The following is a 144,179-nucleotide window of genomic DNA, read 5'->3' on the forward strand; positions in this document are numbered from 1 at the left end:
CTCCGGGGGGCGCAGTTGGCGGCTGTAGAAGGCAAGTGGCTGCCACGCGCCATTGACCCACTGCTCGAACACGGCCCCGACCGCGTGGTCGGAGGCGTCGGTGGTGAGCGCGACCCGGGCATCGGCCCTCGGGTGCGCGAGCAGAGTAGCGTCGGCGAGCGCGTTTTTGGTGGCGTCGAAGGCGGCTGCCGTGTCAGTGGTCCAGGCTACGTCCATCTTGCCGGATTTTCCTCGGAGGGAGTCGTATAGGGGCTTCATGAGGGCCGCGGCTCTGGGGATGAACCTGTTGTAGAAGTTCACCATCCCGAGGAACTCCTGGAGGCCCTTGATGGTTGTGGGGCGTGGGAATTGCTGGACGGCCTGCACCTTGTTGGGCAGGGGGACGGCCCCAGCAGGGGTGATGTGGTGACCGAGAAAATCGATCTCGGTTAGGCCGAATTGGCACTTCGCCGGGCTGAGGATGAGCCCGTGTTGGGCTAGGCGCCCGAACAGGATGCGAAGGTGTTCGAGGTGTTCCTGTTTGGAGGAGCTGGCCACGAGAATGTCGTCTAGATAGACGAATAGGAAGTTCAGGTCCCGGAGGACTGAGTCCATAAGGCGCTGGAAAGCCTGTGCTGCATTCTTGAGGCCGAAGGGCATCCTCAGGAACTCGAACAGGCCGAATGGGGTGATGACGGCCGTTTTGGGGATGTCCGCGGGGTGTACAGGGACTTGGTGGTAACCGCGCACCAGGTCGACTTTGGAAAAGACGGTTCGTCCGGCCAGTCGGGCCGAGAAGTCCTGGATGTGTGGCACCGGGTATCGATTGGGGGTGGTGGCGTCGTTGAGGCGGCGGTAGTCCCCGCAAGGGCACCAGCCTCCGCCGGGCTTGGGGGCGATGTGGAGGGGCGAGGCCCAAGGGCTGCTGGAGCGGCGGATGATGCCGAGTTGTTCCATGTTGGTGAACTCGGCCCGCGCGATTTCCAGCTTGGCCGGGTTGAGTCTGCGGGCGTGGGCAGAAACTGGGGGGCCGGTGGTGGGGATATAGTGTTCCACACCGTGCTTGGCGGCTTTGGCCAAAAAGGTCGGTTTAGTGAGGGCGGGAAACTCAGCTAGGAGTGCTGAGTAGTCGTCCGTGGCTCTGGCGAGGCATTAGGTCGTCAGGCCGGCCGAACGGGCCGGGGTAAAGGCACCGGGGATGGGGGCCATAGTGTTGATGTCGACGAGGCGGTGCCTCGGAATGTCGACAAGGAGGCCGTGGGCGCGTAGGAAGTCGGCGCCGATGAGTGGGCAGAGGACCTTGGCTGTGAGGAACTCCCAGCGGTAGCGGCGGCCCGCGAGGTCGAGCGTGACCATGCGGGTGCCATATGTGCGGATTTCAGAGCCGTTGGCTGCAGCCAGTGTGATACCCCGTGTGCCGCGTTGGATCTCGAGGGCGGAGGCGGGGGTGATGCTGTGCTGGGCCCCTGTGTCGCACAGAAATCGGCGGTTGGTTCTGTCGTCAGTGACGTACAGTTGGAGCTCCGTCTGCCCCGCGACCATCGCGGGGGCCGGTGCGGGGGGGGTTTTGAAGGAACATGGTGGCGTGCAGCGTTGAGCCCTAGCGCCAAAACGGGTGTGGTAGTAGCAGTGACCCGGAGTGGTAGGGCGGTCGGGACTAGCGGCCCGGGAAGACCGCGTGGTCGTTGCCGTGAGGTCGGGCGCGACGTCGCGAGCGGCCTGTGCAGAGAGCAGCCGGTCGGCCTTTTCGGCTATATCATTCAGGTCTGTGGAGTCAGACTCCACAATGAGCTGCCGAATGAAAAGCGTGCGAAAAAGGGCGCCGGGATTTTTGTCGTCTGAGAGGGACAGCATGTGGGAAAGCAGGTCTGATGGTGAAGCGTCACCAAGGCCGGGGAGGTCCAGGAGTTGGCAGTGGCGCTGGTAAGAGGACGTTTGAAAATTTTTAAGTAGCGCAGCCTTCAGATGTTCGTACTTGCCCTCCGTTGGTGGATTCTGCAGCGCTGCCCAAACCTTGGGGACTGTAGCGTAGGTGAGCGAGGCGACGAGGTAGTCGCACTTCGTGGCGTCGACTGTAATGCCTTTCAGCCGGAATCTGGACTCAGCTTGAACGAACCAGGCTTCGGCGAGGTTCTCCCAAAAGTCTGGTAATTTAACCGTGACTGCGTTTGTATCCGCCATGCTAGCTTAGGATTCGTCCTGAGCGTCGGGGTCACCAGTGTTGAGATACCACGGCAAACGTGGGAGTCGAGACCAGAGCTATTGAAAACTCAACTGCTTTATTCCATCCACATGTCAAACAGGAACTAGAAAAGCCCGCGCATCCACTTAAATGCTTCCCAGACAGGAAGTGCTCCCGGCAGCCTGTCCCTGCGGGAAACAAGTTGCTGGAGGAAAGGGCCCCCGGCTGGGGGCTTCTGCTTAGACTGTCTGTGCCGCCGTGAGCGGATTATGTCCAGTGGTGGCGTGTCGCCACACCCTACCCTTTCCCTGGTTATCCTCTTGCCCTTAATATACTTATAAAACATCTTAGGATTTTCCTTTATTTTGCTCGCCAGTGTTATTTCATGGCCCCTCCTTGCCCTCCTAATTTCTTTTTTAAGTATGCCCCTGCACTTTTTATACTCCTCTAGGGCTTCTTCCGTCTTTAGTCTTTTGTAACTGCCAAAAGCCCCCCTTTTTTTCCTAATGCATTTTTGTATATCCCTTGTCATCCAAGGTTCCCTTTGCTTGTTGGTCCCACCCTTGACCTTTACAGGAACATGTTGGCGTTGTACTCTCTCTATCTCCCTTCTGAAAGTCTCCCACTGCTTTGATGTGGATTTTCCTATAAGTAGCTGCTCCCAGTCCACTTTGGCCAGATCCTGCCTTATCATATTAAAATCGGCCTTCCCCCAATTTAGAACCCTTATTTCCGGGCCGTCTTTGTCTTTTTCCATGACCACCTTAAATCTCACCGAATTATGGTCACTGTCGCCAAAATGCTCTCCTACTGACACTTCCACCACTTGCCCAGCTACATTCCCTAGAATTAGTTCCAGTACCGCCCCCTCTCTTGTAGGACTTTCTACATGTTGGCTCAAAAATCACTCCTGGATGCACTTTAAGAATTCTGCACCCTCTAAGCCTTTCACACTTTGACTATCCCAATTAATATTGGGGAAGTTGAAATCCCCCACTATTATTACCCTATTATTTTCGTACTTCTCTGAGATTTGCCTACATATCTGTTCCTCTATCTCCCCCTGACTGTTTGGGGGCCTATAGTACACTCCCAGCAAAGTGCTTGCCCCCTTTTTGTTTTTAAGTTCTACCCATATGGCCTCATTAGAGGAACCCGCTAATATATCATCCCTCCTTACAGCAGTAATTGATTCCTTAATTAATATTGCAACACCTCCTCCCCTTTTAAACCCCCCTCTGTCTCGCCTGAAGATTCTATACCCCGGAATATTGAGCTGCCAGTCCTGACCCTCCCTCAACCATGTCTCCGTGATAGCAACAATATCGTACTCCCATGTGTTCAACAACAACTTCAGTTCATCCACCTTATTTGCAAGACTCCCTGCATTAAAATAAATGCCTTCCAGCCTTGCCATATTCCCTTTTGCCTTCACATATTTGCTCTGCCATCCCAGCTGACTTGTTTTTTCCTCCGTATTTGGCTGTAAATCACCCCCTACTATAGTTCCACTCTGTATTCCATCCCCCTGCTAAGTTAGTTTAAACCCCCCCCAGCAGTGCTAGCAAACCTTCCGGCAAGGATATTGGTCCCCCTCTGGTTCAGGTGTAAACCGTCCGACTTGTACAAGTCCCACCTTTCCCAGAAGCAGACCCAGTGATCCAGGAAACTAAAGCCCTCCCTCCTGCACCATCCCTTTAGCCACGCATTCATCTGTTCTATCTTCCTATTCCTATACTCACTAGCACGTGGCACCGGGAGTAATCCAGAGATTACAACCTTTGAGGTCCTGCTCTTTAATCTTCCACCTTGCTCCCTATGTAGTCAGTTGGTCAGTTTCTGTGTGCTCGGTCAGTATGTGGTCATTTGGTCAGGTTCTGTGTGCTCGGTCAGGGTGTGGTCAGTTCTTCAGGTTCTCTCTGCTCGGTCAGTGTGTGGTCAGTTGGTCAGATTCTGTATGCTCATTCAGGATGTGTTCAGTTGATCTGGTTCTCTGTGATCGGCCAGGGTGTGGTCAGTTGGTCAGGTTCTGTTTGCTCGTCAGTGTGTGGTCAGTTGGTCAGTTTCTGTGCGCTCGGTCTTCTTGTGATCAGTTGGTCAGTTGCTGTGTGCTTGGTCAGTGTGTGGTCAGTTGGTCAGTTTCTATGTGCTCGGCCAGAATGTGGTCAGTTGGTCTGGTTCTGTGTGCTCGGTCAGGGTGTGGTCAGTTGGTCAGGTTCTCTGTGCTCTGTCAGTATGTGGTCAGTTGGTGAGGTTCTGTGTGCTCCGTCAGTATGTCGTCAGTTGGGCATCTTCTGTGTGCTCGATCAGTGTGTGGTCAGTTGGTCAGTTTCTGTGTGCTCAGTCAGGTTGTGGTCAGTTGGTCTGGTTCTGTGTGCTCGGTCAGTATGTGGTCAGTTGGTCAGTTTACGTGTGCTCGGTCAATATGTAGCCAATAGGTTGGTTTCTGTGTGCTCGGTCAGGTTGTGGTCAGTTGGTCATGTCCTGTGTGCTCGGTCAGTGTGTGGTCAGTTGGTCAGGTTCTGTGTGCTCGGTCAGGGTGTGGTCAGTTGGTCAGTTTCTGTGTGCTCTGTCAGTATGTGGTCAGTTGGTGAGGTTCTGTGTGCTCCGTCAGTATGTCGTCAGTTGGGCATCTTCTGTGTGCTCGATCAGTATGTCGTCAGTTGGTCAGTTTCTGTGTGCTTTGTCAATATGTCGTCAGTTGGTCAGTTTCTGTGTGCTCGGTCAGTATGTCGTCAGTTGGTCAGTTTCTGTGTGCTTTGTCAATATGTCGTCAGTTGGTCAGTTTCTGTGTGCTCGGTCAGTATGTGGTCATTTGGTCAGGTTCTGTGTGATCGGTCAGTCTGTGGTCAGTTGATCAGGTTCTGTGTGCTCGGTCAGGGTGTGTTCAGTTGGTCAGGTTCTCTGTGCTCGGCCAGGGTGTGGTCAGTTGGTCAGGTTCTGTTTGCTCGGTCAGGGTGTGGTCAGTTGGTCAGGTTCTGTGTGCTCGATCAGGGTGTGGTCATTTGGTCAATTTCTGTGTGCTCGGTCAAGGTGTGGTCAGTTGGTCAGTTTCTGTGTGCTCGGTCATGGTGTGGTCAGTTGGTCAGTTTCTGTGTGCTCGGTCCGGGTGTGGTCAGTTGGTCAGTTTCTGTGTGCTCGGTCATTATGTGGTCAGTTGATTAGGTTCTGTGTGCTCAGTCTGTGTGTGGTTAGTTGGTCAGGTTCTGTGTGCTCGGTCAGGGTGTGGTCAGTTGGTCAGTTTCTGTGTGCTCAGTCAGTAGGTGGTCAGTTGGTCAGGTTCTGTGTGCTCAGTCAGGGTCTGATCAGTTGGTCAGATTCGGTGTGCTCAGTCAGTATGTGGTCAGTTGGTCATGTTCTGTGTGCTCGGTCAGGGTGTGGTCAGCTGGTCAGTTCCTGTGCGCTCGGTCTAGTTGTGATCAGTTGGTCAGTTGCTGTGTGCTCGGTCAGGGTGTTGTCATCTGGTGAGTTTCTGTGTGCTCGGTCTGTATATAGTCAGTTGGTCAGATTCTGTGTGCTCGGTCAGTATGCTGTCAGTTGATCAGTTTCTGTGTGCTCGGCCAGGATGTGGTCAGTTGGTCTGGTTCTGTGTGCTCCGTCAGGGTGTGGTCGGTTGGTCAGGTTCTGTATGCTCGGTCAGGGTGTGGTCAGTTGGTCAGGTACTGTGTGCTCGGTCAGTGTGTGGGCAGTTGGTCAGTTTCTGTGTGCTCAGTCAGGTTGTGGTCAGTTTGTCTGGTTATGTGTGATCGGTCATTGTGTGGTCAGCTGGTCAGGTTCTTTCTGCTCGGTCAGTGTGTGGTTAGTTGGTCAGGTTCTGTGTGCTCGATCAGGGTGTGGTCATTTGGTCAATTTCTGTGTGCTCGATCAAGGTGTGGTCAGTAGGTCAGTTTCTGTGTGCTCGGTCCGGGTGTGGTCAATTGGTCAGTTTCTGTGTGCTCGGTCAGTATGTGGTCAGTTGGTGAGGTTCTGTGTGCTCGGTCTTTATGTCTTCAGTTGGGCATGTTCTGTGTGCTTGGTCCGGGTGTGGTCAGTTGGTCAGTTTCTGTGTGCTCGGTCATTATGTCGTCAGTTGGTCAGGTTCTGCCTGCTCAGTCACTGTGTGGTCAATTGGTCAGTTTCTGTGTGCTCGGTCAGGTGTGGTCTGTTGGTCAGTCTCTGTGTGCTCAGTCATGGTCTGATCAGTTGGTCATATTCTGTTTGCTCAGTCTGTGTGTGGTTAGTTTGTCAGGTTCTGTGTGCTCGGTCAGGGTGTGGTCAGTTGGTCAGTTTCTGTGTGCTCAGTCAGTATGTGGTCAGTTGGTCATGTTCTGTGTGCTCAGTCAGGGTGTGGTCGGTAGGTCAGTTTCTGCGCGCTCGGTCTAGTTGTGATCAGTTGGTCAGTTGCTGTGTGCTCGGTCAGGGTGTGGTCAGTTGGTCAGGTTCCGTGTGCTCAGTCAGGGTCTGATCAGTTGGTCAGATTCTGTGTGCTCAGTCAGTATGTGGTCAGTTGGTCATGTTCTGTGTGCTCGGTCTAGTTGTGATCAGTTGGTCAGTTGCTGTGTGCTCGGTCAGGATGTTGTCATTTGGTCAGTTTCTGTGTGCTCGGTCTGTATATAGTCAGTTGGTCAGGTTCTGTGTGCTCGGTCAGTATGTTGTCAGTTGGTCAGGTTCTGTGTGATTGGTCAGTGTCTGGTCATTCGGTCAGTTTCTGTGTGCTTGGTCAATGTGTTTAGTTGGTCAGGTTCTGTGTGCTCGGTCAGGGTGTGGTCATTTGGTCAGTTTCTGTGTGCTCGGTCAGAGCGTGGTCAGTTGGTCAGGTTCTGTGTGCTCGGTCAGAGTGTGGTCAGTTGGTCAGTTAATGTGTGCTCGGTCAGAGTGTGGTCAGTAGGTAAGATTCTCTGTGCTCGGTCAGGGTGTAGTCAGATGGGCACTTTCTGTGTGCTCAGTCAGTGTGTGGTCAGTTGGTTAGTTTCTTTGTGCTTGGTCAGGGTGTGGTCAGTTTTTCAGTTTCTGTGTGCTCGGTCAGTGTGTGTTCAGTTGGTCACTTTCTGTATGTTCGCTCAGGTTGTGGTCAGTTGGTCAGTTTCTGTGTGCTCGAACAGGGTGTGGTCAGTTGGTCAGATTCTGTTGGCTCAGTCAGAGTGTGGTCAGTTGGTCAGGTTCTGTTTGCTCGGTCAGGGTATGGTCAGTTGTCATGTTCTGTGTGCTCATTCAGTATGTGGTCAGTTGGTCAGGTCCTTTGTACTCCGTCAGTGTCTGGTCAGTTGGTCAGTTTCTGTGCGCTCGGTCTTGTTGTGATCAGTTGGACAGTTGCTGTGTGCTCGGTCAGGGTGTGGTCAGTTGGTCAGGTTCTGTGTGCTCAGTCAGGGTGTGGTCAGTTAGTCAGCTTCTGTGTGCTCGGTCAGGGTGTTGTCATTTGGTCAGGTTCTGTGTGCTCTGTCAATATGTTGTCAGTTGGTCAGGTTCTGTCTGCTTGGTCAGGGTCTGGTCACTTGGTCAGTTTCTGTGTGCTCGGTCAATGTGTTTAGTTGGTCAGGTTCTGTGTGCTCGGTCAGGGTGTGGTCATTTGGTCAATACCTGTGTGCTCGGTCAGAGTGTGGTCAGTTGGTCAAGTTCTGTGTGCTCAGTCAGAGTGTGGTCAGTTGGTCAGATAATGTGTGCTCGGTCAGAGTGTGGTCAGTAGGTCAGGTTCTGTGTGCTCGGTCAGGGTGTGGTCATTTGGTCAATACCTGTGTGCTCGGTCAGAGTGTGGTCAGTTGGTCAAGTTCTGTGTGCTCAGTCAGAGTGTGGTCAGTTGGTCAGTTTCTGTGTGCTCGGTCAGTGTGTGGTCAGTTGGTCAGTTTCTGTGTGTTTGCTCAGGTTGTGGTCAGTTGGTCAGTTTCTGTGTGCTCGGTCAGTGTGTGGTCAGTTGGTCAGTTTCTGTGTGTTTGCTCAGGTTGTGGTCAGTTGGTCAGGTTCTGTGTGCTCGGTCAGGGTGTGGTCAGTTCTTCAGCTTTTGTCTGCTCGGTCAGTGTGTAAGAATTCGCAATAATTTACAGTTCTGAAGATTCATTTTTTTGATTAAAGGATCCCTGAGCGATGTGCTTTTAAATTTCCAGGGGTAAAAATGGCAGTCGCACCACATGGCCGAGACAAAAGAGGCTTGGAATGCAGCTTTCTGTGTCTGGAAGTAAGGTTCAATGAAGACAAAGGACAATGCTTTGTTTACAAAGCAACTGAATGCTATTAGCATTTGTTTGTATATCGAGTGGATACACCTAAACTGCAGAAGAGACTTTTGCACCTTGAATGGGAAACGTTAAGATTTGAATGGATTTTAAATTACCCAGCGCTGGACAATAGAGCAGTTGTACCTCCCTTTTGTTTCAGCCCAGGAAGCTCCAGAAGACACATTAATCCAGTCCAACCACTCTGAGGTGGCCAATCACAGCTTTCTCTTGTGTATTGGACCCTTTTGGGTGGGGAATTTGCACACAGCCCTTGCAAGGCAGAACGGCAGGGGGGCTCACCAGGTATAAAGATAGATGCTGAAGCTATTTCGCTCTCTTACTTCGCTGGACCACAGGTGAGCCGAGTGTTCTGACTCCTCAGCATAGCAACCTAGTTAAGGAGTTTGGGGGATAGTGATTTAAGGGAATTGCTAAGATTGTTTAAATAACATTGTAGCCATTGTATCCCTCGTTTTCGCCGTCTGCAACCCCTGTTTTATAGTTTTACTGTAATTACTGTGTTCGTGTGGGATAGTTTGATATTTTGATTATAGTTTCTTTTAGTTAATAAAACTTGATTTTTTTCTCTCATCCAAACTACGTGTCTGTTTTAATATCAATAATTATAAGCCCTGCAGTCAGAACTGGAAGGTGGGATAGCGATTCGAAACCGCTGTTTTATAATTGGTTTTATTTTAAATTGGTCTGAGTGCAGGCAAAGGCTGCAAGACCAGGAAAATTACTTTAAACCAGTTTAAAGAAGCCCCAAATCCTTACAAGTGTGTGGTCAGTTGGTCAGATTCTGTGTGATCATTCAGGGTGTGTTCAGTTGGTCAGGTTCTGTGTGCTCGGTCAGGGTGTGGTCAGTTCGTCAGGTTCTGTCTGCTCGGTCAGTAAGAGGTCAGTTGGTCAGTTTCTGTGTGCTTTGTCGATATGTAGTCAGTTGGTCAGTTTCTGTGTGCTCGGTCAGTATGTGGTCATTTGGTCAGGTTCTGTGTGCTCGGTCAGGGTGTGGTCAGTTCTTCAGGTTCTGTCTGCTCAGTCAGTGTGTGGTCAGTTGGTCAGATTCTGTGTGCTCATTCAGGATGTGTTCAGTTGATCAGGTTCTCTGTGCTCGGCCAGGGTGTGGTCAGTTGGTCAGGTTCTGTTTGCTCGTCAGTGTGTGGTCAGTTGGTCAGTTTCTGTGCGCTCGGTCTTCTTGCGATCAGTTGGTCAGTTGCTGTGTGCTTGGTCAGTGTGGGGTCAGTTGGTCAGTTTCTATGTGCTCGGCCAGAATGTGGTCAGTTGGTCTGGTTCTGTGTGCTCGGTCAGGGTGTGGTCAGTTGGTCAGGTTCTGTATGCTCGGTCAGGTTGTGGTCAGTTGGTCATGTTTTGTGTGCTCAGTCAGTGTGTGGTCAGTTGGTCAGGTTCTGTGTGCTCGGTCAGTGTGTTGTCAGTTGGTCAGGTTCTGTGTGATTGGTCAGTGTCTGGTCATTTGGTCAGTTTCTGTGTGCTCGGTCAGAGCGTGGTCAGTTGGTCAGGTTCTGTGTGCTCGGTCAGAGTGTGGTCAGTTGGTCAGTTAATGTGTGCTCGGTCAGAGTGTAGTCAGTAGGTAAGATTCTCTGTGCTCGGTCAGGGTGTGGTCAGATGGGCACTTTCTGTGTGCTCAGTCAGTGTGTGGTCAGTTGGTCAGTTTCTTTGTGCTTGGTCAGGGTGTGGTCAGTTTTTCAGTTTCTGTGTGCTCGGTCAGTGTGTGTTCAGTTGGTCAGTTTCTGTATGTTCGCTCAGGTTGTGGTCAGTTGGTCAGTTTCTGTGTGCTCGAACAGGGTGTGGTCAGTTGGTCAGATTCTTTTGGCTCAGTCAGGGTGTGGTCGGTTGGTCAGGTTCTGTTTGCTCGTTCAGGGCGTGGTCAGTTGTCATGTTCTGTGTGCTCATTCACTTTATGGTCAGTTGGTCAGGTTCTGTATGCTCAGTCAGGGTCTGATCTGTTGGGCAGATTCTGTTTGCTCGGTCTGTGTATGGTCAGTTGGTCAGGTTCTGTGTGTTTGCTCAGGTTGTGGTCAGTTGGTCAGGTTCTGTGTGCTCGGTCAGAGTGTGGTCAGTTCTTCAGCTTTTGTCTGCTCGGTCAGGAGCAGGAGACCCCTGTGACCATTCCCCTCTCAAACAAGTATACCGCTTTGGATACTGTTGAGGGGGATGACTCACCAGGGGAAGGCAGCAGCAGCCAACTTCCTGGCACTGGGGGTGCTCCTGCTGCCCAGGAAGGGGGGAAAAAGAGTGGGAGAGCAATAGTGGTAGGGGATTCTATAGTAAGGGGAACAGATAGGCGTTTCTGTGGCCGTAGACGAGAATCCAGGATGGTGTGTTGCCTCCCTGGTGCCAGGGTCAAGGATGTCACTGAGCGGCTGCAGGGCATTCTGGAGGGGGAGGGTGAACAGCCAGTGGTCGTGGTCCACATTGGTACCAACGACATAGGTAAAAAGAGGGATGAGGTCCTGCAGCAAGAATTTAGGGAGCTAGGTGAAGGATTAAAGAGCAGGACCTCAAAGGTTGTAATCTCTGGATTACTCCCGGTGCCACATGCTAGTAAGTATAGGAATAGGAAGATAGAACAGATGAATGCGTGGCTAAAGGGATGGTGCAGGGGGGAGGGCTTTAGTTTCCTGGATCACTGGGTCTGCTTCTGGGAAAGGTGGGACTTGTACAAGTCGGACGGTTTACACCTGAACCAGAGGGGCACCAATATCCTTGCGGGGAGGTTTGCTAGCACTGCTGGGGAGGGTTTAAACTAACTTGGCAGGGGGTTGGGGTACAGAGTGGAGCTATAGGAGGGGGTGATTTACAGCCAAATACAGAGGGAAAAACAAGTCAGCTGGGAAGGCAGAGCAAATATGTGAAGGCAAAAGAGAATATGGCAGGGCTGGAAGGCATTTATTTTAATGCAAGGAGTCTTGCAAATAAGGTGGATGAACTGAAGTTGTTGTTGAACACATGGGAGTACGATATTGTTGCTATCACGGAGACATGGTTGAGGGAGGGTCAGGACTGGCAGCTCAATATTCCGGGGTATAGAATCTTCAGGCGAGACAGAGGGGGGTGTAAAAGGGGAGGGGGTGTTGCAATATTAATTAAGGAGTCAAATACTGCTGTAAGGGTGGAAGATATATTAGCGGGTTCCTCTAATGAGGCCATATGGGTAGAACTTAAAAACAAAAAGGGGCAAGCACTTTGCTGGGAGTGTACTATAGGCCCCCAAACAGTCAGGGGGAGATAGAGGAACAGATATGTAGGCAAATCTCAGAAAACTGCGAAAATAATAGAGTAATAATAGTGGGGGATTTCAACTTCCCCAATATAAATTGGGACAGTCAGAGTGTGAAAGGCTTAGAGGGTGCAGAATTCTTAAAGTGCATCCAGGAGAGCTTTTTGAGCCAACATGTAGAAAGTCCTACAAGAGAGGGGGCGGTACTGGACCTAATTCTGGGGAATGTAGCCGGGCAAGTGGTGGAAGTGTCAGTAGGAGAGCATTTTGGTGACAGTGACCATAATTCGGTGAGATTTAAGGTGGTCATGGAAAAAGACAAAGACGGCCCGGAAATAAGGGTTCTAAATTGGGGGAAGGCCGGTTTTAATATGATAAGGCAGGATCTGGCCAAAGTGGACTGGGAGCAGCTGCTTATAGGAAAATCCACATCAAAACAGTGGGAGACTTTCCGAAGGGAAATAGAGAGAGTACAACGCCAACATGTTCCTGTAAAGGTCAAGGGTGGGACCAACAAGCAAAGGGAACCTTGGATGACAAGGGATATACAAAAATGCATTAGAAATAAAAGGGGGGCTTTTGGCAGTTACAAAAGACTAAAGACAGAAGAAGCCCTAGAGGAGTATAAAAAGTGCAGGGGCATACTTAAAAAAGAAATTAGGAGGGCGAGGAGGGGCCATGAAATAACACTGGCGAGCAAAATAAAGGAAAATCCTAAGATGTTTTATAAGTATATTAAGGGCAAGAGGATAACCAGGGAAAGGGTAGGGCCCATTAGGGACCAAAGTGGCAATCTGTGTGTAGAGCCAGAGGATGTAGGCGGGGTTTTAAATGAATTTTTTGCATCTGTGTTCACTATGGAGAAAGACGATGCAGACATAGAAATCGGGCAAGGGGACTGTGACATACTTGAACATATTAGCATCGAGAGGGAGGAGGTGCTAGCGGTTTTAGCAGGCCAAAAAGTGGATAAATCCCCAGGCCCGGACGAGATGTATCCCAGGCTGCTGTGGGAGGCAAAGGAGGAGATTGCAGGGGCTCTGACACAAATTTTCAGAACCTCTCTGGCCACAGGGGATGTACCAGAGGACTGGAGAACAGCTAATGTAGTACCATTATTCAAGAAGGGTAGCAGGGACAAACCAGGGAATTACAGGCCAGTGAGTCTAACATCTGTGGTGGGGAAATTATTGGAAAAAATTCTGAGGGACAAAATTAACCTCCACTTGGAGAGGCAAGGATTAATCGGGGATAGTCAGCATGGCTTTGTCAAGGGTAAATCATGTCTGACAAATCTGATTGAATTTTTCGAGGGGGTGACTACGGGGGTGGATGAGGGAAATGCTGTGGATGTGGTTTACATGGACTTCAGTAAAGCTTTTGACAAAGTCCCGCATAGGAGACTGGTCAAGAAGGTAAGAGCCCATGGGATCCAGGGTGCCTTGGCGCGTTGGATCCTAAACTGGCTGAGTGGCAGGAGGCAGAGGGTGATGGTCGAAGGTTGCTTTTGTGACTGGAAGCCTGTGTCCAGTGGGGTACCTCAGGGATCGGTGCTGGGTCCCTTGTTGTTTGTGATCTACATAAATGATTTGGATGAGAATGTAAAAGGTATGATCAGTAAGTTCGCAGATGACACGAAAATTGGTGGGGTGGTAAATTGCGAGGAGGAAAGCCTCAGGCTACAGGACGATATAAACGGGTTGGTCAGATGGGCGGAAAAGTGGCAAATGGAATTTAACCCTGAAAACTGCGAGGTGATGCATTTTGGACGGACAAATAAGGCAAGGGAATACACAATGAGTGGTAGGACCCTAGGAAGTACAGAGGGTCAGAGGGACCTCGGTGTACATGTACATAGATCTCTGAAGGCAGCGGAACAAGTAGATAAGGTGGTTAAAAAGGCATATGGGATACTTATATTCTATGCCTCGGCTAATGAAGGCAAGAGCAGGGAGGTTATGATGGAGCTGTACAAAACGCTGGTGAGGCCACAGCTGGAGTACTGTGTGCAGTTCTGGTCGCCTCACTATAGGAAGGATGTGATTGCTTTGGAGAGGGTGCAGAGAAGATTCACCAGGATGTTACCTGGGATGGAGTGCCTCAGCTATGAAGAGAGGCTGGACAGGCTGGGGTTGTTTTCCTTGGAGCAGAGAAGGCTGAGGGGGTACCTGGTTGAGGTGTACAAAATGATGAGGGGCATAGATAGGGTAGATAAAGAGGAACTTTTCCCCTTAGTGGGGGGGTCAATAACAAGGGGGCATAGATTCAGGGTAAGGGGCAGGAGATTTAGAGGGAATTTGAGGAGGAACTTCTTCACCCAGAGGGTGGTTGGAATGTGGAATTCAATGCCTGAAAGGGTGGTAGAGGCAGGAACCCTCACAACATTCAAGAAGCATTTGGATGAGCACTTGAAATGCCATTGCATACAAGGCTATGGACCAAATGCTGGAAAATGGGATTAGACTGGACAGGGATGGATGGGCGGCACAGACACGATGGGCCGAAGGGCCTCTTTCTGTGCTGTAAAACTCTATGGCCTAGAAATTCAGTAGGCTTAGCGCCCCATTTGGGGCGCTGGAGGGCCTAGCGCTGGAGTTATGGCCAGTTGGCAAATTCAGTGGGGCCCTTCCGTCGGCGTTACACCGGTTGCGCTGCGCCAGCACCGATGACATCATTGGTGTGCGCAGCGTCCCGGTTGCCGTGGTGACGGGCCCCAGCGCCGAAATTGAGTTGCAGCCGCCTCGCCCGTGGCAGCCGCAACTAAGACTTTGGCAACCGAGTCTTGCAGGAGTTAGCACCGGCGCATTAAGGTCGCGCGGCGGCCGGCTGCTTTCGCGCCGGCCGCCTGCCCGCGCCTCCCTCCCTGGACTCCTCCACCCCGCCCCCGCGGAACAGATGCGTCTGGCCTGCAAGCCCGGCACTTGTCCGAGGTGCCGGGCTCATTTTTCTGAACATTTGAACGGCCAGCGGGCGGGTGCAGGCAGCTCCTCCTTAACTGAAGGAGGAGGCCTGCACTTCCCCAGCCTGCCGCACCGCATCGGGTGCCGCAGCGCCGGAATTGCGCCGCAATGCGGCACTCAGCGCCCATTTCGAGGCGCTGACACCCTCTAGTAGCGCCGGCAGCCTTTTGGGCGCGGCGCTACTGAATTTTTGGCGCGCACAGGGGGACTTAGCGCCGGCGCTAAATTTCCGGCGCTAAAGCCCTGGCGAACCCACAACCGAATTTCTAGGCCTATGACTCTATGACTCTATGACTCAGTGTGTGGTCAGTTGGTCAGATTCTGTGTGCTCATTCAGGGTGTGTTCAGTTGGTCAGGTTCTCTGTGTGCGGCCAGGGTGTGGTCAGTTGGTCAGGTTCTGTGTGCTCGGTCAGTATGTGGTCAGTTGGTCAGTTTCTGTGCGCTTTGTCGATATGTAATCAGTTGGTCAGTTTCTGTGTGACCGGTCAGTATGTGGTTATTTGGTCAGGTTCTGTGTGCTCGGTCAGGGTGTGGTCAGTTCTCCAGGTTCTGTCTGCTCGGTCAGTATGTGGTCAGTTGGTCAGTTTCTGTGTGCTTTGTCGATATCACAGAATCACAGAATCACAGAATCCCCACAGTGCAGATAGAGGCCATTTCAGCCCATCGAGCCTACACCGACACATATCCCACCCTATCCCCGTAACCCCACGTATTTAATCCCCTAACACTAAGGGTCAATTTATCATAGCCAAATCAACCTAACCCGCACATCTTTGGACTGTGGGAGGAAACCGGAGCACCCGGAGGAAGCCCACGCCGACACAGGGAGAATGTGCAAACTCCACACAGACAGTCGCCCGAGGCCGGATTTGAACCCGGGTCCCTGTATGTAGTCAGTTGGTCAGTTTCTTTGTGCTCGGTCAGTATGTGGTCATTTGGTCAGGTTCTGTGTGCTCGGTCAGGGTGTGGTCAGTTCTTCAGGTTCTGTCTGCTCGGTCAGTGTGTGGTCAGTTGGTCAGATTCTGCGTGCTCATTCAGGATGTGTTCAGTTGATCAGGTTCTCTGTGCTCGGCCAGTGTGTGGTCAGTTGGTCAGGTTCTGTATGCTCGGTCAGGTTGCGGTCAGTTGGTCAGGTTCTGTGTCCTCAGTCAGTGTGTGGGCAGTTGGTCAGTTTCTGTGTGCTCAGTCAGGTTGTGGTCAGTTGGTCTGGTTCTGTGTGCTCGGTCAGTATGTGGTCAGTTGGTCAGTTTACGTGTGCTCGGTCAATATGTAGTCAATAGGTCGGTTTCTGTGTGCTCGGTCAGGTTGTGGTCAGTTGGTCAGTTTCTGTGTGCTCGGTCAGTATGTGGTTAGTTGGTGAGGTGCTGTGTGCTCCGTCGATATGTCGTCAGTCGGGCATCTTCTGTGTGCTCGATCAGTATGTGGTCAGTTGGTCAGGTTCTGTGTGCTCGGTCAGTATGTGGTCAGTTGGTCAGTTTCTGTGTGCTTTGTCAATATGTAGTCAGTTGGTCAGTTTCTGTGTGCTTGGTCAGTATGTGGTCATTTGGTCAGGTTCTGTGTGCTCGGTCAGTGTGTGGTCAGTTGGTCAGGTTCTGTGTGATCGGTCAGGGTGTGTTCAGTTGATCAGGTTCTCTGTGCTCGGCCAGGGTGTGGTCAGTTGGTCAGGTTCTGTTTGCTCGGTCAGGGTGTGGTCAGTTGGTCAGGTTCTGTGTGCTCGATCAGGGTGTGGTCATTTGGTCAATTTCTGTGTGCTCGATCAGGGTGTGGTCATTTGGTCAATTTCTGTGTGCTCGGTCACGGTGTGGTCAGTTGGTCAGTTTCTGTGTGCTCGGTCAGTATGTGGTCAGTTGGTGAGGTTCTGTGTGCTCGGTCATTATGTCGTCAGTTTGGTGTGTGCTCGGTCAGGGTGTGTTCAGTTGGTCATATTCGGTGTGCTCAGTCAGGGTGTGGTCAGCTGGTCAGTTCCTGTGCGCTCAGTCTAGTTGTGATCAGTTGGTCAGTTGCCGTGTGCTCGGTCAGGGTGTTGTCATTTGGTCAGTTTCTGTGTGCTTGGTCAGTATGTTGTCAGTTGATCAGGTTCTGTGTGCTTGGTCAGGGTCTGGTCATTTGCTCAGTATCTGTGTGCTCGCTCAATGTGTTCAGTTGGTCAGGTTCTGTGCGCTCGGTCAGGGTCATAGAGTCATATAGTCATAGAGTTATACAGCACAGAAAGAGGCCCTTCAGCCCATCGTGTCTGCGCCGTCCATCAAGCCCTGTCCAATCTAATCCCATTTTCCAGCATTTGGTCCATAGCCTTGTATGCAATGGCATTTCAAGTGCTCATCCAAATACTTCTTGAATGTTGTGAGGGTTCCTGCATCTACCGTCTTTTCAGGCAGTGAGTTCCAGACTCCAACCACCCTCTGGGTGAAAAATTTCCTCCTCAAATCCCCTCTAAACCTCCTGCCCCTTACCTTGAATCTATGCCCCCTTGTTATTGACCCCCCTACTAAGGGGAAAAGTTCCTCTTTATCTACCATATCTATGCCCCTCATCATTTTGTACACCTCAATCAGGTCCCCCCTCAGCCTTCTTTGCTCCAAGGTAAACAACCCCAGCCTGTTTAGTCTTTCTTCATAGCTGAGGTGCTCCATCCCAGGTAACATCCTGGAGAATCTTCTCTGCACCCTCTCCAAAGCAATCACATCCTTCCTATAGTGAGGCGACCAGAACTGCACACAGTACTCCAGCTGTGGCCTTACCAGCATTTTGTACAGCTCCATCATAACCTCCCTGCTCTTATATTCTATGCCTCGGCTAATGAAGGCAAGTATCCCATATGCCTTTTTAACCACCTTATCTACCTGTTCCGCTGCCTTCAGGGATCTATGTACATGTACACCAAGGTCCCTCTGACCCTCTGTACTTCCTAGGGTCCTACCACTCATTGTGTATTCCCTTGCCTTATTTGTCCGTCCAAAATGCATCACCTCGCACTTTTCAGGGTTAAATTCCATTTGCCACTTTTCCGCCCATCTGGCCAACCTGTTTATAGCGTCCTGTAGCCTGAGGCTTTCCTCCTCGCAATTTGCCACCCCACCAATTTTCGTGTCATCTGCGAACTTACTGATAATACCTTTTACATTCTCATCCAAATCATTTATGTAGATCACAAACAGCAAGGGACCCAGCACCGATCCCTGAGGTACCCCACTATACACAGGCTTCCAGTCACAAAAGCAACCTTCGACCGTCACCCTCTGCCTCCTGCCACTCAGCCAGTTTAGGATCCAACATGACAAGGCACCCTGGATCCCATGGGCTCTTACCTTCTTGACCAGTCTCCTATGCGGGACTTGGTCAAAAGCTTTACTGAAGTCCATGTATACCACATCCACAGCATTTCCCTCATCCACACACCTAGTCACGCCCTCGAAAAATTCAATCAGATTGGTCAGACATGATTTACCCTTGACAAAGCCATGCTGACTATCCCCGATTAATCCTTGCCTCTCCAAGTGGAGACTAATTTTGTCCCTCAGAATTTTTTCCAATAATTTCCCTGCCACAGATGTTAGGCTCACTGGCCTGCAATTCCCTGGTTTATCCCTGCTACCCTTCTTGAATAATAGTACTATAATACTTAGCTGTTCTTCAGTCCTCTGGTACATCCCCTGTGGCCAGAGAGGTTCTGAAAATTTGTGTCAGAGCCCCTGCAATCTCCTCCTTTGCCTCACTCAGCAGCCTGGGATACATCTCGTCCGGGCCTGGGGATTTATCCACTTTTTGGCCTGCTAAAACCGCTAGTACCTCCTCCCTCTCGATGCTAATATGTTCAAGTATGTCACAGTCCCCTTGCCCGATTTCTATGTCTACATCGTCTTTCTCCATAGTGAACACAGATGCAAAAAATTCATTTAAAACCCCGCCTACATCATCTGGCTCTACACACAGATTGCCACTTTGGTCCCTAATGGGCCCTACCCTTTCCCTGGTTATCCTCTTGCCCTTAATATACTTATAAAACATCTTAGGATTTTCCTTTATTTTGCTCGCCAGTGTTATTTCATGGCCCCTCCTCGCTCTCCTAATTTCTTTTTTAAGTATGCCCCTGCACTTTTTATACTCCTCTGGGGCTTCCTCCGTCTTTAGTCTTTTGTAACTGCCAAAAGCCCCCCTTTTTTTCCTAATGCATTTTTGTATATCCCTTGTCATCCAAGGTTCCCTTTGCTTGTTGGTCCCACCCTTGACCTTTACAGGAACATGTTGGCGATGTACTCTCTCTATTTCCCTTCTGAAAGTCTCCCACTGCTTTGATGTGGATTTTCCTTTTAGTAGCTGCTCCCAGTCCATTTTGGCCAGATCCTGCCTTATCATATTAAAATCGGCCTTCCCCCAAGGGAAGTTGGTCAGGTTCTGTCTGCTCGGTCAAGGTGTGGTCAGCTGGTCAGCTTCTGTGTGCCCGGTCACGGTGTGATCAGTTGGTCAGTTTCTGTGTGCTCAGTCCAGGTATGCTCAGTTGGTCAGTTTCTGTGTGTTCGGTCAGTATGTGGTCCGTTGGTGAGGTTCTGTGTGCTCGGTCAGTGTGTGGTCAGTTGGTCAGTTTCTGTGTGCTCAGTCAGGGTCTGATCAGTTGGTCAGATTCTGTTTGCTCAGTCTGTGTGTGGTTAGTTGGTCAGGTTCTGTGTGCTCGGTCAGTGTGTGGTCAGTTGGTCAGTTTCTGTGTGTTCAGTCTGTGTTTGGTCAGTTGGTCAGTTTCTGTGTGTTCGGTCAGTTTGTGGTCAGCAGGTGAGGTTGTGTGTGCTCGGTTAGTATGACGTCAGATTGTCATGTTCTTTGTGCTCAGTCAGTATGTGGTGAGTTGGTCAGGTTCTGTGTGCTCGGTCAGTGTGTGGTCAGTTGGTCAGATTCTGTTTGCTCGGTCTGTGTGTGGTCAGTTGATCAGGTACTGTGTGCTCGGTCAGGGTGTGTTCAGTTGGTCAGTTTCTGTGTGCTTGGTCAGTATGTGGTCAGTTGGTCTGTTTCTCTGCGCTCGGTCTTGTTGTGATCAGTTGGGCAGTTGCTGTGTGCTTGGTCAGTGTGTGGTCAGTTGATCAGTTTCTGGGTGCTCGGCCAGGATGTGGTCAGTTGGTATAGAGCTGTGTGCTCGGTCAGCGTGTGGTCATTTGTTAAGGTTCTGTGTGCGCGATCAGGGTGTGGTCATTTGGTCAGGTTCTGTGTGCTCAGTCAGTGTGTGGGCAGTTGATCAGTTTCTGTGTGCTAGGTCAAGTTGTGGTCAGTTGGTCTGGTACTGCGTGCTCGGTCAGTATATGGTCAGTTGGTCAATTTATGTGTGCTCAGTCAATATGTAGTCAATAGGTTGGTTTCTGTGTGCTCGGTCAGGTTCTGGTCATTTGGTCAGTTTCTGTGTGCTCGGTCAGGATGTGTTCATTTGGTCAGTTTCTGTGTGCTCGGTCAGGGTGTGGTCAGTGTGTCAGGGTCTGTATGCTCGGTCAGTGTGTGGTCAGTTGGTCAGTATCTATTTGCTCAATAAATATGTAGTCAGTTGGTCAGTTTCTGTGTGCTCAGTCGGTAAGTGGTCATTTGGTCAGTTTCTGTGTGCTCCGTCAATATGTAGTCAGTTGGTCAGTTTCTGTGTGCTTGGTTAATATGTAGTCAGTTGGTCAGTTTCAGTGTGCTCGTTCAGTATTTGGTCATTTGGTCCGGTTCTATGTGCTCGGTCACAGTGTGGTCAGTTGGTCAGGTTCTGTGTCCTCGGTCAGGTTTTGGTCTGTTGGTCAGTATCTGTGTGCTCAGTCAGGATGTGGTCAGATGGTCAGATTCTGTGTGCTCAGTCAGGGTGCGGTCTGTTGTTCAGGTTTTGTGTGCTCGGTCAGTGTATGGGCAGTTGGTCAGTTTCTGTGTGCTCAGTCAGGTTGTGGTCAGTTGGTCTGGCACTGTGTGCTCGGTCATTATGTGGTCAGTTGGTCAGTTTATCTGTGCTCGGTGAATATGTAGTCAATAGGTCGGTTTCTGTGTGCTCGGTCAGGTTGTGGTCAGTAGGTCAGTTTCTCTGTGCTCGGTCAATATGTAGTCAGTTGGTCAGTTTCGGTGTGCTCGGTCATTATGTGGTCATTTTGTTAGGTTCTGTGTGATCGGTCACAGTGTGGTCAGTCGGTCAGATTCTGTGTCCTCGGCCAGGGTTTGGTCAGTTGGTCAGTTTCAGTGGGCTCGGTGAGCATGTGGTCAGTTGGTCAGTTTCGGTGTGCTCGGTCAAGATGTGGTCAGTTGGTCAGATTCTGTGTGCTCAATCAGGGTGTGGTCAGTTGGTCAGGTTCTGTCTGCTCGGTCAGGGTGTGGTCAGCTGGTCAGCTTCTGTGTGCCCGGTCACGGTGTGATCAGTTGGTCAGTTTCTGTATGCTCGGTCCGGGTGTGGTTAGTTGGTCAGTTTCTGTGTGCTCGGTCAGTATTTGGTCCATTGGTGACGTTCTGTGTGCTCGGTCCGGGTGTGGTCAGTTGGTCAGTTTCTGTGTGCTCGGTCAGTATGTGGTCCATTGGTGAGGTTCTGTGTGCTTGGTCAGTGTGTGGTCAGTTGGTCAGTTTCTGTGTGCTCGGTCAGGGTGTGGTCAGTTGGTCAGCTTCTGGGTGCTCAGTCAGTATGTGGTCATTTGGTCATTTTCCCTGTGCTCAGTCAGGGTGTGGTCAGTAGGTCAGTTTCTGTGCGCTCGGTCAATATGTAGACAGTTGTTCAGTTTCTGTGTGCTTGGTCAGTATGTCGTCATTTGGTCAGTTTCTGTGTGCTCGGTCAGTGTGTGTTCATTTGGTCAAGTTCTGTGTGCTCGGTCAGGGTATGCTCAGTTGGTCAGCTTCTGTGTGCTGCGTCAGTGTGTGGTCATCTGATCAGTTTCTGTGGGCTCGGTCAGTTTGTGGTCATTTGGTCAGCTTCTGAGTGCTCGGTAAGGGTGTGGTCATTTGGTCAGTTTCTGTGTGCTCGGACAGTATGTGGTCATTTGGTGAGGATCTGTGTGCTCAGTCAAAGTGTGGTCAGCTGGTCAGTTTTTGTGTGCTCGGTCTGTATGTGGTCAATTCGTCAGTTTCTATGTGCTCAGACAGGGAGTGACCAGTGGGTCAGTTTCTGTGTGCTCAGTCAGCATTTGGTCATTTTTTCAGGCTTTGTGTGCTCGATCAGGGTGTGGTCATTTGGTCAGGTTCTGTGCGCTCGGTCAGAGTGTGTTCAGCTTGTCAGCTTCTGTGTGCTCGGTCAGGGTGTGGCCAGTTGGTCATGTTCTGTGTGCTCGGTCAGTATGTGGTCAGTTGGTCAGGTTATGTCTGCTCGGTCAGTGTGTGGTCAGTTGGTCAGTCTCTGTGTGCTCAGTCCGGTTTTGGTCATTTGGTCAGTTTCTGTGTGTTTGGTCAGTATATGTTCAGCAGGTGAGGTTCTGTGTGCTCAGTTGGTATATCGTCAGTTGGTCATGTTCTTTGTGCTCAGTCAGCATGTGGTCAGTTGGTCAGGTTCTGTCTGCTTGGTCAGTGTGTGGTCAGTTGGTCAGTTTCTCTGTGCTCAGTCAGGGTCTTAAAAGTTGGTCAGTGTCTGTGTGCTCGGTTACTTTGTGGTCAGATGGTCAGTGTCTGTGTGCTCGGTCAGGGTGTGTTCAGTTGGTCAGTGTCTGTGTGCTCTGTCAGTATGTGGTCAGTTGGTCAGTTTCTGTGTGCTCGGTCAGTGTGTGGTTAGTTGGTCAGTTTCTGTGTGCTCGGTCAGGTTGTTGTCAGTTGGTCAGGGTCTGTGTGCTCGGTTGGTATATCGTCAGTTGGTCATGTTCTTTGTGCTCAGTCATTATGTGGTCAGTTGGTCAGTTTCTGTGTGCTCGGTCAGTGTGTGGTCAGTTGTTCAGGTTCTGTGTGCTTCGTCAGGGAGTGGTCAGTTGATCAGTGTCTGGGTGCTCGGCCAGGATGTGGTCAGTTGGTCTGGTTCTGTGCTCGGTCAGTGTATGGTCAGTTGGTCAGTTTCTGTATGCTCGGTCAGGGTGTGGTCAGTTGGTCAGTTTCTGTGTGCTCGGTCAGTATGTGGTCATTTGGTCAGTTTCTGTGTGCTCGGTCAGTGTGTGGTCATCTGGTCAGTTTCTGTGTGCTCAGTCAGCGTGTGGTCATTTGTTCAGATTTTGTGTGCTCGATCAGGGTGTGGTCATTTGGTTAGGTTCTGTGTGCTCTGTCAGTGTGTGTTCAGCTGGTCAGCTTCTGTGTGCTCGGTCAGGGTGTGGCCAGTTCATCAGTTTCTCTGTGCTCGGCTTGGGTGTGGTCAGTTGGTCAGTGTCTGTGCGCTCCCTCAGTATGTGGTCTGTTGGTGAGGTTCTGTGTGCTCGGCCAGTATGTCGTCAGTTGGTCATGTTCTGTGTGCTCGGTCAGTATGTGGTCAGTTGGTCAGTTTCTGTAAGCTCGGCCAGGATGTGGTCAGTTGCTCTGGTTCTGTGTGCTCGGTCAGTGTGTGGTCAGTTGGTCAGTCTCTGTACGCTCGGTCAGGGTGCGGTCAGTTGGTCAGGTTCTGCGCGCTCAGTATGTGGTCAGTTGATCAGTTTCTCTGCGCTCGGTCTTGTTGTGATCAGTTGGTCAGTTGCTGTGTACTTGGTCAGGGTGTGGTCAGTTGATCAGTTTCTGTATGCTCGGCCAGGATGTGGTCAGTTGGTCTGGTTCTGTGTGCTCGGTCAGTGTGTGGTCAGTTGGTCAGTTTCTGTACGCTCGGTCAGGTTGCGGTCATTTGGTCAGGGTCTGTGTGCTCAGTAAGTGTGTGGTCAGATGATCAGGTTCTGTGTGCTCATTCAGTATGTGGTCAGTTGGTCAGTTTCTGTGTGCTCGGTCAGTATGTGGTCAGTTGGTCAGTTTCTGTGTGCTTGGTCTTGTTGTGATCAGTTGGTCAGTTGCTGTGTGCTTGGTCAGTGTGTGGTCAGTTGATCAGTTTCTGGGTGCTCGATCAGGGTGCGGTCAGTTGGTCAGGTTTTGTGTCCTCGGTCAGTGTGTGGGCAGTTGCTCAGTTTCTGTGTGTTCGGTCAGGGTGTGTTCAGTTGCTCAGTTTCTGTGTGCTCGGTCAGGGTGTGGTCAGTTGTTTAGTTTCTGTGTGCTCAGTCAGCGTGTGGTCATTTGTTCAGATTTTGTGTGCTCGATCAGGGTGTGGTCATTTGGTTAGGTTCTGTGTGCTCTGTCAGTGTGTGTTCAGCTGGTCAGCTTGTGTGTGCTCGGTCAGGGTGTGGCCAGTTCATCAGTTTCTCTGTGCTCGGCTTGGGTGTGGTCAGTTGGTCAGTGTCTGTGCGCTCCCTCAGTATGTGGTCTGTTGGTGAGGTTCTGTGTGCTCGGCCAGTATGTCGTCAGTTGGTCATGTTCTGTGTGCTCGGTCAGTATGTGGTCAGTTTCTGTATGCTCGGCCAGGATGTGGTCAGTTGCTCTGGTTCTGTGTGCTCGGTCAGTGTGTGGTCAGTTGGTCAGTCTCTGTACGCTCGGTCAGGGTGCGGTCAGTTGGTCAGGTTCTGTGCGCTCAGTATGTGGTCAGTTGATCAGTTTCTCTGCGCTCGGTCTTGTTGTGATCAGTTGGTCAGTTGCTGTGTACTTGGTCAGGGTGTGGTCAGTTGATCAGTTTCTGTATGCTCGGCCAGGATGGGGTCAGTTGGTCTGGTTCTGTGTGCTCGGTCAGTGTGTGGTCAGATGGTCAGTTTCTGTACGCTCGGTCAGGTTGCGGTCATTTGGTCAGGGTCTGTGTGCTCAGTAAGTGTGTGGTCAGATGATCAGGTTCTGTGTGCTCATTCAGTACGTGGTCAGTTGGTCAGTTTCTGTGTGCTCGGTCAGTATGTGGTCAGTTGGTCAGTTTCTGTGTGCTCGGTCTTGTTGTGATCAGTTGGTCAGTTGCTGTGTGCTTGGTCAGTGTGTGGTCAGTTGATCAGTTTCTGGGTGCTCGATCAGGGTGCGGTCAGTTGGTCAGGTTTTGTGTCCTCGGTCAGTGTGTGGGCAGTTGCTCAGTTTCTGTGTGTTTGGTCAGGGTGTGGTCAGTTGGTTAGTTTCTGTGTGCTCGGTCAGGGTGTGTTCAGTTGCTCAGTTTCTGTGTGCTCGGTCAGGGTGTGGTCAGTTGGTTAGTTTCTGTGTGCTCGGTCAGCGTGTTGTAAGATTCGCAAAATTGAACATTGTCCTATAACGGTTTATTGGCAGAAGAGGCCTTAATTTTAAAAACTGTTTTAAAAGGAGCCCAGATAAAGGGACATACAAAATGGCCACCAGACCCCGTGACCAATTTTTTGGGACACTTTAAAATGGTTCCTGCAGTCCCCAGACAGCCTTTGTGGATTCAGCCCACAGTAAATTCTGGAAGCCCATTTCAGAGAAAACGAAACCAGACAGAACCACATACATATGGATTGGATGCAGATCCAGTCAGATCGGCCGGCAGATAAAGGCCATCTAAATTTTTACCCAGACAAAGGAAAACAGTTTCAAATTCATAGGGGGGAACATCAAGAACCGTTAAAGACATCCAGAGGACATTAAAGACAATACAGTGTCATTCCAGACCAGAGATGGCCGTTACCGGCCATCCCAAAGTAGTTTAAAACATAATAACTACCCCGCTGTGCTACAAGCCCGCCAAAAGTTAAACAAAAGACTAACCTTGATCTGGCGGGAGATAAGGGCCTCTTTGAGAAGTATATCTGGGGACCTGGAACAGCCATCGGTACGCCAGCTATCGGTACGCCAGCCTGGACAGCCCTTTTCGGTAACCATTGAGGAGCATCAGATTCATCGGTGCAGAGTTCGAGTGGAGACGACGGAGGATCGAGGTTCGAGAAGGGAGATCAAGTCAGTATCTAGCGCCGTGGTAACTGTCGGGAGATCATCAACCAACCCCGGGACGCTGATGAGACAGGGAGAAACTCATATGAAAACGGTAAACCAGCTGGGCTGTGCGACGAAACCCATACGAAAATGGTAAAACAGTTGGTCTCTCCCAGCACCGACGTCCAGGCCTGCTGACATCCAGCATGTCCGTGATCTTCACCTCGAGGGAGAAGAGAGAGTGTCGCGGCCCGGTGTGTTCCGCTGACCACGTGGAGACAGGACGCCTGAGAGGATCAAAAAGCAGACCTTTTTCAAAACTCTATACTTTCCAACTGGATTGGTGAGCATGTTTCTGGCCCCTCATAATCTGATCTAGATAGGTTTAGGGGGTGGGTGTTTCAGGGGTAATTAATAATGAGTTGTTGTCCCTCGATGTTCCGTGTGTTTCCCCATTTCGTGATGACTTTTGTAAAGTATAATATGCCTGTATATATCTTAGCTAGTACTGTATTATGATTTGTTTTTCCCCCCCATGTACCTTATTGGCTTATATTTAATTTTTCCTTTATGCAATAAAATTTCATTTCGTTTTTCATTAAACCTGGTCTATAGAGTATTCTCTGCATTGCAGTTCCTGCCTCAGAACCAGTGTATAGAATCTAAGGGGTGAGTGGGTCGAACCACTCGAAAGTTTACTGTGCAAGAGAGAGAGAGGCCTCTGGAGAGAGAGAGAGACCTCTGGAGAGAGAGAGAGATCTGCGATCTAAGAACCCCTTACAGTGTGGTCATTTGGTCAGGTTCTGTGTACTCGGTCAGTATGTGGTCATTTGGTCAGGATCTGTGTGCTCGGTCAGTGTTTGGTCAGTTGGTCAGTTTCTGTGTGCTCAATCTGTATGTGGTCAGTTGGTCAGTTTCTGTGTGCTCGGAAAGGGTGTCATCAGTTGGTCAGTTTCTGTGTGCTCAGTCAGCGTGTGGTCATTTGTTTAGGTTCTGTGTGCTTGATCACGGTCTGGTCATTTGGTCAGATTCAGTGTGCTCGGTCAGGGTGTGGGCAGCTGGTCAGCTTCTGTGTGCTTGGTCAGGGTGTGGTCAGTTGGTCAGTTTCTGTGAGGTCGGTCAGTATGTGGTAAGTTGGTCATGTTCTGTGTGCTCGGTCAGTATGTGGTCAGTTGGTCAGGTTCTGTGTGCTTGGTCAGTGTGTGGTCAGTTGGTCAGTTTCTGTGTGCTCAGTCAGGTTGTTGTCAGTTGTTCAGGATCTGTGTGCTTGGTCAGTGTGTGGTCAGTTGGTCAGGTTCTGTTGGCTCGATCAGGGTGCAGTCAGGTGGTCAGGTTCTGTGCGCTCAATCAGGGTGTAGTCATTTGGACAGTTTGGTGTGGTCAGTTGGTCAGTTTCTGTTTGCTCGGTCAGTATGTGGTCAGTTGGTCAGGTTCTGTGTACTCCGTCAGTATGTGGTCAGTTGGTCAGTTTCTGTGTGCTCGGTCAACATGTGGTCAGTTGGTCAGTTTCGGTGTGCTCAGTCAGTATGTGGTCAGTTGCTCAGGTTCTGTGTGATCGGTCAGTGTGTGGTCAGTTGGTCAGATTCTGTGTGCTCAGTCAGGGTGTGTTCAGTTGGTCCGGTTCCCTGTGCTTGGCCAGGGTTTTGTCAGTTGGTCAGGTCCTGTGTGCTTGGTCAGTGTGTGGGCAGTTGGTCAGTTTCTGTGTGCTCGGTCAGGTTGTGGTCAGTTGGTCAGGTCCTGTGTGCTTGGTCAGTGTGTGGGCAGTTGGTCAATTTCTGTGTGCTCAGTCAGTATGTGTTCATTTGGTTAGGTTCTGTGTGCTCGGTCAGTTTGTGGTCAGCTGGTCAGTTTCTGTGAGCTCAGTCAATATTTGGTCAGTTGGTCATTTTCTGTCTGCTTGGTCAGTGTGTGGTCAGTTGGTCAGTTTCTGACTGCTTGGTCAGTGTGTGGTCAGTTGGTCAGTTTCTGTGTGCTCAATCAAGGTCTGATAAGTTGGTCAGATTCTGTTTCCTCGGTCTGTATGTGGTCAGTTGGCCAGGTACTGTGTGCTCGGTCAGGGTGTGTTCAGTTGGTCAGTTTCTGTGTGCTCAGTCAGTATGTGGCCAGTTGGTCAGGTTCTGTGTGCTCGGTGAGCTTGTGGTCAGTGTGTCAGGGTCTGCATGCTCGGTCAGTGTGTGGTCAGGTGGTCAGTATCTGTGTGCTCGGTCAATATGTAGTCAGTTGGTCAGTTTCTGTATGCTCGGTCAGTATTTGGTTATTTGTTCAGTGTCTGTGTGCTCGGTCAGTGCGTGTTCATTTGGTCAGGTTCTGCGTGCTCATTCAGGGTGTGGTCATTCAGTCAGGTACTGCGTGCTCGGTCAGGGTATGGTCAGTTGTTCAGTTTCTGTGTGCTGAGTCAGTGTGTGGTCAGCAGGTCACTTTGTGTGTGCTCGGTCTGTGTGTGGTCAGTTGGTCAGTTTCTGTGTGCTCATTCAGGGTGTGGTCAGTTGGTCTGTTTCTGTGTGCGCGGTCAGCGTGTGGTCATTTGGTCAGGTTCTGTGTGCTCGGTCAGGGTGTGGTCATTTGGTCAGGTTCTGTGTGCTCCGTCAGAGTGTGGTCAGTTGGTCAGGTTCTGTGTGCTCGGTCAGGTTATGGTCAGTTGGTCAGTTTCTGTGTGCTGAGTCAGTGTGTGGTCAGCAGGTCAGTTTCTGTGTGCTCAGTCTGTATGTGGTCATTTGGTCAGTTTCTGTGTGCTCGGTCAGTGTGTGTTCATTTGGTCAGGTTCTGTGTGCTCGGTCAGGGTGTGGTCAATTGGTCAGATTCTGTGTACTCGGTCAGGTTGTGGTCATTGGTCAGGATCTGTGTACTCGGTTAGGTTGTGGTCATTGGTCAGGATCTGTGTGCTCGGTCAGTGTGTGGTCAGCTGGTCAGTTTCTGTCTGCTCAGTCTGTATGTGGTCAGTTCGTCAGTTTCTGTGTGCTCGGACAGGGTGTCATCAGTTGGTCAGTTTCTGTGAGCTCAGTCAGTATTTGGTCAGTTGGTCATGTTCTGTCTGCTTGGTCAGTGTGTGGTCAGTTGGTCAGTTTCTGTCTGCTTGGTTAGTGTGTGGTCAGTTTGTAAGTTTCTGTGTGCTCAATCAAGGTCTGATAAGTTGGTCAGATTCTGTTTCCTCGGTCTGTATGTGGTCAGTTGGCCAGGTACTGTGTGCTCGGTCAGGGTGTGTTCAGATGGTCAGTTTCTGTGTGCTCAGTCAGTATGTGGCCAGTTGGTCAGGTTCTGTGTGCTCGGTCAGCTCGTGGTCAGTGGGTCAGTTTCTGTGTGCTCGGTCAGTATGTGGTCAGTTGATCAGGTACTGTGTGCTTGGTCAGTGTGAGGTTTGCAGACTCCAGGATGGTGTGTTGCCTCCCTGGTGCAAGTGTCAAGGATGTCTTCGAGCGATTCCAGAACATCTTGGAAGGGGAGGGTGAACAGCCAGTTGTCGTGGTGCATATAGGCACCAACGATATAGGTAAAAAGCGGGATGAGGTCCTAAAAGCGGAGTATAGGGAGTTAGGAGATAAATTAAAAAACAGGACCTCAAAGGTAGTAATCTCAGGATTGCTACCAGTGCCACGTGCTAGTCAGAGTAGAAATAGAAGGATACTTCAGATGAATACGTGGCTAGAGGAATGGTTTCCAGGGGGAGGGATTCAAGTTCCTGGGACATTGGAACCGGCTCTGGGGGAGGTGGGACCAGTTCAAACCGGACGGTTTGCACCTGGGCAGGGCTGGAACCAATGTCCTAGGGGGAGTGTTTGCTAGTGCTGTGGGGGAGGGTTTAAACTAAAATGGCAGGGGGTTGGGAACCTGAGCAGGGAGACAGAGGAAAGGGAAACAAGGATAAAAGCAAAAGATAGGGAGGAGAAAAACAAAAGTGGCAGTCAGAGAAATCAACGGTTTAAATCAAACATGGCCACAGTAAATACTAATTCTAATAGGTCTAAGAGCGTTAAAAAACAAGCCTGAAGGCTTTGTGTCTTAATGCGAGGAGCATTTGTAATAAGGTGGATGAATTGGCTGCGCAAATAGAAGTAAACAAATACGATTTGGTTAGGATTACGGAAACGTGGCTCAAGGAAGGCCAGGACTGGGAACTCAACATCCAGGGGTATTCGATATTCAGGAAAGAAAGGCAAAAAGGAAAGGGAGGTGGGGTAGCATTACTGGTTATAGAAGGGATTAACACAATTGTAATGAAGGATATTAGCTCTGATGAGGTGGAATCTGTATGGGTAGAATTGAGAAATACTAAGGGGAGAAAAACGTTAGTGGGAGTGGTTTATAGACCTCCAAACAGTCAGGCGGAGGTTGGGGATGGCATTAAAAGAGAAATTAAAGAAGCGTGCAATAAGGGCACAGCAGTCATCATGGGTGATTTTAATCTATATATGAGTAACAATACTGTGGAGGAGGAATTCCTGGAGTGTTTACGGGATGGTTTCCTGGACCAATATGTCGAGGAACCAACCAGAGATCAGGCCATCTTAGACTGGGTATTATGTAACGAGAAAGGATTAATTAGCAATCTTGTTGTAAGAGGCCCCTTGGGTCGGAGCAATCATAATATGATCGAGTTCTTCATTAAGATGGAGAATGAAGTATTTGACTCAGAGACTAGGGCCCTGAATTTAAATAAAGGAAACTATGATGGTCTGAGGAGCGAGTTGGGTAGGATTGATTGGGAAATGGCACTCAAAGGGTTGACGGTGGATAGGCAATGGTAAACATTCAAAGACCGAATGGATGAACTACAGAATTTGTTCATCCCAGTTTGGCATAAAAATAAAACAAAAAAGGTGACCCAACCGTGGCTAACAAGGGAAATTAGGGATAGCATAAGGTCCAAGGAGAGGCCATATAAATTGCCCACAAAAAGCAATAATCCTGAGGATTGGGAGCAGTTTAGGATTCAACAAAGGAGGACAAAGGGATTAATTAAGAAAGGGAAAATAGAATATGAGAGTAAGCTTACAGGGAACATAAAAACTGACTGTTAAAGCTTTTATAGATATGTGAAGAGAAAAAGATTGGTGAAGTCAAGCGTAGGTCCCTTGCAGTCAGAATCGGGGGAATTTATAATGGGGAACAAAGAAATGGAAGACCAATTAAATACATATTTTGGTTCTGTCTTCACAAAGGAGGACACAAATAACCTCCCAGAGATGCCGGGGAACATAGGGTCTGATGAAAGGGTGGAACTGAAAGAAATCAGTATTTGTAGGGAAATGGTGTTAGGAAAATTGATGGGACTGAAGGCCGATAAATCCCCAGGGCCTGATAATCTACATCCCAGGGTACTTAAGGAAGTGGCCCTAGAAATAGTAGATGCATTGCTGGTCATCTTCCAGAACTCGATAGACTCTGGAACGGTACCCATGGATTGGCGGGTAGCTAATGTTACCCCACTATTCAAAAAAGGTGGTAGAGAAAAGGCGGGGAATTATAGACCGGTAAGCTTGACATCGGTAGTGGGGAAAATGCTAGAGTCCATTATAAAAGATGTAATAGCAGAGCACTTGGAAAGCAATGACTGGATCGGACAAAGTCAACATGGATTTACAAAAGGTAAATCATGCTTGACTAATCTACTGGAATTTTTTGAGGATGTAACTGGTAAAATAGATAAGGGAGAACCAGTGGATGTGGTGTATTTGGACTTTCAGAAGTCTTTCGATAAGGTCGCGCATAAGAGATTAGTGTGCAAAATTAAGGCACATGGGATTGGGGGCAAGGTATTGACTTGGATAGAGAACTGGTTGACGGACAGAAAGCAAAGAGTTGGAATAAATGGGTCGTTTTCCGAGTGGCAGGCAGAGACTAGTGGGGTACCGCAAGGATCGGTCCTAGGACCCCAGCTGTTCACAATATATATTAATGATCTGGACGAGGGAATTGGATGTAATATCTCCAAATTTGCAGACGACACAAAGCTGGGTGGGAGGGTATGCTGTGAGGAGGATGTCGTGAAACTCCAGCACGATTTGGACAGGTTGGGTGATTGGGCAGAAACATGGCAAATGCACTATAATGTGGATAAATGTGAGGTTATCCACTTTGGTGGCAAAAACAGGAAGGCAGATTATTATTTGAATGGTAATAGATTGGGAGAAGGGGAAGTGCAAAGAGACCTGGGTGTTCTTGTGCACCAGTCGCTGAAGTTAAGCATGCAGGTGCAGCAGGTGGTTAAGAAGGCAAATGGTATGTTGGCCTTCGTAGCAAGAGGGTTCGAGTACAAGAACAAGGATGTCTTGCTGCAGTTGTACAGGGCCTTGGTGAGACCGCACCTTGAGTATTGTGTGTAGTTTTGGTCGCCTTATCTGAGGAAGGACGTTTTTGCCATGGAAGGAGTGCAGCGAAGATTCACCAGGCTGATACCTGGGATGGCAGGAATGACGTACGAGGAGAGATTGTGTCGATTGGGCTTATACTCACTGGAGTTTAGAAGATTGAGAGGGGATCTCATCGAAACCTATAAAATTCTGTCAGGCCTGGACAGACTAGATGCAGGAAGGATGTTTCTGATGGCCGGGCAGTCCAGATCCAGGGGTCATAGTCTAAGGATAAGGGGTAAGCCATTTAGGACTGAAATGAGGAGGAATTTCTTCACCCAGAGAGTGTTGAACCTGTGGAATTCTCTGCCACAGAGGGCGGTGGAGGCCAGTTCATTAAGTATATTCAAGAAAGAGTTGGATATATTTCTTAAGGCTAAAGGGATCAAGGGATATGGGGAGAAGGCAGGGACCGGGTACTGAATTTGGATGATCAGCCATGATCTCATTGAATGGCGGAGCAGGCTCGAAGGTCCGAATGGCCTACTCCTGCTCCTATCTTCTATGTTTCTATGTTTCTATGTTTATGGTCAGTTGGTCAGTTTCTGTGTGCTCAGTCAGGTTGTTTTCAGTTGTTCAGGATCTGTGTGCTTGGTCAGTGTGTGGTCAGTTGGTCAAGTTCTGTTGGCTTGGTCAGGGTGCAGTCAGTTGGTCAGGTTCTGTGTGCTCGGTCAGGTTGTGGTCAGTTGGTCAGTTTCTGTGTGCTCGGTAAATTTGTAGTCAGTTGGTCAGATTCTGTGTCCTCGGTCAGTGTTTGGTCAGTTGGTCAGTTTCTGTTTGCTCGGTCAGGATGTGGTCAGTTGGTCAGTTTCTGTGTGCTCGGTCAGGGTGTGGTCAGTGTTTCAGGGTCTGTATGCTCGGTCAGTGTGTGGTCAGTTGGTCAGTATCTGTGTGCATGGTCAATATGTAGTCAGTTGGTCAGTTTCTGTGTGCTCGGTCAGTAAGTAGTCATTTGGTCAGTTTCTGTGTGCTCGGTCAGTATGTGGTCATTTGGTCAGTTTCTGTGTGCTCGGTCAGTAAGTAGTCATTTGGTCAGTTTCTGTGTGCTCGGTCAGTATGTGGTCATTTGGTCAGTTTCTGTGTGCTCGGTCAGGGTGTGTTCATTTGGTCAGGTTCTGTGTGCTCGGTCAGGGTGTGGTCAGTTGGTCAGGTTCTGTCTGCTCGGTAAGGTTGTAGTCAGTTGGTCAGTTTCTGTGTGCTCGGTCAATATGTCATCAGTTGGTCAGTTTCTGTATGCTCGATCAGTATTTGGTCATTTGATCAGGTTCTGTGTGTTCGGTCAGTTTGTGGTCAGTTGGTCAGGTTCTGTGTGCTGGGTCAGTGTGGTCAGCTAGTCAGTTTCTGTGTGCTCGGTCTGTATGTGGTCAGTTGGTCAGTTTCTGTGTGCTCGGTCAGCGTGTTGTAAGATTCGCAAAATTGAACATTGTCCTATAAGGGTCTATTGGCAAAAGAGGCCTTAATTTTAAAAACTGTTTTAAAAGCCCAGAAAAAGGGGCATACAAAATGTCCGCCAGAACCCGTGACCAGCTTTTTGGGACACTTTAAAATGGTTCCTGCAGTCCCCAGACAGCCTTTGTGGATTCAGCCCACAGTAAGTTCTGGAAGGCCATTTCAGAGAAAACAAAACCAGACAGAACCACATACATGTGGATTGGATGCAGATCCAGTCAGATCAGCATGTAGATAAAGGCCATCTAAATGTTTACCCAGACAAAGGAAAACCGTTTCAAATTCATAGGGGGAACATCAAGAACCGTTAAAGACATCCAGAGGACATTAAAGACAATACAGGGTCATTCCAGACCAGAGATGGCCGTTACCGGCCATCCCAAAGTAGTTTAAAACATAAAAACTACCCCGCTGTGCTACAAGCCCGCCAAAAGTTAAACAAAAGACTAACCTTGATCTGGCGGGAGATAAGGGCCTCTTTGAGAAGTATATCTGGGGACCTGGAACAGCCATCGGTACGCCAGCTATCGGTACGCCAGCCTGGACAGCCCTTTTCGGTAACCATTGAGGAGCATCAGATTCATCGGTGCAGAGTTCGAGTGGAGACGACGGAGAATCGAGGTTGGAGAAGGGTGATCAAGTCAGCATCTAGCCCCGGGGTAACTGTCGGGAGATCATCGACCAACCCCGGGACGCTGACGAGACAGGGGGAAACCCATATGAAAACGGTAAACCAGCTGGGCTGTGCGACGAAACCCATACGAAAATGGTAAAACAGTTGGTCTCTCCCAGCACCGACGTCCAGGCCTGCTGACATCCAGTCTGTCCGTGATCATCACCTCGAGGGAGAAGAGAGAGTGTCGCAGCCCGCTGCGTTCCGCTAACCACGTGGAGACAGGACGCCTGAGAGGATCAAAACGCAGACCTTTATCAAAACTCTATACTTTCCAACTGGATTGGTGAGCATGTTTCTGGCCCCTCATAATCTGATCTAGATAGGTTTAGGGGGTGGGTGTTTCAGGGGTAATTAATAATGAGTTGTTGTCCCTCGATGTTCCGTGTGTTTCCCCATTTCGTGATGACTTTTGTAAAGTATAATATGCCTGTATATATCTTAGCTAGTACTGCATTATGATTTGTTTTTCCCTCCCATGTACCTTATTGGCTTATATTTAATTTTTCCTTTATGCAATAAAATTTCATTTTGTTTTTCATTAAACCTGGTCTATAGAGTATTCTCTGCATTGCAGTTCCTGCCTCAGAACCAGTGTATAGAATCTAAGGGGTGAGTGGGTCGAACCACTCGAAAGTTTACTGTGCAAGAGACAGAGGCCTCTGGAGAGAGAGAGAGACCTCTGCGATCTAAGAACCCCTTACAGTGGGGTCATTTGGTCAGTTTCTGTGTGCTCGGTCAGTATGTGGTCATTTGGTCAGGATCAGTGTGCTCGGTCAGTGTGTTGTCAGCTGGTCAGTTTCTGTGTGCTCAGTCAGCGTGTTGTCATTTGTTCAGGTTCTGTGTGCTCGATCAGGGTCTGGTCATTTGGTCAGATTCTGTGTGCTCGGTCAGGGAGGGGTCAGCTTCTGTGTGCTTGGTCAGGGTGTGGTCAGTTGGTCAGTTTCTGTGTGCTCGGTCAGTATGTGGTCAGTTGGTCATGTTCTGTGTGCTCGGTCAGTGTGTGGTCAGTTGGTCAGTTTCTGTGTGCTCAGTCAGGGTCTGATAAGTTGGTCAGATTCTGTTTCCTCGGTCAGTGTGTGGTCAGTTGGTCAGGTTCTGTGTGCTCGGTAGGTATGTGGTCAGTTGGTCAGTTTATGTGTGATCAGTCAATATGTAGTCACTTGGTCAGTTTCGGTGTGCTCGGTCAGTATGTGATCATGTGGTCAGGTTCTGTGTGATCAGTCAGGTTTTGGTCAATTGGTCAGGTTCTGTGTGCTCTGTCAATACATAGACAGTAGGTCAGTTTCTGTGTGCTCGGTCAGTATGTGGTCAGTGTGTGGTCTGTTGGTCAGGTTCTGTGTGCTCGGTCAGGGTGTGCTCATTTGGTCAGCTCCTGTGTCCTCGGTCAGTGTGTGGTCAGTTGGTCAGGTTCTGTCTGCTCGGTCAGGGTGCGGTCAGATGGTCAGATTCTGAGTGTTCGGTCAGTGTGTGGGCAGTTGGTCAGTTTCTGTGTGCTTGGTCAGGTTGTGGTCAGTTGGTCAGTTTCTGTGTGCTCGGTCAGTATTTGGTCAGTTGGTCAGTTACTTTGTGCTCGGTCAATATGTAGTCAGTTGGTCAGTTTCGGAGTGATCGGTCAGTATGTGGTCATTTGGATAGGTACTGTGTGATTGGTCACAGTGTGGTCAGTAGGTCAGTTTCAGTGTGCTTGATCAGTATGTGGTCATTTGGTCAGTTTCTGTGAGCTCGGTCAGTGTGTGTTCATTTGGTCAGGTTCTGTGTGCTCGGTCAGGGTGTGGTCAGTTGGTCATGTTCTGTGTGTTCGGTCAGGTATGGTCAGTTGGTCAGTTTCTGTGTGCTCTGTCAGGGTATGTTCAGTTGGTCAGGTTCTGTGTACTCGGTCAGGTTGTGGTGAGTTGGTCAGGTTCTGTGTGCTCGGTCAATTTGTAGCCAGTTGGTCAGTTTCGGTGTGCTCGGTCAGTATGTGGTCATTTGGTTAGGTTCTGTGCGATCGGTCACAGTGTGGTCAGTTGGTCAGGTTTTGTGTCCTCGGTCAGGTTTCGGTCAGTTGGTCTGTTTCTGTGTGCTCGGTCAGTGTGTGGTCATTTGGTCAGTTTCTGTGTGCTCGATCAGTGTGTGTTCGTTTGGTCAGGTTCTGTGTGCTCGGTCAGGGTGTGGTCAGTTGGTCAGGATCTGTGTGCTCGGTCAGGGTATGGTCAGTTGGTCAGTTTCTGTGTGCTCGGTCAGTATGTGGTCATTTGGTCAGTTTCTGTGTGCGCGGTCAGTGTGTGTTCATTTGGTCAGGTTTTGTGTGCTCGGTCAGGGGGTGGTCAGTTGGTCAGGATCTCTGTGCTCGGTCAGGGTATGGTCAGTTGGTAAGTTTCTGTGTGCCGGGTCAGTGTGTGGTCAGCTGGTCAGTTTCTGTGTGCTCGGTCTGTATGTGGTCAGTTGGTCAGTTTCTGTGTGCTCGTTCAGGGTGTGGTCAGTTGGTCAGTTTCTGTGCGCTCGGTCAGCGTGTGATCATTTGGTCAGGTTCTGTGTGGTCGGTCAGTATGTGGTCATTTGGTCAGGATCTGTGTGCTCGGTCAGTGTGTGGTCAGTTGCTCAGTTTATGTGTGCTCAGTGAATATGTAGTCAATAGGTCGGTTTCTGTGTGCTCGGTCAGGTTGTGGTCAGTTGGTCAGGTTCTGTGTGCTCAGTTAGTATGTCGTCAGTTGGTCATGTTCTGTGTGTTCGGTCAGTATGTCGTCAGTTGGTCAGGTTCTGTCTGCTTGGTCAGTACGTGGTCTGTTGATCAGTTTCTGTGTGCTCGGTCAGGGTGTGGTCAGCTGGTCAGTTTCTGTGTGCTCGGTCAGTATGTGGTCAGTTGGTCAGGTTCTGTCTGCTTGGTCAGTATGTGGTCTGTTGATCAGTTTCTGTGTGCTCGGTCAGGGTGTCGTCAGTTGGTCAATTTCTGTGTGCTGGGTCAGGTTGTTGTCAGTTGGTCAGCTCCTCTGTGCTCGGTACGTGTGTGGTCAGTTGATCAGGTTCTGTGTGATCGGTCAGTATGTGGTCAGTTGGTCAGGTTCTGTGTGCTTGGTCAGTATGTGGTCAGTTGGTCTGGTTCTGTGTGCTCGGTCAATATGTAGTCATTTGGTCGGTTTCTGTGTCCTCGGTTCTGGTTTTGGTCAGTTGGTCAGTTTCTGTGTGATCGGTCAGGTTTTGGTCAGTTGGTCAGGTTCTGTGTGCTCAGTCAGGGTGTGGTCAGTTGGTTCGGTTCTGTCTGCTCGGTCAGGGTGTGTTCAGTTGGTCAGGTTCTCTGTGCTCGGCCAGGGTTTTGTCAATTGGTCATGTTCTGTTTGCTCAGTCAGGGTATGGTCAATTGCTCATGTTCTGTGTGCTCAGTCAGTGTGTGGTCAGTTGGTCAGTTTCTCTGCGCTCGGTCTTGTTGTGATCAGTTGGTCAGTTGCTGTGTGCTTGGTCAGTGTGTGGTCAGTTGATCAGTGTCTGGGTGCTCGGCCAGGATGTGGACAGTTGGTCTGGTTCTGTGTGCTCGGCCAGGGTGTGGTTTGTTGGTCAGATACTGTGTGCTCGTTCAGTGTGTGGGCAGTTAGGCAGTTTCTGTGTGCTCGGTCAGGTTGTGGTCAGTTGGTCTGGTACTGTGTGCTCGGTCAGTATGTGGTCTGTTGGTCAGTTTATGTGTGCTCGGTCAATATGTAGTCAATAGGTCGGTTTCTGTGTGCTCGGTTAGGTTGTGGTCAGTTGGTCAGTTTCTGTGTGCTCAGTCAGGGTGTGTTCAGTGTGTCATGGTCTGTGTGCTCGGTAAATATGTAGTCAGTTGGTCAGTTTCTGTGTGCTCGGTCAGTTTGTGGTCAGTTGGTCAGTTTATGTGTGCTCAGTCAATATGTAGTCAATAGGTCGGTTTCTGTGTGCTCGGTCAGGTTGTGGTCCGTTGGACAGATTCTGTGTGCTCGGTTAATACGTAGTCAGTTGGTCAGTTTCGGTGTGCTCGTTCAGTATGTGGTCATTTGGTCAGGTTCTGTGCTAGTAGGTGAGCACTTTGGTGACAGTGACCATAATATGGTGAGATTTAAGGTGGTCATGGAAAAGGACAGGGATGGGCCGGAAATAAAGGTTCTAAATTGGGGGAAGGCCGATTTTAATAGGATAAGGCAGGATCTGGCCAAAATGGACTGGGATCAGCTACTTGTAGGAAAATCCGCATCGGAGCAATGGGAGGCTTTCAGAAGGGAGATTGAGATCATACAATGGCAACATGTTCCCGTAAAGGTCAAGGGTGGTTCCAAAAACCACAGGGAACCTTGGATGTCAGGGGATATACGAGAATGGATTAGGAAAAAAAGGAGGGCTTTTGGCAGATACAAAAGGCTAAAGACGGAGGAAGCCCTAGAGGAGTACAAAAAGTGCAGGGGGATACTTAAAAAAGAAATTAGGAGATCAAGGAGGGGCCATGAAATAACACTGGCGAGCAAAATAAAGGAAAATCCTAAGATGTTTTATAAGTATATTAAGGGTAAGAGGATAACTAGGGAAAAAATAGGGCCCATTAGGGACAAAAGTGGCAATCTGTGTGTGGAGCCGGAAGATGTAGGAGGGGTTCTAAATGAATTTTTTGCATCTGTTTTCACTATGGAGGAGGACGATGTAGACATAGAAATAGGGCGGGGGGACTGTGATATGCTCGAACATATTAACATCGAGAGGGAGGAGGTATTGGCGGTTTTATCTGGCCTAAAAATGGATAAATCCCCAGGCCCGGATGAAATGTATCCCAGGCTGCTGTGTGAGGCAAAGGAAGAGATTGCGGGGGCTCTAACACATATATTCAGGACCTCTCTGGCCACAGGGGATGTGCCAGAGGACTGGAGAACCGCTAATGTAGTACCATTATTCAAGAAGGGAAGTAGGGAAAAACCGGGGAACTACAGGCCAGTGAGCCTAACATCAGTGGTAGGAAAATTATTGGAAAAAATTCTGAGGGACAAAATTTGTCTCCACTTGGAGAGGCAAGGATTAATCAGGGATAGTCAACATGGCTTTGTCAAGGGAAGATCATGTCTGACTAATTTGATTGATTTTTTTGAGGGGGTGACTAGGTGTGTGGATGAGGGTAACGCAGTGGATGTGGTATACATGGATTTCAGTAAGGCCTTCGATAAAGTCCCGCACAGGAGACTGGTCAAGAAGGTAAGAGCCCATGGAATCCAGGGTGCCTTGGCACATTGGATACAAAACTGGCTTAGTGGCAGAAGGCAGAGGGTGATGGTCGAAGGTTGTTTTTGTGACTGGAAGCCTGTGGCCAGTGGGGTACCACAGGGATCGGTGCTGGGTCCCTTGCTGTTTGTGGTCTACATTAATGACTTGGATATGAATGTAAAAGGTATGATCAGTAAGTTCGCGGATGATAAAAAAATTGGTAGGGTGGTAAATAGCGAGGAGGGTAGCCTCAGTCTGCAGGACGATATAGATGGGTTGGTCAGATGGGCGGAACAGTGGCAAATGGAATTTAACCCGGAAAAGTGCGAGGTGATGCACTTTGGGGGGACTAACAAGGCAAGGGAATACACAATGAATGGTAAGACCCTAGGCAAGACGGAGGGTCAGAGGGATCTGGGTGTGCAAGTACACAGATCCCTGAAGGCAGCGGAACAGGTGGATAAGGTGGTAAAAAAGGCATATGGGATACTTGCCTTCATTAGCCGAGGCATTGAATATGAGAGCAAGGAGGTTATAATGGAGCTGTATAAAACTCTGGTTAGGCCACAGCTGAAATACTGTGTGCAGTTCTGGTCGCCACACTACAGGAAGGATGTGATCGCGTTGGAGAGGGTGCAGAGGAGGTTCACCAGGATGTTACCGGGGCTGGAGCGCTTCAGCTATGAAGAGAGACTGGGCAGATTGGGTTTGTTTTCCTTGGAGCAGAGGAGGCTGAGTGGGGACATGATTGAGGTGTACAAAATTATGAGGGGCATAGATAGGATGGATGCTGAGGAGCTTTTTCCCTTAGTAGAAGGGTCAATAACTAGGGGGCATAGATTCAAGGTAAAGGGCGGGAGGTTTAGAGGGGATTTGAGAAAGAACTTTTTCACTCAGAGGGTGGTTGGAGTCTGGAACTCACTGTCTGAAAGGGTTGTGGAGGCAGGAACCCTCACAACATTTAAGAAGCATTTGGATGAGCACTTGAAATGCCATAGCATACAAGGCTACGGACCAAATGCTGGAATATGGGATGAGATTAGACAGGGCTTGATGGCCGGCGCGGACACGATGGGCCGAAGGGCCTCTATCCGTGCTGTATAACTCTATGACTCTATGACTCTATGTGTGATCGGTCAGGTTTTGGCCAGTTGGTCAGGTTCTGTGTGCTCAGTCATAGTGTGGTCAGTTGCTCAGGTTCCGTGTCCTCGGTCAGAGTTTGGTCAGTTGGTCAGGTTCTATGTGATCGGTCAGTGTGTGGTCAGTTGGTCAGGTTCTGTGTGCTTGGTCAGGGTGTGGTCAGTTGGTTAGGTTCTGTCTGCTCGGTCAGTGTGTGGTCAGTTGGTCAGTTTCTGTGTGCTCGGTCTGGGTGTGGTCAGTTGTTCAGTTTCTGTGTGTTCGGTCAGTATGTGGTCCGTTCGTGAGGTTCTGTGTGCTCGGTCAGTATGTCGTCAGTTGTGCATGTTCAGTGTGCTCGGTAAGTATGTGGTCAGTTGGTCAGGTTCTGTCTGCTCAGTGAGTGTGTGGTCAGTTGGTCAGGTTCTGTTTGCTCAGTCAGGGTGTGTTCAGTTGGTCAGGTTCTCTGTGCTCGGCCAGGGTTTTGTCAGTTGGTCAGGTTCTGTTTGCTCGGTCAGGGAGAGGTCAATTGCTCATGTTCTGTGTGCTCAGTCAGTGTGTGGTCAGTTGGTCAGTTTCTCTGTGCTTGGTCTTGTTGTGAGCAGTTGGTCAGTTGCTGTGTGCTTGGTCAGTGTGTGGTCAGTTGATCAGTGTCTGGGTGCTCGGCCAGGATGTGGACAGTTGGTCAGTTTCTGTGTGCTCGGTCAGTATGTAGTCAGTTGGTCAGTTTCGGTGTGCTCGGTCAGTATGTGGTCATTTGATTAGGTTCTGTGTGCTCAGTCAGGGTGTGGTCAGTTGGTCAGGATCTGTGTGCTCGGTCAGTATGTGGTCATTTGGTCAGTTTCTGTGTGCTCTGTCAGTGTGTGTTCATTTCGTCAGGTTCTGTGTGCTCGGTCAGGGGGTGGTCAGTTGGTCAGGATCTCTGTGCTCGGTCAGGGTATGGTCAGTTGGTCAGTTTCTGTGTGCTGGGTCAGTGTGTGGTCAGCTGGTCAGTTTCTGTGTGCTCGGTCTGTATGTGGTCAGTTGGTCAGTTTCTGTGTGCTCGTTCAGGGTGTGATCATTTGGTCAGGTTCTGTGTGGTCGGTCAGTATGTGGTCATTTGGTCAGGATCTGTGTGCTCGGTCAGTATGTGGTCAGTTGGTCAGTTTCTGTGTGCTCGGTCAGCGTGTGATCATTTGGTCAGGTTCTGTGTGGTCGGTCAGTATGTGGTCATTTGGTCAGGATCTGTGTGCTCGGTCAGTATGTGGTCAGTTGGTCAGGTTCTGTGTGCTCGGTCAGGGTGTCGTCAGTTGGTCAGTTTCTGTGTGCTGGGTCAGGTTGTTGTCAGTTGGTCAGCTCCTGTGTGCTCGGTAAGTGTGTGGTCAGTTGGTCAGGTTCTGTGTGCTCGGTCAGTATGTGGTCAGTTGGTCAGTTTCTGTGTGCTCGGTCAGTGTGTGGTCAGTTGGTCTGGTTCTCTGTGCTCGGTCTGTATGTGGTCAGTTGGTCAGTTTATGTGAGCTCGGTCAATATGTAGTCATTTGGTCGGTTTCTGTGTCCTCGGTTTTGGTTGTGGTCAGTTGCTCAATTTCTGTGTGATCGGTCAGGTTTTGGTCAGTTGGTCAGGTTCTGTGTGCTCAGTCATAGTGTTGTAAGTTGTTGAGGTTCTGTGTGATAGACCCCATAATATCTGAAAAAGAGCTAATTGAAAAACTCAAGGACCTGCGACCAGGAAAAGCTTGCGGTGCAGACGGCATCCTAAGCGAGATGATTAAACACACGGACGATAAAATGAAATTGGCTATACTGAAACTCTTCAACTTGGTTCTGAGTGTCGGTTACTTCCCTGATATCTGGAACAAAGGACTCATAACGCCCATATACAAAAGTGGGGATAAAGTTGACCCAAATAACTATCGAGGCATCTGTGTAAACAGTAACCTGGGGAAGGTTTTCTGTAGTATCATAAACAAAAGACTTATAAACTTCCTTGAGGAGCACAATGTCTTGAGTAAAAGCCAAATTGGATTCCTGCCAAACTATAGAACATCAGGTCATATCTTCACCCTACAGACCCTAATTGACAAACACGTTCATCAAAACAAAAGCAAAATCTACGCATGCTTTATAGATTTCCAGAAGGCTTTTGATTCCATCTGGCACGACGGTCTATTCCTGAAACTTATTGAAAGCGGGGTAGGGGGAAAAACATATGATGTAATTAAATCAATGTATACAAACAACAAATGTGCAGTTAAAATTGGAGACAAACAAAATACTTCCCACAGGGGCGGGGGGTGACGCAGGGCTCGCCAATCTCACCGACACTCTTTAATATTTACATAAATGAACTGGCAAAACTACTTGAACAATCTACAGCACCCGGCCTCACCCTATATGAATCCAAGGTTAAATTCCTCCTCTATGCAGATGACCTGGTTCTGCTGTCACCAACTAAGGAGGGTCTACAGCAGAACCTGGATCTGCTGGAGTCGCTCTGTCAGACCTGGGCCCTGACAATAAACCCCCAAAAAACCAAAGTCCTTGTGTTCCAGCAAAGATCCAGACATCAGGGACCCAAAATAAATCTCACACTAGGAACAACTAAAATCGAACAAACCACTAACTACACATACTTGGGCATAAAAATCAGCTCTACGGGAAATTTCAAACTGGTTGTGAATGAACTGAAAGAGAAAGCTAGAAGGGCTTTCTATGCCATTAAAAGATCAACCCAAATAGAAATCCCAATTAGCATTTGGCTCAAAATTTTCAAATCAGTAATTGAACCAATTGCACTCTATGGCAGTGAGGTGTGGGGACCGCTAACACAACAAGAATTTGCAAAATGGGACAAACACCCAATTGAGATCCTACATGCAGAATTCTGTAAAAGTATCCTCCGGACTCAAAGGAAAACCGTAAACAATGCATGCAGGGCAGAACTAGGCCAATATCCACTAATATTTACTATCCAAGAAAGAGCCACCAAATTTTGGAAACACCTAAAAATGAGCAACCCCCACTGCTATCATTACGAGGCCTTGAAATGCCAAGAGAGGACCATAAAGAAGAACACCCTCAGTCAACTAGTCCTGGGACTCAGTGAAGCAACCACTAACACTACTAACAAGAACCAGCCCCAGGACAGTGACATCGTAGCACAGAGAATTCGACCCAACACAATTGTCACTAAGCAAAAGGAAAAATACCTGTCATATTGGGCAGAAACAACAAAAACACAAAGCAAACTCAATTGCTACTTGGCCCTAAACAGACAATACAACATGGCTGATTACCTGACCATGGTAAAGGATAGCAAACTGAGAAAAACCTTGACAAGGTACAGACTTAGCGAACATAGCCTGGCGATCGAAAAAGGCAGACACAGGCAGACCAGGCTGCCAAGAGAGGACAGGATATGCTCTCACTGCAATCAGGGAGTGGTGGAGACAGAGATGCACTTCCTCACAGCTTGTGGAAAATATCAGGTCATCAGGGAGAATTTCTACCGAAAATTCTCACAAATATGCCCTGAATTCAGAAATTTGAATGACGACCAAAAACTCCCATACCTACTAGGGGAAGAGAGAAACTGTGTAACACTAGCGGCACACTATGTTACAGCTTGCCATAAACAGAGGGACAACCAGTAAACCTAAGAAAAGAGTATATACAAATTATACGAATGTATATTTATACACTCAGGGATATATCTGTTTATACACTGTACGAATAGATCTGCGTTTATGTGTTCAACCATAAATGTATTTCGATGCTTTGGCAACATAAGATGTACCTTATCATGCCAATAAAGCGATTTGAATTGAATTGAATTGTGTGGTCAGTTGGTCAGATTCTGTGCGCTCAGTCAGGGTGTGTTTAGTTGGGCAGGTTCTCTGTGCTCGGCCAGGGTTTTGTCAATTGGTCATGTTCTGTTTGCTAGGTCAGGGTATGGTCAATTGCTCATGTTCTGTGTGCTCAGTCAGTGTGTGGTCAGTTGGTCAGTTTCTCTGCACTCGGTCTTGTTGTGATCAGTTGGTCAGTTGCTGTGTGCTTGGTCAGTGTGTGGTCAGTTGATCAGTGTCTGGGTGCTCGGCCAGGATGTGGTCAGTTGGTCTGGTGCTGTGTGCTCGGTCAGTATGTGGTCAGTTTATGTGTGCTCAGTCAATATGTAGTCAATAGGTCGGTTTCTGTGTGCTCGGTCAGTATGTGGTCAGTTGGTCAGTTTATGTGTGCTCGGTCAACATGTAGTCAATAGGTCGGTTTCTGTGTGCTCGGTCAGTTTGTGGTCAGTTGGTCAGTTTATGTGTGCTCAGTCAATATGTAGTCAATAGGTCGGTTTCTGTGTGCTAGGTCAGGTTGTGGTCAGTTGATCAGTGTCTGGGTGCTCGGCCAGGATGTGGACAGTTGGTCTGGTTCTGTGTGCTCGGTCAGGGTGTGGTCAGCTGTTCAGGATCTGTACGCTCGGTCAGGTTGCGGTCAGTTGGTCAGGTTCTGTGTGCTCGGTCAGTGTGTGGGCAGTTGGTCAGTTTCTGTGTGCTCGGTCAGTTTGTGGTCAGTTGGTCTGGTACTGTGTGCTCGGTCAGGTTGTGGTCAGTTGGTCAGTTTCTGCGTGCTCGGTCAGTATGTGGTCTATTATGTCCATGTATAATTGAGACACGGACTGCAGGAGTTGATTATAACAAGTCTTTACTGAATGGAGACAAGCTGGAAACTGAAACTACAGAAGCCTGCTAGGGCCTTTTATACAGGGGTGGTCACTGCCGGGACTGCAGTCTGAGACCAGTTATTCCCTTAAAGTTACATACACAACAATTCTGCCCCTTTTAGATAAACAGTACGTAACATTCATTTAACAACTAAATAATAACTAATTACAATTACAATTACGGTTGCTAGGTGCATTGGTTGAAGTTAAGCAATTATAAGTTCAGTCTTTGAGGAGGCTTCCTGATTCTGTCTGGATAACACCTCTTTGGGATATCAGGTTCTTCTGGCAAGGTTGAGTCGGGATCAATGTTGTTGTTTGGTTCGTCTGCTTCCAATATCACCGATTCTGCGGTAGATGCAATTGGTACTTCGGTTTCATCGCCAGGTGTATCAGATCGTGGTGTGGAGTTGACGTTTTCCAGTGACTCTAGAATCTGGTCAGCATGGCATCTTACAATGCTCTCTCCAATGTCCACGGTATACATTAGAGGTCCTTGCCGTGTACAGATCGTTCCTGGCTGCCATTTCTCTGTGCGGTAGTCCCGGGCCAAAACTGGTTAACCTATCTTAAAACTCCTGGTCGGCCTTTCATTCATATTCTGAAACTGCCTGTTCTCCACATCTCTTCTGACGTTTGGCTTAACCAAATCCAAGTGGCATCATAGTCTTCGATTGAAGAACATCATGGCTGGAGTTTGGTTGGTAACCGCATGTGTCGCATTCCGGTAGGCAAACAAGAAGTTATCCAACTTGTGTTGTAGGGGTATATCTTCATTACACATTGCCTTGATAGCCGCCTTGAATGTTTGAACAAACCTCTCGGCCAATCCATTAGTGGCTGGATGATATGGGGCGGATGTGTCATGCTTAACACCATTGTTCTTTAAGAATCTCCGGAACTCTTCAGACCCAAACTGTGGTCCATTGTCAGAGCAAATCTGTTCAGGCAGCCCATTCCTGGCGAATATGGTTCGTAAGACTGTGATAGTTTTTTCTGTGGTGGTTGAGGACATTTTTATTACCGCTGGCCACTTTGAATGTGCATCCACCGCAATTAAAAACATCGAGTCCATAAAGGGACCAGCAAAATCAATGTGCACCCTTTGCCATGGAGATGAGGGCCACTCCCATGGATGTAGAGGGGCTTGTGGTGGGGCGTTTTGGACCTTCTGGCATCCTGTACAGCTCTTGGTCATCTCTTCGATTTCTCTATCGATTCCCGGCCACCACACAAACGCTCTGGCTAAGTTCTTCATTTTTACCCCTCCCAGATGACCCTCATGAAGCTCATTGAGCACTCTATCCTTCAATTTGGGTGGAATTACTACTCTGGATCCACATATCAAGGTTCCTCTGCACGCTGACAGCTGTTCTCTTCTCGGCGAGAATCCTGGCAGCAGTGGTTCGCCATGGGCTGGCCATCCTTTCACCGTTAAATCATAGACCCAGGAGAGTGTCGGGTCATTTCGTGTTTCCTTTTCTATGTTTGCATTCATCACAGGGAGACATTCGACTATAGTCGAGTGGAATAACTCCACTGGATCCACTGCCATTTCTTCTTCCACCGTCGGCAACGGTAGGCGCGACAATCCATCAGCATTCCCATGCTGTTTAGTTCCTTTGTACTCAATGTCATATTGGTTTGCCCCTGGGAAAAGGGACCACCTCTGTAGCCGTTGTGCCGTCATTATCGATACGCCCTTCTGAGGGTTGAAAATGGAGACGAGAGGTTGATGATCAGTTAGTAGAGTAAATTTCTGACCGTGCAGGTAGTGACTGAACTTCTTCGCCTCCCACACCAGGCTGAGGGCCTCTCTGTCAATCTGGGCGTAATTATGCTCGGCTGAAGTTAACAAGCGTGATGCAAAAGCTTTCGGCCTCTCTGAACCATCAAGGAATTTATGTGACAGTACCGCCCCAATGCCGTAGGGAGACGCATCACACGCCAGTCTTATCGGTAGTGATGGGTTGTAGTGAGCCAATACTTCTCTTGAAGTGATTAGGCCCTTACTCTTCTGAAAGGCCCGCTTACATTCATCGCTCCATTTCCATGCTACTCCCGTTCATAGTAGGGTGTTCAGTGGATGCAGAATTGTGGACAAATTCGGCAAAAACTTATGGTAGTAATTCACCAATCCGAGGAATGACCTCAGTTGCGACATATTTTCAGGTGCTGGAGCCTTAACTACCGCTTCAATTTTGTCAGGGGACTTATGCAACCCCTCTTCATCAATCATGTGGCCACAATACGATATCTGTTTCTTAAAAAACTCACACTTGGAGCGATTGGCTCGTAGCCCATGTTCACGTAGTCTAGTGAGCACCTGCTCTAGGTTGGCAAGGTGTTCACTGTCATCTTCACCTGTCACTAGGATGTCGTCCAAGTAACACTGAGTCCCCGGAATCCCTTGCAGGACTTGTTCCATCGCTCTTTGCCATATCGCCGGAGCTGATGCTACTCCGAATACCAGTCGATTATACTGGTAAAGACCTTTGTGAGTGTTTATCGTGAGATACTTCCTAGAGGATTCTTCAACCTCCATCTGCAAATATGCTTGTGCTAGGTCAATTTTTGTAAAACGCTTCCCTCCAGATAGTGAGGCGAAGATATCTTCTATCCTTGGAAGAGGATATTGAACTGTGTGAAGGACTGGGTTCACCATCACCTTGAAGTCCCCACAGATGCGAACCTTCCTTGGCTCCTCAGACTTATTCTTTAACGTTTTCTTCATGACAGGAACGATGGGTGTCGCCCACTCGCTCCAGTCTACCTTAGATAACACGCCTGCATTCTCCAGATTCTCGAGCTCTGCCTCGACGGCTGGGCGAATTGCATATGGTACCGGTCTTGCTTTGAAGAACTTGGGAATTGCATTCTCCTCTATTTTTATCGAGGCGGTTACGCCTTTAAGAGTGCCCAGTTCTTGTTGAAATATCTCTTTGGCATCAGCTAAGATTGTTGACAATCGTCCAGGAGTGACGTCGTCATCCTTTTTACTAGCCACCATCAGTGCCCGAATGGAGTGCCAGTCTTAACTTATCTTTCTGATCCATTCACGTCCCAATAACGGTGGTCCACCATCTTGCAGAATGTAGAGATACAACTTCCGTATTTTCTTGCCGTTGTATTCGACAGGCACCCTTATTTTTCCTCTGGGGTATACTTTTTGCCCTGTATACATCCTCAAGACAATGGATGTCTCTCTCAAGGTTATGTGAGAATATAGCCGCTCGTAGTCTCGTCGATTCATGACGGTTAGAGCTGATCCTGTATCCAATTCCATTTTGACTTGGGACCCTGCTATCGTGAGGGTGACCCAAATGGTTCGGTGATCCTCTTTTGCGATTACGTTGTGAAGTTTGAGACAGCTTAGTCTCTTGTTCCCGGATTCACTATCGCTCATCTGGTCTTCGGAACTACTGTCCGTCATCTTTTGTACTTTCCTGTACGGTTCCTTAGTAGCCTTTTTGCTGTCATTGGTCGTCTTCCCAGACCTGCAAACTCGTGCAATGTGTCCCATCTTTCCGCATTGCCTGCATATTTTGTCCTTGGACCAGCAGTCCTTCTGGTCATGGTTTGTTCTTCCACAGCGATAACATTTTGCAAATCCCCGTGTCATTTCGTGGGTGCCGTATTCCTGTGGCTTTTGTTGTATTTCCACAGCTCCCCTTGCTGCTGCTTCGTACGATACTGCCACGCTGAAATCCTTATCTAGCGTCAGCTCTTTCTCTGAGAGTAACCTCTTCTGGGTTCCTTCACTCAGCAGTCCACAGACAAATTTGTCCCCTAAGGTATCTGCCAGTCCTGCTCCGAACTGGCAGTGCTTTGATAGCTTGCGTAGTTCCGTAAGGTAATCAGCATTGCTCTCATTTTTATGCTGATTTCTCCTGTGGAATTTAAATCTTTCTGCTATCAGCAGCGGTGTAGGATTTAGGTGTTCCTGTAGGATAGCAACAATTTCGTTAAAACTCTTCGCCTTTGGTTTGGCTGGAGTAATCAGGTCCTGCAATAGGCCGTACGTTCTTGCGCCCATTAAATTTAGCAATACCGATGTCTTTTTCTCATCGGCTATTTCGTTTGCCTCGCAATATACCTCGACTCTTTCCACATACGTGGTCCAGTCTTCTATTGCATTATCGAAGGCAGTGATATCGCCAGCCGTTGGAATCTTGAAAATCTAAGATGGCGCCTCCCGCGCTTTGCCTTCGTCCCCAACGGATTAAAATGGTGCCTCCCGCGCTTTTCCTTCTTCCCCGCCGAGTTAAGATGGCGCCTCCCGCGCTTTCCCGCCGCTGCCAACGTTGTTGCTGGCAATTATATTTATTTTACTATCCTGTAATGGTGACGCCCTATGGTCTTCGCGCCTCCCCGATCGCTGCTGCCAACGCCGCTCTCCGCGGTATTTTTATTTTTCTATCGCGCTTCAATATTTGCTCCGTTAATTGAAGAACCGTTCCCGTCGTGGAGCGGACCCTCTGGGACACTTCCCTCCCTCTTCTTAGGTCCGAACGCTGCCCGGCTTGGAAGCACCCTGTGTGCTCCACCCTCTCTCTCTCTCTTTGCTTCCCGACTCGCTGCCCGGCCCCATTGCAGAGCCACCCGATCGAGCTCTAGCCCGCCGCAGCCCAGGAAGGATCAGTGCACTACCTGCCACCAGCCCGATTAGCTGGGAAACCACAGACTGGAGAACCAAGCCTGGCTCTCGACAGTCTCTCCTGCACTTTTCAATTCGATGATTTGGAGGGCGGTTGCCCACGGTCGACGCCCGTTTCTCGAGTTTCTTTGGATTATTTTTTTTTTTCTTTTTTCTGGCTTCGACCTTCAATAACGTCATCTGAGGTGCTGCCGAGTTGCAGGTAAGTTCGTTTCTTACTCGTCGCCAGTATTATGTCCGTGTATAATTGCGACACGGACTGCAGGAGTTGATTATAACAAGTCTTTACTGAATGGAGACAACCTGGAAACTGAAACTACAGAAGCCTGCTAAGGCCTTTTATACAGGGGTGTTCACTGCCGGTACTGCAGTCTGAGACCAGTTATTCCCTTAAAGGTACATACACAACAGTGAGGGACTCTCGATGGTCAGTGAGAGATATCATGGGGTATCTCAGTCCCCAGGTGAACACAGAGTGCAGATGGTGAGCGACACTCGATGGTCAGTGAGATATATCACAGGGTATCTCAGTCCCCAGGTGAACACTGAGTACAGATGGTGAGAGAATCTCGATGGTCAGTGAGAAATATCATGGGGGTATCTCAGGCCTCAGGTGAACACTGATTGCAGATGGTGAGAGAATCTCGATGGTCAGTGAGAGATATCATGGGGTTATCTCAGGCCTCAGGTGAACACTGAGTACAGATGGTGAGGGACACTCGATGGTCAGTGAGAGATATCATGGGGTATCTCAGTCCCCAGGTGAACACTGAGTGCAGATGGTGAGAGAATCTCGATGGTCAGTGAGAAATATCATGGGGGTATCTCAGGCCTCAGGTGAACACTGAGTGCAGATGACGAGGTACACTCGATCAACAGTGGGAGATATCATGCGGTATCTCATGCCCCAGGTCAATACTGAGTGCAGTTGGTGAGGGACACTCAATGGTCAGAGAAAGATATCATGGTGTATCTCATTCCCCAGGTAATCACTGAGTGCAGATGGTGAGGGACAGTCGATGGTCAGTGAGATATATTATGGGGTATCTCAGTCCTGGTGTGAAATTAGATTAAAAATAACTTGCTATTATTGGTTCTTCATTGATAAACCTATAAAATGATATATATATATATATATATATATATATATATATGAATATTGAATATATTAATACTGAATATGTAATAAATTGGAAGCTGAATATCAAAGATATTTTCATAATAAATTATACAAATCGTTTGAAATATATTCTAATGAAATACTGAGTATTTGAATATCATAGCATCATGGAATAGTACAGCACTGAAGGAGGCCATTCAGCCAATCGAGTCTGCTCTGGTTCTTTCGAAGATAAATCCAGTTAGTCCCACTCCCCCTCTGTTTCCAGATAACCCAGAAATACTTCTACTTCGATTATTTATACAATTCCCTTTTGAAGGCTACTACTGTATCTGTTTCCTCCACCCTATCAGGCAAGTGCATTCCAAATCCTAACCACTCGTTGTGTAAAAAAGCTTCATCTCGTGTTGCCTCTGAATATTTTCCCAATCATCTTAAATCTGTGCCCTCCTGTTATCGACCCATCGGCCAGTGGAAACAGTTGCTCTTCATTCTCTCTATCTAAAACCTTCATGATATTGAACACCTCTATCAAATCTCCTCTTAGCCTTCTCTGCTCTCAGGAGAACAACCCCAGCTTTTGCAGTCTATTTTAAAATAGTCAACATTAAAGACATTTAGTGAAATGATCTGACATAACAAAAAGGTAATCATCTCTCCTGGGCCATGGTAACCATCTGGGCTTTGTTGTTGTAACATAACTTGTCGTCAGCTGCTCAGCATGAATGGCTGAAGGGAGATTGTAACTGGGGAGGGTCTGACCATGTTATGGTCAGTATTGGGGAATGGTCTGTGTATATTTTGAACTTTAATGGGCATAAGGACATAAGAAAAAAGAGCAGGAGTAGGCCATTCACCCCCCCCACACCCCGACCCTGCTCTGCAATAAGATCATGGCTGATCTTCTACCTCAATGCCACCTTCCCGCACTAACCCACTCGGAGCAGGGAGCAGCGAGGAGGAGCCCGGCATAAAAACCGGCGGCAGCAACGAGGCCCGACCACTCGGAGCAGGGAGCAGCGAGGAGGAGCCCGGCATAAAGACCGGCAGCAGCAACGAGGCCCGACCACTCGAAGCAGGGAGCAGCGAGGAGGAGCCCGGCATAAAAACCGGCGGCAGCAACGAGGCCCGACCACTCGGAGCAGGGAGCAGCGAGGAGGAGCCCGGCATAAAAACCGGCGGCAGCAACGAGGCCCGACCACTCGGAGCAGGGAGCAGCGAGGAGGAGCCCGGCATAAAAACCGGCGGCAGCAACGAGGCCCGACCACTCGGAGCAGGGAGCAGCGAGGAGGAGCCCGGCATAAAAACCGGCGGCAGCAACGAGGCCCGACCACTCGGAGCAGGGAGCAGCGAGGAGGAGCCCGGCATAAAAACCGGCGGCAGCAACGAGGCCCGACCAACTCAGCAGCGGGGAGAGAGGTAAAAAGTAATCAGAGTGTGACGTCACCAGGGAGCAGGTAAGTGATTGGTTGGTGAGTATTTCTCTTCTTTAAACTTTAACTCTGTAGTTTATAGTTACTAGGGTCTTTTCTGGTATAGCAGGGACTGTTGGTAGACTATACAAGCGCCTTAGAGATATCTTTAATTGGTGATAGTAAATTAATTTAAATTAATTAAAGGGAAGGTCATGCCAGGAGAGCCCAGACCCGTGTTATGCTCCTCTTGCTCTATGTGGGAATTCAGGGACACTGCCGGTGCCCCTGATGACCGCTTGTGCCGGAAATGCATCCAGCTGCAGCTACTAGCAGACAGCATTGAGGCGCTGGAGCTGCGGGTGGATGGGTTGTTGGGCATTCACGATGCTGAGAGGGTCGTGGATAACACGTTTAGTGAGTTGGTCACACCGCAGGTAAGGGCTGCACAGGAAGATAGGAAATGGGTGACCACCAGGCGGAGCAATAGAAGCAGGCAGGAAGTGCAGGAGACCCCTGTGACCATTCCCCTCTCAAACAGATTTTCCGTTTTGGATACTTTTGAGAGGGATGACTCACCAGGGGAAGGCAGCAGCAGCCAACTTCCTGGCACTGGGGGTGCTCCTGCTGCCCAGGAAGGGGGGAAAGAGAGTGGGAGAGCAATAGTGGTGGGGGATTCTATAGTAAGGGGAACAGATAGGCGTTTCTGTGGCCGTAGACGTGAATCCAGGATGGTTTGTTGCTACCCTGGTGCCAGGGTCAAGGATGTCACTGAGCGGCTGCAGGGCATTCTGGAGGGGGAGGGTGAACAGCCAGAGGTCGTGGTCCACATTGGTACCAACGACATAGGTAAAAAGAGGGATGAGGTCCTGCAGCAAGAATTTAGGGAGCTAGGTAGAAGATTAAAGAGCAGGACCTCAAAGGTTGTAATCTCTGGATTACTCCCGGTGCCACGTGCTAGTGAGTATAGGAATAGAAAGATAGAACAGATGAATGCGTGGCTAAAGGGATGGTGCAGGAGGGAGGGCTTTAGTTTCCTGGATCACTGGGTCTGCTTCTGGGAAAGGTGGGATTTGTACAAGTCGGATGGTTTACACCTGAACCAGAGGGGGACCAATATCCTTGCGGGGAGGTTTGCTAGCACTGCTGGGGGGGGTTTAAACTAACTTGGCAGGGGGATGGGATACAGAGTGGAACTATAGTAGGGGTTGATTTACAGCCAAATACGGAGGAAAAAACAAGTCAGCTGGGAAGGCAGAGCAAATATGTGAAGGCAAAAGGGAATATGGCAAGGCTGGAAGGCATTTATTTTAATGCAAGGAGTCTTGCAAATAAGGTGGATGAACTGAAGTTGTTGTTGAACACATGGGAGTACGATATTGTTGCTATCACGGAGACATGGTTGAGGGAGGGTCAGGACTGGCAGCTCAATATTCCGGGGTATAGAATCTTCAGGCGAGACAGAGGGGGGTGTAAAAGGGGAGGGGGTGTTGCAATATTAATTAAGGAATCAATTACTGCTGTAAGGAGGGATGATATATTAGCGGGTTCCTCTAATGAGGCCATATGGGTAGAACTTAAAAACAAAAAGGGGGCAAGCACTTTGCTGGGAGTGTACTATAGGCCCCCAAACAGTCAGGGGGAGATAGAGGAACAGATATGTAGGCAAATCTCAGAGAAGTGCGAAAATAATAGGGGAATAATAGTGGGGGATTTCAACTTCCCCAATATTAATTGGGATAGTCAGAGTGTGAAAGGCTTAGAGGGTGCAGAATTCTTAAAGTTCATCCAGGAGAGCTTTTTGAGAAAACATGTAGAAAGTCCTACAAGAGAGGGGGCGGTACTGGACCTAATTCTAGGGAATGTAGCCGGGCAAGTGGTGGAAGTGTCAGTAGGAGAGCATTTTGGCGACAGTGACCATAAATCGGTGAGATTTAAGGTGGTCATGGAAAAAGACAAAGACGGCCCGGAAATAAGGGTTCTAAATTGGGGAAAGGCCGATTTTAATATGATAAGGCAGGATCTGGCCAAAGTGGACTGGGAGCAGCTACTTGTAGGAAAATCCACATCAAAGCAGTGGGAGACTTTCAGAAGGGAAATAGAGAGAGTACAACGCCAACATGTTCCTGTAAAGGTCAAGGGTGGGACCAACAAGCAAAGGGAACCTTGGATGACAAGGGATATACAAAAATGCATTAGAAAAAAAAGGGGGGCTTTTGGCAGTTACAAAAGACTAAAGATGGAGGAAGCCCTAGAGGAGTATAAAAGTGCAGGGGCATACTTAAAAAGAAATTAGGAGGGCAAGGAGGGGCCATGAAATAACACTGGCGAGCAAAATAAAGGAAAATCCTAAGATGTTTTATAAGTATATTAAGGGCAAGAGGATAACCAGGGAAAGGGTAGGGCCCATTAGGGACCAAAGTGGCAATCTGTGTGTAGAGCCAGATGATGTAGGCGGGGTTTTAAATGAATTTTTTGCATCTGTGTTCACTATGGAGAAAGACGATGTAGACATAGAAATCGGGCAAGGGGACTGTGACATACTTCAACATATTAGCATCGAGAGGGAGGAGGTACTAGCGGTTTTGGCAGGCCATAAAGTGGATAAATCCCCAGGCCCGGACGAGATGTATCCCAGGCTGTTGTGTGAGGCAAAGGAGGAGATTGCAGGGGCTCTGACACAAATTTTCAGAACCTCTCTGGCCACAGGGGATGTACCAGGGGACTGGAGAACAGCTAACGTAGTACCATTATTCAAGAAGGGTAGCAGGGATAAACCAGGGAATTACAGGCCAGTGAGCCTAACATCTGTGGTAGGGAAAGTATTGGAAAAAATTCTGAGGGACAAAATTAGTCTCCACTTGGAGAGGCAAGGATGAATCGGGGATAGTCAGCATGGCTTTGTCAGGGGTAAATCATGTCTGACCAATCTGATTGAATTTTTCGAGGGGGTGACTAGGTGTGTGGATGAGGGAAATGCTGTGGATGTGGTTTACATGGATTTCAGTAAAGCTTTTGACAAAGTCCCGCATAGGAGACTGGTCAAGAAGGTAAGAGCCCATGGGATCCACGGTGCCTTGGCGTGTTGGATCCTAAACTGGCTGAGTGGCAGGAGGCAGAGGGTGATGGTCGAAGGTTGCTTTTGTGACTGGAAGCCTGTGTCCAGTGGGGTACATCGGGGATCGGTGCTGGGACCCTTGCTGTTTGTGATCTACATAAATGATTTGGATGAGAATGTAAAAGGTATGATCAGTAAGTTTGCAGATGACACGAAAATTGGTGGGGTGGTAAATTGCGAGGAGGAAAGCCTCAGGCTACAGGACGATATAAACGGGTTGGTCAGATGGGCGGAAAAGTGGCAAATGGAATTTAACCCTGAAAAGTGCGAGGTGATGCATTTAGGACGGACAAATAAGGCAAGGGAATACACAATGAGTGATAGGACCCTAGGAAGTACAGAGGGTCAGAGGGACCTTGGTGTACATGTACATAGATCCCTGAAGGCAGCGGAACAGGTAGATAAGGTGGTTAAAAAGGCATATGGGATACTTGCCTTCATTAGCCGAGGCATAGAATATAAGAGCAGGGAGGTTATGATGGAGCTGTACAAAACGCTGGTAAGGCCACAGCTGGAGTACTGTGTGCAGTTCTGGTCGCCTCACTATAGGAAGGATGTGATTGCTTTGGAGAGGGTGCAGAGAAGATTCACCAGGATGTTACCTGGGAAGGAGCGCCTCAGCTATGAAGAAAGACTAAACAGGCTGGGGTTGTTTTCCTTGGAGCAAAGAAGGCTGAGGGGGGACCTGATTGAGGTGTACAAAATGATGAGGGGCATAGATAGGATAGATAAAGAGGAACTTTTCCCCTTAGTAGGGGGGTCAATAACAAGGGGGCATAGATTCAAGGTAAGGGGCAGGAGGTTTAGAGGGGATTTGAGGAGGAACTTTTTCACCCAGAGGGTGGTTGGAATCTGGAACTCACTGCCTGAAAGGGTGGCAGAGGCAGGAACCCTCACAACATTCAAGAAGTATTTGGATGAGCACTTGAAATGCCATTGCATACAAGGCTATGGACCAAATGCTGGAAAATGGGATTAGACTGGACAGGGATTGATGGTCGGCGCAGACACGATGGGCCGAAGGGCCTCTTTCTGTGCTGTATAACTCTATGGCCTAGAAATTGAGTTGGCGCCGCGCCAGGGCTTTAGCGCCGGAAATTTAGCGCCGGCGCTAAGTCCCCCTGCGCGCGCCAAAAATTCAGTAGCGCCGCGCCCAGACGGCTGCCGGCGCTACTGGAGGGTGTCAGCGCCTCGCAATGGGCGCTGACTGCCGCATTGCGGCGCTAATCCGCCGCTGCGGCACCCGATGCGGTGCGGCAGGCTGGGGAAGTGCAGGCCTCCTCCTTCCGTTAAGGAGGAGCTGCCTGCACCCGGCCGCTGGCCGTTGATCTGTGGAGAAAAATGAGCCCGGCACCTCGGAGAAGTGCCGGGCTCGCGGCCCACATGCATCTGTGCCGCGGGGGGGTGTTGGAGGAGTCCGGGGAGGGAGGTGCGGGCAGGCGGCCGCCGGGAAAGCGGCCGGCCGCCGCGCGACCTTAATGCGCCGGCGCTAAGACCCGTAGCGAACTTTTGAAAAATCGTTGGTTGCGGCTGCCACGGGCGAGGTGGCCGCAACTCAATTTCGGCGTTCGGGCGCGTTGCCACGGCAACCGGGATGCTGCGCACACCGATGACGTCATCGGTGCCGGCGCAGCGCAACCGGCTAACGCCAATGGCAGCGCCCAAGTGAATTTCTCAATCGGCTGTACTTGCGGCGCTAGGCCCTCTAGCGCCTCAAAATGGGCGCTAACCCCACTCAATTTCTAGGCCTATGACTATATATACCTTGGTTCCATTAGTGCCCAGATATCTATCCATCTCAGTCTTGAAAATACTCATCGACTGATGATCCACAGCCCTCTGGTGTAGAGAATTCCAAAGATTCACTAACCTCTGAGTGAAGGCATTTCTCCTCATCACAGACCTAATTGGCTGGTCCCTGATCCTGAGACAATGACCCCAATTCTAGACTCTCCAGCCAGCGATAAACAGCCTCTCAGCATCTACCCTTTCAAGTCTGTTAAGAATTTCACACATTTCAATGAGATCCCCTCTCATTCTTCTAATCTTCAGAGCATATGGGCCCATTCGACTTAATATCTCCTCATAGGACAGCACCATCTTCACCGGAATCAATCTGGAGAACATTCGTTGCACCCACTCTAGGGCAAGTATATCCTTCCTTAGTGATGAACACCAAAACCGTGCAGAGTATAGGTATGGTCTCACCAAATACCTATTTCATTGCTGCAAGACTTCCTTACTCTTATACACCATTCCACTTGCAATAAAGAATAACATACCATTTCCCCTCCTAATTGTTGCTGTACGTGCAAGTTATCTTTCTGCGATTCATGTACACGGACCCCCAAATCCCTCTGAATAACAACATTTATTAATCTCTCACCTTTATAAAATGTGCTATTTTTCCATTCTTCCAATCAAAGTGGATAATTTCACATTTCCGCACATTATTCTCCACCTGCCAATTACTTGCTCAATCACGAAACCTGTCTATAACACTTTGCAGTCTCCTTGCGTCCTCCTCACAGATTATAGTAAGTTGAGAGGGTATGTGAAGATGAAAATACGTTTGGCAAATGGATTATGACAGTAGAATGGCAGTTAACATAAAAGGGAACAGAAATATCTTCTACCCGCTAGCTGCTTACGTGCAGGTACTAAGAGTTGGGGTGGGTCCTATTAGGGTCAAAGAAGGTGATATATGCATAGAGGTGCAGGGCAATACGAGAATACTCAATGAGTAATTTGAATCGGTGTTTACTAAGGAGCTGAATGCTGACAAAATGTCGGTAGAAGTTGAAACGGTCGAAGCAATGGAAAGGTGAAAATTGATAGACAGGATATACTAGAAAGGCTGGGTATGTTTCGAGTGGAGAAGTCGCCTGGTCCAGATGGCTTACATCCGAGGTTGCTAAAGGAATTGGGGGCGGAGATAGCAGAAGGGCTTGCCATCATTTTCCAATTTCCAAGATGCGGGGGAGATGCCCGAGGATTGGAATGTGGCAAAAGTGACCCCATTGTTCAAGAAAGGGTGTAAGGACAATCCTAGTAACTACCGGCCGGGCAGTTTAACATCAGTGGTGGGTAAAGTTTTAGAAACAATAAAAAAGGAAAAATTTAAAGGGCACTTGGAGAGGTTCAAGCTAATTTACGAAAGCCAACACTGATTTTTAAAAGGCAGATCCTCTTTGGCTAAACTAATTGAATGTTTTGATGATTAACAGAGAGGGCTGATGAAGGATACGCAATCGATGTTTTCTACATGGCTTTTCGGAAGGCGTTTGACAAAGTATCACATAGAAGCCTGGTTAACAAAATTGAGGCTCATGGAGTAGGTGGGTCAGTGGCAGCTTGGATAAGGAATTGGCTTAAGGACAGAAAACAGCGTGTTGTGGTAAATAGCTGTTTTTCAGACAGGAGGATGGTAGACAGCGGTGCTCCCCAAGGGTCACTGCATTTTTTGATATATATTAGTGACCTGGATATTGGAATACAGAGTAGAATTTCCAAATTTGCCAATGGCACTAAACGAGGAGGTGTGGCAAACAGTGACGGTGATACCAATCGACTCCAACAGGACATGGGCAGATGTGTGGCAGATGGAATTTAATAAAATAATTGTGAGGTAAAGCATTTTGGCAGAAGGAACAGGGAGAGGCAATATACATATAATGGCACAATTTTAAAGAGTGTGCAGGGATAGAGGGATCTGGGAGTTAATATGCATAGGTCCCTGAAGGTGGCAGGACATATTGAGAGAGTGGTTTTTTTTTATTCATTGATGGGATGTGGGCGTCGCTGGCTAGGCCTGCATTTAGTGCCCATCCCTAATTGCCCTTGAGAAGATGGTGGTGAGCCGCCTTCTTGAACCGCTGCAGTCCATATGGTGTAGGTACACCCACATTGCTGTTAGGGAGTTCCAGGATTTTGGCCCAGCGACAGTGAAGGAACGGCGATACAGGTCCAAGTCAGGATGGTGTGTGGCTGGGAGGGGAACTTGTAGGTGGTGATGTTCCCATGCGTCTGCTGCCCTTGTCCTTCTAGTGGTAGAGGTCGCGGGTTTGGAAGGTGCTGTTGAAGGAGCTTTGGCGAGTTGCTGCAGTGCATCTTGTAGATGGTACACACTGCAGCCACAGTGCGCCGGTGGTGGAGGGAGTGAATGTTGAAGGTGGTGGATGGAGTGCCAATCAAGCGGGTTGCTTTATCCTGAATGGTGTCGAGCTTCTTGAGTGTTGTTGGAGCTGCACTCATCCAGGCAAGTGGAGAGTATTCCATCACACTCCTGACTTGTGCTTTGTAGATGGTGGCAAGGCTTTGGGGAGTCAGGAGGTGAGACACTCGCCGCAGAATTCCCAGCCTCTGGCCTGCTCTTGTAGCCACAGTATTTATATAGCTGGTCCAGTTCAGTTTCTGATCAATGGTAACCCCCAGGATGTTGATAGTGGGGGATTCAGCGATGTTAATGCCATTGAATGTCTCGCTTGTTGGAGATGGTCATTGCCTGGCACTTGTGTGGTGCGAATGTTACTTGCCACTTGTCAGCCCAAGTCTGAATGTTGTCCAGGTCTTGCTGCATATGGACACGGACTGCGTCAGTATCTGACGAGTCTCGAATGGTGCTGAACAGTGTGCAATCATCAGCGAACATCCCCACTTCTGACCTTATGATGGAGGGAAGGTCATTGATGAAACAGCTGAAGATGGTTGGGCCTAGGACACTGCCCTGAGGAACTCCTGCAGTGATGTCATGTGATTGAGATGAATGACCTCCAACAACCACAGCCAACTTCCTTTGTGCTAGGTATGATTCCAACCAATGGAGAGTTTACCCCTTGATTCCCATTGACTTCAGTTTTGCTAGGGCTCCTTGATGCCACACTCGATCAAATGCTGCCTTGATGTCAAGGGCAGTCACTCTCACCTCGCCTCTTGAGTTCAGCTCTTTTGTCCATGTTTGGACCAAGGCTGTAATGAGGTCAGGAGCTGAGTGGGCGTCAGTTAGCAGGTTATTGCTGAGTAAGTGCCGCTTGATAGCACTGTCGACGACACCTTCCATCACTTTGCTGATGATTGAGAGTAGACTGATGGGACGGTAATTGGCCAGGTCGGATTTGTCCTGCTTGGGATTGGTTAACAAAGCATATGTGAGTTTGGGCTTCATAAATAGAGGTATTGATTACAAAAGCAGAGATGATATGCTGAACCTTTATAAAGCACTGCTTAGGCCGCAACTGGAGTAATGTGTCCAGGTCTGGTCACCACACATTAGGAAGGATGTGAATGCCCTTGAGAGGGTGCAAAGGAGATTTACCAGAATGATTCCGGGGATGGGCCATCTTAGCTACAAGGACAGGTTGGAGGAGCTGCCTTTGTTTTCATTAGAGCAAAGGAGGTTGAGGGGTGATTTGATAGAATTGTACAAGATTATGACGGGTTTGTATAGGCTAGATGGAGAAATTTGTTCCCACCAATTTATGGTACAAGAACTAGGAGATACAGATTTAAGGTTTTGGGCAAGAGATACAGGGGTATGTGAGGGAAAAATTTATTTACGCAGCTAGTGGTGAGGACTTGGAATTCACTGCTGATGGAAGTGGTGGAAGCGGAGACAGTCAATGTTTTCAAGAGCTGACTTGATAGGCACTTGAGGGACATAAACTTGCAGGGCTACGGGGATAGAGTGGGGGAATGGGACTGACTGGAGAGCCGGCACGGACTCGATGGGCCGAATGGCCTCCTTCTGTGCCGTTGTGACTCTATGACTTATTTTGCCACCTTTGTATCATCAGCAAACGTGGTTACATTACACTCAGCTCTCACATCTAAGTGATTGATATAGATTGTAAATAGCTGAGGCCCAAGCACTGATCCTTGCGACACTACACTAGTTACAGCCAGCCATCCCGAAATTGTCCCGTTTATCCCTACTTCACCAGATATATTCCTGGGATGATAGGGGTGTCCTATGAGGAGATATTAAGTCGAATGATCCTATATTCTCTGGAGTTGAGAAGAATGAGAGGTGATCTCATTGAAGGTTATAAAATGATAAAATCAAAATACACTTCAGCCACTGGTTTCCCCCTTATCTAACTTGCTAGTTATACCCTGAAAAACTTTAATATATTTGTCAAACTGTGCTGCCTCTACCTAATCTTATTGTGAGTTTCCAAGTGTCCTATTAACATTTCCTTAGTCATATATTCAAGCAATTCCACTCCTACTGATAGCAGACCAAGTGGACACTGAGTGTTAGAGAGAGAATATTCACTGCCAAAATCCCTCCCATATCAGTAACGTGGCCGTAATGAGCAATGGTCTGTGAGTAACACACTCCAATGTACAGCTTACACTAATCCTTCGAGATACACACTCTTGGTGATACTTGCCATTTAATTCAAATACAGAGACCATCGCAGTCCCTTTACTGTCTCAGTGTTAGTGGGTGAGCAGCAGTCAGGGTCTGAGACATTGATATCTGGTCAGGGGCCTCACAGTACCACGTGTCCTGGTTACACAAACACTCTCCCAGCTCGCTCTCTCTCCTCACTCTAGTTTGCATTTGTTGCTAAATGTACTCCTGTGCTCTTTGAATTATCTTTTCCATGTTTCTGATGCGAACAAACTATTTTTCTCAGTCTGTCAGCATCATTTGACAAACATTACATCATAGAATCATGAAATGATACAGCACAGGAGGCCATTCAACCCATCGTGTCTGTGCCATCTCTTTGAAAGTGCTGTCCAATTAATCCCACTCCCCTGCTCTTTCCCCATAGATCTGTAATTCGTATCCCTTTAAATATTCGCTTTTGCAAGTTAGTATTAAATCTCCTTCCACCGCTCTTTCAGGCAGCACATTGCAGATCACAACAACTTGCTGTGTAAGAAAATGTTTGCTCATGTCGCCTCTGGTTCTTTTTCCAGTCACCTTAAATCGGTGTGCTCTGATTACCGACCCTTCAGCCACTGGAAACAATTTCTCCTTATTCACTCTGTTAAAACCAGTCATGATTTTGATCACCTCAATCAAATCTCCCGTAATCCTCTCTGCTCTAAGCAGGCAAATCCCAGCTTCTGCATTCTCTCCACATAACTGAAGTCCAACATTAATGGCGGTACTGGACCTAATTCTGGGGAATGTAGCCGGGCAAGTGGTGGAAGTGTCAGTAGGAGAGCATTTTGGCGACAGTGACCATAATTCGGTGAGATTTAAGGTGGTCATGGAAAAAGACAAAGACGGCCCGGAAATAAGGGTTCTAAATTGGGGGAAGGCCGATTTTAATATGATAAGGCAGGATCTGGCCAAAGTGGACTGGGAGCAGCTGCTTATAGGAAAATCCACATCAAAACAGTGGGAGACTTTCAGAAGGGAAATAGAGAGAGTACAACGCCAACATGTTCCTGTAAAGGTCAAGGGTGGGACCAACAAGCAAAGGGAACCTTGGATGACAAGGGATATACAAAAATGCATTAGAAATAAGAGGGGGGCTTTTGGCAGTTACAAAAGACTAAAGACAGAAGAAGCCCTAGAGGAGTATAAAAAGGGCAGGGGCATACTTAAAAAAGAAATTAGGAGGGCGAGGAGGGGCCATGAAATAACACTGGCGAGCAAAATAAAGGAAAATCCTAAGATGTTTTATAAGTATATTAAGGGCAAGAGGATAACCAGGGAAAGGGTAGGGCCCATTAGGGACCAAAGTGGCAATCTGTGTGTAAAGCCAGAGGATGTAGGCGGGGTTTTAAATGAATTTTTTGCATCTGTGTTCACTATGGAGAAAGACGATGCAGACATAGAAATCGGGCAAGGGGACTGTGACATACTTGAACATATTAGCATCGAGAGGGAGGACGTGCTAGCGGTTTTAGCGGGCCAAAAAGTGGATAAATCCCCAGGCCCGGACGAGATGTATCCCAGGCTGCTGTGGGAGGCAAGGGAGGAGATTGCAGGGGCTCTGACACTAATTTTCAGAACCTCTCTGGCCACAGGGGATGTACCAGAGGACTGGAGAACAGCTAACGTAGTACCATTATTCAAGAAGGGTAGCAGGGATAAACCAGGGAATTACAGGCCAGTGAGTCTAACATCTGTGGTGGGAAAATTATTGGAAAAAATTCTGAGGGACAAAATTAATCTCCACTTGGAGAGGCAAGGATTAATCGGGGATAGTCAGCATGGCTTTGTCAAGGGTAAATCATGTCTAACAAATCTGATCGAATTTTTCGAGGGGGTGACTAGTGGGGTGGATGAGGGAAATGCTGTGGATGTGGTGTACATGGACTTCAGTAAAGCTTTTGACAAAGTCCCGCATAGGAGACTGGTCAAGAAGGTAAGAGCCCATGGGATCCAGGGTGCCTTGGCTGAGTGGCAGGAGGCAGAGGGTGATGGTCGAAGGTTGCTTTTGTGACTGGAAGCCTGTGTCCAGTGGGGTACCTCAGGGATCGGTGCTGGGTCCCTTATTGTTTGTGATCTACATAAATGATTTGGATGAAAATGTAAAAGGTATGATCAGTAAGTTCGCAGATGACACGAAAATTGGTGGGGTGGTAAATTGCGAGGAGGAAAGCCTCTGGCTACAGGACGATATAAACGGGTTGGTCAGATGGGCGGAAAAGTGGCAAATGGAATTTAACCCTGAAAAGTGCGAGGTGATGCATTTTGGACGGACAAATAAGGCAAGGGAATACACAATGAGTGATAGGACCCTAGGAAGTACAGAGGGTCAGAGGGACCTTGGTGTACATGTACATAGATCCCTGAAGGCAGCGGAGCAGGTAGATAAGGTGGTTAAAAAGGCATATGGGATACTTGCCTTCATTAGCCGAGGCATAGAATATAAGAGCAGGGAGGTTATGATGGAGCTGTACAAAACGCTGGTGAGGCCACAGCTGGAGTACTGTGTGCAGTTCTGGTCGCCTCACTATAGGAAGGATGTGATTGCTTTGGAGAGGGTGCAGAGAAGATTCACCAGGATGTTACCTGGGATGGAGCGCCTCAGCTATGAAGAGAGGCTGGACAGGCTGGAGTTGTTTTCCTTGGAGCAGAGAAGGCTGAGGGGGGACCTGATTGAGGTGTACAAAATAATGAGGGGCATAGATAGGGTAGATAAAGAGGAACTTTTCCCCTTAGTGGGGGGGTCAATAACAAGGGGGCATAGATTCAGGGTAAGGGGCAGGAGATTTAGAGGGGATTTGAGGAGGAACTTTTTCACCCAGAGGGTGGTTGGAATGTGGAACTCAATGCCTGAAAGGGTGGTGGAGGCAGGAACCCTCACAACATTCAAGAAGCATTTGGATGAGCACTTGAAATGCCATTGCATACAAGGCTATGGACCAAATGCTGGAAAATGGGATTAGACTGGACAGGGATGGATGGGCGGCGCAGACACGATGGGCCGAAGGGCCTCTTTCTGTGCTGTAAAACTCTATGACTCTATTCTGCTTCTGCCCGATTCCTTTACCTAAAAATGCCCTCTAAGCATCACCTCAATATTGACATGTTACTGACACGGGAGGGATTCAACGTGTAAATATTCTCTCGCGTACAATCAGTCCCCATTAATGTTCCAGCCTTGGTGACTCTTGACATTTCATTTAAATACATACCATCGCAGTCCATTTACTGTCCCAGTGTTAGTGTGAAACCAGAAGTCAGGGTCTGGGATATTGATATCTGGTCAGGGACCTCACTGTGTCCCATGTCCTGGTTAGACAAGCACTCTCCCAGTTAGACCCCATCTGGAGTAGTGCGTTCAGGCCTGAGCATCGCCCCTCAGGAATGGTATATTGGCCATCACTCCACCAAGGCCAACACCCCCTCAGTTCCTGACCTTCCCCAAACCAATCCCTGACCTTTGCCCACCCCGAGTCCTTGAACTTTGCCCCCCCCCCGAGTTCCTGAACTTTGCCACACCGAGTTTCTGATCTTTGCCCCCGAGTTCTTGACCTTTGCCCCCCGTGTTCCTGTCCTTCGCATCCCCGAGTTCCTGACCTTGGCTCCCGAGTTCCTGAACTTTGCCCCCCCCTCCCCCCGTTCCTGATCGTTCCCCCACCGAGTTTCTGACCTTTGACCTACCGAATTCGTGACCTTTGCCCCCCGTGTTCCTGACCTTCGCCTTCCCGAGTTCCTGACTTTGACCCCCTCTGATGTCCCTGTGCAATAAGCCATGTTACACCAGTGTGTCGGCTTCAACTCATAAACCAAGTCACTGGTGCAGTTTGTGATCTTTATCTCCCGGGTCCAGCGGCAGGGATCGGCATCCCAGTGAAAACAAACTGTCCCCGTCACTGCTCCCTGACCCCCGGAGGGATGAGTACCTGAAACCAGGTGTGTAAATATTGAAGAAAGTAACCGAGGTGAAGAGTGCTGGACAGTGAATGTAAATCTGAGATTATAAAGTCTGAAATTACCCTTTAACCAGCCTGGGGCGCTGGTGGAGCAGCGAGAGAATGGAATCTCAGTCTCAGGAATCCTCCATCCACCAGAACTGGAACAACAATCACAGAGTCAGCCCCTGAACTGAGGCTCTTATTAACTGACTGAGAGACTGGGAATTGAGTGGTTGGTAAAGGTCACACCGTGTTTCTGCTCTTCAAGTTAGGGGCTGGGGTGTAATAGCTGCTTAGTGTTAAAGCAGGAGCTTGGAGATTAGTTACTGTTAATACTGAATTACATTAGTAACCGTTAATACTACATTACATTAGTAACTGTAAATACTACGTTAAATTAGTAACTGTTAATAATCTAGTAAATTGGTAAGTAATAATAACATTATATTAATAACTTCAATTAGGTACCCCTGTAGAGTTTGTAAAGTTAGTTAATATTCAAATAAATAGAGGCATGGCAGGGCAGCTCAGTCCCACGGAACTTTAATCCTGTCCCATGTGGGAAATCCAGGATGCTTCCCGTGTCCTGGACAACCATATGTGCAGGCGGTGTCGTCAGCTGGAGGAGCTCGCGCTCTGTGTTTCAGAGCTTGAGCAACTGCTGGCGTCACTGCGGTGCATCGGCGAGGCTGAGAGCTACGTGGATAACACGTTTCAGGAGATGGGAACCCCGTAGCTAATGAGTGCAAAGACTGCGAGACAGAAGAGGAGGAACAGACAGGTGGTGCAGGAGTCCCCTGAGTGCATCTCGCTCTCAAACCAGTATTCTCTTCTGAGTAATAGTAAGGGCGATGATGCCTCTGGGGAGTACAACCATGTCCAAGTCCAAGGCATCACTGGTGTCTCATCTCAGGTGGGTGGAGGAAGATAGGGAAAGCAATTGTGGTAGGGGATTCGGGTTAGGGGAGCAGACAAACGTATCTGCGGTCGCAGATGTGACTCCAGGATGGTATGTTGTCTACCTTTTGCCAGGGTTATGGATGTCACCGAGCGGCTGCATAACATTCTGAGGGGCGAGGGTGAACAGCCAGAGGTCGCTGTCTTATCAGTATCAACGTCATAGTTAGAAAGAGGGATGGGGTCCTTCAGGCAGATTTTAGGGAACTAGGAAAGAAATTAAAAAGCAGGACCTCAAAGGTAGTAATCTCTGGATTACTCCAGGCCCCATGCACAAGTGAGTATAGAAATAGGAGGATAAAGCAGATGATTGCGTGGCTGGAGAGATGGTGCAGGAGGGAGGGCTTCAGGTTCCTGTAGTATTGGGGACTTTTCTTGGGCAGGCAGGACCTGTATGTGCCAGACAGATTGCACCTCATCACAGCCATTACAAATATCCTGGCGGGAAGATTTGCTCGTGCTTTGGGGGGAGGATTTAAACTAAGTTGGCAGGAGGATGTGCACCAGGATGCAGCATTAGAAAGGAGAAACAAAGGGCACAAAGAATTGTGAGAGATGGATAGCAATAAAGTAAGAAACAGTAATGTATTCTGTGGGGTTAGAGCAAGAGCAAACACAGGATGGTCTAAGATAGGTTTACAGTGTAGGTATGTGAATGCACGAAGCATAGTAAACAAGGTTCTTGAGCTGCAGGCGCAAATAGCCACATGGGAATATGCTGTTTTAGCAATAACGGAGGTCTGTCTCAAAAAGGGGGAGGATTGAGTGTTATATATTCCTAGAACTAAGGTGTTCAGGTAAGATAGGGAAGGAAAAAAGGAGGTGGTGTGGCAGTACTGGTTAAGGAGAATGTTACAGTGCTTTAGAGAGATGGTGTCCTAAACGGGTCAAGGACAGAATCTATATGGCTCAAGTTAAGAAAAATAGATGTGCCATTACACTACTGTGTTTATTCTATAGACCACCTAATAGTGGGAAAAATATTGAGGAGCAAATTTGCAGAGAAATTACAGAGAGATGCAAGAACTATAAAGTAGTGCTAATGGGGGACTTCAACTATCCTAATACAGATTGGGATAGTAATAGTGTAAAGGGCAGTGAGGGCGAAGAATGAATCTTTCTTGATCAGTATGCTCCCAGCCCAACAAGGAAGGAGGCATTGCTGGATATGTTCCTGGGGAATGAGGTACGTCAAGTGAAGAAAGTGTCAGTACGTGAATATTTAGGGAACAGTGATCATAATATCACAAGGTTTAGATTAGCTATGGAAATGGACAGGGAACAATCTAGAGTAAAGTATTTATTTGGAGGAGGCCAACTTCTGTGGGGTGAGAGTGGATCTGGCCGGGTAAATTGGACAAAAAGTTTGGCAGGCAAAACTGTAATGTAACAATGGACTGCCTTTAAAGAGGAAATATTTCAAGTTACATTCACACTCGGGGGAATGGTAGGGTAACTAATGTCAGAACTCCCTGGATGATGAAAGAGATAGAGAGTGAGATGAAGCAGAAAAACAGCAGGTATGACAGATGTCAGATCGAGAATACATCTGAGAATCAGGCTGTATATAGAGAGTTCAGAGGAGAAGTGAAAAAGAAATTAAGAGTGGCAAAGAGAGGGTATGAGAATAGAATGGCAGCTAAAATAAAAGGTAATCCAAATGTATTCTATTGACATGTAAATAGTAAGCACGTAGTAAGTGGAGGGCTGGGGCCGATTAGGGACCAAAAAGGAGACCTACGCATAGAGGCAGAGGTTGTGGCTGAGGTGCTAAATGAGTACATTGCAACTGTCTTCACCAAGGAAGAGGATGTTGCCATAGACGTAGTGAAGGAGGCGGTAGAGGAGATACTGAAGGGGATAAGATTTGATAAAGAGGGGGTACTAGAAAGGCTGGCTGTACTTAAAGTAGATAAGTTACCAGGACCAGATGGGATGCATCCTCGGACACTGAGAGAAGTGAAGGAAGAAATTGCGGAGGTACTGGCCATAATTTTCCAATCCAACTTAGAAATGAGTGTGGTGCCAGGGAACTGGAGAATTGCAGATGTTACAACAGCAGCGGAGGCGGCAGCAGTGCGGACCTGCGAGGGACGAGGCAACTGAGGCGGGATTAAGCGCCAGAGTTCAGGTGAGGTGTACCAGTCTCCAGTCTCCGAGCTCAGAGGGAGGGAGAGAAGTAAAAAGTAATTGAAGTGTGACGTCACCAGAAAGCAGGTAGGCGATTGGTTGGTGAGTATTTCTCTCTTTTTAAACATTAACTCTGTAGTTTATAGTTACTAAGGTCTCTCTGGTGTAACGGGGACTGTTGGTAAACCATTTAACTGTAGTGTAATTGGTGGGATTGATTGCTTTAATTTAATTTCAATTAATTAAAGGGTAATTCATGGCAGGACAGCCCAGCCACGTAGCATGCTCCTCCTACGCTATGCGGGAACTCAGGGACACTTCCTGTGTCCCTGACAACTACGTGTGCAGGAAGTGTATCCAGCTGCACCTACTGACAGACCGCATTGCGGCACTGGAGCTGCGATTGGATGCATACTGGAGCATTCACGATGCTGAGGACGTCGTGAATAGCACGTTTAGCAAGTTGGGCACACCGCAGATAGAGGTTGGACAGGCAGGAAGGGAACAGGTGACCAACAGGCAGAGTGCTAGGCTCAGGCAGGTAGTGCAGGGGTCCCCTGTGGACATCCCCCTCTCAAACAGATACACCACTTTGAGTACTGTTGGGGGGGATGGCTTATCAGAGGAAGGCAGCAGCAGCCAAATTCCTGGCACCAGGGGTGGCTCTGCTGCACAGGACGGGAGGAAAAAGAGGGGTAGAGCTATACTAATAGGGGATTCTATTGTAAGGGGAATAGATAGGCATTTCTGCGGCCGCAAACGAGACTCCAGGATGGTGTGTTGCCTCCCTGGTTCAAGGGTCATGGATGTCTCAGAGCGGCTGCAGAACATTTTGGAAGGGGAGGGTGAACAGCCAGTTATCGTGGTGCATATAGGCACCAACGATATAGGTTAAAAACGGGATGAGGTTCTAAAAGCTGAATATAGGGAATTAGGAGATAAATTAAAAAACAGGACCTCAAAGGTAGTAATCCCAGGATTGCAACCAGTGCCACGTGCTAGTTAGAGTAGAAATAGAATGATATTTCTGATGAATACGTGGCTAGAGGAATGGTGCAAGGGGGAGGGATTCAAGTTCCTGGGACATTGGAACCGGTTCTGGGGGAGGCGGGACCAGTTCAAACCGGACGGTTTGCACCTGGGCAGGGCTGGAACCGATGTCCTAGGGGGTGTGTTTGCTAGTGCTCTGGGGGAGGGTTTAAACTAAGATGGCAGGGGGTTGGGAACCTGAGCAGGGGGACAGAGGAAAGGGAAACAAGGATAAAAGCAAAAGAAGGGAAGGAGAAAAACAAAAGTGGCAGTCAGAGAAATCAACGGTTTAAATCAAATATGGCCACAGTAAATAATAATTCTAATAGGTCTAAGAGCGTTAAAAAAATAAGCCTGAAGGCTTTGTGTCTTAATGCGAGGAGCATTCGTAATAAGGTGGATGAATTGGCTGCGCAAATAGAGGTAAACGAATATGATTTGGTTGGGATTATGGAAACGTGGCTCAAGGATGGTCAAGGCTGGGAACTCAACATCCAGGGGCATTCGATATTCAGGAAAGATAGGCAAAAAGGAAAGGGAGGTGGGGTAGCATTACTGGTTAAAGAAGGGATTAACACAATTGTAAGGAAGGATATTAGCTCTGATGATGTGGAATTTGTATGGGTAGAATTGAGAAATACCAAGGGGCAGAGAACGTTAGTGGGAGTGGTATATAGACCTCCAAACAGTAAGGTGGAGGTTGGGGATGGCATTACAAGGGAAATTAAAGAAGTGTGCAATAAGGGCACAGCAGTCATCATGGGTGACTTTAATCTACATATAGATTGGGCTATCCAAATTAGTAACAATACTGTGGAGGAGGAATTCCTGGAGTGTTTACGGGATGGTTTCCTGGACCAATATGTCGAGGAACCAACCAGAGATCAGGTCATCTTAGACTGGGTATTATGTAATGAGAAAGGATTACTGTAATTAGCAATCTTGTTGTACGAGGCCCCTTGGGTCGGAGCGATCATAATATGATCGAATTCTTCATTAAGATGGAGAATGAAGTAGTCGACTCAGAGGCTAGTTTCCTAAATTTAAATAAAGGAAACTACGATGGTCTGAGGCACGGGTTGGGTAGGATTGATTGGGGAATGTCACTCAAAGGGTTGACGGTGGATAGGCAATGGCAAAGATTCAAAGACTGCATTGAATGAACCACAGAAAATGTTCATCCCAGTTTGGCACAAAAATAAAACAAAAAAGGTGACTGAACCGTGGCTAACAAGGGAAATTAGGGATAGCATAAGGTCCAAGGAGAGGACATATAAAATGGCCAGAGAAAGCAATAATCCTGAGGATTGGGAGCAATTTAGGTTTCAACAAAGGAGGACAAAGGGATTAATTAAGAAGGGGAAAATAGAATATGAGAATAAGCTTGCATGCAACATAAAAACTGACTGTTAAAGCTTTTATAGATATGTGAAGAGAAAAAGATTGGTGAAGTCAAGCGTAGGTCCCTTGCAGTCAGAATCGGGGGAATTTATAATGGGGAACAAAGAAATGGCAGACCAACTAAATAAATATTTTGGTTCTGTCTTCAAAGGAGGACACAAATAACCTCCCAGAGATGCCGGGGAACATAGGGTCTGATGAAAGGGATGAACTGAAAGAAATCAGTATTTGTAGGGAAATGGTGTTAGGGAAATTGATGTAGATTGAAGGCCGATAAATCCCCAGGGCCTGATAATCTACATCCTAGGGTACTTAAGGAAGTGGCCCTAGAAATAGTAGATGCATTGCTGATCATCTTCCAACATTCGATGGAATCTGGAACAGTACCCATGGATTGGAGGGTAATGTTACCCCACTATTCAAAAGAGGTGGTAGAGAGAAAACGGGGAATTACAGACCGGTAAGCCTGACATCGGTCGTGGGGAAAATGCTAGAGTCAATTATAAAAGATGTAATAGCAGAGCACTTGGAAAACAGTGACAGGATCGGACAAAGGCAACATGCATTTACAAAAGGTAAATCGTGCTTGACTAATCTACTGGAATTTTTTGAGGATGTAACTGGTGAAATAGATAAGGGAGAACCAGTGGATGTGGTGTATCTGGACTTTCAGAAGTCCTTCGATAAGGTCCCGCATAAGAGATTAGCTTGTAAAGTTAAGGCACATGGGATTGGGGGCAAAGGTATTGACTTGGATAGAGAACTGGTTGGCAGACAGAAAGCAAAGAGTTGGAATAAACGGGTCCTTTTCCGAGTGGCAGGCAGTGCCTATGGGGTACCGCAGGGATCGGTCCTTGGACCCCAGCTATTCACAATATATATTAATGATCTAGACAAGGGAACTAGATGTAATATCTCCAAATTTGCAGACGACACAAAGCTGGGTGGGCGTGTGTGCTGTAAGGAGGTAGTCGAGAAACTCCAGGATGATTTGGACATGTTGGGTGATTGGGCAGAAACATTGCAGATGCAATATAACGTGGATAAATGTGAGGTTGTCCACTTTGGTGGCAAAAACGGGAAGGCAGATTATTATCTAAATGGCAATAGATTGGGAGAAGGGGAAGTGCAATGAGACCTGGGTGTCCTTGTGCACCAGTCGCTGAAGGTAAGCATGCAGGTGCAGCAGGCGGTTAAGAAGGCAAATGGTGTGTTGGCCTTCATAGTGAGAGGGTTTGAGTACAGGAACAAGGATGTCTTGCTGCAGTTGTACAGGGCCTTGGTGAGAGCACATCTTGAGTATTGTGTGCAGTTTTGGTCGCCTTATCTGAGGAAGGATGTTCTTGCCATGGAAGGAGTTCAGCGAAGATTCACCAGGCTGATACCTTGGATGGCAGGAATGACGTATGAGGAGAGATTGGGTCGATTGGGCTTGTACTCGCTGGAGTTTAGAAGAATGAGAGGTGATCTCATTGAAACTTATAAAATTCTGACAGGACTGGACAGACTAGATGCAGGAAGGATGTTCCCGATGGTCAGGGAGTCCAGAACCAGGGGACACAGTCTAAGGATAAAGGGTAGGCCATTTAGGACAGAAATGAGGAGGAATTTCTTCACCCAGAGAGTGTTGAACCTGTGGGACTCTCTACCACAGAAGGTGGTGGAGGCCAGTTCATTAAATATATTCAAGAAGGAGTTGGATATATTTCTTAAGGGTAAAGGGATCAAGGGGTATGGGGAGAAAGCAGGGACTGGGTACTGAATTTGGATGATCAGCCATGATCGCATTGAATGGCGGAGCAGGCTCGAGGGGCCGAATGGCCTACTCCTGCTCCTATCTTCTATGTTTCTGTGTTTCTATGTTTCTACTCACGTTTTCAAAAAAGGGTGTAAAGATAAAATCAGCAACGACAGGCCAGTCAGTTTAACATCGGTAGTGGGTAAGCTTTTAGAAACAATAATCCGGGACAAAATTAACAGTCACTTGGACAAGTATGGATTAATTAAGGAAAGCCAACAAAACCTCATCAGCTTTACTGTTGAGGTAACAGAGAGGGTAGATGAGAGCAATGCAGTTGACGTGGTGTACATGGATTTCCAAAAGGTATTCGATAAAGTGCCACATAATAGGTTTGCCAGCAAAGTTAAAGCCCATGGAATAAAATGGACAGTGGCAGCATGGATACGAAACTGGCAACGTGACAGGAAACAGAAAGTCATGGTGAACGGTTGTTTTTCGGACTGGAGAAAGGTACACAGTGGTGTTCCGCAGGGGTCGCTCTAAGCACCACTGCTTCTCTTGATAGATATTAATGACTTGGACTTGCATGCACACGGCACACTTTCAAAATTTGCAGATGACACAAACTTGGAATTGTAGTGAAAAGTGAGGAGGATAGTGACAGAATTCAAGAGGATACAGGGCAGATGAAATTTAATGGAGAAAAGTGCGAAGTGATACATTCTGGAAGAAAGAATGCGGTAGGAAATATAAACTAAAGGGTACAATCCTTAAGTTGGTGCACGAACAGAGAGATCTAGGGGTATATGTGCACAAATCAGTGAAATTTGCAGGACAGCTTGAAAAAGCTTATCGGATCCTGAGTTCCATGAATAGAGGTATAGAGTAGAACAGCGTGGATATTATGATGAACCGGTCTACAAAACTGCTTCGGCCTCAACTGGAGTATTGTGTCCAATTCTGGGCACCGCACATTAGAAAGAATATGAACGCCTTAGAGAGGGTGCAGAAAAGATTTACAAGAAGGATTCTAGGGATAAGGGACTTTAATTACGTGGATAGACTGGAGAAGCTGAGTTTGTTCTCCTTGGAGAAGAAAAGACTGAGAGGAGTTTTGAGAGAGTTGTTCAAAATCATGAGGAGTCTGGACAGAGTAGATAGAGAGAAACTGTTCCCTTTGGCAGCAGCATCGAGAACCAGAGGACACAGATTTCAGGTGATTGGCAGAAGAACCCAAGTTAACATAGGATAAACATTTTTGCTCAGCGAGTAGTTAAGATCTGGAATGCACTTCCTGAAAGGATGGTGGAGGCAGACTCAATCACGGCTTTCAGAAGGGAGTAGGATAAGTACCCGAAAGAAAAATATTTGCAAGAGTATGGGGAAAGGGCAGGGAAGTGGGACTAGCTGAGGTACGCTTGATGAGAGCGGCACGGGCTCGGTTGGGCGAATCGCCTTCTTCCGTGCTGTAACCATTCTATGATTCTATGAAAGACTGGGACCCACAGAGAGTACCAGAAAATAGGGCCCATCCTTTACTCTCTGTCCCCATTCTATAATCTGCTCTATCCCGGCTATACCGCATTACTCTCTGTCCCCGTTCTATAATCTGCTCTATCCCGGCTATACCGCATTACTCTCTGTTCCCGATCTATATTCCCCTCTATCCCGGGTATCTCCCTTTACTCTCTGTCCCCGTTCTATATTCCCCTCTATCCCGGGTATCTCCCTTTACTCTCGGTCCCTGTTTTATATTCCCCTCTATCCCGGGTTTCTCCCTTTACTCTCTTTCCCATTCTATATTCCCCTCTATCCCGGGTATATCCCTTTACTCCTTGTTCCTGTTCTATATCCCCCTCTATCCCGGGTATCTTCCTTTACTCCCTGTCCCCGTTCTATATTCCCCTCTATCCCGGGTATCTCCCTTTACTCTCTTTTCCCATTCTATATTCCCCTCTATCCCGGGTATCTCCCTTTACTCCGTGTTCCTGTTCTATATCCCCCTCTATCCCGGGTATCTCTCTTTACTCTCTGTAACCGTTCTATATTCCCCTCTATCCCGGGTATCTCCCTTTACTCTCTTTTCCCATTCTATATTCCCCTCTATCCCAGGAATATCCCTTTAATCTCTGTCCCCGTTCTATATTCCCGTCTATCGCGGGCATCTCCCTTTATTCTGATAGCAAAATACTGCGGATGCTGGAAATCCGAAATAACAACAGAAAATGCTGCAAAGACTCAGCAGGCCAGGCAACATCCGTGGAGAGAAATTAGAGTCAACGTTTCGAGTCAATCTCTTTGTCAAGGCCAAAGGTTTTGACAAAGAGATTGACTGGAAACGTTGACTCTATTTTCTCTCCACGGATGTTGCCTCTCCCTTTATTCTTCCTGTTACTCTGTGCAGAGTCCAGTTGTTCCATTTCCCCTGTATCTACTGCTGACCCAGTTGCTCTGACTGATGATCCCGGTCTCTCTGCAGTTCCCATTCCTACTCTCACACTTTGATTTGTTTTGTACATTTACTCCTCGCTTATTGACTAGTTTATCTGTAATTTTCCCCTCACGTTACCTTTTAAACCTGTACCATCCTTGAACAAGTTACTTATCACACTTCCAGTTCCACCCAGCAATGCACTGAGTCTCAATGCAATCCGTGCTCCTCCAGGTGTCCTCCAGGATTGTGTGATGTTCACACGGGTCAGTGAGTGCGGAGTCTGCGACTGAGTGACAGAAAGATGTTTCATGTTAATATTAAGTACAGTTAATGTTACACAATGGCTTGTACCCCTGAAGCACCAACAACTGCAGTCTGACTCTTCACCCTGGTAGAAAATCCCACAAATGAAAGCTGGAAACTTGCCTCCTTCTCTAAACCAGGTTTCCATCTTTCTCCCAGCTCATCCTCCCCTCTAACTCACTGCTCACAAACAGTCCACTCTATTCCAGATTAACCCTTATCTCTCAGTTAACAGAAAGCAGCAATAACCCCAGCTTCACTTCGTCCAATAGAAAAGCTGTAAATTTAAAGCTGGAATTTAGCGATTCTGTAAACCAGTCTTCATTCTATGTCCCTAAATGTTGGGCTTCGTTTTACTTCTATTAACACAGAGACTTGGGATGTCCGGCTCGCTCTTATCCTCTCCCTCCCTCCACACAGACTGATCTCTCTGTTCTACATTAACTGTTATGTTCCAGCTACAGAATGCCATGTGCCCGGGAAAGTTTCAGGCTGCAGTTCCCGTGGGAATCTCCACCATTTGGGACACTCCTCCTGCACCTGCAGACTGAGCTGGTGAACAGAGTGCAGATGGTGAGGGACACTCGATGGTCAGTGAGAGATATCATGGGGGTATCTCAGGCCCCAGGTGAACACTGAGTGCAGATGATGAGGGAAACTCGATGGTCTGTGAGAGATGTCATGGGGTATCTCAGTCCCCAGGTGAACACTGAGTGCAGATGGTGAGCGACACTCGATGGTCTGTGAGAGATGTCATGGGGTATCTCAGTCCCCAGGTGAACAGAGTGCAGATGGTGAGGGAAACACGATGGTCAGTAAGCGATATCATGGGGTATCTCAGTCCTGGGGTGAAATTAGATTCAAAATAACTTTCTGTTGTTGGATTTTGAGTGATAAAATTATAAACTTATATATATATCTTCTATCTATATATATAAACTGGTATGTCTCTCTGTCTGTCTCTCTGTCTGTCTGTCTCTCTGTCTCTCTGTCTGGCTATACAATCAAAAGTAATAGAGCGTACCTACACGTATGTTATATCGAAGGAAACCTTATCGTTAGGGGACTCTCATAGGCATATTTACTTTTTCGTCGGACGAAAATTGTTTGGACAGTATACAAAAAACGTTCAAAAATCCTCAAAAATCCACTCAATAGCGGGTGACCAATCCTACCTCTCATTAGCGTTGAGTGACGTGCTGCTTGACCAATCCAACAGGTCACTTACCTGATGGTTGACCAATCGGGGCGTCACGGGCGGGTCCTAATCCTCCAGTCTCCCTAAACTTCGCCGCCATTTTTTCCATCCCCACAGGGACAGCAGCAGCAAAAGAAACCCCCACATTGCTGCTCCCGATCCCGCTCCCGCCCCGCCGGAGCGGCAGGTAAGTTGGGTTCACTCAGGCCGTGCCTCGCAACCGCTCGGCCCGACACACACAGCGGTCGGGGGGAGCAGCAGCAGCTGGCCGTCAGCCACGCGCTCCACGGGGGAGTGCAGCTCGGGTCCGTCTTGGCCCTGAAGCGCTGGGCCCCGCACGGCCGGTATCACAACGGCACCGGGCCTCAGGCGCTAGGCAGGGAGAGGGGAGGGAGGGGGAGGGAGAGGACAGCACAGGGAGAGGGGGAGAGGGAGAGAGAGGGGGGACAGACAGGGGCAGGGAGACCGCGCGGCCCAAAATTGCCCTGGCAAAGCCAGGCTCCCCCCAGCTAGTAATGAATATATTAATACTGAAAATATAATTAAATTCCAAGCTGAATATCAAAGGTATTTTAATAATATGCTATCCAAATTGTATTATCAATATACTGATAGAAATACTGAGCATATGAATATCATAGAATCATAGAATAGAACAGAACTGAAGGAGGCCATTTGGCCCATCGAGTCATCGCCGGCTCTTTCGAAGGTCAATCCAGTTCGTCCCACTCCCCTGCTTTTTCCCCATAAACCTGCATTTTTTCTCCTTCAATTATTTTTCCCTTTTGAAGGCTACTACTGAACCTGTTTTCACCACCCTATTAGGCAGTGCATTCCAAATCCCAACCACTCGTTGCATATAAAAGCTTTATCTCGTGTCGCATTTGGTTGTTTTAGCCATCACCGTAAATCTGTGCCCTCTTGATCTCGACCCTTCAGCCAGTGGCGCAGTTTATTTTCTTTATTTAAATCCTTCAGGGTTTTCAACACCTCTACCAAATCTCCTCTTAGCCTTCTCTGCTCTAATGATAACATCCCCAGCTTCTCCAGTCTATCCACTTAACTGTCATCCCTCATCCCTGGAACCATTCTAGTCAATCTCTTCTGTACCCTCTCCACAGCATTCAGGTCTTTCCTAAAATGTGCTGCCCAGAATTGGACACAATTCTCCAACTGGGACCGAACTCGTGAATATGAAATATAAATTTTAAGATAAATATTAAAGATCTATTACAGATCCATAATAAATAATATCAATCAATAATGCAAATTTTGAAGATCTATAACAAATCCTGAATAAATAAAGCAATCAATAATGCAAATATTAAAGATCTGTTAGTAAGTCTTAATACATAACTTCGATAAAAAATGCTAATATTATAGATCTATTACAAATCCTTAATAAATAACATTAATCAATAATGTTAATATTAAAGATCTATTACAAATGCGTAATAAATAATAGCGACCAAAAATGCAAAAATTAAAGAACTATTACAAATCTATATATATAAACGGATCATTCTGTCTGTCTGTCTGTCTATCTGTCTGTCTGTCCTCACGTGTGCGTCTGTCCGGCTATGCGCGCGAAAGTTATAGGGCGTACCTACGCGTGCGTTACGTCGAAAGAAAGCTTACCGTTCCGAAACGGTCGTAAGCGTATTTACGTTTCGGCCGGATGTAAATCGCGCCCGCGGTATCCGAAAAACGTTCAAAATTCCGCTCATTAGCATCTCATTATCCGCTCATTAGCGATCGAGTGACCTCGAGGTCGACCAGTCGTATGCCGAGTTCCTGGCGCGTGCGGCCGGGCCCTCCTACAGTCGAGTGACGGGACGATTGACCAATCCTATGCTTCGGTGACCTGACGGTCGACCAATCGGTGCGTGTGTGGGCGGGCCTTATCGTTCTGAACCGAGGTGAGTTGCCGCCATCTTGATTCCAAACTTTTCCATTCTTTTTCCCGCTTTCTGCGTCTTTAAATAAAAAGTTGCTTTTAAAAAACATATTCTTTTTTTAAAAAGTTAATTACTTTCTAAATCTTTTATCTAATCTCATAAATTTTCCTACCTTTCCCCGTTTTTCCAGGTAGGCCTCGAAGTCTCGGCCTCTCCTCCGCACCTCCAGGCCCCTGTCAACAAGCGGCCCCCGATCGCCGCCAGCTTTGTGAAGGCTGGAGGGGCGGGCCTCAGCCAAGCGCCGCTACCGCCGCCATCGTAGTAAAGGCTGGTGCGGCGGTGGCGTCATGGAGCTCCGCGCAGCAGGTGCGCGGCAGCATCTAACTCTCCCCCCCCCCCAGTCTGTCTCTCTCTCTCTCTTCCCCGCACCTCCTGAATGCCCGGGGGAAGAGGCCCGGGGCACCGTGGCCGCTTTCGGAGACATCAACTCCGTGACAGGTGAGGAGGGTCTTTGTTCACGCAATCGGCCGCTCAGGCCCAGGCCCGGAGATCGGGAGGCGGAGAGGGGAGGAGGGTTACCAAGGCAACCGGGGCTCGGGTGGGGGGCGGGGTCTCTCTGCACTTGAAGCCGGCTCGTGCGGGGGGCGGGGCTCCAGAGATCGGGCCTCCGGAGATGGGGTGGGGTCGAGCCTCGGGAGATCGGGGGGGGCGAGCCTCGGGAGATCGGGGGTGGGGGCGAGCCTCGGGAGATGGGGGGGGCGAGCCTCGGGAGATCGGGGGGGGTTGGGGGCGAGCCTCGGGGGGGGGCGAGCCTCGGGAGGTCGGGGCTCGGGAGATCGGGGGGCGGGGCGCAATAGATCGGGGGGGCAGGGCTCGGGGGGGCGGGGCTTGGGAGATGGGGGGGCGGGGCTCGGGAGATCGGGGCGGGGGAGCCTCGGGAGATCGGGGGGGAGCCTCGGGGGGACGGGGCTCGGGGACTCCCCCATTCCTCCCCCTCCCCTTCCCTCCCCTCCCCTTCCCCCTCCCCTCCCCCCCCGCTCCCTCTCCCCTCCCCCCGCTCCCTCTCCCCTCTCCTCCCCGCCGCCTCCTCTCCCCTCCCCCTCCCCCTTCCCCTCCCCCCTCCTCCCCTTCCCCTCCCTCCCCTTCCCCCATCCCCTCCCCCCCTTCCCCCTCTTCTTCCACCCCTCTTCCCCCCAGTCGCTCTCTCTCTTCCCCCCAGTCGCTCTCTCTCTTCCCCCCAGTCGCTCTCTCTCTTCCCCCCAGTCGCTCTCTCTCTTCCCCCAGTCGCTCTCTCTTCCCCCCCCAGTCGCTTTCTCTCTTCCCCCCAGTCGCTCTCTCTCTTCCCTCCAGTCGCTCTGTCTCTTTTCCCCCCCAGTCGCTCTCTCTCTTCCCCCCAGTCGCTCTCTCTCTTCCCCCCCCCAGTCGCTTTCTCTCTTCCACCCAGTCGCTCTCTCTCTTCCCCCCAGTCTCTCTCTCTCTTCCCCCCCAGTCGCTCTCTCTCTTCCCACCAGTCGCTCTCTTCCCCCCAGTCGCTCTCTTCCCCCCCAGTCGTTCTCTCTCTTCCCCCCCAGTCGCTCTCTCTCTTCCCCCCCAGTCGCTCTCTCTCTTCCCCCCCAGTCGCTCTCTCTCTTCCCCCCCAGTCGCTCTCTCTCTTCCCCCCCAGTCGCTCTCTCTCTTCCCCCCCAGTCGCTCTCTCTCTTCCCCCCCAGTCGCTCTCTCTCTTCCCCCCCCAATCGCTCTCTCTCTTCCCCCCCAGTTGCTTTCTCTCTTCCCCCCCAGTCACTCCCTCTTCCACCCCAGTGGCTCTCTCTCTTCCCCCCCAGTCGCTCTCTCTCTGTCTTCCAACACCAACACGCCCTCAAAAAAGTCTCGGCACCGCCGGGCACTCCAGCTAGTCTATATATATAAACGGATACTTCTGTCTGTCTGTCTGTCTGTCTATCTGTCTGTCCTCACGTGTGCGTCTGTCCGGCTACGCGCTCGAAAGTTATAGAGCGTACCTATGCATGCGTTACGTCGAAAGAAAGCTTACCGTTCCGAAACGGTCGTAAGCATATTTACGTTTCGGCCGGACAAAAAACGCGCCCGCGGTAGCCGAGAAACGTTCAACATTCCGCTCATTAGCATCTCATTATCCGCTCATTAGCGATAGAGTGACCTCGAGGTCGACCAATCGTACGCCGGGTTGCTGGCGCGTGCGGCCGGGCCCTCCTACGGTCGAGTGATGGGACGATTGACCAATCCTACGCTTCGGTCACCTGACGGTCGACCAATCGGTGCGTGTGTGGGCGGGCCTTATCGTTCTGAACCGAGGTGAGTCGCCGCCATCTTGATTCCAAACTTTTCCTTTCTTTTTCCCGCTTTCTGCGTCTTTAAAAAAAATGTTGCTTTTAAAACACGTATACTTTTTTTAAAAAGTTAATTACTTTCTAAATCTTTTATCTAATCTCATTAATTTTCCTACCTTTCCCCGTTTTTCCAGGTAGGCCTCGAAGCCTCGGCCTTTCCTCCGCACCCACGCCCCAGCTAGGTACCTCCCGGCCCCTGTCAACAAGCGGCCCCCGATCGCCGCCATCTTTGTGAAGGCTGGAGGGGCGGGCCTCAGCCGAGCGCCGCTACCCGCCGCCACCTTAGTAAAGGCTGGTGCGGCGGTGGTGTCACGGAGCTCCACGGAGCAGGTGTGCGGCGGCGTCTAAGTCTTCCCCCCCCCCCCCGCAGTCTGTCTCTATCTCTCTTCCCCGCGCCTCCTGAATGCGCGGGGGAAGAGGCCCGGGACACCGTGGCCGCTTTCGGAGACTTCAACTCCGTGACAGGTGAGGAGTGTCTTTGTTCACGCAATCGGCCGCTCAGGCACAGGCCCGGAGATCGGGAGGCGGAGAGGAGAGGAGGGTTACCAAGGCAACCGGGGCTCGAGCGGGGGGCGGGGTCTCTCTGCTCTTGAAGCCGGTTCGGGGCGCTGCAGAGATACAACAGAGACTGCAAGAATATGGCACAAATGAAATGTCATATGGAGCAGTGAAGTGTTATCGCTGCGGCAGAACAACACACGACCATAAGGATTGTTGGTTCAAGGACCAAGTGTGCAGACAGTGTGGAAAAGTAGGACACATAGCAAGAGTCTGCAGGTCGGGAAAGAAAACCAGCAGCAAGAAATCTCCACTGGAGAAGTACAAAAAGGTACATAAGTTGACGGAGAGTAGTTCAGATGAACAGAAAAGTGATACAGACTCTGGAAGCAAGGAGCTGGGTTGTCTGAAACTACATAATGTAATCAAAATGGAGGATCACCAAACTATCTGGGTCACGCTCAAGATAGCCAGAGTCCAAGTGAAAATGGAATTGGACACAGGATCAGCCCTAACAGTCATAAACCGAAGGGACTACAAGCGGCTATTCTCACATATACCCTTGAGAGATACAGAAATTGTCTTGAAGACGTACACGGGGCAAAAAGTCTACCCCAAAGGAAAAATAAGGGTGAACGTGATACACAACAGCAAGGAAACACCAAAAATGGACCTATATGTATTGCCAGATGGAGGACCACCACTACTAGGATGTGAATGGATCCGGAAGATACAGTTAGATTGGCATGCCATACAAGCACTGATGGTAGATGCCAAAAAGGATGACGACGTCACACCTGGACGACTGTCAAAAATGCTAACTGATGCACAAGAAGTGTTCCAGGAGGGACTCGGAACACTAAAAGGCATAACAGCGATGATCAAAATAGAGGAAAATGCAAGCCCAAAGCCAGACCGGTGCCTTATGCGATTCGCCCAGCCGTCGAAGTAGAGCTGGAAGGGTTGGAACGTTCTGGAGTACTGTCCAAAGTGGACTGGAGCGAGTGGGCTACACCCATCATTCCTGTAATGAAGAGGTCGTTGAGTAATACGCCTGGGGAACCAAAGAAGGTTCGCATCTGTGGGGACTTTAAGGTGACAGTGAACCCAGTCCTTCACACGGTACAATATCCGCTTCCACGGATTGAAGATATTTTCGCCTCGCTATCTGGAGGAAAGCACTTCACTAAGATTGATCTGGCCCAGGCGTACCTGCAAATAGAGGTAGAAGAAGCCTCGAAACAGTACCTCACGATCAACACTCACAAAGGTCTCTACCAATACAACCGGCTGTTGTTTGGGGTAGCATCAGCTCTGGCTATTTGGCAAAGGGCAATGGATCAAGTCCTGCAAGGGATTCCAGGGACCCAGTGTTATTTGGACGACATCCTGGTCACGGGCGAAAATGACATTGATCACCTCGCCAACCTGGCGCAGGTGCTCACTAGCTTGAAGGAATATGGGCTCCAAGCTAATCGCCACAAATGCGAGTTTTTCCAGATGCAGATCTCGTATTGTGGCCACGTTATTGATGAAGAGGGGTTACATAAGTCCCCTGAAAAGATTGAGGCAGTAGTCAAGGCTCCAGCACCGGAAAATGTCACAACTGAGGTCGTTCTTCGGGCTGGTGAACTACTTCCATAAGTTCTTGCCGAATTTGTCTACAGTACTACACCCACTGAACACCCTACTGCAAACGGGGGTACCATGGAAGTGGAATGACGAATGTAAACGAGCTTTCCAGAAGTGCAAAGAATTGATCACATCAAAATAGATGTTGACTCATTTCAACCCAGCACTACCAATTCGGTTGGCGTGTGATGCATCACCCTATGGTATTGGAGCGGTGCTGTCGCACAAATTCCCGGACGGCTTGGAGAGGCCAGTAGCCTTTGCGTCTCGGTCACTAACCTCAGCCGAGCGTAACTATGCCCAGATTGACAGGGAGGCCCTCAGAGAAGTTTACCTTGCTGACTGACCACCAACCACTTGTCTCCATCTTTAATCCAAAGAAGGGCGTTCCGGTGATGACTGCGCAACGGCTACAAAGATGGTCCCTTTTTCTAGGGGCGAACCAATATGAAATAGAGTATAAGGGCACAAAACAGCATGGAAACGCTGATGGGCTATCACGCCTGCCACTGCCTACTGTGGAGGAAGCACCAGCAGTGGACCCTGTCGAAATATTTTCGACTATAATTGAACGCTTGCCAGTAACTAACGCAGATATAGAGAAGGAGACCCGAAATGACCCGACACTGTCTCGGGTATATGATTTGACGGTGAAGGGATGGCCAACACATGGCGACTCACTGTTGCCAGCATTCTCATCCAGAAGAGAACAGCTGTCAGTATGCCAGGAGACCTTGATGTGTGGATCCCGAGTGGTAATTCCACCCAAGTTAAGGGAGAGAGTACTCAATGAGCTTCACGAAGGCCATCTGGGAGGGGTGAAAATGAAAAGCCTTGCTAGGGCTTATGTGTGGTGGCCGGGGATCGATCAGCAAATCGAGGACCTGACAAAGAACTGCTCAGGATGCCAGAAGGTCCAAAATGCACCACCACATGCCCCTCTACACCCATGGGAGTGGCCCTCCTCTCCATGGCAACGGGCGCATATTGATTTTGCTGGTCCATTCATGGACTCAATGTTCTTAATAGCCGTGGATGCGCACTCGAAATGGCCTGAGGTCATCAAAATGTCCTCCACCACCACGGAGAAAACGATTGCAGTCCTATGGACCATATTTGCCAGGAACGGCTTGCCAGAGCAGGTTTGCTCTGATAATGGACCACAGTTTGTGTCCGAAGAGTTTTGGAAATTTATGAGAAGGAATGGGGTAAGGCATTACACATCCGCCCCGTATCATCCAGCCACAAATGGATTGGCTGAGACGTTCGTACAAACCTTTAAAAAGGCAGTAAGGGCCATGTGCGATGACGACATTCCACTGCAGCATAAGGTGGACAATTTCCTGTTATCCTACAGAAATGCGACACATGCAGTTACCAACCAGACCCCGGCCATGATGTTCTTTAACCGAAGGTTGAGATCTCGTCTGGATTTGCTCAGACCAAATGTACCAAGAAATGTTGAGAATAAGCAATTCCAGCACATCAATGAGAAGCCGACAAGGAGCTTCAATGTAGGGCAACCAGTCTTGGCCTGCGACTACTGAACAGAGAAATGGCAACCAGGAACGATATGCACACGGCAGGGGCCACTAATTTGGGGGAGAACATTGTGAGACGCCATGTCGACCAGATCCTAGCGTCACAGGAACGAGTCAACCCCATGTCTCGCGTACCTGGTGATGAACCCAACATACAGGTAGCCTCTACCCCAGAAACAGTAGCATCGGAAGCTGATGAACCAACCGACGACAGGGGGGCAGAATCGCCTCCGCACCAAGAGCAAGACACTCAGGAAAGGTGCTATCCAGAAAGGATCAGGAAGCCGCCCCGAAGACTGAATTTATAAATGGACTATTTTCAGTTAATGTTGCATGTTAGAAGTTTTAATTGTTAAATGAATGTTAAGGTACTGTTAATCTAAAAGGGGAGGAATTTTAGTGTATGTACCTTTAAGGGGAGAACTACTTTTTACAGCTCCTGTATACTGTAGTACCGGCAGTGACCACACCTGTATATAAACCCTGAGTAGGGATCTGTACTGTTAGTTTTGGAGCAACCCTCATCCAGTAAACACCTGTTGATTGTTCCTCTGCAGACTCTGTCGATTTATTGAAGGACACACTACCTAAAGATACCCGGATTTAACAGGTTCCCTTAGTGCCCAAATATCTATCGATCTCTGCCTTGAAAATACCCATCAACTGAGCAATGCAGCCCTCTGGGGTTGAGAATTCCAAAGATTCACAACCCTCTGAATGAAGACAAATCTCGTCATCACAGTCCTGGACGGCCGACCCCTTATCCTAAGGCTTTGACCCCTCGTTCTAGACACGCTAGTCAGGAAACAACAGTCTCTCAGCATCTACCCTGTCAACCCCTTTAAGAATTTATACGTTGCAATGAGATCACCTCACATTCTTCTACACTCCAGAGAATATAGGCCCATTCGACTTAATTTCTGCTCATAGGACAGTCCTCTCGTCCCAGGAATCAATCTAGAGAACATTCGGTGTATCCCCTCTGAGGCAAGTATATCATTCCTTAGATAAGGATACCAAAACTGCACACCCTAGTCCAGGTGTGGTCTCACCAAAGCCCTCTATAATTGCTGCAAGGCTGCCTTACTCTTACTCCAACCCTCTTGCAATAAAGGTGAACATACCATTTGCCTTCCTAATTGATTGCTCTACCTGCATGTTAACTTTCTGTGATTCGTGTACAAGGACGGCTAAATCCCTCTGAATACCAGCATTTACTAGTCTCTCACCTTTGAAAAAATCTTCTGCTTTTTCCATTCTTCCTATCAAAGTGGATAATTTCACACTTCCCCACATTATGCTCCATCTGGCACCTTCTTTCTCAATCACTTAACTGGCCTATATCCCTTTGCAGCCACCTTGTGTCCTCCTCACAGCTTACTTTCCCACCTTTGTATTGTCAGCAAACTTGGAGACATTACACACAGCCCCCTGATCTAAGTCATTGATATAGATTGTAAATAGCTGAGGCCCAAGCACTCCACTGGTTACATGCAATCATCCCAAAATTGTCCTATTTATCCCTACTTCACCAGATAGATATCTGGGATGCAAGGTTTTCCTGTGAGGAGAGGTTATGTCGAATGGGCCTATAATCTCTGAAGTTGAGAAGAATGAGAGGTGATCTCATTCAAGCTTATAATATTATAAAATCCAAATACATTAAAGCCACTGTTTTCCCCCTTATCTAATCTATTACTTACACCCTGAATATATTTGTCAAACATTGTTTCCCTTTCCTAAAACTGTGTTGACTCTGCCTAATCTTATTGTGAGATTCCAAGTGTCCTGTTAGCACGTCCCCTTAATAATAGATTCTAACAACTCCCCTCCTACTGATACAAGGCTAACTGGACACTGGGGCCTAGAAATTCAGTTGCTTGCGCCACCAGTTTGCGCCCAAAGAGGCCACTCAGAGGCTTTAGCGCCACTGGCCGCAGCCACCGCGATATTTAGCGGGGCGCTAATGGTGGCTTTAGCCTGTAGCGCTGCGCCGCCATCGATGACGTCATAGGTGTGCGCATCGCCCCGCTACCGCCCCGAACGCCATATTAGGTCGCGGCCGCCTCTTCCGCGCCGGCCGCAAATAGCGACCGGTACACAGGGGCCTACCTGTGGCGGTAGTGGCGCGAGTTAAGGTGGATGTGCGGCCGGCCGCTTTTTCGGCGGCCGCCTGCCCGCACCTCCGTCCCCGGCCTCCTACACCCCCCCCCCCCGCGGCATTGCCGGCTGTTTCCCGAGAGCCCGGCACTTCTCCTTGGTGCCGGGCTCATTTGCCGGCACTCGCGAGCGGGGATCGCGCTGTTGCAGGCACCTCCCCCTTAACAGTGGGAGGAAGGCCTGCAGTACCGCAGCGTGCCATGCCGCAGCGGGTGGCGCTGCGGCACTTTGCGCGCCGATATTCAGTTTCAGCGCCCCAAGCGGGGCGCGGGAAGCCTTGTATAGTGGCCGGCTTCCATTTGGGGTGCAGAAACTGAATATCCCGATGGCGCAAGTGGCTCCGCGCGCAGCGGTAATTCCGGCGCCCAGGCGAGCTTGGCGCCCCAAAGTGAATTTTTAGCCCTGGTTGTTAAAGAGAGACTATTCACTGGGTACATCCCTACCATGTCAGTAATGTGTTAGTAATAGGCAATGGTCTATCAGTAATACACTGCAGTGTGTAGAGATTACAGTAATCCTTCGAGATACACAGTCTTGGTGATTCTTGACATTTAATTTAAATACAGAGACCATCGCAGTCCCTCTACTGTCCCAGTGTTAGTGGGTGAGCAGCAGTCAGGGTCTGGGACATTGAAATCCGTTCAGGGGCCTCACAGTGTCGCGTTTCCTGGTTTGACAAACAATCTCCCAGCTCGCTCGCTCTGCTCTCTCTAGTTTGCATACGTTCCTAAATATACTCCTGCGCTCTTTAAAAAATATTTTCCGTGCTTCTGATGTAAGCAATCCATTGTTCTCTGTCTGTCAGCAACATGTGACAAACATTACACCATAGAATGATACAGCACAGAAGGAGTTAAAGTTACGTTATAAAGGAGGGTAGATGGAATTAAGAGTTAAGGTAATTAGTGAAAGAACCGAAGGTGACAAGAGGGGTAAAAATTAAACAGCAAGTTGTTATGACCTGGAATGCACTGCCTGGAAGGGCGGTGGAAGCAGATTCAGTAGTAACTTTCTGAATGGAATTGGGTAAATAAATGAATTGGAAAAAATTAGCAGGGCTAAGCATAAGAACATAAGAAGTAGAAGCAGGAGCAGGCCATACGGCCCCTCGGGCCTGCTCCGCCATTCAATAGGATCATGGCTGATCCGAACTTAGACTCACGTCCACTTCCCTGCCCGCTCCCCGTAACCCCTTATTCCCTTATCAGCTAGGAAATTGTCTATCTCCGTTTTAAATTTATTTAATGTCGCAGCTTCCACAGCTCTCTGGGGTAGCAAATTCCATAGATTTACTACCCTCTGAGTGAAGAAGTTTCTCCTCATCTCAGTTTTGAACGGGCAGCCCCTTATTCTAAGATTATGCCCCCTAGTTCTAGTCTCACCCATCAGTGGAAACATCCTCACCGCATCCACCCGATCAAGCCCCCTCACAATCTTATATGTTTCGATAAGATCGCCTCTCATTCTTCTGAATTCCAATGAGTAGAGGCCCAACCTACTCAATCTTTCCTCATAAGTCAACCCCCTCATCTCCGGAATCAGCCGAGTGAACCATCTCTGAACTGCCTCGAGAGCAAGTATATTTTTTCTTATATATGGAAGAAACCAAAACTGCACGCAGTATTCCAGGTGTGGCTTCACCAGTACCCTGTATAACTGCAGCAAGACTTCCCTGCTTTTATACTCCATCCTCCTTGCAATAAAAGCCAAGATTCCATTGGCCTTCCTGATCACCTGCTGTACCTGCATACTAACCTTCTGTGTTTCATGCACCAGGACCCCCAGATCCCTTTGTACTGTAGCACTTTGCAGTTTCTCTCCATTTAGATAATAACTTGCCCTTTGATTTTTTCTTCCAAAGTGCATAACCTCACACTTTCCAACATTATATTCCATCTGCCAATTTTTTGCCCACTCACTTAGCCTATCTATGTCCTTTTGCAGGTTTTTTATGTCCTCCTCACTCACTGCTTTCCCTCCCATCATTGTATCGTCGGCAAACTTGGATATGTTGCACTCAGTCCCTTCCTCCAAATCGTTAATATAGATTGTAAAGAGTTGTGGTCCCAGAACTGACCCCTGCGGAACACCACTAGTTACTGATTGCCAACCCGAGAATGAACCATTTATCCCAACTCTCTGTTTTCTGTTAGATAGCCAATCTTCCACCCATGCCAGTATATTGCCCCTAATCCCGTGATTTTTTATCTTGTGCAGTGTGGGGAAATATCAGGGAATTGGCACTAATTTGAAAAGGTCTTTCAAAGAGCCGGCACAGGCTACATGAGCTGAATGGCCTCTTTCTGTGCTGTATCATTCTAGGATTCTATGAACTCTGTACTCCTCTAACTCTGCCTCTTGTGCAAACCCACTCCCTTCGCTCCACCATTGGTGGCGTTGTCTTCAGTTGCCGAGGCCCTAAAATCTTTGCCAATTCTTTGGCCACCAGTTCTAATGTCTCCTTCTTTGGCTCAGTTTCAATTTTTAACTGATTACACGCTTGTGAAGCGCTTGGGACGTTTTACTACATTAAAGGCGCTATGTAAATGCAAGTTGTTGTTGCTGTGCTGCCATTGGCTCAGCTTTGCCAGACAGAATCAGCCAGGGACAGCGGCTGTGCTGCTCCCCATGGCCGAAATGCTGGCAGCTCGCTGTATCGACTCACAGCTTAGAATTACCACTTGGCAAGGTACTGGAGGGCCGACAGTGACTGGGGCCGAAACCTACCATCACACAGCACCTTCAGTATTGGCTCACAGCTCAGAATTACCACTTGGCATAGGTACTGAAAGGGAAACAGTGACTGGGACCGAACTCCACCAACACAAAGCACCATTAGCATAGCCTTGCACAATTATACAACATAGTTATCCCCTCCAGATTAAGAAGGACCTACAGCGTGTTTTCAGGAATTCCCTGTTATATTCATGTGTGCATGTTAGACACCAGGATTACTAAAAGTACACGACCCGGAACATCCGTGGGAGCGCGATTCCGACAGTTACTCTGGGATCACTCCTGCTGCGGAAGGCCAACACTGACCTTGCTGAAGGTTGTAGGCTCAGGGAGTGAGGCCTCCAGGAGTGGGCTATAAGAAAGCTGCAGTTCGATAACCTGACAAATATATGGCGAGGAAACAGAGGATTCTTCACTAAGGAGCCATCTGGGGTTTTACCTGCCAGTGTAGGTCTAGGGGAGAATGATGCCTGACTCCCCGAACTGTCTTACGTTGAACCCAGTTCAGATCAAGATGGAATCAGTTTACAGGAGAATAGGGACAAATATCACCCACAATTGAGGGAGGCAGGAGCAGCCATTAGCGAAGCTAAGAGATGTTTGGAAAAGAAGAAGCTGCACAATTGTGGTAATAATAGAAAAATCTTTTCCAGCTACGTCAGGAGTCAGAAGACTGTCAAAGATGGTTTAGGGCCACTGAAAGACAGTTCAGGACCAATTCAAACAGATTCCCAGGTTATGGCAGTGCTGTTAAATGACTTTTTCGCATCAGTTCACACTCCTGTGGATGATGCTCAGATTCCAGCTGTGGGAGGTGCTGTCAACAATCACATCATAAATATTAAAATAGAATGGGATTGTCATCGTGGGTACAATAGGAAATCTGAAAATAGATGGCGCTCCAGGTCCAGGTGATATCCACCCAGGATGTTAAAGAGTTGGGACGGATGCTCTGTGAGCCGCTCTTCCGTCTCTTCAACAGTTCAATAGAGTCAGGGATTGTTCCCTGAGATTGGAAGGTAGCTCACGTAGTTCCTACTTTCCAAAATGGGGAGAAATCAGAGCCAGTGAGCCACAGGGCCATCAGTGTGAGCTTGGGAACAGGGAAGATCCTTGAAGGGATCCTAAGAGATGCTGTTTATGATCAGCGGGGAAGAGAAGGGCCCATTAGAGATACTCAATACGGCTTCCAGAAAAGAAGGTCACATCTGTTAAATTTGCTTGAATTGTTTGAAGAAATTTAGTCGTATTAGCAGCGATATAATCCTGGTGAATCTATGCTGCAGCCCCTCCAATGCCAATATAGCCTTCCTGAGGTGCGATGCCCAGATCTGAATGCACTACTCCAGCTAGGTTCTCACCAGAGCTTTGTACAGCTCTAACATCACGTCCACCCCTTATTGGTTACTAAGTGCTGCTGGAGAGTACTGTTGATGATTCACTTTGCTGCAGATTGAGTGTAGGCTGATAGGACGGTAATTGGACAGTTTGGACCTTCTACTCTCCTCATTGACCAGGGTTGGTTGTCTGCCTTGATGGAGAAGGAGGACTGAGGGCCAAGAGTTTACATATTTTGCTGGAACTCAATTCTGCTACAGCTGATGGCCCACATAGCCTTATTGATGTCCAACTTAGAGCTGCTAGACCTGCTCTGAATCTATCCCACTGAACATGGTGGTAGTGCCTCTCAACACGATGGTGGGCATCCTCAGTGTGTAGACAGTATTTCGTCTCTACAAGGAACTACCAATCCTGCCATTAACAGATGCATCTGCAACAAGTAGCTTGCTGAGGACGAGGTCAAGTCGGTTATTCCTGTGTGTTGATTCTCTCACCACCTGCCTGTGCTTTGAGTGGTAATGTCGTTCTCCATGTCCCAGTGTGCCCTGGACTCTCGCGTTTAGGTTTATTTTACTTATTGCCACTGCACCCTCTGCTGATCCAAAAGCGCTTTTCTTCCACAACAGGTGGGCACCGGAGGGACTGGAGTGCATTGTAGACACAGAGCAACATCAAGTTTTAATTTAATAAGTTTCCTTTGGTTTTACATATAATTTGGAGTTTATTGTCCGGGAAGGGGCACCTTTGTTAAATTGATTCAGATTGATGACTCTGTCGTTCTATTTGGCAGTTAAAAGAGTCAAAAGCTCTTTTCACCGCCCCCAACTCAGAAAGCCCATCTTCACACAAAGGGTAGTGGAAATCTGGAACTCTCTCCTCTAAACAGCTGCTAAGGCTGGGCGTCAATTGAAAATTTCAAGGCAGAGTTTGGTAGTTTTTTTTTAGGCAAAGTTATTAAGAAGTACAAAACCAAGGTGGGTAGATGGCGTTAAGATACAATGAGCCATGATTTAGTTGAATGGCAGAACAGGCTAGAAGGGCTGAATGGCCTCCTCCTGTTACTATTTTCCTAATCTCAATCGCATCAGAAAAATAAACTTTCTGATGGGAGCTCCACTGGCGGCTGCCCGTACCCACAATGCAGAGCGCGGCTGATAGTCCCCTATCGATATGATAGAGGCCTAATGCGCCGGCGCTGGAACAGCTGATTGTTGGGCAGCGTGAGCTGAACATGTGGGGAGGTGAAAGAGGTCTGGAGGAAGCGAGTTAATAAGAGCATAATAATTAGGAGCAGGAATAGGCCATACGGCCATGATCGTGCAGTTCAAATCCCAGCGCGGCAGCAGGGGAATTTAAATTCAGTTAATTAAATAAATCTGGAATAAAAAGCTTGAATTAGAGATGGTGACCATGAAATTTCTGAATTGTCACAAAACCCATCTGGTTCACTAATGTCCTTCAGGGAAATCAATCTGCTGTCCTCATTCACTGTGGCCTATATGTGAGTCCAGACCCATGGCAATGTGGTTGACTCTTAACTGCCCTCAAAGAGAGAGAGAGTGAGGGGAGAGAGGGGACGCAGAGGAGATTTACGAGAATGTTGCCTGGGCTGTGGAATTTTAGCTATGAGAAAAGATTGGGTAGGCTGGGGTTGTTTTCATGGAACAGTGGAGGATGGGGGGAGACCTAATTGATATATAAAAAATTATGAGGGGCCTAGATAGTGTGGATAGAAAGGTGCTACGCCCTTAGCAGTAGGGTCAATAAACTGGGGGCATAGATTTCAAGTAATTGGTAGGAGGTTTAGAGGGAATTTGAGGAGAATTGTTTTCACCAAGAGGATGGTGGGGGTCTGGAACTCACTGCCTGAAAGAGTGGAAGAGGCAGAAATCATCACCACATTTCAAAAGAACTTGGATATGCCATAACCTACAAGGCCTCTGACCAAGTGCTGGAAAGTGGGATTAGACTGGATCGCTCGTTGTCGGCCAGCACAGAGCGGATGGACCGGATGGCACTCTAATGTGCTGTAAATTTTAATGATTCTATAATTCTATGAAGTGAGAGAGATGTGGGGGTGGAGGGAGCGAGAGACAGGGGGAGAGAGAGACTGGGGGCAGTAAGTCTGGAAAGAGAGATATTAACTGCACTTCTTATAGTAGCGGTAAGAGGAATCTTTTACATCCACCGACAGGGCCTCATTTAATCTTCTGGTCTAAAACCTGCAGGCAGTTATCGCTCAGGAGTTCCCTGAGCTGCGACACGAAGGGCATTCAGTTGATTTTGAACAGTTTATTGGAGCACAAATAGGAAATCATTGTCAAGGAGCATTTCCCCTAAGAGGGAAATACTTCTGCTCATTTTTCAACATTGACTGGATTGCAAATGTTCAAAAAAAAGGGAGGAAATCCCTTTCCTGAACTGACACTGATTCTCTGCTTCTCCTTTTGCTCTGAAGTACTTTGCAGAGAGAGACAGTGAAACAAGAAGACAGAAGGAGAGAGAGAGGTACAGTGAAACAAGAAGACAGGAGGAGAGAGTGAGGTACAGTGAAACAAGGAATCAGAGGGGGAGAGAGAGAGAGTTATAGAGAGACCGTGAAACAAGAAGACAGGAGGAGAGAGTGAGGTACAGTGAAACAAGGAATCAGAGGGGGAGAGAGAGAGAGTTATAGAGAGACAGTGAAACAAGGAGAAAAAGAGAGAGAGAGAGGGACAGAGGAAGAGAGAGAGACACAGACAGTGAGATAATCTTCCACAATTATATAGGCTCTGGAACAGTTCCCATGGATTGGAGGGTAGCTAATATAACACCACTATTAAAAAAAGTTGGTAGAGAAAAAGCAGGGAATTATAGACCGGTAAGCCTGACATCGGTAGTGGGGAAAAGGCTAGTGTCCATTATAAAAGATGTAATAGTAGACCACTTGGAAAACAATGACAGGATCGGACAAAGTCAACATGGATTTACAAAAGGTAAATCATGCTTGACTAATCTACTGGAATTTTTTGAGGATGTAACAGGCAGAATAGATAAGGAAGAACCAGTGGATGTGGGGCACTTGGACTTTCCGAAGGCTTTCGATAATGTCCCGCATAAGAGACTAGTGTGCAAAGTTAAAGCACATGGGATTGGGGGTAAGGTACTGACTTGGATAGAAAACTGGTTGGCAGACAGGAAGCAAAGAGTTGGAATAAACGGGTCTTTTTCCGAGTGGTAGGTGTTAAATCTGTGAGTTGTTCAAGTAATTAATACTGAGACTTAATCAGTAACAATAAAACAGGTCTTTACTGGTTGGAGGTAGGGACTATACGTAGGTCTTTACTTCATGCCCACAGGCGGGAACTGAGGGGGATCAGTACCCACAGTACTATTTATACCCCTATGGCCAGGAGTGGTACTGCGTATCACCACGCCCAACAAGTAGTGCAGTCCTGTCCATAGGTTCAAAGTAGCACACATATTACATACACAACATTCCTCCCTTCCTAGCTTTACAGTCATCTCCCCATTTAACATAACGTAATAACATATATACATATATAACTTCAGGTTTACATAACAGAATAACATAGATACATAGATAACTTCATGTCAAAACAGATCACAGATTCAGTCTCTGCGGAAAACAGTTCACAGATTCAATCTCTGTGGTGGAGTCGGTTCACGTTGCTGGAGTGACTCATTCAATAGTCCTTCCATGGATTTAACAGTTTGAACTTCCGAACTGAATTGGCTCCGTTCGGAGGGACCACGTGTGTGATCTGGTAGAGGTAATAATGGTTCAGATGGGTCATCTTCTGTTTCGACTTTTCCTTTTCTGCTTCTTGGAGACTCTCTGGGCTCCACTGTCAGCTGCCAGCTGCATGCGCAGTTCCTCCTTCTCTCCCTCCTTTTTCCGTAGTAGAGCCACCTTCTCCCGATGTTCCGTAGACTTTCGGTGCTCCTCCATGATTTCTGTATGGTGGGAGTCGAAGTTACAAGTTGGGCAGGACAGGACATAGTAATATTCGGTGTCGTCCTGATCTAGGCCAGCGAGAGGGTCTTCTATTTCCTCCATACCCAGCTGGGCGTTAGCCAGCTTTTGTGCCAAGTCCAGACATCTTTCCTGAAGAGACTTCTTCATGCGTACCTCTTCATCCAGCTTTTTCTGGGCTTTCAGCAAGTCGTTTACTAATGACCTCATTTGAGATTTTACTACTTCAACTTCTTTTGGAGATTGATTGATCGGACTATTCAATCCCTCTACCGGAGCAGCTGTTTCAGCGGTCTGTTGCTCTACGTTGACGTGAGTCAGCGTACTTTTGGCATCCAAGGGCTGCTCTGTTGCAGTCATCTCAGTCTGTGTTGCCACCTCAGCTCTTCCAATAACCTTTGAGAGCTCCGAACCCCTTTCGTTTGAATATTGAAGTTCGTGTTCAAGTTTTTCCCATTTCAGAGTCCTGTCCTTCAGCATATGCAGGAGTTGGCTGACCGTTAACTCCTCTGACATCAGACGTTTTGTGTGCTCCTGCTCCATTTTCTCCATCAGCTGCTTCTGTTGTCTTTCCAGATTCTCCAACTCTATATCAAAGAACTCTTTCGTTGCATTCAACTCTTGCTCACAACGGCGAAGCATTTGTTCTAATTGCTGTTGTAGTTTGAAATGGAGTTGAGTTCGAGCCCGGTGTCCCTCAGAAATGGGCACATCAGTAGACTTGCCAGACTCAGAATCCACAGTTAAACTATGTTGTTGTTGCTCAGTGGAATTCTGTGCTGAAACTTTGTCTTTTGCACCTGAGTTGGGCTTACCATCATCCGTTCCAGAGTCTGGGCCGACTATCTTCACCGAGTTCTCACTCGTTATTGTTTGTAGGAAATGCCAGTCCATATTCATTTTCCTAATCGACTCCCATCCTAGTAGTGGAGAACCTCCTTCAGATATCACATATAAGTCCATTATTTGACTGTCTTCGCCCTTGTGGACCACTGCAGCCTCTATTTTCCCGATGGGGTACACTCTTTGCCCCGTGTATGTTTTCAATATAATCCCCGTATCCTGTAGGGGAATATGTTGGAATAACTTTCCGTAATCTTTCTTATTTATGACCGTCAATGCCGATCCAGTGTCCAATTCCAGTTTTACTTGGACTCCTTCTATCTGAAGAGTGACCCAAATTGTCTGGAGGTCTGCACCCTTACCAGTGTTGAGTACTCTTAAGCTAGCCAGTTCATTACAGCTTAAGCTAGCCAGTTCATTACTGCTAGCGTCTGAATCGGACTCCTGTTCGGTCACCTTGTGTACCTTTGCGTATTTTCCTTGCGGTGACTTCTTGTTGCTGGTCTTCTTCCCTGACCTGCATACTCTAGCTATATGTCCAAGCCTACCACAAGTTCTACATTCTTGGGTTTTAAACCAACATTGGTTCTGATCATGCGTTGTCTTTCCACAACGATAACATTTGCCAGAACTCACACCCAATTTGTGTGCACTGAGCTCCGGTGACCGTAGCTGCATTACTGCCGTGCCTCTCGCTGCGGCTTCGTGTGCTGCTGCCATAGTGACTGCCTTCTCAAGCGTCAGCTCATTCTCCTCGAGCAGTCGCTTTTGTGTATCCTGTTTAAATAAACCACACACAAATTTGTCTCGAAGTGCCTCTGTCAGTCCCGTTCCAAACTGGCAATATTTCGCTAATTTACGCAATTCCAGCAAATAATCAGCATTGCTTTCATGCTGTAGCTGCCTTCTGTCGTAAAATTTAAATCGTTCCGCTAGCATCAGCGGCGTGGGGTTTAGATGATCTTTCAGGACAGTAACAATCTCATCGAACGTCTTATCCGCCGGTTCATCTGGTGATAACAGGTGTTTCAATTGCCCGTATGTCTTCGCACCCATTAAATTTAATAATGTTAGAGCTTTATCTTGGTCACGAATTTTATTGGCCTTACAATAATTTTTTACTCTTTCAACATATATGGCCCAATCTTCGAGGTCACTATCAAAGGTGCTAATATTCCCGTGTTTAGGCATTGTAGATTTGCAATTTCTCAGATTTTTTTTTTTTACTGCTATCCAAGATGGCGGCTTCCCGCTCTTGCCGTCGTCCTCCGCCCACAAAATGGCGGTTTTCCCACGCTTGGCGGTCTTCACCCGTCCCCCAACGCCGTCTCCCTTCAGCCCCCGAGTGCGGCCCTTATCTTCGCCGCGATCGCCCGAGTGCGGCCCTTATCAGCGGATGCGATCGCTGGATCGCGAAGCGGCTCTCGGCTCTTATCAGGAGATGCGATCGCTCTGTTGAAACGCCTCCCGCTCGAAGCGGCTCTCGTGCCCTATTCCTCCAGCTCCCCCAGCCCCGTTCGTGCGGCCAACGCGGTCGACTGCCTGTCGCGTCGCTGCCCGGCTCAGACAACGGCTTACCCACCACCAAGCTGGAGAAGAAGCTGACGGTCGCCGATGGAGGCTCCGAGGTCAGGATGTCTTCCAGTGGGGTGGAGAGGGTGGAAACCTCTCTGCAACGTCCTGGCTGTGGACGAAGCTGCCGTGGAGTGACTGCCGCAGGGTCCGAATCAGACTCGTCGCCAGTGTTAAATCTGTGAGTTGTTCAAGTAATTAATACTGAGACTTAATCAGTAACAATAAAACAGGTCTTTACTGGTTGGAGGTAGGGACTATACGTAGGTCTTTACTTCATGCCCACAGGCGGGAACTGAGGGGGATCAGTACCCACAGTACTATTTATACCCCTATGGCCAGGAGTGGTACTGCGTATCACTACGCCCAACAAGTAGTGCAGTCCTGTCCATAGGTTCAAAGTAGCACACACATTACATACACAACAGTAGGCAGTGACTAGTGGGGTACTGCAGGGATCGGTGATAGGAACCCAGCTATTCACAATATATATCAATGACCTAGACGTGGGAACTAGATGTAATATCTCCAAGTCTGCAGACGACACAAAGCTGGGTGGGCGTGTGTGCTGTGAGGAGGATGCAGAGAAACTCCAGTACGCTTTGGAAAGGTTGGGCGATTGGGCAGAGGCATGGCAGATGCAGTATAATGTGGATAAATGTGAGGTTATCCACTTTGGTGGCAAAAACAGGAAGGCAGATTATTATCTGAACAGCAATAGATTGGGAAAAGGGGAAGTGCAACGAGACCTGTGTGTCCTTGTGCACCAGTCACTGAAGGTAAGCATGCAGGTGCAGCAGGTGGTTAAGAAGGCAAATGGTATGTTGGCCTTCATAGCGAGAGGATTCGAGTACAGGAGCAAGGATGTCTTGCTGCAGTTGCACAGGGCCTTGGTGAGACCACATCTTGAGTATCTGGCCGCCTTATCTGAGGAAGGATGTTCTTGCCATGGAGGGAGTGCAGCAGAGATTCACTAGACTGATACGTGGGATGGCAGGAATGACATATGAAGAGAGATTGTGTTGATTGGGCTTATACTCGCTGGAGTTTAGAAGAATGAGAGGGGATCTCATTGAAACTTATAAATTTCTAAAAGGACTAGACAGACTAGATGCAGGAAGGCTGTTTCCGATGGCGGGGGAGTCCAGAACCAGGGGTCACAGTCTAAGGATAAGGGGTAGGCCATGTAGGACTGAGATGTGGAGGAATTTCCAGAGATTGGTGAACCTGTGGAATTCTCTACCACAGAAGACAGTTGAGGCCGATTCATTAAATATTTTCAAGAAGGAGTTAGATATATTTCTTAAGGCTAAGGGGATCAAGGGATATGGGGAGCAAGCAGGGACAGAGTACTGAATTTGGATGATCAGCCATGATCGCATTGAATGGTGGAGCAGGCTCGAGGGGCCGAATGGCCTACTCCTGCTTCTATCTTCTATGTTTCTGTTTCTATGAGAGAATGAGACAGAGACTTGGTGAAAGACAGAAACAGAGATTGGGACAGAGAGAGACAGAGACTAGGACAGAGAGAGAGAGCGACAGAGGGAGACACAGTGACAGAAAGAGAGACAGAGAGTCAGAGTAAGATTGTGAGTAAGAGGTAGGGTCAGAAGGAGAAAGAGTGAGAGACAGGGTCAGAGGGAGAGAGAGCAAGTGACAGAGTCAAAGGGAGATAGAGAGACAGAGAGACAGGAATGCAAAGAGAGAGAGAGAGACATGGAAATAGGTAGAGAGAGACAGAGAGAGAGAGAGCGATAGAGACAGGTTCAGAGGGAGATAGAGGAGAGTCAGAGGGAGAGAGAGCAAGAGAGAATGAGAGATGTTTTCAGAGGGTGAGATAGCGAGAGACAGGGACAGTGGGAGATTAAGAGAGAGAAACCAGGACAGATGAAGAGATAGCGAGAGACAGAGAGAGCCAGGTGGAGAAAGAGGGATAGGGACAGAGGTCGATAGAGAGAAAGAGAGGGACAGATGGCGATAGAGAGAGAGAGAGAGAGGGACAGGTGTAGATGGAGAGAGAGACAGGGACAGAGGGCGATAGAGGGAGAAACAGAGGTAGAGAGATACAGAGAGAGACACACAGTGAGAGAGAGAGAGAGGGGAAACAGTCCAGGTGCATGGAGTCCGTTCCCGGGGTCTGAGCAGCGGCTTTGGAACAACACAGGTGGAGGTGCAGCACATGAACAATGGCCGCTGGAAGGAGGCTGAAACAAACCATTTTTAGGCCCCCGATGAATTTTTTTTTTAATTTGGAAAATTGTTTAAAACCGGAAAAAATAGGAGAAAGTCATGATGAATCTCCTGCGGTAAGTTCCAGTTAAATTTTGCCAGATGTTGTTCCCTTTTTGAAAAGGTTTATTAGGGTTATTTAAATCATGTTATGAGAGAGGGAGACAGCATTGTGCCCCCGTTTGAAGCTCAGAGTCTGTGAGAGATGGGGGGAACGGCAGCAGAAAAAAAGGGAAAAACTTCCCTAAAACTGATCGCCAAGGCTGGGGAGAGATAACCGCAACTCCTTCTTAGAAAGTTTAACCACTTCATTAATTTTCTTTTTCGAGCTCCGTTTGGAATTAGAGTTTATTTTATTATTTTTCGTTTCATGTTTACCGACAGCACTGAAGAGGGAAAGAGAAACTTGGAGCAACTTCTTCTGTCAAAGCTGCAATAACACTAGAAAGAATTTGAAGTTTTTTAGGAACCTTTCACATAAAGAATGAACTTTAAAAACACCTTTTTCCCCCGAAGTTTCGAATATGATTCCACTCATCGAAACAAATTTCAACCTGGTCTTGAAGTCCAAACGCTTTTAAGGAGGCTCTGAATTGCTTAAACGTTTTAAAATTGATGTTCTCGATATTTGATTTTGAACGATCGACTGAAGTAAGTAGCTTCACACAAACATTCAACCATGCTGTTGAGGAGGGGAAGGCCAGGGAAGGATATGTAGGAGTTACATGTTACTTTTTACTGACTTTATAAAAATATCATTAAGACAGTTAGGAACAGAACCGAAAAAGGGGAAAAACACAAACCATTTTAATCGACAAAATATAAAAACAGAAAATGCTGGAAATACTCAACAGGTCAGGCATCACCGGTGGAGATAGAATGAGAGGTAACGTTTCAGGTCTGTGACCTTTCGTCAGGACTGGAAAATGTTAGAGATATAACAGATTTTAACCAGGTGCAGTGGCAGGGAGAGGCGAGAGGCGAGGAAAGAACAAGAGGGCCGGTCTGTGATAGGGTGGAAGACAGGAGTGGTTAAACCCGGCCTCTGCACCCGGTTAACATCGGTTACATCACTAACTGTTTCCAGCTCTGGCGAAAGGTCACAGACCTGAAACGTTAACTCTGTTTCTCTCTCTCTCTCTCCACAGTTGCAGTCTGACCTGCTGAGTATTTCCAGCATGTTCTGTTTTTATTTCAGATTCCAGCATCTGCTGTATTTTGCTATTTATTCTATTGTCTGTCGTTCTATAGTCCGAACAAGTCCCAGGAATAAGGTAATTATAAATTTCCCCTTAAACGTTTAGTGGAATGTTAACAGAAACATGAGCTCTTTAATGATGTGCCAAAAATACAGGAAGCTGCTTAAGAAGAAATCATTATTTGTTTATTGAGAAAGACACAAAATATTTTAATTAAAATGATAATGTTCAATTTCTATTTGGAATAAATGTTTGAATCAGGTAATTAAAAATTGAGATCACAATGAAGTTCGTTTCCCGCTATTTAATTGAAAGTACCCAAAATAATTGAACAGTTTTCATGATAAGAGCAGGGGTTAACATTGTGGAGAATTTTTGAGAGAAAAACATTAGAAGCGAAAATCGTAAATTAACATCTTTACGTCAAAATATAATAAACATTTCCAAGTCAGTCTGATTGGTTCTCCTGTCCAGGAAGAATGGTAAATATTTATGTCTGTTAAATCATAGCTGTAGTGATCAATAGCATGTCATTCTATAGTGGACACTAGGTGGAGCTGTGTAGAGCTGTATATAGCTGTATGTTTAAGACTACATTACCCATGAGGCACTAGGCTACCCAGAAGGCAACAGTCAAGATGGCAGCCTGCACACAGGAGCACACATGGAAGCCTCTACAGATACTGTACCTAGAGAATGTGTACTGAATAAATAACTAGCTAGAAGCTAGCTGTGTTCATAATAAGAATGTCTAGTTATTAATGAGCATAACATGGTACCAGGGTGGTGAAGATCTGCTGAAAATTGTGAAAAGCGACATGGAGAATTTGAAGCCACCAGGAGGTTTGAATCTCGAGGGAAATGTCAACTACAATTGGTGGATTTTTAAACAACAATACGAAATCTACATTGCAGCCATCGAATTCAGTACAAAGCCAGACGCAAGGAAGATAGCGTTGCTGCTTACGGTTGCAGGCCCACAGGCGATAGAGGTATTTAATACATTTGTATTTAATCCAGCGGAGAACAAAAAAAAATTAGAAGATGTGCTGAAAAAATTTGATGCACATTGCTCTCCCAAAAAGAATGAGACGTATGAAAGAAACGTCTTCCGTTCTCGGACACAGCAACAAAATGAGACTTTTGTTAGCTTTATAACTGATCTGAAACTGAAAGCACAGACATGTAATTTCTCTGAGCTCAAAGCATCCATGATTTGTGACCAGATTGTGTTTGGTATTCATGATAAAAAAGTCAGGGAACGTCTGTTGAGAGAAACCGAACTAAATTTGGAAAATGCAGTGAAAATATGCAAAGCCAGTGAGCTAGCTCGAAATCACGCGAAGACTTTCAGTGAAATCAATAATGATGCGAATGTAATGAGTGATAATGCTGCTGTCGGTGCTGTGTCCTACAAGGGGAAGAAACGTGGGCAGAACAGAAATGAAAAGCAATCGGAGGATGACATTTTTAATTGTAAACGCTGTGGTTACAAACACCAGTTAAGACAATGCCCGGCGTTTGAAAAAATGTGCACAAAGTGTAATGGAAAGAATCACTTTGCCAAACAATGCTTTTCAAAAGTAAAAACGACGAAAGGACAACGAGTTAATGTGATTGAGGACACTGATGTAAGTGAGACATTGTTTGTAGGAATGGTGTCATGTGACGATATCAAAAAAGATACAGAAAATGTGCAGCCCTCAGAAATAGACAATGCTGAACATAAAGTTAATGCAGTATAAGAGCACAAATGGATGATCCCACTGCAGATAAATGGAGCATTAGTTACATTGAAACTGGACACTGGGGCAAAAGCAAACTTAATCAGTATGAGTGACATTAACAATATGAAAGAAAAGCCCAAAATACAGAAAAAGTCAGTACTACTGAAGGACTATAATGGACAGAAAATAGATAGCTTAGGTGTATGCAGGCTTAAAGTGACAGTCAAAGACAAAGTGCATCATCTCATGTTTTCTGTTGTGGCTGAAAGGCTTGATTCACTCCTGGGTGACAAAGCTTGTGAGGACTTAGAACTGGTCAAAAGAGTCTACCGTATAAACTGTGCCATAAGCAGACCAGATGACTCGGTGGATTCTGTAGTGAATAATTTCCAGGATGTGTTCAAAGGATTTGGAGATCTACCATTCACTTACAAGATCCAGCTAAAGCAGGATGCTCAGCCAGTGGTACATGCTCCACGAAGAGTTCCAGCACCCCTGCGTGACCGGCTCAAGAATGAACTGGACAGAATGACCACACTAGGAGTCATCAGGAAAGTCGAAGAGCCAACAGACTGGGTTAACTCCATGGTATGTGTAAAGAAAAAGAACAATGATCTAAGAATATGCATGGATCCAAAGGACTTAAATGCAAACATAAAACATGAACACTACCAGATTCCCAAGCGAGAAGAAATCACCAGTGAAATGTCTGGTGCCAGATACTTTACAAAGCTCGATGCCTCACAAGGATTTTGGCAACTAAAACTGGATGAAGAGAGCACCAAATACTGTACCTTCAACACACCATTTGGCAGGTATTGTTTCCTCAGAATGCCTTTCGGGATAATATCTGCATCTGAAATCTTTTGTAGAGCGATGGAACACATAATTGAAGGTCTGGAAGGAGTTCGGGTCTATGTTGATGACATCATCATCTGGGGCTCCACACTGAAAGAACACAATGAGAGACTGACTAAAGTGCTACAGAGCATACGCCGGAATGGGCTGAAGCACAACAAAGCCAAGTGTCAGTTTGGCATCCAGGAAGTCACTTTCCTAGTAAATAATCTATCTGGTAAAGGAATAGAGCCAGATATGGAAAAAGTAAACGCCATACTCAAAATGCCCCGACCCACTGACAAAAAAGGAGTGCTACGCATCATGGGGATGATAAACTTCATTGGAAAGTTCATTCCTAACTTGTCAGCCAAGACAGCCTGTCTGCGAGACCTGCTACATAAAACAAATGAGTTCGCATGGACAGAAAGACATGAACAAGAGTGGATAAACCTCAAAACAGTGCTGACAACCACACCTGTACTCACCTTCTTTGACCCAACCAAAAGAATCAAAGTGTCAACGGATGCATCAAAAGATGGCCTAGGTGCGGTCTTGCTACAAGCAGATGGTGAAGATTGGAAGCCTGTTGCCTATGCCTCCAGGTCTATGACTGATACTGAGTGTCAATACGCCCAGATTGAAAAGGAATGTCTAGGCTTGGTAGTTGGACTAGAAAAGTTTCATGGCTACATATATGGACTTCCCACCTTCACAGTTGAGACAGACCACAACCCTCTGGTTGCCATCATAAAAAAAAACCTGAATGAGATGTCTCCAAGGATTCAACGACTCATGATGAAGCTGCAAAGATATGACTTTGAACTGATCTACACACCAGGCAAATACATAGTGTTAGCAGATGCACTATCCCGAGCACCCACAGTGAGTCATGTGAACTCTACTGAAGAAGACGTGGATGTTTATATGAGTATGGTCACTGCTGCGCTGCCCGTGTCAGACACAAAATCAAAGCAAATAGCAGAAGAAACAGTAAAAGATACAGAATTACAAACAGTAATAGAGAACATTCATCATGGTTGGCCAAAAGGTTCCTGTCCAAAATATTTTCACAAGGTCAGAATTGAGTGTCGCAAGTGGACTATTACTAAAACAGAACAGAATAGTCATTCCACAGGCTCTACGTCAAGACATGCTCAAAAGGATTCATGATGGACACCTTGGAATTGAAAAAAGCAAAAGGAGAGCAAGAGACACTGTTTATTGGCCTGGCATAAATAAGGGCATTGAGAACATGATAGGCAAATGTGAGACATGTCAGAAACACCAAAGCAAACAAGCAAAGGAACCAATGATAGTAACTGACATACCAACAGCAGCATGGCAAAAGTTGGTATGGACCTTTTTCATTTAAATGGTAAAGACTATCTAATAGTGATTGACTACTATTCTAACTATCCTGAGATGGCGCTGCTCTCAAGCACCACAGCAAGCAGTGTCATAATGCATGTGAAATCCATCTTCGCCAGACATGGAATTCCCAGGATTGCCATTAGCAACAATGGTCCGTGCTTCAACTGTGAGGAGTGGCAACAGTTTGCAGCACATTATGACTTTCAGCACATCACATCCAGTCCTCTGTATGCTCAGTCGACTGGTAAGGCAGAGAAAGGTGTTTAAGTTCTCAAGCAGCTACTGAAGAAAGCGACAGAAAGCAAGTCTGATCCTTATCTCGCCCTGCTGAGCTACCGAGCCTCACCTTTAGACTGTGGTTCTTCACCTGCTGAACTACTAATGGGTCGCAAGTTGCGCACCACGCTACCCTGCTGTGCAAAAGAACAGCAAAGTGAGGAACTGAGACAGAGACTTCAACTGTTAAAGCTGAAACAGAAATCATACTATGACAAGTTATCCAAAACTCTAAAACCATTGACAAAGGATGATGTTGTCAGGATTGAGGATCCAGATGCATTGAACAGGAAAGCTACAGTTCTTAAGGAAGTAGGACCAAGGTCATACACTGTTAGAACTGAGGAAGGACAGATTCTCAGGAGAAACCGCCGTTCCCTCCTAAAAACACAAGAGACTATTCAAGGCCAGATTGATGACAATGCCGCAACTGCATCTTGTCATTCACCACCAGAACAATCTCATGAAGACACATCAGACTTACCCGTGTTGAGAAGATCCACACGTGAAGTAAAAGAGCCTGATAGACTTAATTTTTGAGTACAATGTAAAGCTTTGAAAATGTGTTGACTGTTTTGTAAATGTTTATGTTTATAGAGCACTAACAAAAGTGTTACTGATATTATCTTTATTGTTTTCTTGAAAGTTGATTGATATTGATTTTGTTAAACCTCAAAGAAAGGGGGATGTAGTGATCAATAGCATGTCATTCTATAGTGGACACTAGGTGGAGCTGTGTAGAGCTGTATATAGCTGTATGTTTAAGACTACATTACCCATGAGGCACTAGGCTACCCAGAAGGCAACAGTCAAGATGGCAGCTTGCACACAGGAGCACACATGGAAGCCTCTACAGATACTGTACCTAGAGAACGTGTACTGAATAAATAATTAGCTAGAAGCTAGCTGTGTTCATAATAAGAATGTCTAGTTATTAATGAACATAACAATAGCTTTTCCTGCTTTTCGTTCTTAATTCGGTGAAACAAATTCTGTATGTGTTTTTCTGCACTTGTGCATATGTGTTGCATTTCTGACATTTTACTTGGGGGGGTGTGCTGGTTCAAGAAGACCACGTTTATTAATGGAAGTGATTGAAGTTGGAAATACGGATACCGTTTTTGTTGAATTATTTTTAATACTGGGAAGTAAAGAACTATAGCACTTTATATTTGTTGATTGTCTGGTTGCATTTTGATTAATATTCTAATTACATATCTGGACGTACAGCACGTCAGCATCATAGGAAAGCCGCTGTTCCTGCTGCTTGTGCAGCATTACTATAGTGTCATGAGGGTGGGGCTAATACGATGAAAAGTTTATAATTAATACAAATTGCACGAATAGATATGCCTCTTTCCGCTCACCTTGGGCTTTTGGGTTGTTTTGCAGTAAATAACCGTGTAACTGAGTAACGTTTCTGAAGTGTTAATGCATTATTATGCAGTTCTTTTATTTCTCAATCATTTCTGACAATTTGTTTTTCATATAGAGTTTGTACATGATGCACTAAAAGCTTTTAATTAATTCTACGTTAAACAAACTTGCAGAATGGGCATTTAAATGATTAAGATTTTATGAAAGCTTTTATAGATATGTGAAGAGAAAAAGATTGGTGAAGTCAAGCGTAGGTCCCTTACAGTCAGAATCAGGGGAATTTATAATGGGAAACAAAGAAATGGCAGACCAACTAAATTCATACTTTGGTTCTGTCTTCACAAAGGAGGACACAAATAACCTCCCAGAGATGCCGGGGAACATAAGGCCTGATGAAAGGGTGGAACTGAAAGAAATCAGTATTTGTAGGTAAATGGTGTTAGGAAAGTTGATGGGATTGAAGGCCGATAAATCCCCAGGGCCTGATAATCTACATCCCAGGGTACTTAAGGAAGTGTCCCTAGAAATAGTAGATGCATTGCTGGTCACCTTCCAGAACTTGATAGACTCTGGAACAGTACCCATGGATTGGAGGGTGTAACGTCCGTGTGTAATTGAGACACGGACTGCAGGAGTTGGTTATAACAGGTGATTACTGAATGGGGACAAAACTGGAACTACTATACAAAGTTACTGCACAGGCTTACATACAGGGGTGGTCACTACTGGTACTGCAGTATACAGGGGCTGCAGAATATAGTTCCTTCTTCTAAGTACATACGCTACAATTCCTCCCCTTTTAGCTAAACAGTACATAACATTCGATTAATAATTAAATAACATATTTACAATTACAGTTGCCATATACATTGGCTGATGTTAAGCAATTATAAATTCAGGCTTTGAGGAGGCTTCCTGATTCTGTCCGGATAACGTCTCTTTGGGGTATCAGGTTCTTCTGGCAAAGTTGATTCGGGATCAACGTCGTTGTTTTGGTTCGTCTGCTTCCAATATCACCGATTCTGAGGTAGATGCAATTGGTACTTCGGTTTCATCACCAGGTGTATCGGACCGTGGTGTGGATTTGACGTTTTCCAGTGACTCTAGAAACTGGTCAGCATGGCGTCTTACAATGCTCTCTGCAACGTCCACGGTTACATTAGAGGTCCTTGCCGTGTGCAGATCGTTCCTGGCTGCCATTTCTCTGTGCGGTAGTCCCGGGCCAAAACTGGTTGACCTATCTTAAAACTTCTGGTTGGCCTTTCATTCATATTCTGAAACTGCCTGTTCTCCACATCTCTTCTGATGTTTGGCTTAAACAAATCCAAGCGGCATCTTAGTCTTCGATTGAAGAACATCATGGCTGGAGTTTGGTTGGTAACCGCATGTGTCGCATTCCGGTAGGCAAACAAGAAGTTATCCATCTTGTCTTGTAGGGGTATGTCTTCATTATACATTGCCTTGATAGCCTTCTTGAATGTTTGAACAAACCTCTCAGCCAATCCATTGGTGGCTGGATGATATGGGGCGGATGTGTAATGCTTAACACCATTGTTCTTTAAGAACCTCCGGAAGTCTTCAGACACAAACTGTGGTCCATTGTCGGAGCAAATCTGTTCAGGCAGCCCATTTCTGGCGAATATGGTTCGTAAGACTGTGATAGTTTTTTTTGTGGTGGTTGAGGACATTTTTATTACCTCTGGCCACTTTGAATGTGCATCCACCGCAATTAAAAACATCGAGTCCATAAATGGACCAGCAAAATCAATGTGCACCCTTTGCCATGGAGATGAGGGCCACTCCCATGGATGTAGAGGGGCTTGTGGTGGGGCGTTTTGGACCTTCTGGCATCCTGTACAGCTCTTGGTCATCTCTTCGATTTCTCTATCGATTCCCGGCCACCACACAAACGCTCTGGCTAAGTTCTTCATTTTTAACCCTCCCAGATGAACCTCATGAAGCTCATTGAGCACTCTATCCTTCAATTTGTGTGGAATTACTACTCTGGATCCACACATCAAGGTTCCTCGGCACACTGACAGCTGTTCTCTTCTCGGCGGGAATGCTGGCAACAGTGGTTCGCCATGTGCTGGCCATCCCTTCACCGTTAAATCATAGACCTTGGAGAGTGTCGGGTCATTTCATGTTTCCTTTTCTATGTTTGCATTCGTCACAGGTAAACATTCGACTATGGTCGAGTGGAATATCTCCACAGGATCCACTGCAGGTGCTTCTTCAACCGTCGCCAACGGTAGGCGCGACAAACCATCAGCATTCCCATGCTGTTTAGTTCCTTTGTACTCAATGTCATATTGGTGTGCCCCTAGGAAAAGGGACCACCTCTGTAGCTGTTGTGCTGTCATTATCGGGACGCCCTTCTGGGGGTTGAAAATGGAGACAAGAGGTTGATGATCAGTTAGTAGAGTAAATTTCTGTCCGTGCAGGTAGTGATTGAACCTCTTCACCCCCTACACCAGGCTGAGGTCCTCTCTGTCAATCTGGGCGTAGTTACACTCGGCTGAAGTTAACGAGCGTGACGCAAAAGCTATCGGCCTCTCTGAACCATCAAGGAATTTATGTGACAGTACCGCTCCAATGCCGTAGGGAGATGCATCACACGCCAGTCTTATCGGTAGTGATGGGTTGTAGTGAGCCAATACTTCTCTTGAAGTGATTAGATCTTTACACTTCTGAAAGGCCCGCTTACATTCATCGTTCCATTTCCATGCTATTCCAGTTTGTAGTAGGGCGTTCAGTGGGTGCAGAATTGTGGACAAATTCGGCAAAAACTTATGCTAGTAATTAACCAATCCGAGGAATGACCTCAGTTGCGACACATTTTCAGGCGCTGGAGCCTTAACTACCGCTTCAATTTTGTCAGGGGACTTATGTAACCCCTCTTCATCAATCACGTGGCCACAATACGATATCTGTTTCTTAAAAAACTCGCACTTGGGGCGATTGGCTCGTAGCCCATGTTCTCTTAGTCTAGTGAGCACCTGTTCTAGGTTGGCAAGGTGTTCACTGTTATTTTCACCTGTCACTAGGATGTCGTCCAAGTAACACTGAGTCCCCGGAATCCCTTGCAGGACTTGTTCCATCGCTCTTTGCCATATCGCTGGAGCTGATGCTACTCCGAATACCAGTCGATTAGACCTTTGTGAGTGTTTATCGTGAGATATTTCCTAGAGGATTCTTCAACCTCCATCTGCAAATATGCTTGTCATGGAAGGAGTACAGCGAAGATTCAGCAGGCTGATACCTGGGATGGCAGGAATGATGTATGAGGAGAGATTGTGTCGATTGGGCTTATACTCACTGGAGTTTAGATGATTGAGAGGGGATCTCACTGAAACCTATAAAATTCTGTCAGGCCTGGACAGACTAGATGCAGGAAGGATGTTTATGATGGCCGGGGAATCCAGAACCAGGGGTCATAGTCTAAAGATAAGGGGTAAGCCATTTAGGACTGAAATGAGGAGGAATTTCTTCACTCAGAGAGTGGTGAACCTGTGGAATTCTCTGCCACAGAGGGCGGTGGAGGCCAGTTCATTAAATATATTCAAAAAGGAGTTGGATATATTTCTTAAGGCTAAAGGGATCAAGGGATATGGGGAGAAGGCAGGGACAGGCTACTGAATTCGGATGATCAGCCATGATCTCATTGAATGGTGGAGCAGGCTCAAAGGCCCGAATGGCCTACTCCTGCTCCTATCTTCTATGTTTCTATGTAAGTGTGAGGTGGTGCATCCTGTTAGGAAGAATAACGAGCCTACCTAATCCTTGCAAAATAAGAGTCTAAATGGGGTAGAGGTGCAACTCGATCTATGGGCATCGATTCACAAATCATTAAAATTAATAACACAGGTTAAAAAAAACGTAACAGTGCAAATATCGCACTGGGGTTCATTTCAAGAGAAATAGATTTCAAAAGCAGCGAAGTTATGTTAAACTTGCAGAATATCAGAGGGTGTGATGGCAATATAACATTAATGTATTTAACCCGTTAAGTTGTTGTTACATAGAAACATAGATGATAGGAGCAGGAGTAGGCCATTCGGCCCTTCGAGCCTGCTCCGCCATTCAATGAGATCATGGCTGATCCCCAGCCATCATAAACATCCTTCCTGCATCTAGTCTGTCCAGGCCTGACAGAATTTTATAAGTTTCCATGAGATCCCCTCTCAATCTTCAAAAGTCCTGTGAGTATAAGCCCAATCGACACAATCTCTCCTCATACGTCATTCCTGCCATCCCAGGTATCAGCCTGGTGAATCTTCGCTGCACTCCTTCCATGGCAAAAACGTCCTTCCTCAGATAAGGCGACCAAAACTGCACACAATACTCAAGGTGCGGTTTCACCAAGGCCCTGTACAACTGTAGCAAGACATCCTTGTTCCTGTACTTGAACCCTCTTGCTACGAAGGCCAACATACCATTTGCCTTCTTAACCGCCTGCTGCACCTGCATGCTTACCTTCAGCGACTGGTGCACAAGAACACCCAGGTCTCTTTGCACTTCCCCTTCTCCCAATCTATTGCCATTCAAATAATAATCTGCCTTCCTGTTTTTGCCACCAAAGTGGATAACCTCACATTTATCCACATTATAGTGCATTTGCCATGTTTCTGCCCAATCACCCAATCTGTCCAAATCGTACTGGAGTTTCACGACATCCTCCTCACAGCTTACCCTCCCACCCAGCTTTGTGTCGTCTGCAAATTTGGAGATATTACATCCAATTCCCTCGTCCAGATCATTAATATATATTGTGAACAGCTGGGGTCCTAGGACCGATCGTTGCGGTACCCCACTAGTCACTGCCTGCCACTCGGAAAACGACCCGTTTATTCCAACTCTTTGCTTTCTGTCCGCCAACCAGTTCTCTATCCAAGTCAATACCTTGCCCCCAATCCCATGTGCCTTAATTTTGCATGCTAATCTCTTATGTGGGACCTTATCGAAAGCCTTCTGAAAGTCCAAATACACCACATCCGCTGGTTCTCCCTTATCTATTTTACCAGTTACATCCTCAAAAAATTCCAGTAGATTAGTCAAGCATGATTTACCTTTTGTAAATCCATGTTGACTTTGTCCGATCCTGTCACTGCTTACCAAGTGCTCTGCTATTACATCTTTTATAATAGATTCTAGCATTTTCCCCACTACCGATGTCAGGCTTACCGGTCTATAATTCCCCGCTTTTTCTCGACCACCTTTTTTGAATAGTGGGGTAACATTAGCTACCCTCCAATCCATGGGTACTGTTCCAGAGTCTATCGAGTTCTGGAAGATGACCAGCAATGCATCTACTATTTCTAGGGCCACTTCCTTAAGTACCCTGGGATGTAGATTATCAGGCCCTGGGGATTTATCGGCCTTTAGTCCCATCAATTTTCCTAACACTATTTCCCTACAAATACTGATATCTTTCAATTCCACCCTTTCATCAGGCCCTATGTTCCCCGGCATCTCTGGGAGGTTATTTGTGTCCTCCTTTGTGAAGACAGAACCAAAGTATGAATTTAGTTGGTCTGCCATTTCTTTGTTTCCCATTATAAATTCCCCTGATTCTGACTGTAAGGGACCTACGCTTGACTTCACCAATCTTTTTCTCTTCACATATCTATAAAAGCTTTTACAGTCAGTTTTTATGTTCCTTGTAAGCTTACTCTCATATTCTATTTTCCCTTTCTTAATTAATCCCTTTGTCCTCCTTTGTTGAATCCTAAATTTCTCCCAATCCTCAGGATTATTGCATTTTCTGGCCAATTTATATGTCGTTGCTGTCGTTGTTGTAAAAGTTGTTGTTGTAAAAGTTGTTGTAAAAATTGTTGTTGTAAACGTTTCCTGCGGACTAAACTTTCGCGCTCAAAGGAGTTCGTGGCCACTCAGTACAAACAAATTAAGGGAGCATTGGTGGGGAGGAGCTGATCATATTAGGTGAGGTGTGGACCAGCTGAGGATATTTGCTGTGGTGGGGAGGAGCTAAGGATATTAGGAGGGGTGGGGAGGAGCTGAGGATATTAGGTGGGGTGGGGAGGAGTTGAGGATATTAGGTGGGGTGTGGACCAGCTGAGGATATTTGCTGTGGTGGGGAGGAGCTGAGGATATTAGGAGGGGTGCGGAGGAGCTGAGGATATTAGGTGGGGTGGGGAGGAGCTGAGGATATTAGGTGGGGTGAGGAGGAGCTGAGGATATTAGGTGGGGTGAGGAGGAGCTGAGGATATTAGGTGGGGTGGGGAGGAGCTGAGGATATTAGGTGGGGTGGGGAGGAGTTGAGGATATTAGGTGGGGTGGGGAGGAGCTGAGGATATTAGGTGGGGTGGGGAGGAGCTAAGGATATTAGGTGGGGTGGGGAGGAGTTGAGGATATTAGGTGGGGTGGGGAGGAGCTGAGGATATTAGGAGGGGTGGGGAGGAGCTGAGGATATTAGGTGGGGTGGGGAGGAGCTAAGGATATTAGGAGGGGTGGGGAGGAGTTGAGGATATTAGGTGGGGTGGGGAGGAGTTGAGGATATTAGGTGGGGTGGGGAGGAGCTGAGGATATTAGGAGGGGTGGGGAGGAGCTGAGGATATTAGGTGGGGTGGGGAGGAGCTGAGGATATTAGGAGGGGTGGGGAGGAGCTGAGGATATTAGGTGGGGTGGGGAGGAGCTGAGGATATTAGGAGGGGTGGGGAGGAGCTGAGGATATTAGGTGGGGTGGGGAGGAGCTGAGGATATTAGGTGGGGTGGGGAGGAGCTGAGGATATTAGGTGGGGTGGGGAGGAGTTGAGGATATTAGGAGGGGTGGGGAGGAGCTGAGGATATTAGGTGGGGTGGGGAGGAGCTGAGGATATTAGGAGGGGTGGGGAGGAGCTGAGGATATTAGGAGGGGTGGGGAGGAGCTGAGGATATTAGGTGGGGTGGGGAGGAGCTGAGGATATTAGGTGGGGTGGGGAGGAGCTGAGGATATTAGGAGGGGTGGGGAGGAGCTGAGGATATTAGGTGGGGTGGGGAGGAGCTGAGGATATTAGGTGGGGTGGGGAGGAGCTGAGGATATTAGGTGGGGTGGGGAGGAGCTGAGGATATTAGGAGGGGTGGGGAGGAGCTGAGGATATTAGGTGGGGTGGGGAGGAGCTGAGGATATTAGGTGGGGTGGGGAGGAGCTGAGGATATTAGGTGGGGTGGGGAGGAGCTGAGGATATTAGGTGGGTTGGGGAGGAGCTGAGGATATTAGGTGGGGTGGGGAGGAGCTGAGGATATTAGGTGGGGTGGGGTGCAGCTGAGGATATTAGGTGGGGTGGGGAGGAGTTGAGGATATTAGGTGGGGTGGGGAGGAGTTGAGGATATTTGGTGGGGTGGGGAGGAGCTGAGGATATTAGGAGGGGTGGGGAGGAGCTGAGGATATTAGGTGGGGTGGGGTGCAGCTGAGGATATTAGGTGGGGTGGGGAGGAGCTGAGGATATTAGGAGGGGTGGGGAGGAGCTGAGGATATTAGGAGGGGTGGGGAGGAGCTGAGGATATTAGGTGGGGTGGGGAGGAGCTGAGGATATTAGGAGGGGTGGGGAGGAGCTGAGGATATTAGGAGGGGTGGGGAGGAGCTGAGGATATTAGGAGGGGTGGGGAGGAGCTAAGGATATTAGGTGGGGTGGGGAGGAGTTGAGGATATTAGGTGAGGTGGGGAGGAGCTGAGGATATTAGGAGGGGTGGGGAGGAGCTGAGGATATTAGGAGGGGTGGGGAGGAGCTGAGGATATTAGGTGGGGTGGGGAGGAGCTGAGGATATTAGGTGGGGTGGGGAGGAGTTGAGGATATTAGGTGAGGTGGGGAGGAGCTGAGGATATTAGGAGGGGTGGGGAGGAGCTGAGGATATTAGGTGGGGTGGGGAGGAGCTGAGGATATTAGGTGGGGTGGGGAGGAGTTGAGGATATTAGGTGAGGTGGGGAGGAGCTGAGGATATTAGGTGGGGTGGGGAGGAGCTGAGGATATTAGGTGAGGTGGGGAGGAGCTGAGGATATTAGGAGGGGCGGGGAGGAGCTGAGGATATTAGGTGGGGTGGGGAGGAGCTGAGGATATTAGGTGGGGTGGGGAGGAGTTGAGGATATTAGGTGAGGTGGGGAGGAGCTGAGGATATTAGGTGGGGTGGGGAGGAGCTGAGGATATTAGGAGGGGTGGGGAGGAGCTGAGGATATTAGGTGGGGTGGGGAGGAGCTGAGGATATTAGGTGGGGTGGGGAGGAGCTGAGGATATTAGGAGGGGTGGGGAGGAGCTGAGGATATTAGGAGGGGTGGGGAGGAGCTGAGGATATTAGGAGGGGTGGGGAGGAGCTGAGGATATTAGGAGGGGTGGGGAGGAGCTGAGGATATTAGGAGGGGTGGGGAGGAGCTGAGGATATTAGGTGGGGTGGGGAGGAGCTGAGGATATTAGGAGGGGTGGGGAGGAGCTGAGGATATTAGGTGGGGTGGGGAGGAGCTGAGGATATTAGGAGGGGTGGGGAGGAGCTGAGGATATTAGGAGGGGTGGGGAGGAGCTGAGGATATTAGGTGGGGTGGGGAGGAGCTGAGGATATTAGGAGGGGTGGGGAGGAGCTGAGGATATTAGGTCGGGTGGGGAGGAGCTAAGGATATTAGGTGGGGTGGGGAGGAGCTGAGGATATTAGGAGGGGTGGGGAGGAGCTGAGGATATTAGGTGGGGTGGGGAGGAGCTAAGGATATTAGGTGGGGTGGGGAGGAGCTGAGGATATTAGGAGGGGTGCGGAGGAGCTGAGGATATTAGGTGGGGTGGGGAGGAGCTGAGGATATTAGGTGGGGTGGGGAGGAGCTGAGGATATTAGGAGGGGTGGGGAGGAGCTGAGGATATTAGGTGGGGTGGGGAGGAGCTGAGGATATTAGGTGGGGTGGGGAGGAGCTGAGGATATTAGGAGGGGTGGGGAGGAGCTGAGGATATTAGGTGAGGTGGGGAGGAGCTAAGGATATTAGGAGGGGTGGGGAGGAGCTGAGGATATTAGGTGGGGTGGGGAGGAGCTGAGGATATTAGGAGGGGTGGGGAGGAGCTGAGGATATTAGGTGAGGTGGGGAGGAGCTAAGGATATTAGGTGGGGTGGGCAGGAGCTGAGGATATTAGGTGGGGGGGGAGGAGCTGAGGATATTAGGTGGGGTGCGGAGGAGCTAAGGATATTAGGTGGGGTGGGGAGGAGCTGAGGATATTAGGTGGGGTGGGGAGGAGCTGAGGATATTAGGTGGGGTGGGGAGGAGCTGAGGATATTAGGAGGGGTGGGGAGGAGCTGAGGATAGTAGGTGGGGTGGGGAGTAGCTGAGGATATTAGCAGGGGTGGGGAGGAGCTGAGAGGATATTAGGTGGGGTGCGGAGGAGCTGAGGATATTAGGTGGGGTGTAGAGGAGATTAGGATGTTCGATGCATTAATAGATATCAAAATTCACAAAGTAAGGCTGAAGCAAACAGGTGAGCAAGTCTGTTATTTGCAGTGAATAAAATCTTCACCAACTTCTTCAAAAGCAATAGTACAAATTATCAAGCCAAGGGTTTACTCTGCAATAATTCCTCAGATTTTCTGATAAAATACCAATGCCTCTCACAGTTGTAGTTGGCTGCATTTATTAATTGTTATTGTTTTTATTCAATAAACTGATGCTTTGCTTCAAATATTAAAGAAACATTTCTCTACATGACATCTCACAATAGACATTAGAAATCATGCACACTGCGCAGTTAAATGGCAAGTGAACTTTAACATAGATGATTGCGATTTGATGCACCTTGGTAGGAAAATAGGAATATCATGAGAGTAGTGTGGTTGATTTTGTGTACATGGACTTTCAAAAAGCATTTGACAATGTACCACATGACAGACCTGCTCGTAAAATTGTAGACCATGGGATTAATGGGACAGGGCAGCATGGATACAAAATTGGCTAAGGGTCAGAAAGCAGAGAGTTGAGTTGACGGGTTGTTTTTCAGACTGGAGGGAAGTATACAGTGGTGTTTCACTAAGCATTAATATTAGGGCCAGTGCTCTTTTGATGTATATGAATGATGCAGAGTTGGTTATAAATGGCATCAAAACTCGTAAACGTAGTACACAATGAGGAGGATCGTAACAGATTTCAGGAGGATGTAGACTGACTGTTCAACATGAGAGCATAAGAAATAGGAGTAGGAATAGGCCATTCGGTCCTTCGATCCTGCTCCACTATTCTATAAGATCACGGCTGACCTTCGGTTAATAAACATTAATGTAATTCCTTCTAACTGACCCTAATTTCTGTGCCTACAGTTATCACCTTACTCAATGTGTTGGCATATTTTGCATTAACCGAATAAAATATAATGAAGCCGGAAACAAGACCCTAAATGCCAAGCAATGTTTGCTGGGTCTTGACCCTTATAAAATGTTCCTCAGGCTGGAGGGTCTGAGAGCTGAAGAGAAGTCCCTGACCTGATCCTACACTTCCCTGATGGCGTTGCTTTCCGAATCCAATCCCTTTCCTTACAGCATAACTCGAACTATGATTCAATTAGGCAGACAGTTGGCAGATTCTATATAACACAGAGAATTGTGAAGTGAAAAATGAGGAGAGGCAATGTGAACTAAATGGTACAATTTTAAAGGGAGTGAAGGAACAGAGAGAGCTAGGCATTTATGTACACACATTTTTGAAGGCGGGCTGGACAAATTGAAAAGTATGTTATTAAAGCATACAGGATCCTTTGCTTTATTAATAAGTAATAGAGTACAAAAGCAAGGAAGTTATGCTAAAACATTAAGTTTTGGAGCGTGAGCAGAAGAGATTTTTTAGAATTGTACCAGCGATGAAGGACTACAGTTATGTGGAGAGACTGGAGAAGCTGGGGTTGTTATGTTTTGAGCAGAGAAGGTTAAGAGGAGATATGATAGAGGTGTGCAAAATCCTAAATGAATTTAACAGAGTAATTAAGGAGCAATTGTTTCCAATGGCATTGTGTTCGGTAACCAGAGGCCACAGATTTAATGTAATTGTCAGAATAACCAAAGACAACATGAGGAAACTTTTGTTTTACACAGCGAGTTGTTGTGATCTGGAATGCACTGCCTGAAAGGGCAGTGGAAGCAGATTCAATAGTAACTTTCAAAGGGGAATTGAAACAAAATACTTGACGTAAAAATATATACTGGGGAAAGAGCAGAGGAGTGGGATTAATTGGATAGCTCGACCAAAGAGCCGGCACAGGCACGCTGGGCCGAATGGCCTCCTTCTGTGCTGTACCATTCTATGATTCTGTAATCACCGAGGCCTTAGAAAATAAAAACTGAACGTGGCAGAAGAGCAACGTGTTCCAGGGATACAGGTGAAGAATTAATTAAAAGCAGATTTCACAGGTCAGCAAAGCAAGTTAAATGCTAACAGTGAATTGAGGTTTATTTTTAAGGCAATAGAATTCAACAGTAGTGAAGGTGACAGATGGTGGAAGTGGTGTTCCACAAGGTTCGGTGCTGGGATCACTTTTGTTCACCGTTTACTTAAACTAATTGGACTCAGGAATCGGGAGTGCAATTTCAAACGTTGTGGATGCCACCTAAATGGGAGTTTATAGGTAATACAGAGGATGACTACAACAAATAACAGGAAGACGTTAATAAACTGGCAGAATGGGCGTGTAATTGGCAAATGAACCTCAATGGGGAGAAGTGTGAGGTATTGCATTTTAATAGGAAGAATACGGAGGTCACATTCTCCTCAGAAACTATGTTGTAAACGGGGTTGAGGAACAGAGGGATGCGATGCATAAATCACTAAAAGTAACAATGTAGGATGTAAGGGCATAAAGAAAACAAATAAAATACTAGGGTTATATTCTAGAGGGATGAAATTGTAAAGCACTGAAGTTATGTTAAACGGGTATGAAACCTTAGTTAAACTACACTTGGAGTAATGCAAACATTTCTGGTCTCCATCTTATAAAAGGGGCATAGAGGGACTGGCGAAGGTGCAAAAAGTATTTCCTAGAATGATGCCAGAACTGAGTGGGTACACCCGTTAGGAAAGTCTGAACAGGCTGCGGCTTTTTTCTTTCGAAAAGAGAAGACTGAGGGATGATTAAATAGAGTTCCTTAAGATTTTGAAAGAGGTTTCTTTGGGCAGAGTCATAGAGTCATAACAGCACAGAAGGAGGCCATTCGGCCCATAGAGTCCGTGTGGGCTCTCTGTAGAGCAATACAGTTCGTGCCATTTCCCCGCTTTATCCTCGTTGCCATGAAAGTTTATTTCCCTCAAGTGCCTATCCAGTCTCCCCTTGAAAATATTGAGCGCCTCCGCTTCCGCCAATTCTGTCAGCAGCGAATTCCAGGTCATCACCATTCGCTGCGTAAAAAAGTTTTTCCTCATGCCCCCCTTGCATCTCTTGCCCAAAACCTTAAATATGTGTCCCCGAGTCCCTATACAATCACTTAGTGGGAACAGCCTTTCCCCAACTAGCCTATCCAAACCTTTAATTATCTTCTACATCTCTATCAAATCCCCCATCAACATCCTTTGCTCCAATGAAAACAAATCCAGCTTCTGCAACCTGTCCTTGCAGCTAAGATCCCCCATCCCTGGAACCATTGTGGTAAATCTCCTCTCCACCATCTCAAGGGCATTCACATCCTTTCTAAAGTGTGGTGACCAGAACTGTATACAATACTCCAGCTGAGGCCTAACCAGCACTTTATAATGATTCATAGAAGAAATATAGAAACATTGAAGATAGGAGCAGGAGTAGGCCATTCGGCCCCTCGAGCCTGCTCTGCCATTCAATGCGATCATGGCTGATCATCCAAATTCAGTACCCGGTCCCTGCTTTCTCCCCATACCCCTTGATTCTTTTAGCCTTAAGAAATATATCCAAGTCCTTCTTGAATATATTTAATGTATTGGCCTCTACTGCCTTCTGTGGTAGAGAATTCCACAGGTTCACCACTCTCTGGGTGAAGAAATTCCTCCTCATTTCTGTCCTAAATGGCTTACCCCTTATCCTTAGGCTGTGACCCCTGGTTCTGGACTCCCCGACCATCGGGAACATCCTTCCTGCATCTAGTCTGTCCAGTCCTGTCAGAATTTTATAAGTTTCGATGAGATCCCCTCTTATTCTTCTAAACTCCAGCGAGTGTAAGCCCAATCGACCCAATCTCTCCTCATACGTCATTCCTGCCATCCCAGGTATCAGCCTGGTGAATCTTCGCTGAACTCCTTCCATGGCAAGAACATCCTTCCTCAGGAGGCTACCAAAACTGCACACAATACTCAAGATGTGGTCTCACCAAGGCCCTGTACAACTGCAGCAAGACATCCTTGTTCCTGTACTCAAACCCTCTCGCTACGAAGGCCAACATGCCATTTGCCTTCTTAACCACCTTCTGCACCTGCATACTTACCTTCAGCGACTGGTGCACAAGGACACCCATGTCTCGTTGCACTTCCCCCTCTCCCAATCTATTGCCATTCAGATAATAATCTGCCTTCCTGTTTTTGCCACCAAAGTGGATAACCTCGCATCTGCCATGCTTTTGCCCAATCACCCAACCTGTCCAAATCATCCTGGAGTTTCTCAGCATCGTCCTCACAGCACACACGCCCACCCAGCTTTGAGTCATCTGCTTCTCTACTTTTGTATTCAATACCACTATTTATGAAGCACAGGTCCCTCTGTTCCTGCACACACTTTAAAACTGTACCATTATGTGTATATTGCCTCTCCCTGTACCTTCTTCAAAATGCATCAACTCACATTTCTATTTATTAAATTCCATCTGCTACTTGTCTGTCCATTCTGTTAGGCTTTCTATGTCCTGTTGCAGTCAATTGGTATCATCATCACTGTTTGCCAGATCCCCAAATTTGGTGTCATTGGTCATTTACATATATATCAAAAAAAGCAGTGACCCCAGCACTGACCCTTGTGGAAGACCACTGCCCACCATCCTCCAGTCTGAAAAACAGCCATTTACCACAATTCGCTGTTTTTTGTCCTTAAGCCAATTCGTTATTCAAGCTGCCAGTGACCCAGCTATTCCATGAGCCTCAATTTTGTTAACCAGCTATGGTACTTTGTCAAACGGCTTCCAAAAATCAATGTAGACAACATCCATTGTATTCCCTTCATCAACCTTCTCTGTTACTTCATCAAAAAATTACATTTGATTAGTCAAAGACAATCAGCCTTTCACAAATACGTGTTGGCTCTCCTTAATTACCTTAAAGTTCCCCAAGTGCCCGTTAATTTTTTCCTTGATTATTGCTTCTTAAACTTGACCCACCAGGCTACAATACACAATTAATATCGTTTTTCTCTAAGGAAGTGGATGCTGACGAAATATTGGTAGAAGTGTAGGGGTCGCAAAATCCCCATAGCCCCCGAAGATCGGGAAATATTAATCCACATCGTGGATGAAGACCTGTGTGATTTAAATTGTCTCTGGGTTGGACAATGTTTTAAAACATACCCAGAACCGCAAAAGGCTGCGTTAAATAGCTCGTAAGCTGGTTTGCACTCAGACACTGGAATCAAAGAACTTTGTGAAAATCGCACACTTTAAGATTGTGCATTTTATTAAAAGATGTACTCTTGAGTTTTGGACTATTAAAAATGGCTGAACAGACCTCATGGAAACAGAATTTAAAAGGACAGACAGGCTGTTAGCATATGAAACAGACAGGCTGTTAGCATATGAAAAAGCTCAGCGCTGCCCTGTAGTGGGTTTGAATGGACCCCGAGTTGTCAGTCACCCTGTGGTATTGGGCGGGTCCGATAACCCACAAGCTGCTTGTTTACACTGGGGAGTAGCCTGTTTTAATAAGCCAATCATCGGACAGCAAGCACACTGGGTTGTTTACACTCATCCATTCACTGAAATTGACTCTAAGATCAAGTGCTTGAAACTGCCAGCATGAACAAAGAGACTTTGTTCGCTAAGCACTCAAGACTGTCAATCAATTGCGGTTCCAGATGACCACAGGACAATGCTTTGTTTACAAAGCAATTGAATGCTATTAGCATTTGTTTGTATATCAAGTGGACACATCCAAACTGAGGAGGAACCGTTTAAATGAATGGGAGAACACATTCAAACCACTGCAGCTTTATTCGAAAGCCATCACAAACAATGGACACATTTAAACTGCAACTTTATCCAAACCCATCCCAGACAAGTGGACAGTTTGGATCTCTTTTGTTTTAGCCCAGAAACATCAGATCTGAGTGGGCCCCAAAAAAGGGGTATAAAAGATAGCTTCCCAGAAGCATCTCTCTTCTCTTTTACTCTTTGGACTGCAGGTAAGCAAGGCTTCTGACCCACTAGCAAGACAATCTAGTGAGAAGTAAAGGGGTGGTAATTTAAGAGAAATGTTGCTAAGATTGTAAGATTAACATTGTAGCGATTTATCCCTCATTTTTGCCATCTGCCTTCCCCTGTTAAGCAATTTTACCGTGATTACTTTGATCGTGTGTTGTAGTTTCTTTAGTTTTAATAAAATTTGACTTTCTTGCATCCAGGCCATTTGTCCGTTTTTAATATATCATTACTTATAAGTTCCTCCAGTCAGAACTGGAAGGAGGGTTTAGCGATTCGAAATCGCTGATTGGAATTGGTCACAGTGCAGTGGCTAATGGCTGCCTGACCAGGTAAATTTCCGTAAACCAGGTAAAGGATGCCCCCCTACAAATTGGCGACCACGAAGGGACTGGAGGCAGTTTTTGATATGATAAGTGGTCTGGATCTGGAAAAAGCATCAGCACTTGCTTTCTTGCTTTCAGTCTGTATTTAGCCCTGCAGAAGTTAGCGGCAGTGTGTAAGCTGACCTATTATAGTATAGATGGCTGGGTTAAGAAGGGTGAGATGAGGGTGCGGGAGGAGGTCACAGGGGCCAAGAATCGGGAGTCCGAATTTGAAAAATGCCAGGCGGAGGTAGAACGCCTCATAAGAGAGGTGAATCAGGCCAGAGATAGTGGGATGAGGGAGCGGGAAGAAAATGCATGCCTCACACTAGAGGTCACGAAATGCCAGGCAAAGATAGAGCGCCTTGTGCAGGAAGTCACAGAGGCTAGCGACAGTGAGATGAGTCTACAGGAGGAAAACGCACACCTCACCCAAGGAGCTAGTGAGGGCAAAAGCCATGCGAGGCACAAGATAGTGTTCCTAAAGTGCCAAATTACGGAAGCAAAGAGTAACGAGATGAGACTGCGGGAAGAGAATGCCCGCCTCACCTCAGAAGTAACAGAGCAGGAGGAAAAGGTTAGGGAGGTAAAGGCAGCTTATAAGCTGGCTTGCGACCAAAGGTTTAGTAGAGCAGATCTTACCCCATATAACAGAAAGATAGAGAGTTTGTGTGTGGAGTTATTAAGGACTAAAGGGATGGTATGCCTCATAAGTCCGAAGGGAAGTCTGTCGGACAGTACCAGCAGCCCAAATCAAACCACCCCACAGGCAGCACCCAGAACATAGCTGGCTAGGGAATTAGAGATCCCAAGACCGCAGCCCACAACTTTTCAGTGCCGCCACACTCCTCAAGCCACTCCCAGGTTCGCTCCAGCCGCTCTGGTCGAGCCTCGTTCGCTGCCGCCGCTTTTCACTGCCGCCGCACTCCTCAATCCACTCCCAGTTCCCCAGTAGCTCTGGTCGGGCCTCGTTCGCGGCCCCCGCTTTTAACTGCCGCCATGCTACTCAATCCACTCCCAGGTTCGCTCCAGCTGCTCTGGTCGGGCCTCGTTCACTGCCGTCACAATAAACTACCGCCGCGCTCCTCAATCCAATCCAAGGTCCACTCCAGCCACTCTGGTCAGGCCTCGTTCATTGCCGCTGTGTTTTTCTCCTGCCGCGCTCCTCCATCCACACCCAGGTCCGTTCCAGACACTCTGGTCGGGCCTCGTTCGCTGTAGCCGCTTTTAACTGCCGCCGTGCTCCTCAATCCACTCCCATGTCCATTCCAGACACTCTGGTCGGGTGTCGTTCACTGTCGCCGCTATTAACTGCCGCCGCGCTCCTCAATCCTGTCCCAGGTTCACTCCAGCCACTCTGGTAGGGCCTCCTTCGCTGCCACCACCTTTAACTGCCGCCGCACCACTCAATCCACTCCCAGGTCTGCTCCAGCCGCTCTGGTCTGGCCTCGTTCGCTGCCGCCGCTTTTAAATGCCGCCGCACTCCTCAATCCAATCCCAGGTCTGCTCCAGCTGCTCTGGTTGGGCCTCATTCACGGCCGCCGCTTTCACCTGCAGCCTCGCTCCTCAATCCACTCCCAGGACTGGTCCAGCCGCTCTGGTCGGGCCTCCTTTGCTGCGCCGCTTTCAACTGCTGCCGCACTCCTCAATCCACTCCCAGGTCCGCTGCAGCTGCTCTGGTCGGGCCTCGTTTGTGGCTTCCACTTTTAACTGCCGCCGCGCTCCTCAATCCATTCCCAGGTCCGGTCCAGCCGCCCTGGTCAGGACTCATTTGCTGTGCCGCTTTCAACTGCTGCCGTGCTCCTCAATCCACTGCCAGGGTCGCTCCAGCTGCTGTGGTCGGGCCTCGTTCGCTGACGCCGCTTTTAACTGCTGCCGTGCTCCTCAATCCACTCCCAGGTTCGCTCCAGCCGATCGTGTCGGGCCTCGTTTGCTGCTGCCACGCTCCTCAATCCTCTCCCAGGTTCGCTCCAGCCGCTCTGGTCTGGCCTCGTCCGCTGCTGCCACTTTTAACTGCCGCCGCACTCCTCAATCCACTCCCAGGTCTGCTCCAGCCGCTCTGGTCTGGCCTCGTTCGGTGCCGCCGCTTTTAACTGCCGCCGCGCTCCTCAATCCACTCTGAGGTTTGGTCCAGCCACTCTGGTCAGGCCTCGTTGGCTGCGCCGCTTTCAACTGCTGCCGCGCTCCTCAATCCACTCCCAGGTTCGCTCCAGCTGCTCTGGTCAGACCTCGTTCGCTGCCGCTGCTTTTAACTGCCGCCGCACTCCTCAATCCACTCCCAAGTCCACTCCAGCCGCACTTGTCGGTCCTCGTTCGCTGCCGCCGCTTTTAACTGCCGCCGTGCTCCTCAATCCAGTCCCAGGTTCGCTCCAGCTGCTCTGTGGAGGAGGAATTCCTAGAGTGCATACGGGATGGTTTCCTGGACCAATATGTCGAAGAACCAACCAGGGGTCAGGCCATCTTAGATTGGGTATTATGCAATGAGAAATGATTAATTGGCAATCTTGTTGTGTGAGGCCCCTTGGGTCGGAGCAATCATAATAAGATAGAATTCTTCAGTAAGATGGAGAGTGAAGTAGTTGACTCAGAGACTAAGGCCCTGAATTTAAATAAAGGGAGCTATGATGGTATGAGACGCGAGTTGGGTAGGATTGAATGGTTAATGTCACTCAAAGGGTTGACGGTGGATAGGCAATGGCAAACATTCTGAGATCGCATGGATGAACTATAGAATTTGCTTATCCCAGTTTGGCATAAAAATAAATCAAAAAAGGTGACTCAACCGTGGATAATAAGGGAAATTAGTGATAACATAAGTTCCAAAAAGAGGACATATAAATTGGCCAGAAAAAGCAGCAAACCTGAGGATTGGGAGCAGTTAAGGATTTAGCAAAGGATGACAAAGGGATTAATTAAGAGGGGGAAAATAGATTATGAAGGTAAGCTAGCAGAGAACATAAAAATTGACTTTAAAAGCTTTATAGATATGTGAAGAGAAAAAGATTGGTGAATTCAAGCGTAGGTCTCTTACAGTCAGAATTAGGGGAATTTATGACGGGGAACAAAGAGATGGCGGACCAATTACATGCATATTTTCGTCCATCTTCACAAAGGAGGACACAAATAACCTCCCAGAGATGTTGGGGACTAATGAGAGGGGGTAACTGAAAGAAATCAGTATTTAGTGGGAAATGGTGTTGGGGAAGTTGACGGGATTGAAGGCTGATAAATCCCCAGGGCCTGATAATCTACATCCTAGGTTAATTAAGGAAGTGGCCCTGGAGATAGTAGATGCATTGCTGGTCATCTTCCAGAACACAATAGACTCTGGAACAGTACCCAAGGATTGAAAGGTAGCTAATATTACCCCACTATTCAAAAACGGCGGTAGAGAAAAACTAGGGAATTATAGACCAGTAAGCCTGAAATAAAGAATAGATTTGCCTTTCCAATCTAGGCTTTATTATCTTTAAAAACCCAGTAGCACATCTTTCAACACCAGTCTCCAACAATGACTGGAGAGAACTGAATTTAAGATGGCCACCACAAATCACCTGACATCCACTACCAATGAGTTTACAGCATATATCTCAAGGTAGAAACAAACAACCAATTACAATACTTCTTACTAATACAGAGCACAACCACCCCATTCACCAATCACAATACTTCTTATTAAACATAGGAAATAATCACCACATTCACCCCTCCTTTTAAAACATGCTCCAACCTAAATAACCTTTACAATTTATAATTAATTTATTTACAACTAAAATACAAATATAATATTTCAACAATTTTAAAACTTTACTATCAATTTAAAAGTCCATTTTCAATCGGTCGACCGGATATCTTGTTCGTGTCGACCTTCTTAACCTTGGTGAAATTCCTTGCCCTCCCACACCCGGAGACACCGAAGTATCTTCTGCAGGTAGGCTATCCATATCCCGATTATCAATGGTTTCCGGATTGGAAATCCCATCAGGAAGTAAACTAGGATGGTCATGAACATCCATCAAAGGCTGACTAATAGAAGTATAATTATCTGCAATAGGATTGGAAACATTCATAGTATCTATAACAACATCCACATTATCTGAATCATGACTAACACTAGTATCCTCGGAAAAGGGCTGGCCACCACAAGGAGCCAAGTCTTTAATTGAAACAGTACTTTCTTTCCCATCTTGGAATCGAATATGAGCATATTGGGAATTTGCCTCCAACAGCTCCACCTCCTCCACTAAAGGATCATATTTTGACAATCTAACATGGCGTCGAAGCAACACAGGTCCCTGCATAGTAAGCCATGAAGGTACCAAATATCCCGTAGTAGATCTCCATGGGTAATTAAAGAGCCTTTCATGGGGGGTCACATTAGTAGCTGTTGAAAGCAATGATCTAATGGAATGCAGGGCATCAGGCAGTACCATTTCCCACTGTGTATTCTTAAGATTCCGGGATGTCAAACCCAACATAACTGCCTTCCAGATCACCCCATTGTATCATTCGTACTGTCCATTACCCTGGGGGTTATACGGGGTAGTTCTACTAGTAGAAATTCCCCGACTCTGAAGGTATTCCTTCAACTGGGAAGACATAAAAGAACTTCCTTGATCCGAATGGATATACGCAGGCATCCCAAAGATGACAAAAAGTTGAGTCAGACATTTGATAACTGTAGCAGCTGATACATCTGCGCAAGGAAAAGCAAAAGGAAACCTTGAAAACTCATCCACAACAGTAAATATGTATTGATTTTGAGTCGTTGAAGGAAGAGGCCCCTTAAAATCAACGCTCAAACATTCAAAAGGAGAAGTAGCCTTTATAAGATGAGCTCGTTGAGGCTTAAAGAAATTCGGTTTACACCGAGCACAGATAGAACATGATGAAGTCATCCGCTTGACGTCTTCAACTGAAAAGGGCAAATTCTTGCTGCGTACGAAGTGTATCATCCTCGTAACCCCAGGATGACATAAAGCATTGTGAAGATTAATAAGCGTATCTCCGTGAATCACAGAACAATAAGCCCTCGACAGTGCATCAGCAGCAACATTATCCTTCCCCGGACGATAAACTATATCAAAATGGTAACATGCCAACTCAATCCTCCACCTCATTATTTTATCATTTTTGATCTTTCCAAAATGTTTAACATCAAACATAAAGGACATAGATTTTTGATCGGTTACCAACGTGAAATGTCGGCCCGATAAATAATGTCTCCATTTACGCAGTGCTTCTACTATTGCATATGCCTCTTTCTCTATTGAAGAATGCCTTTTTTCACTATTGTTCAGAGTACGTGAGAAAAAGGCCACAGGTCTTCCATTTTGGTTCAGAGTAGCCCCAATTGCAAAATCAGAAGCATCCATCTCAATCACAAAGGGAACCTGCTCATCAATAGAATGCACAACTGCTCCTAGGAAATCCTTTTAAAATTTATCAAAACATGTCCTGGCCTCCCATGATAGAGGATATGTCGTAACCCATATAAGGGGCCGGATCTTCTGCGAAAAGTTTGCAATCCAATTAGAATAGTAAGAAAACAGTCCAACAACTCGTTGCAAAGCCTTAGAATTAGTAGGATAAGGTAAATCGATCAATGGTCACAGACATTCTGGATCTGGTTTAATCTTATTTCCCGAGATAATATACCCCAGTAGATTTACCTCAGTAGTCGAAAAGATACACTTCTCTTTATTAAAAGTTAAACCAACTTTTTCCGCAGCTTGAAGGAATCTTTCTAAATTAGAATCATGCTCCACCCTTGATTTACCACACACCGTAATATCATCTAAATATGAAAAGGTGTCAGAGAGAGAGTTATCACTTATAAAAGCATCCATTGCCCGTTGAAAACAAGCAACACCATTAGTAACACCAAATGGTATTCGGCAAAACTGATACAGCTTTCCACCAGCCTCAAAGGCTGTATATGGTTGATCCCTCTTAACAATAGGAAACTGATGATAAGCACTCTTTAAATCAATAGTGCTAAAAAACTTATACTGAGATACTTTGTTGATAAGCTCATCAATCTTAGGCAAAGGGTACGCATCTAATTGAGTATACCTATTAATAGTTTGAGAGTAGTCTATCACCATTCGTTTCTTATGCCTCTCATTAGTGGTGACAACTACCTGAGCCCGCCAAGGCGAACAACTAGGTTCAATGATTCCTTCCAATAAAAGACGTTGGACATCAGAATGAATAAATCCTCTATCCTGACTGCTATACCTTCTTGACTTGGTAGCAATTGGCTTACAATCCGGCATCAAATTGGAAAAAAGTGATAATGGAGAAATGGATAAAAAAGTTAATCCACAAATGGATAAGGGTGGCTTAGCCCCTCCAAACGAAAGACTGAGAGACTTGTGTAATTTAAGCACATCATGACCAATCAAAATATCCACACAAAGATTAGGCAAAACAGATAGGCGTATATCAGTATACGTATTACCTAGAAGAATCAATTTCACAAGGCAACAACCAGCTACTTGTGAAGTAAGGGTCATCTGAGCCATACACACCTGATAAGTAACAGCCAAGATTTTCAAACACTTTTCCTTCACAAACTGAAGACTTATAAAACTCTCGGTACTGCCAGTATCTATGAGAGCCTTCACTTCTAACCCATTAACTTGGGCCATAACTATAGCTTTGTTTAGGCCATGAGCAAATGCAGCAGAAATTGATGCAATAAACGCCCTCTCGACAGGTTGAATAGTCACAGAAGAGGATATAATTGAACCTAATGATTTACAAGCACGTGCATAATGACCTCTCTTGCCGCATTTACCACATACAGCCTCCCGGGCAGGACACTTCAAACGAGGATGCCGGACGTTCCCACAAAAATAACACTTCTGAATCCTAGAAGCAACAGCCGCCGAAGTAGAAGGTGGAGCTGTTGGAGTAGAAACTATTTCAGAATCTAGTAAACTACTCCCATTAAGTCCACCTAATTCCTTTTCATCCGGAACTGCCAAAACCACAGTCACAGGCCGATTAGAAAGAGCATAAGAATCCGAACTTCTCTGAGCCATATCCAATGTAGAAGCTTGCTCAAAAGCACTCTTGAAAGCCAAAGTCTTATTTTCTAACAACCGCTGACGAATTGATCTAGACAGTAGTCCATTAATAAAAGCATCCCGTACCGATTCTTCCTTATATTCTTCGGCCATCACGGCTTTATAATTACAGTTAGCACTAAGGTGCCGAAGTGCTTGTAAATAAGTATCCAAAGATTCTCCCGCCTGCTGCCTACGGGCAGATAGAAGGTAACGTGCAAATACCTCATTCTTTGGTTGAACAAAAATCTTCTCCAATGTAGAAATAGCCAATTCGTAAGTTTTACAGTCCAAAATATACTTATACACATCCGGAGTAATGTAGTTGATCAGCATATTCAGCTTATTCAGAGACTCTTGTTCCAACACACCCAAAAAGTTTGTAAATGTACAATACCAATGTTTCCATTTATCATCCACTCCTGCAGAATTAGGGTCAGCATTGAATCGTTCCGGTTGAAGATATCACTCCATTCTAATAAAAAGTTAATAAATTGAAATAAAGAATAGATTTGCCTTTCTAATCTAGGCTTTATTAACTTTAAAATCCCAGTAGCACATCTTTCAACACCAGTCTCCAAAAATGACTGGAGAGAACTGAATTAAAATGGCCACCACAAATCACCTGACATCCACTACCAATGAGTTTACAGCATATATCTCAAGGTAGAAACAAACAACCAATCACAATACTTCTTATTAAACATAGGAAATAATCACCACAAAGCCTGACATCGGTAGTGGGGAAAATGCTGGAGTCCATTATAAAAGATGTAATAGCAGAGCACTTGGAAAGCAGTGACAGGATCGGACAAAGTCAACATGGATTTACAAAAGGTATATCGTGCTTGACTAATATACTGGAAATTTTTGAGGATGTAATATTTAAAATAGTTAAGGGAGAACCAGTGGATGTGGTGTATTTGGACATTCAGAAGGCTTTTGAAAAGGTCAGGCATAAGAGATTAGCGTGCAAAATTAAGACATATGGGATTGAAGGCATGGATAGAAAACTGGTTGTCAGATAGAAAGCAAAGAGTTGGAATAAATGGGTCATTTTCTGAGTGGCAGGCAGTGACTAATGGGGTACCGCAAGGAATAGTCCGAGGACCCCAGCTCTTCACAATATATATTAATGATCTGATCGAGGGAATTAGGATGTAATATCTCCAAATTTGCAGACGACACAAAGCTGGGTGGGAGGGTATGCTGTGAGGAGGATGTCGTGAAACAACAGTACGATTTGGACAGGTTGGGTGATTGGGCAGAAACATGGCAAATGCACTTTAATTTGGATAAATGTGAGGTTATCCACTGTGGTGCAAAAACAGGAAGGCAGATTATTATTTGAATGGCAATAGATTGGGAGAATGGGAAGTGCAAAGAGACCTGGGTGCTCTTGTGCACCAGTCGCTGAAGGTAAGCATGCAGGTGCAGCAGGCGGTTAAGAAGGCAAATGGTATGTTGGCCTTTGTAGCAAGAGGTTTCGAGTACAGAAACAAGGATGTCTTGCTGCAGTTGTACAGGGCCTTGGTGATGTAAGAATTCGCAATAATTTACAGTTCTGAAGATTCATTTTTTTGATTAAAGGATCCCTGAGCGAGGTGCTTTTAAGTTTCCAAAGATAAAATGGCTGTCACACCACATGGACAAAAGAGGTTTGGAATGCAGCTTTCTGTGTGGAAGTAAGGTTCAATGAAGACAAAGGACAATGCTTTGTTTACAAAGCAACTGAATGCTATTAGCATTTGTTTAGATACACCTGAAACTGCAGAAGAGACGTTTGCACCTTGAATGGGAAGCGTTAACTTTAAATGGGTTTCCAATCACCCAGTACTGGACTATAGAGCAGATGTATCTCCCTTTTGTTTCAGCAAAGGAAGCTCTGAAAATCACATTAACTCAATCTAACCACTTTGAGTTAGCCTATCACAGCTTTGGGGTTAATTTTGCACACAGCCCTTGCAAGGCACGGATGTGAGGGGCTCACCAGGTATAAAAAAAGGGCTGAGCAGCCAGCTCACTCTCTTGGCTCTTGGCTCTTGACTCTTGACTTCCTGGGACGATAAGGTCTCTCTCTCTCTCTCTCTCTCTCTCTCTTCGCTGGACCATGTGAGCAGAGATTTTCTGACTCTCAACAAGGCAACCTAGCAGGAGTTAAGGGGGGGGATGGTGATTTAAGGGAATTGCTAAGATTGTTTAAACAACATTGTAGCCATTGTACCCCTCGTTTTTGCCGTGTGTACCCCCTTGATATATAGTTTTACAATTTTACTGTGTTCATGTGGGATAGTTTGATATTGTGATTGTAGTTTCTTTTAGTTAATAAAGCTTGATAATTTTCTCTCATCCAAACCACGTATTCCGTTTTAATATCATTAATTATAAGTTCCTCCACTCAGAACTAAAGGAGGGGTAGTGAAATTGGTTTAGAGTGCAGCAGCAAAAAGACTGCTGGCCAGGTAGATTACCTTAAACCAGTTTAAAAGAAACCCCGAAATCCTTACAATGGCGAGCCAGGTAGGAGTGGAGGCAGTTTTTGATTTAATAAGTGGTCTGGATCTGGTGAAAGCATCAGCTCTTGTTTCTCTCGTTTTCAGTATGTGGGTAGCCCTGCGAATGTTAGCAGCAGCGTGTAGGCTGACCTATCGGGGTATAGGTGGCTGGGTTAGGAAGGGTGTGATGGGAGAGCAGGAGGAGTTTAAAGAGGCCAGAGCTAGTGGTATGAGGGTGCGGGAAGAGAATGCACGCCTCACACTAGAGGTCACGAAATGCCAGGCATTTATAGAGCACCTTGTGCAGGAAGTCACAGAGGCGAGGGACAGTGAGATGAGACTGCGGGAAGAGAATGCCAGGTTTGGTGAAGCAGATCATGGCCCTGTAGGGCAGAGATAGAAAGTCTTAACGTGGTTTTAAAGGTAGCAAGGGGAATGATTTGCATGATCAGCCCGAAGGCAGGTCAGCTGGATTTTACTGGCAGCCCAAATCAAACCGCCCCACAGGCAACACCCAGGGAAAGGCTGGCTAGGGAATTAGAGATCCCAAGTCAGCAGCCCACAGCTCCGGGTTTTGAGGAGCTCTGGCAGCAAGGAGGGGTGGACAATGGGGTGGTAGGAGAACGCCAGCAGGTCCCGCTAGGCAGGCAGGGACCAGGACCAGTGTACCCCCTCCGACAACGGAGGTACGGTCAGCCCGTGAATAATAATGACCCAGGGGCTGTTCAGAATACCTATCTGGTCCCTTATGATACCCCACAGCTCAGGGGTATGGTGAAACATATTCCCATGCTCTGTGAAAAGGGAGACCCCTCACTGCACTTCCAACAAGTAGACCAGGCAGCCGGTGTTAACGGCTGTGATGATGACGAGAAAGCCAGAATGTTGCTTTTCTCTGTGGATAGTAAGCTCTATCAGACCCTTTCGGCTGAGGCCAAGAGAGGAGAGAAGGGTTTTGAGGACCTGACGGAGGAAATACTGTAAGCCATGGGTGCAAACGACGGCAATCCATTCGATCGCGTATGGAGAACCCTGCAGCAGGAAGGGGAGACGCCACAGGCATTTGCAGACAGGCTGTGGCCAGTCTACAACCGTGCATGTACAGGGGGACAAGATAGGGCACAGCTGAACCAGCAGCAGCAGACCCAATGGCTTCGTTGCCTGGTGTACAATTGCCTGCCCCAGATAAGAGCAAAGGCCAACGCATGGTTTGACCCCCGAGACCCCCTAGTAACCGAAGAGACTGTAATCCGGCAGCTCATGGTGACATTTAGGAATGGGAGGAATGGTGAGAGCCCCCAGCAGAAGGGTAAAGTCCACGAGGTTGAACCTGGGGCTCAGTATAAGAAAGAGTGGCACCAGGAGGGGAACAGTCCCTCCCAGGCTCGGTTAAATTGCTATGGGTGTGGGAAAGATGGTCACTGGAGAAAAGACTGTAAGAATTCCTGGAAGAACAGCAAGGGAAAGAATCCCCCAGCCCCAGCCCAAAGAGTAGAGACAGGAATCTCGCCCGCCTCAGTTGAGTCGCTACTGGAAGCAATGCGGTCTCTCCTGACCAACCAGGGAAAGGTAGCAGCCATCAATGGTGCTGCAACCCCCTCGCCCACCTCTGCCTCCCCACAATGACTGGCCGGTATGCTGGTCAAAGAGAGTGCACGTGCAGGCACTTTCTGGGACCCATATGGGTCCGGGCCAGTGGCAGTGATTACAGGCAGGGATGGGGCACAGAGAAATTCAGACAAATTGTACAAGGCAAGTTCAAGTTCACCGCCTGTAAAGACAGGCACTGTGGCCTATTTAAAGGAGCCAGCTTCCCAGCCCGCTTCTAGAGGGGTCCCCCCCATGATGTGGGACCCTGCGGGGGCAGGGATAGCAATCCCTCTTGCAGGAGACATAGGGAGGGAGCTGACATCAGGTTTTAAACATGGGGAGGAAAATTTCCAGCCACCAGCCGCGGGTGGTGAGAGTATACCTGCCCCCAGCACAGGAGTGGGCAGAGAAGAGCAGACAAACCCAGAGAGGGATTTGCATCGGCAGGCTGCCAGGTACATTATACAGTGCGGGCTATTTGGACATGGGGGAGAAGGTTCCCAGCCAGCTGGGGCTGTGACCCAAGCTCAGGGTCTGCCAGCCAAAGTTTCCCCCAGAGAGACACCCCTCAGAAGGTCTCAGCGGGTACCCCAGCCTAAGAAAGCATGGTCACCCACTTTACAGTGGAGTAGGACGGTTTCCCGAGCCAGGGAAAAGCCAGAGAACAGAGGCCCCCCACTCAACAGCCATAAGCTGCGAGGGACCAGAGACAGGAGGCAGTCCAGCTTCGCTGCAGTCAGCAGCAATCTGCGACAGTGCCAGAGATTAGACTGGCCGTCCGGAGACGGGCGGCATTTGTATTATAGCTATGTGTGTGTATATAGCGTGCTTGGAAGGTGTATTTTAATTTTGTTAATTTAACTAGTTTGTTAAGTAAGTGCAAAGAGTTTAAGTTTACATGTGTGCCGAATGTTTGTATTTTGGTCCGAGGTCGAGGGACCCGACCATGTCTCCACCTAAGGCAGCAGGTCAGTGAGACCTGGCTGCATGTCCCTTTTAAGTTTTACAGGAGATTGGAAAATGAAGCAGCCATGTTCGCCCAGCCCGAGCTGGACATCGAATGAAGATACGGAATGTTGGCGATCACCTCGCCACTGGACGAATCCAGGAGACCCCGCAGCGATCTTCGGGAAAAACCGGACAGAGTCCGGAGGAACTTACCTACTCCTCCTACGGGGAGGAGATGGCCCCAGCTGGGTGGGGCACGGCCCCCAACCCAGCACTATCCTGACCGAAGTTCACGTGCGGGAGACCTCGCTGTGAGGAGTCACGACGGGGAAGCGTGGGCGCCTGGTCATAGGGACGCGTTCCCCGGGGGTGGGTGGTGATGGCCCAGGAATGATTGTATAGAGGAGGGGGAGACCCAAGAGTCGCGTGGGTGCAGTCGGGGGAGGGAGGAACTCACCCCGGGGGCCCACGGGCAAAGAAGAGAAGTTGTGGCTGGGAAGGATGAGTGGGTGGCCGGATCAGTGTGGGGCCAGAGAGTGCCGCCACACAGGCACCCATCATTTTCTGCAGCCAGTCGAGGGAAGACGGGAGGGGGAGGGACTGGGAGTCATGAGATCCCATACTCCCCGGTCTCGGTCTGTGCCAAGGTAAATTTTAAACGTGAGGGATACCCCGCCTCCACAAAAGGACAAGGGAACGGCTCGGGGCTGTCGGAGTAGGCTGGTCGCTAAATCCATTCTGCCTGTTTTAAAGTTTAAGCCGATCAAAGGGGGGTGGAAGGTACTTTTACTGCCCGAGTGGGAGGAGCAATACCCACTCGAATTTCGCGACCCATCATCGGCCCATGATGATCGGGGTTCATAAGCATGTTGTTTAATGATTTTTTGTATTTTGTGTTGCAGCCCCAAGTTGAGCAGAGGCGTGAGGTCCTCTCCGTGCTTGGGACCAGTTTGTGACAACTCCAAGTTGAGCAGAGGCGTAGGACTCTCTCCGTGCTTGCGATAATTTTTGAGTACATTGTGTAACGAAGATTGCAACATTTTGTAATAACTTATGATGCAAAAAAAAAGGTGATTGTAAATTTGGTTTACACTGTATAATTTTACAAGCGTGTAGGGGTATGAGACCCCTTATTGAAAACTGAAGTATCTGTAAGATGCCTACCGTACCATGGTTTTTTTCTTGAATTAAAGGGGAATAGACGGGATGGGGATCAGTGGCAGATAGCTATTAGGTAAATACAGGGGATGGTTGTTTGCGGGGGGTCAGAAATCATTGCTCATTTCTTCAAGAGGATACTACAAGCAAGCTGGAAGTATCCAAGGGCGGACTGTAAGAATTCGCAATAATCTACAGTTCTGAAGATTCATGTTTTTGATTAAAGTATCCCTGAGCGAGGTGCTTTTAAGTTTCCAGGGATAAAAATGGCAGTCACACCACATGGCCGAGGCAAAGAGGTTTGGAATGCAGCTTTGTGTGTCTGGAAGTAAGGTTCAATGAAGACAAAGGACAATGCTTTGTTTACAAAGCAACTGAATGCTATTAGCATTTGTTTAGATACACCTGAAACTGCAGAAGAGACGTTTGCACCTTGAATGGGAAGCCTTAACTTTAAATGGGTTTCCAATCACCCAGTACTGGACTATAGAGCAGATGTATCTCCCTTTTGTTTCAGCACAGGGAGCTCTGAAAATCACATTAACTCAATCTAACCACTTTGAGTTAGCCTATCACAGCTTTGGGGTTAATTTTGCACACAGCCCTTACAAGGCACGGATGTGAGGGGCTCACCAGGTATAAAAAAAGGGCTGAGCAGCCAGCTCGCTCTCTTGGCTCTTGGCTCTTGACTCTTGACTTCCTGGGACGATAAGGTCTCTCTCTCTCTCTCTCTCTCTCTTCGCTGGACCATGTGAGCAGAGATTTTCTGACTCTCAACAAGGCAACCTAGCAGGAGTTAAGGGGGGGGATGGTGATTTAAGGGAATTGCTAAGATTGTTTAAACAACATTGTAGCCATTGTACCCCTCGTTTTTGCCGTGTGTACCCCCTTGATATATAGTTTTACAATTTTACTGTGTTCATGTGGGATAGTTTGATATTGTGATTGTAGTTTCTTTTAGTTAATAAAGCTTGATAATTTTCTCTCATCCAAACCACGTATTCCGTTTTAATATCATTAATTATAAGTTCCTCCACTCAGAACTAAAGGAGGGGTAGTGAAATTGGTTTAGAGTGCAGCAGCAAAAAGACTGCTGGCCAGGTAGATTACCTTAAACCAGTTTAAAAGAAACCCCGAAATCCTTACAATGGCGAGCCAGGTAGGACTGGAGGCAGTTTTTGATTTAATAAGTGGTCTGGATCTGGTGAAAGCATCAGCTCTTGTTTCTCTCGTTTTCAGTATGTGGGTAGCCCTGCGAATGTTAGCAGCAGCGTGTAGGCTGACCTATCGGGGTATAGGTGGCTGGGTTAGGAAGGGTGTGATGGGAGAGCAGGAGGAGTTTAAAGAGGCCAGAGCTAGTGGTATGAGGGTGCGGGAAGAGAATGCACGCCTCACACTAGAGGTCACGAAATGCCAGGCATTTATAGAGCACCTTGTGCAGGAAGTCACAGAGGCGAGGGACAGTGAGATGAGACTGCGGGAAGAGAATGCCAGGTTTGGTGAAGCAGATCATGGCCCTGTAGGGCAGAGATAGAAAGTCTTAACGTGGTTTTAAAGGCAGCAAGGGGAATGATTTGCATGATCAGCCCGAAGGCAGGTCAGCTGGATTTTACTGGCAGCCCAAATCAAACCGCCCCACAGGCAACACCCAGGGAAAGGCTGGCTAGGGAATTAGAGATCCCAAGTCAGCAGCCCACAGCTCCGGGTTTTGAGGAGCTCTGGCAGCAAGGAGGGGTGGACAATGGGGTGGTAGGAGAACGCCAGCAGGTCCCGCTAGGCAGGCAGGGACCAGGACCAGTGTACCCCCTCTGACAACGGAGGTACGGTCAGCCCGTGAATAATAATGACCCAGGGGCTGTTCAGAATACCTATCTGGTCCCTTATGATACCCCACAGCTCAGGGGTATGGTGAAACATATTCCCATGCTCTGTGAAAAGGGAGACCCCTCACTGCACTTCCAACAAGTAGACCAGGCAGCCGGTGTTAACGGCTGTGATGATGACGAGAAAGCCAGAATGTTGCTTTTCTCTGTGGATAGTAAGCTCTATCAGACCCTTTCGGCTGAGGCCAAGAGAGGAGAGAAGGGTTTTGAGGACCTGAAGGAGGAAATACTGGAAGCCATGGGTGCAAACGACGGCAATCCATTCGATCGCGTAGGGAGAACCCTGCAGCAGGAAGGGGAGACTCCACAGGCATTTGCAGACAGGCTGTGGCCAGTCTACAACCGTGCATGTACAGGGGGACAAGATAGGGCACAGCTGAACCAGCAGCAGCAGACCCAATGGCTTCGTTGCCTGGTGTACAATTGCCTGCCCCAGATAAGAGCAAAGGCCAACGCATGGTTTGACCCCCGAGACCCCCTAGTAACCGAAGAGACTGTAATCCGGCAGCTCATGGTGACATTTAGGAATGGGAGGAATGGTGAGAGCCCCCAGCAGAAGGGTAAAGTCCACGAGGTTGAACCTGGGGCTCAGTATAAGAAAGAGTGGCACCAGGAGGGGAACAGTCCCTCCCAGGCTCGGTTAAATTGCTATGGGTGTGGGAAAGATGGTCACTGGAGAAAAGACTGTAAGAATTCCTGGAAGAATAGCAAGGGAAAGAATCCCCCAGCCCCAGCCCAAAGAGTAGAGACAGGAATCTCCCCCGCCTCAGTCGAGTCGCTACTGGAAGCAATGCGGTCTCTCCTGACCAACCAGGGAAAGGTAGCAGCCATCAATGGTGCTGCAACCCCCTCGCCCACCTCTGCCTCCCCACAATGACTGGCCGGTATGCTGGTCAAAGAGAGTGCACGTGCAGGCACTTTCTGGGACCCATATGGGTCCGGGCCAGTGGCAGTGATTACAGGCAGGGATGGGGCACAGAGAAATTCAGACAAATTGTACAAGGCAAGTTCAAGTTCACCGCCTGTAAAGACAGGCACTGTGGCCTATTTAAAGGAGCCAGCTTCCCAGCCCGCTTCTAGAGGGGTCCCCCCCATGATGTGGGACCCTGCGGGGGCAGGGATAGCAATCCCTCTTGCAGGAGACATAGGGAGGGAGCTGACATCAGGTTTTAAACATGGGGAGGAAAATTTCCAGCCACCAGCCGCGGGTGGTGAGAGTATACCTGCCCCCAGCACAGGAGTGGGCAGAGAAGAGCAGACAAACCCAGAGAGAGATTTGCATCGGCAGGCTGCCAGGTACATTATACAGTGCGGGCTATTTGGACATGGGGGAGAAGGTTCCCAGCCAGCTGGGGCTGTGACCCAAGCTCAGGGTCTGCCAGCCAAAGTTTCCCCCAGAGAGACACCCCTCAGAAGGTCTCAGCGGGTGCCCCAGCCTAAGAAAGCATGGTCACCCACTTTACAGTGGAGTAGGACGGTTTCCCGAGCCAGGGAAAAGCCAGAGAACAGAGGCCCCCCACTCAACAGCCATAAGCTGCGAGGGACCAGAGACAGGAGGCAGTCCAGCTTCGCTGCAGTCAGCAGCAATCTGCGACAGTGCCAGAGATTAGACTGGCCGTCCGGAGACGGGCGGCATTTGTATTATAGCTATGTGTGTGTATATAGCGTGCTTGGAAGGTGTATTTTAAGTTTTGTTAATTTAACTAGTTTGTTAAGTAAGTGCAAAGAGTTTAAGTTTACATGTGTGCCGAATGTTTGTATTTTGGTCCGAGGTCGAGGGACCCGACCATGTCTCCACCTAAGGCAGCAGGTCAGTGAGACCTGGCGGCATGTCCCTTTTAAGTTTTGCAGGAGATGGGAAAATGGAGCAGCCATGTTCGCCCAGCCCGAGCTGGACATCGAATGAAGATACGGAATGTTGGGGATCACCTCGCCACTGGACGAATCCAGGAGACCCCGCAGCGATCTTCGGGAAAAACCGGACAGAGTCCGGAGGAACTTACCTACTCCTCCTACGGGGAGGAGATGGCCCCAGCTGGGTGGGGCACGGCCCCCAACCCAGCACTATCCTGACTGAAGTTCACGTGCGGGAGACCTCGCTGTGAGGAGTCACGATGGGGAAGCGCGGGCGCCTGGTCATAGGGACGCGTTCCCCGGGGGTGGGTGGTGATGGCCCAGGAATGATTGTATAGAGGAGGGGGAGACCCAAGAGTCACGTGGGTGCAGTCGGGGGAGGGAGGAACTCACCCGGGGGCCCACGGGCAAAGAAGAGAAGTTGTGGCTGGGAAGGATGTGTGGGTGGCCGGATCAGTGTGGGGCCAGGGAGTGCCGCCACACAGGCACCCATCATTTTCTGCAGCCAGTCGAGGGAAGACGGGAGGGGGAGGGACTGGGAGTCATGAGATCCCATACTCCCCGGTCTCGGTCTGTGCCGAGGTAAATTTTAAACGTGAGGGGTACCCCGCCTCCACAAAAGGACAAGGGAACGGCTCGGGGCTGTCGGAGTAGGCTGGTCGCTAAATCCATTCTGCCTGTTTTAAAGTTTAAGCCGATCAAAGGGGGGTGGAAGGTACTTTTACTGCCCGAGTGGGAGGAGCAATACCCACTCGAATTTCGCGACCCATCATCGGCCCATGATGATCGGGGTTCATAAGCATGTTGTTTAATGATTTTTTGTATTTTGTGTTGCAGCCCCAAGTTGAGCAGAGGCGTGAGGTCCTCTCCGTGCTTGGGACCAGTTTGTGACAACTCCAAGTTGAGCAGAGGCGTAGGACTCTCTCCGTGCTTGCGATAATTTTTGAGTACATTGTGTAACGAAGATTGCAACATTTTGTAATAACTTATGATGCAAAAAAAAAGGTGATTGTAAATTTGGTTTACACTGTATAATTTTACAAGCGTGTAGGGGTATGAGACCCCTTATTGAAAACTGAAGTATCTGTAAGATGCCTACCGTACCATGGTTTTTTTCTTGAATTAAAGGGGAATAGACGGGATGGGGATCAGTGGCAGATAGCTATTAGGTAAATACAGGGGATGGTTGTTTGCGGGGGGTCAGAAATCATTGCTCATTTCTTCAAGAGGATACTACAAGCAAGCTGGAAGTATCCAAGGGCGGACTGTAAGAATTCGCAATAATCTACAGTTCTGAAGATTCATGTTTTTGATTAAAGTATCCCTGAGCGAGGTGCTTTTAAGTTTCCAGGGATAAAAATGGCAGTCACACCACATGGCCGAGGCAAAGAGGTTTGGAATGCAGCTTTGTGTGTCTGGAAGTAAGGTTCAATGAAGACAAAGGACAATGCTTTGTTTACAAAGCAACTGAATGCTATTAGCATTTGTTTAGATACACCTGAAACTGCAGAAGAGACGTTTGCACCTTGAATGGGAAGCCTTAACTTTAAATGGGTTTCCAATCACCCAGTACTGGACTATAGAGCAGATGTATCTCCCTTTTGTTTCAGCACAGGGAGCTCTGAAAATCACATTAACTCAATCTAACCACTTTGAGTTAGCCTATCACAGCTTTGGGGTTAATTTTGCACACAGCCCTTGCAAGGCACGGATGTGAGGGGCTCACCAGGTATAAAAAAAGGGCTGAGCAGCCAGCTCGCTCTCTTGGCTCTTGGCTCTTGACTCTTGACTTCCTGGGACGATAAGGTCTCTCTCTCTCTCTCTCTCTCTCTCTTCGCTGGACCATGTGAGCAGAGATTTTCTGACTCTCAACAAGGCAACCTAGCAGGAGTTAAGGGGGGGATGGTGATTTAAGGGAATTGCTAAGATTGTTTAAATAACATTGTAGCCATTGTACCCCTCGTTTTTGCCGTGTGTACCCCCTTGATATATAGTTTTACAATTTTACTGTGTTCGTGTGGGATAGTTTGATATTGTGATTGTAGTTTCTTTTAGTTAATAAAGCTTGATAATTTTCTCTCATCCAAACCACGTGTTCCGTTTTAATATCATTAATTATAAGTTCCTCCACTCAGAACTAAAGGAGGGGTAGCGAAATTGGTTTAGAGTGCAGCAGCAAAAAGACTGCTGGCCAGGTAGATTACCTTAAACCAGTTTAAAAGAAACCCCAAAATCCTTACAGTGAGACCGCACCTTGAGTATTGTGTGCAGTTTTGGTCGCCTTATCTGAGGAAGGACGTTCTTGCCATGGAAGGAGTGCAGCGAAGATTCACCAGGCTGATACCTGGGATGGCAGGAATAATGCATGAGGAGAGATTGTATCGATTGGGCTTATACTCACTGGAGTTTAGAAGATTGAGAGGGAATCTCATCGAAACCTATAACATTCTGTCAGGACTGGACAGACTAGATGTTGGAAGGATGTTTCCGATTGCCGGGAAGTCCAGAACCAGGGGACATAGTCTATGGATAAGGGGTAATCCATTCAGGACTGAGATGAGGAGGAATTTCTTCACCCAGAGAGTGGTGAACCTGTGCAATTGCCACAGAGGGCGGTGTAGGCCAGTTCGTTAAATATATTCAAGAAGGAGTTGGATATATTTCTGAAGGCTAAAGGGATCAAGGGATATGGGGAGAAGGCAGGGACAGGGTACTGAGTTTGGATGATCAGCCATCATCTCATTGAATGGCGGAGCAGGCTCGAGGGGCCGAATGGCCTACTCCTGCTCCTATCTTCTATGTTTCTATGTTTCTATGCTTCTATGTTTCTATTACTGAACCCCTGAACCTCCTCTTCACTCCTTGAATCCACTTCCCCACCCCATGGATCAATTTCCCCTCCACTGAACACCTTCTCCATTCCCGAGCCCTTTCCCCACCCCTGAACCCCCTTCAACACCCACTGAACACCTTCCCCACCCCCTGCACCACCTTCCCCACTCCTGAACCCCCTTACTCACTCCCTGAACACCTTCCCCACCCCTGAACCCCCTTCAACACCCACTGAACACCTTCCCCACCCCTGAACCCCCTTCCCCACCCCCTGCACCACCTTCCCCACCCCTGAACCCCCTTCAACACCCACTGAACACCTTCCCCACCACCTGAACCCCCTTCAACACCCATTGAACACCTTCCCCACCGCCTGCACCACCTTCCCCACCACCTGAACCCCCTTCCCCACCCCGTGAACCCCTTACTCACTCCCTGAACACCTTCCCCACCCCTGAACCCCCTTACTCACTCCCTGAACACCTTCCCCACCCCTGAACCCCCTTCAACACCCACTGAACACCTTCCCCACCCCTGAACCCCCTTCAACACCCACTGAACCCCCTTCCCCACCCCTGAACCCCCTTCAACACCCACTGAACCCCCTTCCCCACCCCTGAACCCCCTTCAACACCCACTGAACACCTTCCCCACCCCCTGCACCACCTTCCCCACCCCTGAACCCCCTTACTCACTCCCTGAACACCTTCCCCACCCCTGAACCCCCTTCAACACCCACTGAACACCTTCCCCACCCCTGAACCCCCTTCAACACCCACTGAACCCCCTTCCCCACCCCTGAACCCCCTTCAACACCCACTGAACACCTTCCCCACCCCCTGCACCACCTTCCCCACCCCTGAACCCCCTTACTCACTCCCTGAACACCTTCCCCACCCCTGAACCCCCTTCAATACCCACTGAACACCTTCCCCACCTCTGAACCCCCTTCCCCACCCCCTGCACCACCTTCCCCACCCCTGAACCCCCTTCAACACCCACTGAACACCTTCCCCACCCCCTGCACCACCTTCCCCACCCCTGAACCCCCTTCAACACCCCCTGAACACCTTCCCCACCCCTGAAACCCTTCCCCACCCCCTGAACACCTACCCCACTCCCTGATCACATTCCCCACCTTCTGAAATGTTTCCCCACCACCTGAAACCCCTTCCCAACCCCCTGACCCCCTTCCCCACCCCTGAACCCCTTCCCCACCACCTGAACCACTTCCACACCCCTGAATCCGTTCCCCACCCCTTGAACCCGTTCCCCACCCCCTGAACCACGTCCCCAGCCTCTGAACACCCTTCCCCACCACCTGAACCCCATTGCCCAACCCTTGAACCCCATTCCCCACACCGTGAACCCCCTTCCCCACCCCTGAACCCCCTTCCTCACCCCCTGAATCCCTTCCCCACCCCTGAACACCTTCCCCACCCCCTGAACACCTTCCCCACCCCCTGAACACCGTCCCCACCCCTGCAACCCTTTCCCAGCCCCTGAACACCTTCCCCACCCCACAAAACCCCTTCCCCACCCCGTGAACACCCTTCCCACTGTGCACTAATAGAAGAGACCTCTCCCAGTATCCTCACTTACATTGTTCCTGCATCCAAAACATCGCATACAGAGGGATTGGCAATCCATATGCTTACTGCTTATGGAATCTTGCTGTGCGCTCAATGCTCCATTGGCTGTCACATGACAGTCTTTGTATCTGATGAATTCCTGGAGTGTGGATCATTCCTCGAGGTTTTGGAGAATGTGCTGCAGTTTCTGTACAAAGTGAAACTGCTCAGTATTGATGGTGACTACGGTCCACTCCAGCTTTGGAAAAAACAGCGATTCTTTATTTTAAAAAGCGGCAACGTATTATAAATGCTAGTGAAAACCTTTCTCTCCCGTATCTTCTTGACATCCTATCACACCTAAAATTCAGCCCTGCCATGTAGTCATTTCAAGAGCTGAGAGGACATTGAGTTATTGGGAGCACTATTACAGAGCAACATGTTGTGATCCAGGGATAGCTGCAGCTTACCCAAGGATGCAGTATTTGCTGTTCGTCTGTTCAGAAGGGTCTTTGCAGTCTACCGAAATAGAACTTTGTAATTTGTTGATGCAAAGCCTGTCGAAGTATCTGAGTATTAATGAAGTAATAATAGGAGCTTGTAACAAAGGTTATATTATAATCGTGCTGGACTTTAATCTGCATATAGACGGGGCAAATCAATTTGGCAAGGGTAGTCTGGAGGACGAGTTCATGGAAAGTATTCGAGGCAGTTTCCTAGAAAAATACTTCAGGGAACCATCAAGGTAACAGGCTATTTTAGACCCTCTTTTGTGTAATGAGACAGGGTTAATTGGTAATCTTACAGTAATGGATCCTCTAGGGAAGAGTGATCATCAATATGAGAGAATTTCACATCGAGTTTGAAAGTGACATTCTTAAGTCCGACACCAGAGACTTAAATTAAACAAAGCCAATTATGTAGGTATGAGGGGTGAGTTGGTT

The sequence above is a fragment of the Somniosus microcephalus genome, chromosome 29, assembly GCF_052327205.1.
Source record: "Somniosus microcephalus isolate GS21.2 chromosome 29, FLI_Smic_1.0, whole genome shotgun sequence".
NCBI lineage: Eukaryota > Metazoa > Chordata > Chondrichthyes > Squaliformes > Somniosidae > Somniosus > Somniosus microcephalus.